Source organism: Bufo bufo, chromosome 6 (genome assembly GCF_905171765.1).
Source record: "Bufo bufo chromosome 6, aBufBuf1.1, whole genome shotgun sequence".
NCBI lineage: Eukaryota > Metazoa > Chordata > Amphibia > Anura > Bufonidae > Bufo > Bufo bufo.
In genome coordinates, this window is record NC_053394.1 from 355788936 (window position 1) to 355901408 (window position 112473).

The 112473-nt window shown below is 46.4% G+C and overlaps 1 protein-coding gene across 3 annotated transcripts; it reads right to left on the reverse strand.

The window, feature by feature from the left end:
- Nucleotides 1-7802: 7802 nt before the first annotated feature.
- On the reverse strand, nt 7803-111114 carry RNF157 (ring finger protein 157). Of its 3 annotated transcripts, none has more exons than XM_040435380.1 (20): nt 111005-111114; nt 82297-82435; nt 76056-76174; nt 49197-49285; nt 47638-47784; nt 46678-46795; nt 32265-32331; nt 30944-30987; nt 29058-29105; nt 28907-28978; nt 28612-28771; nt 27830-27942; nt 27510-27742; nt 24148-24253; nt 23785-23896; nt 19557-19750; nt 19421-19474; nt 18205-18250; nt 17839-17937; nt 7803-9176 (listed from the first exon to the last, which is right to left on the reverse strand). In XM_040435380.1, the coding sequence occupies exons 2-20, from the start codon at nt 82382-82384 to the stop codon at nt 9055-9057; spliced, it is 2031 nt and encodes a 676-aa protein (XP_040291314.1). In that variant the 5' UTR covers nt 82385-82435; nt 111005-111114; the 3' UTR covers nt 7803-9054. The 3 variants fall into 3 exon arrangements, with proteins under 3 accessions (XP_040291314.1, XP_040291313.1, XP_040291315.1); XM_040435379.1 differs by lacking the exon at nt 111005-111114 and adding an exon at nt 83643-83718; XM_040435381.1 differs by lacking the exons at nt 17839-17937; nt 111005-111114 and adding an exon at nt 83643-83718.
- Between the last annotated feature and the right edge of the window lie 1359 nt (nt 111115-112473).

The following is a 112473-nucleotide window of genomic DNA, read 5'->3' on the forward strand; positions in this document are numbered from 1 at the left end:
GCTGGCGGTGCTTTCACTCTAGTGGTAGCATGAGACGGAGTCTCCAACCCACACAAGTGGCTCAGGTAGTGCAGCTTATCCAGGATGGCACATCAATGCGAGCTGTGGCAAGAAGGTTTGCTGTGTCTGTCAGCGTAGTGTCCAGAGCATGGAGGCGCTACCAGGAGACAGGCCAGTACATTAGGAGACGCGGAGGAGGCCGTAGGAGGGCAACAACCCAGGGGCAGGATCGCTACCTCCGCCTTTGTGCAAGGAGGAACACTGGCAGAGCCCTGCAAAATGACCTCCAGCAGGCCACAAATGTGCATGTGTCTGCTCAAACGGTCAGAAACAGACTCCATGAGGGCCCGACGTCCGCAGGTGGGGGTTGTGCTTACAGCCCAACACCGTGCAGGACGTTTGGCATTTGCCAGAGAACACCAAGATTGGCAAATTAGCCACTGGCGCCCTGTGCTCTTCACAGATGAAAGCAGGTTCACACTGAGCACATGTGACAGACGTGACAGAGTCTGGAGACGCCGTGGAGAACGTTCTGCTGCCTGCAACATCCTCCAGCATGACTGGTTTGGCATTGGGTCAGTAATGGTGTGGGGTGGCATTTCTTTGGAGGGCCGCACAGCCCTCCATGTGCTCGCCAGAGGTAGCCTGACTGCCATTAGGTACCGAGATGAGATCCTCAGACCCCTTGTGAGACCATATGCTGGTGCGGTTGGCCCTGGGTTCCTGCTAATGCAAGACCTCATGTGGCTGGAGTGTGTCAGCAGTTCCTGCAAGACGAAGGCATTGATGCTATGGACTGGCCCGCCCGTTCCCCAGACCTGAATCCAATTGAGCACATCTGGGACATCATGTCTCGCTCTATCCACCAACGTCACGTTGCACCACAGACTGTCCAGGAGTTGGCAGATGCTTTAGTCCAGGTCTGGGAGGAGATCCCTCTGGAGACCGTCCGCCACCTCATCAGGAGCATGCACAGGCGTTGTAGGGAGGTCATACAGGCACGTGGAGGCCACACACACTACTGAGCCTCATTTTGACTTGTTTTAAGGACATTACATCAAAGTTGAATCAGCCTGTAGTGTGTTTTTCCACTTTAATTTTGAGTGTGACTCCAAATCCAGACCTCCATGGGTTAAAAAATTTGATTTCTATTTTTTAATTTTTGTGTGATTTTGTTGTCAGCACATTCATCTATGTAAAGAACAAAGTATTTCAGAAGAATATTTAATTAACTCAGATCTAGGATGTGTTATTTTTGTGTTCCCTTTATTTTTTTGAGCAGTGTATATATATTCTTGGTTTGTTGTAATTTTGCCTCTTAAAGTTATCTCACATACCCCCTAATATACACATGCACACTGCACTTGGCCAATTGTGCATGTTTTCTCAATGGGGAGTAAAGAACCTTACATGTGCTGAGAATCGTACAGATTATCTCTAAAGAGTGTACTTGTGCAATGATCTGGCGGTGTATATGTGCTGTCGATTACCCGATGAACGAGTGAAATGCTAGTGATCAGCAGATTGTCGGGAAGGAACACTTCCTTCCCGGCTATATGCTGTAATATCGTCCCATGTAAAGGGACCTTAAAGGGGTTTTCTCATCTCATATCGCTAGGATATGCCCCCATTATCTTATAGGTGCGGGTCCCACACCTATATCGAGTACAGAGCCCCGCTCTTCTATGGGAGAGGCGGGGATTAGCGCTTGGTGGTGGACGGACCCCGGGAAATCTGGGGTCCTCCAGCCACAGCGCTCCCCGCTCCATTCTCGATATAGGTACGGGTCCCAGCGGTCCTAGGGATATGCCCCCATTGTCTAAGATGGGAATACCCCTTTAAGATGCTGCCAGACACCTGTGGTAGTGGCTTATCTCTTGTGAGGACAACGGATTTGGCATGTGGAAATTCAGACCTTTGACATCATCTGTCGGGGGACAGTCTGACCTACCAAAATCAGCGGGTTTGGCCGACTGCTCTTATGTATATGCCCACCTTTCTAACATCAGGCATACTGATTGGCTGTGGCATAAATGTGTGATGAGTGGAGTTCCAACGACGGAAAGGTAGCTTGGGCTGTGCAGACATGGTCTACTATAATCTATAGAAAATGTGGAGTACAGATTTGAAAAATGGTCTAGTACTGGAGCTAAGCATCATATTTGGGGAGCATTTCAGCCGTGTTTTTTAGTCCCATACACCCCCTTTAAACTCTTACAATGTCAGCAGGACACTGAATACTGAAGAACAGGGTTACAGCGGAGGCTCTGTGTATCCTACCACCGGAGTACAGCCTCATGCACACGACCGCAAACCATGGATCCGCAAAATACGGACACCTTCCGTGTGCAATTTACATTTTTCCCACAATACGGACAAGACTAGGACATGTTCTATAATTTGTGACATCCATGTGCTCGGTTCTTTTTGCGGACCCATAAAAATAAATGGGTCAGTGTGCAGTCTGCAAAAAATGCAGATTGGACACGCATACAGAAATATGGTCGTGTGCAGGAGGCCTACGTATACGGCGATGTCATGGTGGTTTATCGAGAAACAACAAGCAATGTTGAGATCTGAGGAAGAGGGCGCACACAGCTCAGACATGAAGAGACGTCCAGTTTATTCAGCTGTGTCGTCATGCAGGGCCGCACATACACTTACATATTGCATTGATAGAAAAGTGAGGAGAGGAAGGCCTTGTGAGAAAGACACCGCAGGAGCCGGGGTGTCAGCAGGGTGACCTCTGGAGCATACTCATCCTATTATCACGTGTGCATAGAAAGATGGGACCTACAGCCTGCTCTAATCCCTACACAGATGTTCAGGATGGTACATACATGTATCGTATATTGCTTTATTTTACATACCTATGTACAGACCGAACCAGTATACACATCTGATCACCGGCCAGGCTTGTGTGTAGATACAAAACTGATGGCTTATAGTATACAGTGATACGCAGGACGTATAGACACCTCCCCAGCATCACATGGCAGCGTACATACTGTATATACAGTCAGGTCCATAAATATTGGGACACAGACACAATTCTAAGATTTTTGGCTCTATACACCACCACAATGGATTTGAAATGAAACGAAGATGATGTGCTGTAACTGCAGACTGTCAGCTTTAATTTGAGGGTATTTACATCCAAATCACCTGACCTGAATCCGATTGAGCATGCGTTTCACTTGCTGAAGACAAAACTGAAGGGAAAATGCCCCAAGAACAAGCAGGAACTGAAGACATTACTTTTGGTCTCTTAACAAGTGGGAGGCACATATGCAAACTGTTGTAATTCCTGCACCGTTCACCTGATTTGGATGTAGATCCCCTCAAATTAAAGCTGACAGTCTGCAGCTAAAGCACATCTTGTTTGTTTCATTTCAAATCCATTGTGGTGGTGTATAGAGCCAAAAATATTAGAATTGTGTCCATGTCCCGATATTTATGGATCTGACTGTAGGCTAATGCAGCTCCTACTGGAGATATGTGTGTGTCCATAAGCTGAGACTACGTTGCTTTTGCTATGATTTTTACTAGTATACAGCAGTTAGAAAATTACATTATATCTCATGAAATATGTATAATTGTCTGTGGGGTTGCACAGCAGGGTTTAGCAATTAAAGGGGGCCACCGATGTCCTCATTTAAGCATTTAGACTACTTCAGTTTGCTCGGATTTCCCACCAAATATGGAAATGTCAACCCTGCGCCTCTATGAAAGACACAAGCTGATCGGCTGGAGTTAAGCCTCATTCACACGTCCGTGTCCGTGCTCAGATCCGTGAGCAGGTGGTCATTGATGCATCCGTGAAGCTGTCCGTGAAGGATCCGTGTGTCCGTTTTTTGCTGTCCACTGAACAGCTGAAAAATATTTTTTAAAGAATCTCTTCTTAATGATCCGTGAAACACAGATGGCATTTGTGGTTTTCACGGACCCATTGACTATAATGGGCGTGATGGATCTGTGACAAAATAGAGCAGGCATTCATGCTAAAAAAAAAACGGACCCACGGACCGTGCTAAAACACTGATGTGTGAATACACACATTAAAATGAATGGGGACGTGGGCTGTCCGTGGAGAACATGTACAGCACACGTCCGTGAAACACTGACGTGTGAATGAGGCTTTAAAGAGAGATTTACACCTGGATGACAGGTGTCAAACCTGTGGGAACTGCTCCGATCTGAAAAAAATAAAATAATGGGGCCCTGCCCGACAACATACCATGCATGCGTGGCCAGCGTAAAGTCCCATAGGGGTGAATGGGGAGGGCCATGCTCTTAATTCACTGCAGTATGTGATGGAGTCTCATCCTGAGGATGTTCCATTAATGTCCAGATCGGACTATCCCTTTAAGCTCTGGAGCCTTTTCAAAACTGCTAGAACTAACTGCGGTCATGGTCCCAAGAAAGGAATGATCCCAAATAGTCCCACAGGGCAGTAATAGTCAAGAATGTTTCAGTATCGTGTCTACTTTTTGTGGAGTTGGGGGACAAGGGAGAGGCACATGTGGCGCCCGAGGACGTTGCTGCCATTATTCTTGCATGCACATTTCTCAGATGCCTCAGTGCCCCATGATAGTGGTAGCAGCCATAGTTACTTGTCTTTATACATGACCGACAGTGCTTCTTCTCCCCTCTGCCCTGCACTATGTATGGCACAAGTCTCACACGCTCCCCGATAGCTAATAACACTGGTAGACTCTCACAGGTCCCTACATAACACGCCAGTGAGTAAACCTACTGCAGAAAGGCCCGGTGGCCTAACGTGAAGATCTACAGGTCCCTACTCTGCTGGAAGTCAGTCAGTGGTCACCACTGCCATTTAGTCAAATATCCATTTCATCATAAAAATTGCCTGCCTCCTTATAATATGTAACAATTATTATAATGATTCTCCGAAGTGACATAGTCCTATGAGTGAACATATAGAAGTCGGAGGTGTTCTCCGAATGTAGTGTTTATATAAATGTTAGTGCGCACAGGCTCATTGTTACAGGGAGGTAGAACAAGGAGAAAATGATACTGGGAATTTTGGTAGGGGATGGGGGTGACTGGGGATATAGTATACAGCAAATGTCACTTTATAATTTAAGATCCTAGTCTTAATGTCCACCTATGAACATCATTTTCATCTGCTTTCTGTCCTAAATAAATCCGAAATTCTGTGCTGATTGACTTCTCCAAATCCAGTCCACAGGCATAGCACTGATAAATGATCAAGACCTGGCTGCCGGCAGCCACCACTAGGGGGAGCCTACTACACATTATTGTGGTCATTGAACCCAATAACAAACCAGTGTGCAGTCAGCTCCCTCTAGTGGTGACTGCAGACAGCCAAGAGTCTATCATTTAAACTGATTCTCCAGAATATATATCTTTTTATTTATTTTTATTTAGCCCTCTTATTCTTGAAGAATAAGATGGCTGCACAAAGGAAGGTATAATAAACTGCCGGTGAGGAATAGATGATGATCAGGTAATTGCTGCACCTATACTGAAGGGAAAGAGCCTTGGTACTGGGGAGCCTGGAGGTTCGCTTCAAGGGAAGAGCTGAAGTAGAATAAATAAGAGAGAAAAAAAGAAAAACACAAAATGGAAGATCCATGCAATGTAAACCTGGTGGACGTAAAGCAAAAAGTAGCAAACGAACACGGGAGTAACGCACATATATACACAATACTGCAGTATATACATCCTGGCCATGTAAACATTGCATATATAGGAGCATGGAGATAAAGCAGCTAAACCGAGGACTCAATGTTCATGGCCGCTCCTAGAAAGTCATGAAATTCACCTTGTTCCTGCAGTTTTTTTTTTTTTTTTTACTAAAGCTAAATTATTTCTGGTGCAGTCTTACGCTTCATGCACACGAAGGTTTTTTTGTTTCCGTTCCTTTTTATTGATGGGTCTGCAAAAAATGCGGACAGCAAAAAATGGATGCAACACGGATGCCAAACGGACGTCATCCGTATTTTTTGCGGACCACAAAATACATACGGTCGTGTGCATGTAGCCTTATACTGTGTAGTACAGAGAGGCAGACACTTCTCTAATAGCTGCAATACCTTCTGTACATGCTTTGCAGCCCAATCTGCTGGAATGGTAGTCACCCAGACAAGTAGTCGCTTGGTAACTCAGATAAATTATACTATATGTTTGCAATTAATACTTTGTGCAGATTCTGTCATCTGCACTGACCGCAGACTGACTGTAAAATACTGTATCTCTAAATGCTGTCTCTAACATCATGTCCTCTCTGTATCTAAAACTGAACCTGTCAAAAACTGAACCTGTCAAAAACTGAACCTGTCAAAAACTGAACCTGTCAAAAACTGAACCTCTTGTCTTTCCCCCATCTACTAAGGCTACTTTCACACTACCATTCAGAGCGGGTCCGTCTGATGTCTGCTCAGACGGATCCGCTCCTATAATGCAGACGTTTGTATCCGTTCAGAACGGATCCGTCTGCATTATAGTTTGAAAAAAAAACTAAGTCTGAAAGTAGCCTGAACGGATCCGTCCAAACTTTACATTGAAAGTCAATGGGGGACGGATCCGTTTGAAGATTGAGCCATATGGTGTCATCTTCAAGCGGATCCGTCCCCATTGACTTCCATTGTAAGTCTGGACGGATCCGTTTGCCTCCGCACGGCCAGGCGGACACCCGAACGCTGCAAGCAGCGTTCAGGTGTCCGCTTGCTGAGCGGAGCGGAGGCTGAACGCTGGCAGACTGATGCATTGTCAGCGGATCCGCGTCCACTCAGAATGCATTAGGGCTGGACGGATGCGTTCGGGGACGCTTGTGAGCCCCTTCAAACGGAGCTCACGAGCGGACACCCGAACGCAGGTGTGAAAGTAGCCTAACTCACCTAAACTTGATATTTCAATTTCGGTCTGCAGCACTGTCATAACTCCTGTGCAACAGGCCCGCTGTCTTGGGGCCACATTTGACTCTGATCTTTCCTTTGTTCCCCATATTCAATCTCTTTCTGCACTTCAAGAATAAAATCGCCAGAATCCGCCCTTTTCTTACGGTGGAAACGGCAAAAACTCTTGTTGTTGCCCTGATTCATTCTCGTCTTGACTACTGAAACGCATTACTAATCGGTCTTCCTCTCACTGAACTCTCCCCCCTTCAGTCTGTCCTAAATGCTGCAGCCAGGCTCATCTATCCATCCAACCGCTACACTGATGCTACCAGTCTGTGCCAGTCACTTCACTGGTTGCCCATCCACCACAGAATACAGTTCAAACTTCTCACCCTCACCCACAAAGCTCTCCACAGTGCTGCACCTCCATACATCTCCATCTACCACCCTACTCGTGCTCTCCGTTCTGTTAGCGACCTAAGATTAATAACCTCCATAATTCATACCTCTCACTCCCGTCTTCAAGACTTTTCTCGAGCTGCACCTACTCTCTGGAATACTAGGTCAATTCACAACTTCTCCACCTTCAAAACATCTCTTCAGGCAGGCTTATCAAGCTACCTAAAATGACTCCCAGACTAAACCTCTCCCCCACCAACTCCTCTGGCCTGAAGTCGATCCTCTAGTAGTCCCAAACCCGAAGCAGATCGGCCGGCACCACTCCTGTCAGTTCAATAATGGCTCAAATCCTACTTATCACAATCAACTACCTTATGTGTCACCCCCAATTTGTCATAGATTGTAAGCTCTTGCGAGCAGGGCCCTGACTCCTAGTGTTTTAATTGCATATCAGCCAGTTACTTTTGTTTTGTACATGAACCCTATGAATTTGTAAAGCGCTGCGGAATATGGTGGCGATATATAAATACATTTTATTAGTATTACTACTGTATAGTGAGGCCACCTACTATATGTTGATCACAGACGACCGGCACCATGAAGTGGCCGCATCCCTTTTATACAGGTACAGTGGCTTGTCCATACGGGCGGTTGTGCCGTGGTGTAAATGGGTGACACTGTTGGTAAGTGGCATCTGTCAGTGCGCTGTGAGGGGGTATAAGGACTTATTGCCTTTCCCATCATGGTTCCATAGTGAGGCACATGCAGGAGCGCAGTCCTATACTCACAAACCTCGATCTGCACATGGAAACTATATTTACCAGTAAAAAGTGCTTTGGTAAGAACAATACTTGGTGAAAGCAGATGTACAGCCAAACTAAAAGCTTCTGGGGAAGGTGTCACCATCAGCAGCAGCTTGGTACATAGATGGCTGGAAGAGCCTCTGCAGACAGTTATGGGAAAGGGATCCTGACCAGAAACAGAACAGAGGTACAGTATGCACACTGGTGGTAGTAGGTACAGAGGCATCATCCCAGTACCTCACAGTAACTGCGGCCACCTACCTTTCTAATCAGACAGAGCTAGATTCTTCCAAAACTGTATATTTCTCAACCATCCTCACTCAAGAATGGGATCTACTCCACTCACCCTCATTCAGTGGCACTGCCTGTCTACAGCGGACTAAAGACATCCATATACATTACATTAACCCTTGACCTTAATAAGAGAGCTGAACAGTTACCACCACCAGTCTCTCCTCCTCTGCACTGGCACCGAAAATGCTTAAAAGCTTTAGCAGTAAGTGGGCAGCTCTGGGTATTTCTTGTTCTCAGCTAAGACACCAGAGGGCGCTAGATTTCACTCCACAAAGAAAAGGAACAAAAAAAAAACCTGCTGCAGAAGGCAGTGCCAATCCTCGCAACTTGACACAGAACATACATTGCTAGCTCCCTAACTATGGACCACATACTTGCGTTACGACCTAAGACAGCTTAGTGCGTGTTTGCCCATTTTGCTAATTTATACACAGGCTATATACATGACTAGATATACAGCGACCAGTACCACCGCACCTTGAAGAGGCAGCAAGTGTACACATCAACCTACTGAAAGGTGAAGTGTTAAAACAAGTTGAACTGAGGGCGGAAAGCTGGCACCAGGTATAAACAGTGAGGTGTCCTGAGTGACGTTACGGAGGTGAGAGTCTCTCTTGGTGACTGGTGGAAGGAAGTGTCCACAGGATAGCAGCCAATCCTTGACAGAAGCGTCGTCACACGTCCTGAGCGCCCAGCCGCCCTTGTCTATCTCCCACCTCCTGTAAAGAGATGCAAGTGTCCGACGTGTGGTATGGATGTCTTCTTCTCTGGCTTGGAGTACCAGGGTAACAATCATCTGAGAATGAAAGGAAGGAAGAAGAGTTATTGGATTCTCACCCGAAAAGATGCAAATGGAGCCTCATTCAGACTTCATATTGCAGCCCAACCGTAGGTCTAATGATCCAAAAGTCCAGGATCAGAGATCTGTAGTTTGGGTCATCAGATCCATGGTTGGACTATGATTTGAGGCTGTGTTATAGGAACTAAAATCCACCAATGTTACGGCCGTCTGAATGAGAGGCGCTGAGCAATGAGACACAATGCAATCAAATAAAAAAAAAAGGAATAAAAATAGAGAACACTGAAGCAGGGATGTAGGAAATAAGGAGGATGACCTGACGAGACACAAATTCTACACACAAAGGGAAGCAGAGCAGTATGTATTCCCTACAGGAGATCATGGAGGCTACTGCCTCCACACACTCAAAAAGCCATGAGGCCTGGCCCAAAGAATTGATAAAAAATGGTGGGAAGATTAAGGGATTAATGTCTTCTAACTCTGGCCGTCTATGAAAACAGAGCTTTGGAAAGCAGCAGATTTATTGTTAATGGCAATGATGAAGCATTTTTACTGCAGTGCCAGACTTTCATACCTAATCTTCAATCGGTATGGGTTGGGGGTCCGGAACGGCCACTGCGGACGGGCAGTAGAGAAGGAAACAACAAGATGGGTAGAGAAGAGGAGATTGAGGCAGAAATAGGGGAAAAAAGACAAATGGGCAACAAGCGTGGAAAAGAAACATCACATAGGAGCTGGACTATAACGTAGCAGGACACGACCACAAGACCTGACCTCCAGAAAGCAATGGCCAAATGTAAATTGTCCTCACCGTTTGGCACTGAACTCATAACTGTGTCCACCCAATGCATCCCCCATTACAGAGGACACAGAAACCCAGAAAATCCACTTGGGACATTGTGGGTTAACCGAAGGGAATCCCTAATTCAGGACCCCCAAAATGGAAAACAGACAACTCACAGATTTTTTATGAAAATTGTGTAATCATTCAGTTCTCCTGTGGCGGTGCAGCAGGGGATTTGACCTGACCATCTCTTCATTCAAGCCTTGGTCAAGCAATGATGAGTAATGTGAGGGCTTGGGACCCCCATTCTCACAGCAATTAGACATTTATGTCCTTAGTGCTAAAAATTCTTTAAAAGGGGTTGCCACCCTTTTCTGAATGGTGGCTGCTTCCACTGACTTCAATGGAAAAAACTCTGCAGTAACGAGCACTGTCCACTACAACACTGACAGTGAGGGCTGTCGGATCCTGGTCGATCAGCTAGTGATGGCCTGTCCTGAGGATAGGCCACCACTCTGAAGAAACTGGACAATCCCTTTAAAGAACAGCGCTATATATCTGATGTAAGGTTGAGTGATAGACTTTGTGCTCTTCACAGCTGTATTCACAATTCTGCTAGCCGTCACCAGCTAAGAGTCTTAACTGCACCAAATTCTGTTGCAGTGCATCTTGGGAAAAATGATTTTTTTTTTTAATAACAACCTACTCTATATTGCTACATGTAAATACAAAATTTCCCACAAAGCAAAGCAGAAGATAGCAGTAGACAAATATGCCGGGTAGCTGTCGGAGAAAAATCGCTGCATGCAACAGTTTTTGCTGGCCAAATCCTGCTAAACTTCCTGAGTAGCGGCTGGCCGGCATTGTGGTAACATCAGGGGTGCACTGCCAATGAGGCCAGGTGAGGCGATCGCCTCAGGCAGCACCAGGAGGGGGGCAGCCGAAAGGTCTTTCTCCTCAGGCAGCAAAAAGGCTAGGTGCACCCCTGGGTAACATCCAGCAATGTCGGATCCAGAGAGCTCATAAGTGTGAAAGAAGCCTAAGGGTGGTGCCACACTTTTCTTCTGTCGACAGTGTAATGTGTGTAGGGAGCTCCTGTCTGAGTTATCAGGCAAAATTAAAGGGATTCTGTCATGAGATTTTACCCCTATAACCTAAAGATATGCTTATGTCCGGAGTAATAAGAATAATCCTAAACTGGCCTTACTAAACTTCACTGTGGCTCTAGTTGCCCAAAAAACTGGTTTTTATAACCTGTCAGTCACTCACTTAAGGTGCCCAAGGGGAGGTCCGTTAATACAGGGTGCCCGGCTGCACCCCTCGCCGTCCAAAGTGCGCATGCGCCGGCCTGATGCGCACTTCGCTCAACGAAGCCGCTGCCAGGAGTCCGCGCGCATCAGGCTGAGCCTAATGCGCAGGCGCGGGATCTGGCAAGAGGGACGGGTAGAATTACGGAGGCGGCGCTGAGCTGTAGACGGCGGCGCAGAAGACAGGGAAGGCGGCGCTGGGCACCGGACGGCGAGGGGTGCGGCTGGGCACCCTGTATTAACGGACCTGCCCTTGGGCACCTTAAGCGAGTGATTGACAGGTTATAAAAACCTGTTTTTGGGGCAAATAGAGCCACAGTGAAGTTTAATAAGGCCAGTTTAGGATTATTCTTATTACTCCGGACATGAGCATATGTTTAGGTTAGAGGGGTAAAATCTCACGACAGAATCCCTTTAATATTTTCACCCGATATTTTTATTCTCCAGGGAGAGAAGGCTACTTTCACATCTGCGTTGTGCCGTCTGGTTTTGAGATCTGGCACAGGGTCCCAAATTGTCAGCACAACGGTTCAGTTTTGTCATAATTCATTATCAATGGGGACAAAACTGAACAAACCGGAACGGAGTGTACCAGAATGTATTCCGTTCCGGTTTGTTGCATTCCCATGCGGCATAGAAAACTGAAGAGGCCAGATCCGGCACTAAAAACCATATAAGTCAATGGTGCCGGATCCATCATTTTCGATATAATACAACAGAATCTGATCTCAAAATCGCACAGCAAAAGTGCAGATGTGAAAGTAGCTTAAGTCACAGCCTGAAGTGTCAGGCAGCGGCTTTCTCCATTCTATATCATTAAACAGTGTATGGCGGAGTTGTGAGGGAACCAGGAGATATACCTGTTGGCCAATCAATAATTCAGCCAACAGCTATTGAATGTGTGTGGCCACCATTACTGGGAGGGCGGTTTCTTAGGGCCCCTTGCAGACGAGCGTTTGTCCGCAGCGCAGCTCCCAGCCTGACTGGGTCACATAGCATTATATTGATCTGGCAGCATTATGTCAGTGTTATCCAATACATTTCAGAACTGTAAGGGTTACATAGCTTCATAAATCAATGCTATGTGACCCCCAGCAGCGCTGGGAGTTCAGGCCGGGAGCTGCGCTGCGGACAAGCAGCGTGACAAACGCTCGTCTGCTAAGAGCCTAAGAGTAACTTACAAGCCAAGAAGTACAGCAAAAATGTATGAAAAGTAAAAAATAAATAAAAAAATGCACAATTAAATTTGTACATCTACAGACGGCGATGGCTGCATCTTTTAGTTCAGGTTAGTGTGGAATAGTAGTGACTTACTGGACTGTCTCTATGTGTTATACCATTTCTCCCCTCCCATATCCAATGCTTGCTCTGGGAGAAGCTTGCAAGCCTCAGAGCATTACTCTTTGTGCAGCTCCTGTAGTAGACACTAGGAAGATTTTTCTGATTTAAAAAAAAAATCTGAGCAGTGCCATGAGTAATAGATATCCTGACGCCTTGGAGGATATATGACATCCTTTGTTTAGGACAACATTATGGATGCCACATGGTGACCATATTGGACACCAACATCTGGTGACTGTAAGGCCATTAACAGAGTGCACAGAGTGGTCTTGCCGAGTTTTGTATCATGCAGCTGAAGCCGCTCAGGTCAGGAGCCTCTAAGCCAATTAGTGCACAAAGCCTTGGAGAAGACCTGCAACCTTATGGGCATGCTCGTGGCCTCTGGGTTGCAGCGGGAGACCAGTAGGTAGCACAATCAAGCAGAGCAGAAAGCAGTGAGCACAGCTGACACGTAGTGAACATGAACTTTTACAGCAATTAAAGGGAACCTGTCACCCAAAAAATGCCTCCCAAACCACCAGCATTACCTTAAAGTAGCCAGCAGTATGTTCCTAAAGATCCTTTTCTTCCTCCGGCCAGATGCACCAAAATCTTGAAAAACAAACTTTAATCCCCTGCATGCGCTATGTAACAGCAGAGTTGGAAGTCAAGGGGTCAGCGGGCTCCTCGCTTCAAGTCAGGATAACCACGCCCCCTTTCCCTGCCCCTTCACCTCTGATTGACAGCCGCGCACGCGAACGTCTGACGCACACTCAATCAAAAGTGAAGGGGCAGGGAAAGGGGGCGTGGTTATCTTGACTTGAAGCGAGGAGCCCGCTGACCCCTTGACTTCAAACTCTGCTGTTACATAGCGCGTGCAGGGGATTAAAGTTCGTTTTTCAAGATTTTGGTGCATCTGGCCGGAGGAAGAAAAGGATCTTTAGGAACTTACTGCTGGCTACTTTAAGGTAATGCTGGTGGTTTCGGAGGCGTTTTTTTAGGTGACAGGTTCCCTTTAAGTGACAAAGAGAGAAAGTAAGACAGGAAACACACAGCAGGGAGCGGACAAAAAAAAGAAACGGGGGAAAATGATTGGATGGGGTGGATGTGCCGTAAACATGTACACGTGATGGAAGTGAGAAACAAATGTGTCAGTGAAGAGAAAGATACTGGACCAATGATGTGAGGTCACATATAGTGGGTACTGGGGTGAAAAACCGTAACTGCATGCAGTTTCACTATGAATCATGCCGAATTTGCAGGTTTTGAGTGTTTTTTCCCCCAAAGGTAAAATATGTGAAACTCCTGTAAAATATTTGCACCAAAAAAAGTGTTCTTCAGTTGCACTTATCACAGCGCCCATCAGACAACATGACAGCCTCTGTAAGCAGTCCATACAAAGTACAGGCTGCCATGGGCCATCATGGGCGGACTGGCCATAGAACCTACAGGGAAATTTCCCGCTGGGCCACTGCCCTCGTGGCTGCCGGCTGAGTAGAAAACAATCTGATGCTCTCAGCATTAATAAATGCTAGAAGCATCGGGCACTTATGTATCTGGCCAGCTGCCCTCCTGGAGTCAACTGTATTGCTAGCCTCAGGACAAGGATACAGTTTTATACTGTGGCGAGGGTGGCGGGATTTTGTGCTGCACTGTGGTATTCGGTTCTGCTGATGCAGTATTTAGTGCGGCACTATGGAATTGCTGGCTCCATGGCTCCGCCTACTTGCCCCGACTTCTTACAATTTGGGCCACTTTAAGTTCCCAGTCTGCCTCTGGCCATCCAAAAGGGGAACAGGGAAGCCAAGTGGAAGCCGCAGTGACAGACCTCTAGAACACTACCTTCAGAAGGGCTTGACTCAATTACAGCCGCCCAGTCATCTCTAACCCCTGTCTGCACTGCTTTCTGTCAGACACGAGAGACGATGGAGCCTGGAATGGTGAGTAACCCACTGGACACCATTTGGGAAGGCACCCCTCCAATGCTCCACATTACCAGGCATGGCAACATTCACCAACCTTCACTGTGCTAGCTCTAAAGCTATAGAATAATTAACCTCTTAGAGTGCTAGAGTTATTAACATTCAGCCCTCTACAGATTGGGAATTTAAAGTAGCCCTGGAAAAAATACTAAAAGTGGCCTCGTTTTGTAGTCTGGTCCAAATTGATGGAAGGCAGGGTCAACACAAGTAGGTTGGGGCCAGTAATACCATATTGCGGTACATTATACCAGCCCAATAGAGCCAAATACCACAGTCCCTCACAAAATACTGCCCCAATCAGCACAAAATACATCCCTAAAAATTTCCAGTGGCAGGCCACGAGGAGGCCTCAGTTGGCCCCTTGGGCATTGGCCCACCGGGAAATTTCCCTGTAAGGTCTATAGCCAATCTGCCCCTGTCTACAGCATGTCAATCTATTTGGCTGATTTTTACCCTGGATATGGTTTCTTTCAATTATGACGGGTACAATTCCAAGCAAAATGCGCATGTAATACATGTGTATCTTGCTGTGGACCTGTAGCAAAATCATACTGTCACCCCAGAGGGATAAGAAATACTTCTATTTTGTTAAAAGCACCAGCAGAGTAGCTGCACAAACCTGAATTCCCTGCAGCCTTATTATCAGAATGGCTCTGGCTTGTAAGTGGAGAGCCTAATGACATATTTATATATAGGAGTGGCTAATGTGTTCCTGCCAATCAACTGTTTGACGGGGGCCGCAGTGCTCGGACCTTCTTAGTGGACCAAGCACAGCGCCGTACATTGTATAGTGGCTGTGCACGGTATTGCAGATCAATCCAATTCACCTAACTGCACAAATGCCATGACCTGGGCCCCCACTGATCAGATATTGATGACCTATCTTGAGGATGAGTAATCGATTTTAAGTCCCAGGGAACCCCTTTAATATTTACAACACCTCATATCTTAATCCCTTTTAAGGGGTTGTCCCACGAAAAATATTCAACAGTTTTCAAACCAGCACCTTTATCTGAATACTTTTGTAAAATCACTGCAAATGGTGCACTACAATGGTAAATGCAATTGAGAATATATGGCTAAACCCTCACACTGATATTAAAATGAGACTTTCGCCAATATATTCTTATATCAAGAACATACCGGAGCCCGCGCACCCCGTCAAGGTATCTCAAAGTGGCACGGGACCCAACGCTAACCTACCTATCCCATATTGGTAGTTACTGATAGAACCATAAGGTCCGACACACAGCCAGCAGCTCCCAGTTACCTCTAGCGTGAAATCACAAATATAATGGGAGGAGGGAAGAGGCTGTGAGTCCCTGGCTCATGTGACGCAGGCTACCCAGGTGCACCTGAATGTTACCCATAGGCCAAAATCGAGGCACATTCAAACCTGAGGTTGCCCCACCTCTAGGCATAAACATACAAGCAAAATCACAGAATAAAAGTGGTCTTACATGGCAGAAAATGCTTAAGACCCCAAATGCTGTTGCGCATTTATAACCGGGGAACAAATTCTGCACATGTGATACATTGCTAGCAGCAATCCCCAGCAAAATTGCATACAATGGAGGATGTCGGCAGCAGACCACATGTACCACAAAAACACACAGGATAGCCAAATGTGCGGATGAAGCTATAAGGGCTCTTTCACACGAGCGGATCCAGTGTGTGGAATCCGCTGCGTGAAAGAGAGCCAAGCCCCGTTCCGGACAGCAGAGACACGGAGCATTAACATGATTGATAATACTCCATGCCTCTCTGATCTTTTTACTACAAAATCACACTGACAACTTTATCTCACTGTGATTTTGTAGTAAAAAGATCACAGAGAGGCATGGAGTATTATCAATCATGTTAATGCTCCGTCTCTCTGCTGTCCGGGACGGGGCTTGGCTCTCTTTCACGCAGCGGATTCCACGCATCGGATCTGATCGTGTGAAAGAGCCCTAAGAAATACATTGTGTGTGTGATTTCACGCTGGAGGTAACTGGGAGCTGCTGGCTGTGTGTCGAACCTTATGCTCCTATCAGTAACTACCCATATGGGATAGGTAGGTTAGCGTCAGGTCCCGTGCCACATTGAGAGACCTTGACAGGGTGCGCGGGCTCCGGTATGTTCTTGATATAAGAATATATTGGCAAAAGTCTCATTTTAATATCAGTGTGAGGGTTTACCCATATATAGTCAATTGCATTTACCATTGTAGTGCACCATTTGCAGTGATTTTCTATTTGTAATAGCTTCATCCGCACATTTGGCTATCGTGCGTAGGATGTTTTTGTGGTACATGTGGTCCGCTGCCGGCATCCTCCATTGTATGCAATTTTGCTCGGGATTGCTGCTAGCAACGTATCACATGTGCAGGATTTGCTCCCCCGGTTATAAATGCACAACATCATTTGGGGTCTGGAGGATTTTCTGACATCTAAGGCCACTTTATTCTGTGATTTTGTTTGAATACTTTTGTAGTTGAACGTTGTTAAAAATTTTGCATAGCCACTGGGTTATTCAATAAAATCTATCTGTATAGCGCCACCTGCTGTTTGTTTTTTTCTTATTTCTTTGTCCTGCTCACTGAGATGGCCGCACATGCTCAGTTTCAATCTTCAGCTGCCTCCTGAGCTGTGATAGGTAGAGCTGAGACATGCCCCCTTATCTGCAGCAGAGAAGACACGCCCCTTGAGCTGTCACCTTGGTATAAATCTAGCAGAGCAATGAATGGGGAGATCTCTGGATTCATGTGAGGTACAGGGCTGGTTCTAGCTTTGTTAGAAAGAGGTCATGTTGATGATGATGTCTGATTTTCATTTTTTACATTAGTCATGGGAGAACCCCTTTAAATTCACCATTGCCCAAGATCTCATGAAACATATTCATAAAACACTTGAGCGATCTCTACCAGATAATATGGGCTGAAAATATTGACTAATCTCACCGATGGCATGTACCCTCTGGGTGTAAAGAGATTGATGGAGAGTGAGAGGAACATAAACAATGCAGGGGAAAGTAAAATGCAAAAATGGTTCTGTAACATGAGAAGAGACCTCCAGCCATGGAAATGGAGTGGACAATGAGACATATAGAGGGAAAGCTTAGGAGGAACAAGAGCGAGAAACATAGGGAGTCACAACAGAATTTGGAGACAGACAAGGAGAGGGCACGTTTCCTAATCACATTCATTACAGGGTGTGTTCAGCGATACCCATCACTACAGACAGATGGGCAGCAGGAGAGTTCATGTTCAGGAGGCAGCCACTCACCGGCCAGGCAGCCCTCAGAGCCCCGCACATTGTCCAGAGCGTCCCGCAGTGTGACGTGAGCAGCATTGTTATTGTCACACTCTCTGCCAGTCCTCTGCCCTGCAACAGAGTTAAGGAAGTTAGAGGTGGGCAGGGTAGGGCACAAGACAGACTGCCCAAGGTATCTAGTGTGCACAGTAAGAAGAGGAAGAGAGCTGTGGACATCAGCATAGATGCCATGCAGGAGGGACTAAGGACATGCTGAACGACGAGTTGATGATTTTCAGTGCACTGTATAATGACGGTGGACCAGAAAACTGCACAACATGTAGGCAGTGTGTATCATGCACATGAGACATTCGATAGGGTAAATGTTGGGAGTGTTACCATCGTCCTCCTCTGGGGATGCAAATTCTTCCTCTGTGACATTTCCCTAAGAGAGAAACAAAAAAATTGTCAGTCAGGCAATATACAGCCAGTCAGTGGGGATTAATTAAAGGGGCTGTGTCACATAACATTCTACATTTTTCAAACCGGCACCTGGATCAAATTGTAATAAAAAAATTAGTAAAGCCAATAAAATCTATCTTTATAGCGCCACCTGCTGTTTGTTCTTTTCTTTCATTTTTGTCCACCTCACTGAGCTAGTCGCATGTGCTCAGTTTAAATCTTCCACTGCCACCAGCCATATGTTCTGTGGCGGTTACAGGGAGAGAGCTGCGGCACAAAGGACACGTCCCTTGAGCTGCCAGGCTGAATATAATCTAGCAAAGCAATTAGAGCAATGAATAGTGAAATCTCTGGACCCATGTGAGGTACAGGGCTGGTTCTAGCTTTGTTAGAAAAGTATTGTCATGTACTATATGATGTCTGGTTTTCATTTTTACATCAATCATGGCATAACCAGTTTAGAGAAAACTGGTAAACTCCACTATGCTGCCCTCACAGAGCAGAAGTGAACAGGGCCTCAAATCTCATTGGGCCCACCTCCCTTGCAGCATTGGCATACTGCCAGGTTCACCCTGTCAGTACCTCAAAAGTATATTCAAAGAGACCATGGCAACTCTATAGTTCCGTTTGCATAAACTTCTTACTTTAATCCATCCGGAGAAAGTTACATTTAGCCTCTGGCCAACGTTTCGGTCTAACCTAAACCCTTTTCACGGCCTTAGTCATGGTAGCATAGTGTGTGCAGGATGACGCCATCCTGCACACACTATGACTGAGGCCGTGAACAAGGTTTAGGTTAGACCGAAACGTTGGCCAGAGGCTAAATGTAACTTTTTCCGAATGGATTAAAATAAAAGAAGAAGTTTATGCAAACAGAACTATAGAGTGCAGTGGTCTCTTTGAATATATGGAAATCCACTTTACCACTGAGCACCGCCTTCATCCTAGAGGTGTGCCGTTCAACTTTCTCTCTCAATCAGTACCTCAAAAGTACTGAATTCTAGCCCAGAGGTGACAGCCTGCTGAAGTCAGCAGGTCTGTCAGTATAATATGCAGCCCTCACTGAGGACGGCATAGTAGAGGTGACAGGTTCCCTTTAAGACTCCCCTAGCTGACACCAATATGCATCAATGCACAATCCATAGTTTGGTACCTCTGCATCCATTTCATCCGCAGACACAGTCACAAAGTGTCCCTCCGGTGACAGCTGTTAAAAATGAGAGAAGTCAATTACTAAATGTGATGAGCAGGTAGGAGTCCATACAAAAAAAACCCACTGCAAATCTCACCTCTCCCTCTTCAGAAGGGGATCCGCTGGGAGCCACAGGAGGTGACGGTGTAATCCCCCCTTCCTCTTCCTCCATTACACCTGCTGTGTAGGAACCAGACATGGAGGACACAGTGTCTGTGCTGAGCTGGGACTGCTGGCTGTGGGACGAGGCCATGGACATTACGGACTGCGCCAGGCTACTGCTCAAGGGGTCTGCGCAAAAGATGAGGGTGCAGTAGGGCAAAGGAGGAAGTAATGAAAAATAAGAGGACAGCAGAAAACAGAAAGGAGGAAAGACAGCAGTAATAAAGAAGGAAAGTATTAAAGGTAAGACCAAAGAATGAAAGAGGGTAGTACGAGGACAGAGTGTGGGGTGAGGAAGGTAAAGAGCACAGAAGAAGGGGCATGAAGTGGGTGAGGAGTACAATTAAATGGTTAAAGAACAGAAAATCAACAGTGACATCTTGTGGTCAGCTCTGGTATAAGACATTAAATCTGCTAATTTGGTATAAAAGGAACCAAGAAAAAGGTATAAGCACATTGAAGCTGCCACCTTGTGGGCTAAACCAGCGCTAGCAGCAGCATAGTGAAAAAAAACACTGCAATGAAATAACTGTGTGTGTATAACGGGCACTCAAAGCATAGGGACTTGCATCAAATTGTTACATTTATTAAACATAAAACCTTCATACTAAAACATATGACATAGATAGAACATTAAAAGCAAATATGCTGGTCCCGGACAGTTAATGTACCAGAAAATCGAGTATAAACCTGGATGGTAGATATACCAGAATGGATGGTTGATATACTAGAAAATCAGATAGTGTGTAATAGATCGAATGGATGGATCGAATGAATAATCTAAAGTCGATTGATATACATGATCAAAAACCACATAGATGTTAAAAGTCCTCCAGATTCTATTCCCAGCTGTAACATATAGAGTCACTTATATACTCAACAGTAGGGTATGTGACCGCTGTTGGCTTGATATGATCAACATACGAAACTCCTATGTTCGAACCTCTGGTATAGCCGGCAGTCCAATAGACAGGAAGTAAAGGGCCCCAAGCCCTATTCTACATCGAGACTCCCTATGTGATAAAGCATTTCTTCCTATGAATAATTTTTCTGCTCCTACACGTCTTCCTGTTATTGTAAAGGAAGATCTGCTGGAAGCTTCGTAAACCTATCCGAGAAGGATTATTGTCGAGAGGACATTTCTAGAGATCCCTCAAAGAGATTTTCCTCGAGAAATTTGAGAAGTCTCCAAAGATTATTATTTTTTTTTTTAAATGCCCTAGGACTTGGATCATGCCAACTCCCTAGAATCACTTCGAAACACAGCTAAGGGCTCTTTCACACTTGCGTTATTGTCTTCCGGCATAGAGTTCCGTCGTCGGGACTCTATGCCGGAAGAATACTGATCAGGATTATCCTAATGCATTCTGAATGGAGAGTAATCCGTTCAGGATGCATCAGGATGTCTTCAGTTCCGGTACGGAACGTTTTTTGGCCGGAGAAAATACCGCAGCATGCTGCGCTTTTTGCTCCGGCCAAAAATCCTGAAGACTTGCCGCAAGGCCGGATCCGGGATCAATGCCCATTGAAAGGCATTAATCCGGATCCGGCCTTAAGCTAAACGTCGTTTCGGCGCATTGCCGCATCCGACATTTAGCTTTTTCTGAATAGTTACCATGGCTGCCGGGACGCTAAAGTCCTGACAGCCATGGTAAGTGTAGCGGGGAGCAGGGGAGCAGCATACTTACCGTCCGTGCGGCTCCCCGGGCGCTCCAGAGTGACGTCAGGGCGCCCCAAGCGCATGGATCACGTGATCACATGGATCACGTCATCCATGCGCATGGGGCGCTCTGACGTCATTCTGGAGCGCCCGGGGAGCCGCACGGACTGTAAGTATACCGCTCCCCCGCTCCCCACTACTACTATGGCAACCAGGACTTTAATAGCGTCCTGGGTGCCATAGTAACACTGAAAGCATTTGGAAGACGGTTCCGTCTTCAAATGCTTTCAGTACACTTGCGTTGTTACGGATCCGGCAGGCACCTCCGGCAACGGAAGTGCATGCCGGATCCCAACAACGCAAGTGTGAAAGAGGCTTAAGGCAGTCTGGAATGATGTTATGGGGATTTTACATCAATTTTCTAAAAAAAATGCATATGCGTTTTCCATGCGTTTTCATGCGAATATATGTTATTTCTGATTCCAATTGATATTGAAACTCTCCTTGGATACCTTATCCCTTTTTATGATAATATATTGGTGATTGGGAAGATTTAGTAAAACTTTTTGAGCTAAAGTGTCCTGAGGAAATAGCTGGAAGAAATCCCTTTATATATAATAATTCTTTCTCCTAACTATCAGTGCTTATTGGAGCAACTAATCCCCACTATGTCATACATTGGGGAACAATATGAACATCCCCTTCAAAGTGCTATAGGTATAATGATGGGATATAAGGGACATAATAATCGCATAGATACCGTATGTACATCCACTGATGCGAATTCTTTTGCTAACATTGCACTATACCCCCTTGTTGTAACCTTTTGAATACCATTTTGATTCAACACCTGTGTTCTAAATGTCGATCGATGAGAAAAGAAGATTTGCACCATAGAGCAGCTGAAACCACGACCAATGGGTGACTTTACCCCCACCTCCTTAACAGCATATAAAATACAGACTGCTACATATAGAGATCCACAATAGCCACTGAGGAAGAGGTTTGACACCTTGAAACGCGTATAGAAACTTATGGTATCCAGACAATAGAAAACTACAGATGAAAAACAGCGCGCTGCATTTCTGAAAAAGGTGACGTACTAAGTCACGTGGGACGCCACCAAACACGTGATCAACACTCGGAAGTTTCGATTCAAGCGCAATACGCCAACAGAGTACGAATCTTTTCTGGACTATTGTTGCTGGCACAGGAAAAGAAATCTTCGCCGAGCAGGCGTGCGGTCTGCCCAACCGAATAACCACAGAGAGGTGGTGAAGACTCGGTAAAGAGACTGCTTTTACTTTGTATATCCTTTACTTCCTGTCTATTGGACTGCCGGCTATACCAGAGGTTCGTACATAGGAGTTTCGTATGTTGATCATATCAAGCCAACAGTGGTCGCATACCCTACTGTTGAGTATATAAGTGACTCTATATGTTACCACTGGGAATAGAATCTGGGGGACTTTTAACATCTATGTGGTTTTTGATCATGTATATCAATCGACTTTAGATTATTCATTCGATCCATCCATTCGATCTATTACACACTATCCGATTTTTGTCCGATCATCCACCTGATTTTCTGGTATTTCAACCATCCAGGTTTATACTCGATTTTCTGGTACATTAACTATACGGGACCAGCATATTATTTGCTTTTGATGTTATATCTATGTCATATGTTTTAGTATGAAGGTTTTAGGGTTTTATGTTTAATAAATGTAACAATTTGATGCAACTCCCTATGCTTTGAGTGCCCGTTATACACACACATGAGCAGCTCACTCCATTTGGATTGCAGGTGAGCCGCCTTGTCCACTCTTTGCCAATGAAATAACATTGCCAGGGCAATTTTTTCCATTTGTAGGTAAACTGAAATTCTGAAATTGCAAGTCCATTCTGTTAATTAAAGGGTATCTATCATTTAAAAAAACAAAGAACAAAAAAAACAAAAAACTTTTAACATCATAGGGACGCTAAGGCCCCTACCACTGGCTAGAACAAGGAGACAGGAGCTCTTACCTGAGCACTGTGCACCTCTCCTGGAATAGCAGAGCCACAGACAGTCTGTAGACATTTTATGGCACCATACGTGCTCACTCCACCCTCTAAGGAGAGCCAAGCTTGGCACAGCACACAGATGTGCACCTCAGTCCCTCCGTTCTAGCAGTCGGTAGGGGTCTCAGCACCCAAACCTCACTAATCAAAACCTATGACACGTCAAATATTAAAGGGGTTGTACAGGCGTATTGAGACCTAACCTTGCTGCGGGCAAATGCCCAACGTCCAGTATGTATTGTGCATGACTACCACTCATTATTCTGACAAGTGCAGAAGACTTAATGGGCGTTATGCAGTTTTACCAGCATATCGATTGCCCAGTGGGCAGTTACATATCTTCATGCTAAATGTTAGATCGGGCAGCACAGTATGCCTGGCCAATCCCTTTCAGGAGCTTCATTTTTTATTAATATTAAAACTGAGCAGATTGTCTGACCTTCCGGAGAGGTGATGGTGGAAGACAGCGGCGTTCCTGTGCAGGAAGACTGGTCAATAGCTCCTGATGAGGACAGAGTCAAATTCTCACTTTCTGGAGTTGCTCCGCATTCCTGAGAAAGAATAAGCACAGTCAGTATCATCTCTTACCCTTCTGTAAAAGGACCTATACCTCCTAATGTCCTCTTTCCAGGTCACCCCAACCCACACTTTGTGTGCTTCATTCATGCGTTTGCTCTGAGTTATGAGGCTTGGAAAGCAGATTCCCATTTCTCCACCACCACCACCACACAATGACTCTTATTAATGACCAGTTAGCAGTGCTTACTGATTAATATACTCATTTTTCAGACCACTTACTCACCTCAGCTAGTTGGGGTGTCTTTTTTCGTGGCGTTTGGATCTCGGCTTCACTGAATGATTTTTCCATCTCGTCTTCTTGCAGCACTGAAGAGTTCTGGGAAATTGACCTACAAGTGCAAAATCTCTGTATCATACTCTAATCATCACATTCATTTTATCCCACCCAAGCGATGCAGTATATGCAGGAGCATGGGGAAAGTTCATGTTCTGTCATGTATCATGTTGCTGAAACAAAGTTGTAGTTATGTTATTCTGATTTCAATATGCTTGGCCAGCTTAAAGGGGTTGTGCTGAAATATCGATGGCCTATCCTCAGGATAGGTCCTCATTATCTGATCATTCGGGGTCCAACACCCACCTATCAGCTGTTTGAAGAGGAGGCGACGCTCCATGCGAGTGCCGCTTCCTGTTTATTACATGGCGCATCGTCTCCTCTGGATCAGAGGTGTAGTGTAAATTACAAGTACTCGATCCATTTAAATGAATGGAGCAAATACTTGCCATTACACTGCGCCACCAAAGCTTCCGAGACGATGGGCTCGCATGGAGCGCCACCTCCTCTACAAAAAGCTGATCGGCAGGGGTGCCGTGTGTCTGACCCCCATAACTTTTTATAGTTATATCTACTGAGCTGTGTGGGGGCTCATTTTTTTTTTGCGGGACAATCTGCGTATCACTCCAAAGTGATTTTGCGTATCACTGCCAAGTGATTTTTGATCACATTTAAATACATTTTTTTGGGTAAGAAAAGCAATGACAAAAATGGCAAATTGGCAACTTTGACGCTTTTTTCTGTTATGCCATTCGCTGTATTGGAAAAATATTCTTATATTTTAATAGTACGGGTGTTTTCGGACGTGGTGATGCCCATGATGTTTATATTTTTTGTTATTTATATATTTTTTACATTTTTTTCAAGTATTTTTATGGTTTTAAAGCTTGTATTTTAGCCTACAAAATCCCATTTTTAAATTATTTTTTTTTTATTCTGAACCCTCATGGGTCTTTTAGACCCATGATTTGAGGAGAATTGCTCATTGCAGCTTCAATACCCTGGGTCTCTTCAGAGAGACCCAGCGTTTTGAAACCAGTTGCCGGCATTCTCAACTGGCCGCAAAAGATGCCAGTAAGAAGCTCAGAAGCGCTTGATCACGGCATCTAAAAGCCTTCAATGACCACAATCGGCATTATTGCTGGTCCCGGTCATTAGCCAGGGGTCTCTGCTGTTTGAAATAGCGGAGACCCGCCGGCCATGACGACCGCTGCATGTTACCACTTCTGCTCCTTTCTACTGTCTTTATTGGTCTAACCTTATGTCATTTCATACATTTATTCCAGGTCCTCCACAATGTGCATTCCTATTTTGTTATGCAACTGTTATGTTCACATGTAATATGCCTAGTTGGCCAGTAGGTGGCAGCAAACACAGCAGAGCTATACCTAGAATGGAACCTTCAATTCCATTCTAACCCCCCCCCCCCCCCCCCTCTGGAGAGAGTTGGGCAAATCCTACTTCCTGCAGGAAGGGTGGGGCATAAGTCCAGTTAGTCTAGTTTACCCCCAGCTAGGGGACAGGTGTGCAGGGGGCATGTCTCTGCTGTACGTGCCCACGCCAGCCAAAGCACCCTAAGCTCTGCTGGCCATGGAGACAAAAGTTTGAAGCATCAGGAGCCAGGAGGAAAGTTCCCTGGCATAACCATAAGTCATACTAAAGAAAGAAGTGCAGCATACAGAAGAAGCAGAGTATTGAGCAAGCCTGTCAGTACAGCAGAGAGAAAGAAAGCAAGCAGAGTTATTAAAGAAGACTGCCAGTTTAATGCTAAAGCCTGCTGAGACCAAGACAAAGCATTTCTGATTAACGTTTATTCGAGTAAAACTGCTGTTCAACTACATACAAGGTCTGGACTGAAGTTATTTCTTCAAATCCCTCAATTATTCCCCCTATTTATTGCTTCGGAGCCAAAGCCTGGGGTCCAGCCGTATCCAGGTAGGAGCACCGTGACATACATAAAGGGAAATTTTAGGCCACACTATACCACTTGGCACTCCTACACCTGGGACGCGTTTTATATATAGAGGGCCCTAGGGGGAGGCGCCCGTTGCACGAGCGGGCACAATGTTTGCACTTCACTCCAGCGCCATACATGTACAGCGCTGGTAGTGAAGGGGTTAAAGGGGTTGTCCCATGAAAAGTATTCTACATTTTTCAAACCAGCACCTGGATCTGAATACTTTTGTAATTGCACGTAATTAAAAATGTAGTACAGCCATTAGGTATTCACTGAAATCTATCTGTGTAGCGCCACCTGCTGTTTGCTTTTTTTCTAATTTCTCTGTCCTGCTTACTGAAATGGAAGAGCATGCTCAATTCCATCGTTTTTACTGCCCCCAGACGCAGTAGAAAGTACATGCCTCCTGAGAAGGTGCACACTTCCTAAGGTGCCAACTTGTAAAATCTAGCAGAGCAATTGGAGCAATGAATGGGGAGATCTCTGGATCCGTGTGAGGTACAGGGCTGGTCCGAAGTTTTTTTTTTACATTAATCATGGGATAACCCCTTTAAGATGTCACGTGGACATGTCCTTCCCAGTAAAATATGCTATATGTGAGGTGTGTTCAGGATGCTGCTGCCTTCACTTGCTCTCCTGTATCAGCACAGTTTCATTTCTGTACAGATTTCTCCTTCTACAACTCATCCCCCTGAAATTTCATCCCTATTTCCAGCCTGTGTGGTCTGTCCTCCTTGAAGACTTGGATGCATTCCTTCCTACCTCTCTCCTCTATGAGCAGCTCTGCACAATCTGCTCTTCCTCCCTGCTGCTATCTTTAGGGTAGAGAGGGGGAGAGCAGAGAGAGAAGCGGTACAGCCAGGAGCAGTGTGCTGTCAAAGCTATGTCAGAATCGCCAGCACCACCAGGTAGGTGAAGGATATACACAAATTCTTCAGCAGCAGTCTTAAGTACCAGAAATACACAGCTATGTCCATTGTGTAGTGGAAGGAGCTGGTTACTGTAGTGCAGCTCTCATTAAAGTGACTGAGAGCAATTCTGTAGTAACCTGCTCTGTCCACTACAAAATGGAAGGAGCTGTGTAGTTCCAGAGCCAGAGCTACTTCTGAACAGCTGGTAAGGATGTGGGGTGATCAGATATCGATGTCCTATCCTTTATTTTGCATTCAGGAAGGAAAGGAACAATGTATTACAAAGGTGACCAAAGCATTTAACTTGCTTATAGTCTAATGTACTGTACCCGTGTGGCATGAAGGATAAAATACGCAAATCACATATAAAAGGGGTTGTCTAACACGGACAACCACTTTAATCAGCATGGAGAAAGTGACACAGTACTACTTTTTTGACAAACCTGGAAATGCTTTTTTTCAGCTTTAGAGCCTGGCTGCCACAGAGATGCTGAAGAGGCGAATGCATGCGCAGGTGGGGCAGCTGGATGTCACTGCCGTATGAAGGAAGCACTCCCGGCCGCCGAGAATCCCCTAGAGCTCTTAATGGGGGGGCCGAAGGCGATGGGGTTAAGGGTCCATTCAAAGCCTCCAAAAGGGACACAACTTCATACCCAGGTGGAACATGTTCAGAAGACTAGAATTGGATTGATTAGAGATATAAAGCTTATATTATCAGAAATATGAGAATTAGCAGGAGTCCATTATAACATCTCACACTCACCGTGTGCTCTTCGGAGTCTGAGCTTGGGGCTGCAATGATTGGACTAAACCCGGAAGGTGAGTGAGGACCTGGAAGCTTTCTCATCGCTCGGATCTGAAGCAGCGCTCGGAAAGCTGGAAAAGGTTTTGGAAGTTCATTTAGATCAGATTCAATTGATGGATTTTGTCTTTCGATAAAGAAAAGGTGATCAGGTAGAGTGAATAAAAAAGGAGCAAGGGTTAGTTAAAGGGGTTGTCACACCCCAGACATTGGTGGCATATCGCTCGGATATGCCATCAATGTCAAATAGGAACCACACCTATCTCCAGAACAGGACCACTGAAGTGAACCAAAAGCAGCGGCGCATGAGTGACAGTCCCCTATTCATTTCTATGGGACTTCCCAAAATAGCTGAGCGCTCACTCAGCTATTTCCAGCAGAGGTTAATGGAGCGATGGCAGCACTTGCACAGTGTGCTCTCCGTTCATTTTTATGAGACTTCCGAAAATAGCTTAGCGTGCTCGCTCTGCTATTTTTGGGAACTCCCATAGAAATGAATGGAAAGCCCAGCGCGCATGCGCGGTGTGTGGTTCTTCACTTTGGGGGCCCTGGTCTCTAGGAAGGAGCAGGTCCTGACATTGGTGGCATTTCCGAGCGATATGCCACCAATGTCTGAAGTGAAATAACCCCTCTAAGGAAGGAATGAGAAGCGATCCTTGATATATTTACCATTTAGGGTCTAGAATGAAATGAAGAAGAACATGGCAGGCTTTAATAGAGGACAGCTAGTCTCCAATACTCACGCAGACGGCAGATGGGGCAGTTGCTTGCTTGGTAACGCAAGGTATCTGCACAGGTATTACACAGGCAAAGATGTCGGCATGGCAAAATAAGTGTGTCCCGAACATCAGACAGACAAACAACACACTCTGCACTATTGTCACTGACTTCATCTTCCATTACCTGGAACATAATAAAACATGTGTGATGGCTACGGGGCGAATATTCACTTGTCTGCATGTCTGGGCATACACTGCGTACCGCCATATAATACAGACAGTGCACCACTAGGATATGTACACAAGATCATACATTTACCTTAGAGTCATGGGAATTGTACTTGTTTTCAATCCCATAGATTTCTTGCAAGAGGTAACTGACCCCATCCACCTGATGAGAAATGAGAGAAGAGACTAAGTGCATCCAGCCCCCCGTGATGTACTATCTCCTTAAATTAGTGCTTTCTTACCACTTGTTTCTGCTTCAGGGGCTTCACACAAAAACTGCCATCTGCATGCTGCAAAAGAACAAAAAAATAAAACACTAAAACAAGGAGAAGGCAAACAGTCCGTCTAATAGAACAGACCCCTAGCAGCTGAAACAAATAACCATAGAACACATAGACTTTTTTAAAATCTGAGAGTCACACTGTTAGGGTCCATTCACACGTCCGCAAAACACGAAGATAGGCCATGTGCCTTCCGCATTTTGCGGACCGCACATGGCCGGCACTTTAATAAGAAATGCCTTTTCTTGTCCGTGTCTGCAGACAAGAATAGGACATGTTCTATTTATTGCGGAACGGAAATGCGGATGCGGACAGCACACTGTGTGCTGTCCGCATCTTTCCCGGCCCTATTGAAAATTAATGGGTCCGGATCCATTCCGGATCCATTTTGCGGACGTGTGAATGGACCCTAAGGGTATGTTCACACGACAAAATCTGCAGCAGAAAACTCTGTGGCAGACCAGTAGCTGAAAACAGGTTGCTTTTTGCTTGTGGTTTTGTAATTTGGTGGTATTTTTAGAGGCATTTTCGGACACTGTTTGAGTGAGGATTTTCTGCGTTCCCATTGTCTTCTATGGAAAACCAGCATCAAATCTGCTTCAAAGAAGTAACAGGTCACTTCTTGGGGTATGTTCACACTGCCAAAATGTGCAGTGTAAAATCACTGGCAGATTATCAGGCTAATCTACCACTGTGAACAGAGCATCTTTGATGGTGGAAACACCCCCAAAAATGAGCAAACACCCACTAGAATTTTAGCCCTTCCCCACTGACTTCGATGGGGAAGGCAGCTAAAATCCATTTCAAAGAAGGAACATGCCCCTTCTGAAGCGGATTTTAGATCAGTGGTGAAAGAAAAACGTCAAAGCGAAGCTGTTGGTGGCGAATTCCACAGCGGATTTGTCCATGTGAACATGTGTTCTTCAAGTCAGCTGCTGAAACAAGTTTCTTTAAGGAGACCTACGATGTCACATAACCTCCACTCTGATACGTCTGAACTTGCTGCCCTTGTCACATCACTCGGCACTTTACATACGTGTTGGCTGCCTGGTTCATGCAGCTGTATCTGATATATTATTTGTAAGCTCTTACTAGCAGGGGCCTAATGGTTTCACTAATGGATTGTTCATTTAGTTTGATTACTTGTTACTTCCTTACTGGCGAAGGTGCTTTATAATACCTGTAATCCGTCTGTCTGCATGCTACACTATCCAAACAGCAACAGAAACATGGAGGAAAAGAAATGAAGGTGGGGAGAGACCTTAGCTGTCGACCAATCATGTACAGAACCTTTCTCATAGACATGACTTGTACAAAACGGCAAATCTCCAGCTCCCGCCACTTATAATATAAGGCTACTTTCACATCAGCGTTTTTCTAAACCGGTATTGAGATCAGTCATAGGATTTCAAAAGAAAACGCTTCAGATTTGTCCCCATTCATTGTCAATGGGGAGAAAACTGAACGGAGTGCGTTCCCACGCCGGACACATAACTGCTGCAAGCGGTGTTTTTCTGTGCGTCATGGGATACTGATCAAGACGGATCCGGCATGACACAAAGTAAGTTAATGGTGCCCTATCCATTTTTTCAGACACTGGGAAAAAAAACGGATCTGGTGCCCATTGCCTTACAATGGTTTTAGTGCTGTCTTGTTCATTTAAGAGATAATACAACTGGATCAGTTCAGAACAGATGCAGACGGTTGTATTATCATAACGGAGGGGTTTTTGCTGATCCCCTGTCGGATCCAGCAAAAACGCAGATGTGAAAGTAGCCTAAACTGGCAGCACTACGAGACATGCTCTACTTATTAAGACTAAGATCTAGACTGTTAATAATACTCACCCTTTCAAACGTTGCCATTAATACGTGGCAGTGCCCAAGATGTTCTGCAAAGGACAAGAAATGTGTTAACTTCACTTCAGCAAAATTCCAAATCAGACAGCTCACGACCTTAGTATCAATGTCTGCACGGGAAAGGAGCAATCCCCATACAATTCATAGAAGATAATCCCAGCAGACCTGCTTGCTCTTAATGGTATGCTTTATCAGCGGTTCACAGAACGCGTTTCGGCTTGTCCAGCCTTCCTCAACTGCACTTGAGGAAGGCTGGACAAGCTGAACCGTTAATAAAGCATACCATTAAGAGCAAGCACGTCTGCTGGGATTATCTTCTATGAACTTCACTTCAGCGGCACAGCCAGTGAATGGCAACAAGGGGAAGTGTGACATCTGCCCATGTACGACCCCCTCCCCTAAAACGTATGACAGGTCTAGGGGATTTATCTTTGGTTGCTTATTGTTTTTTTAATCAAGTGATGCTAAGCCCTGGAAATAGCAGTTAGACAAGTGGCTAAACCACTGCCTCAAGTCATATTCCCAGATATATAGTGTCTTGAAAAAGTATCCATACCCCTTGAACTTTTCATTTTTTCATGTTACACCCACAAACCTAAAGTAAAGTAGCAAGTATGTGAAGTGAAAAGAAAATGATGATACATGGTTTTCGAAATTTTTAAATAAAAATCAGAAAAGCGTGGCATGCATTTGTATTCAGCCCCCTGTACTCCGATACCCCTAAACAAAATGGAGTCTTGGCTTGATGCTCTAGATGACACCACCGCTTATTACAAATATATCTCTGTATAATATATTAGGTGGAGGTGTACGCCACAGCCACACAATCACTGGCCGATCTCTTGGACTGCGTCTGAACAATAACTAATATTGCAGCAGATTTTTTTTACAGACATCTGCAACAGTCTTGAGTGTCACCAACAGGTGCCAACCAAGGGCAACAGATTGTCTAAATCTTGCATATGTGAAACTGCTCTGCCATTCAGCGGATCTGATGGGCTCAGTTCCCTCCAGTCCTTAATTTTAGAGGTTATTTAAAATGTGGCATTGCAGCCACTTGTTCAGACAGCACAGATGTCCTAATGTAAAGGTAACCAACCATAAGTGTCCAATCATGGTCTATACCATGCATGCAGTACATGAGGGCATTAATCAATGTATTATTAGCAAACGTTCCGAAAAATACATTGAATGAAATGAGACAATGCTTGTCATAAGAGATGGGAAGGCGTTTCCTCCGATCTGTGGCATAAGTCTTGTGCCAATATTTCAGTCATCAAATTATGAGATTGACACATCTGTTTCTTACCTTCACCTTCGTCCACCACTGCATGGACAACCATGGGATATACTTCTCGATCAAGATCAAAGGTCAACTGAAAAAAAGAGCGTTAATGGAGCATCCATATGTAAATCAGTGAACTTCACTTCTTAAGTGTAAACTCAATTAAAAGGGATATTTTATATCACGGCACATCTTTAGGAAATGTCATTACTTTATGATATGAGCGGGGCCAACATCTGGGAACTCCACTGATCCTGAGGGTGACAGGCCCAAAGGGTTGAACTAGCGCTGCCGCTGCTCACTGTTATCATTGGAAGGGGTACAGGTTGTTTGACGCCCATGTGATTCTATGATGACACAATGCATTACTGCTGCAGCGGCACATGCGACCCCATGGACAGCATTGTGTCAGTGGCAGCGGCGGGACCAAAGGAATCTGAACGCAGCAGTGGGGCGCAGGTAAGTAGGCTTGCCGCTGCAGGATTGGCGACATGGAGGAGTCAGGCCGAAAGGCCCCTGAGCGTAGACGACCCTTTAATTGTCTGTTAACACAGCGGCAGACAGCAGAATTCTGAAAACAGCTGTGAATTAAAGGAGCACAAAATATGTAAAACAAAGTCTTTGAAAAAAGTTACAAAACATCACTTATCAAATATTATAAAAAATAATTGAGCTCTAATAATGTAAAGCTTTTAAAAAGGGGAAATCCCTTGAAATGTATTCCTATGCAATAAATAGGGCATTTCAGATGAAGCATTATTGCAATATACATGTACTAAAAATTTTGTTCGGTTTTTCTATGCACAATACATTTTCCACTATGGCAGACATTGAATTACAGACCATAGTGCTAATAGTGGAATCGACGGGGCTGTGTGAGGGACTATTTTATATGACTGAGAGGAAAGAGTTAACAAGAACTGACTGTAGTGCACTCCTGGGAGATGCAGGTGCTAGATGGTCACATGTGCTGCTACCCACCCACCCACAGAAAGGAAAGAGACAGGTTCTCCAGATAATGGGAGCACAAAAAGGAGAAAAATTGTGAAAAGTACACTGGAAAAACGAGATTTTTGTATAACTTACCAGTAAAATCTCTTTCTCGCTCTTCCTTGGGGGACACAGGAAACCTTGGTATAGCTCATCTCCATAGGAGGCGTGACACTAAGTGAAAGACTGTTAAGCCCCTCCTCCAGCAGCTATACCCTCAGCCTGGAGCGAGCGACTACCAGTTATGTGCCCAAGTAGTTAAAACAAAGGCAAGGATCAACCAAATTAACCCCAACAAGTCAAAACTCCCGGCAGGGCAACCAAAACAATGGGTGGGTGCTGTGTCCCCCAAGAAAGAGATTTTACTGGTAAGTTATACAAAAATCTCGTTTTCTCGCCCAATTCCTTGGGGGACACAGGAAACCTTGGGACGTTCAAAAGCAGTCCACAAATAGGGAGGGACCACAACCCAAGAAGAATTAAAGCACCATAGGCATTAAGGCACCACCGCCTGCAAGATCAGGCGGCCCAAAGCAGCATCCGCCGATGCATAAGTGTTCACCTTGTAGAACTTGGTGAAGGTGTGCAAAGAAGACCAGGTGGCCGCCTTACACAATTGTTCAGCCGAAGCTCGATTTCGCTGAGCCCAGGAAGCCCCGACCGCTCTGGTAGAATGAGCGGTAACACCAAAGGGCGGTTCCCTGCCCTTAGCACGGTAAGCCTCAGCAATAGCCATCTTGATGAAGCGGGCAATAACCACTTTAGATGCCGCCAGCCCCCTGCGCGGACCCTCCGGAACCACAAATAGAGAATCCGAGCGCCGAAAGGGTCTAGTTACATCCAAGTAGATCCTCAGAGCCCTAACAACATCCAGACGGTGAAGATCCCGTTCCAGAGGATGAGACGGGGACGGGCACAGAGAAGGAAGGACAATATCTTCATTCAGGTGAAAAGCGGACACCACCTTCGGAAGGAAATCCGGAACCGGGCGGAGAACCACCTTGTCCTGGTGAAAAACCAAGAGGGGTTCTACGCAAGAAAGTGCCGCCAATTCAGACACACGCCGAAGAGACGTGATGGCAACGAGGAAAAAAACTTTGCAAGACAACAAGCGAAGGGAAACCCTGCGCAGAGGCTCGAAAGGAGAAGATTGGAGAGCCGTCAGCACAACATTAAGATCCCAAGATGGAACGGGAGCGCGATACGGGGGAGCATAGTGAGCAACCCCCTGAAGAAAAGTCTTAACTGGACCGAGCGGAGCCAGAGGTCGCTGAAAAAGGATCGAAAGCGCTGAGATCTGACCCTTTAGGGTACTGAGACCCAAACCCAAGTCCAGACCAGACTGCAAGAAGGATAAAATCGTGGGGAGAGAAAACCGAAGGGGATAAACATCTAAGGTCTCGCAGAAATTCAAATAGGCCCGCCAGGTTCGGTAATAAATCCTGGACGATGCCGGTTTACGCGCACGAATCATGGTACGGACCACGTCAGCAGAAAACCCCCGCCGCGTTAGGACCGCGGTTTCAATAGCCACGCCGCTAAACGTAGCGACCCTAAATGCTGGGGGAAGATCAGCCCTTGAGAGAGGAGGTCTTCTCTTAGAGGCAGAGGCAAGGGGGCGTCTGCCAGGAGCAACATAAGGTCGGCGTACCAAGGACGACGAGGCCAATCCGGGGCTATTAGGATCGCAGGCGTGCCCTCCGCCGCGATCTTCCGAAGGACTCGTGGAAGAAGAGGCAGGGGCGGAAAAACGTAGAGGAGAGAGAACTCCGTCCAGGGAAGGACGAGCGCGTCCGCGCCGTAAGCGTCCGGATCCTTGGTTCTGGCCATGAAGGTGGGGAGCTTGTGGTTGAATCTGGAGGCCATGAGATCCACGTCCGGACGACCCCAACGGAGGCAAAGAGACTCGAAGACGTCGGGGTGCAGAGACCACTCGCCCGGGTCGATCGTCGTCCGGCTGAGGAAATCCGCCGCCCAATTGTCCACTCCCGGGATGTAAATGGCCGAAATGGCTGGAACATGAACTTCCGCCCAGCGAAGGATTAGAGACACCTCCCTCATTGCCGCCGCGCTGCGAGTGCCCCCTTGATGATTTATGTATGCCACAGCCGTGGCATTGTCCGATTGGACACGAACAGGGTGACCCTGAAGCAGCGAAGTCCAATGCCGGAGTGAGAGGAGAACCGCCCTCAGCTCCAGAACAATGATTGGCAGTTTGGACTCCGATGGAGACCAAGTGCCTTGTACGGACCGAGGAGGAAACACCCCCCCCCCCCAACCCCGCAGACTGGCATCGGTGGTAATCACCAACCAAGTTATCGGTAGGAAGGACTTCCCTTGGAGAGGGGTCCGTAACCACCAGAGTAGAGAGGAGCGAACCTGGGGGGGAAGGGGAAAGTGCTGATCCAGACTTTCCTGGGACTTGTCCCATGCGGACAGAATGGCAGTCTGAAAGGTGCGGGAGTGATACTGCGCGTAGGGGATTGCTTCGAAACAGGACACCATCTGTCCCAAGACCCGCATGCTGAACCGGAAGGAAGGACGGCGGTGGTTCAGAAGGCTCCGAACCGACCGATGAAGGAGCTGGCGCTTCTCTGACGGAAGCCGAACCTCCGCTGCATCTGTATCCAGCAGCATCCCCAGAAAGATCAGTTGCCTGGATGGAACAAGAGCGGATTTGGGAAGATTGATAATCCAACCGAACCAGCGTAAGGTTTGTAGCGAGAGGTCCACACTGGCAGAAGTCAGTGACAGAGAGGGTGCCTTGATAAGGAGATCGTCCAAATATGGAAGAAGAAAAACTCCCCTGGAACGAAGTAAGGCGAGGACAGGGGCTAGGACCTTTGTGAAAACGCGAGGGGCCGTCGCCAGCCCGAAGGGGAGGGCAACGAACTGGTAGTGGTCGGACCCCACTGCAAAGCGCAGAAAGCACTGATGACACCGAGCGATTGGAATATGAAGGTAGGCGTCCTGGATGTCGATAGAGGCCAGGAACTCCCCTTTTTCCAGAGAGGCCACCACCGACCTGAGAGACTCCATCCGGAATCGCTGAAGACGAAGGAAACGGTTTAACCGTTTTAGATCCAGAATGGGACGAACCGAGCCTTCTTTTTTGGGGACCACAAAAAGGTTCGAATAGAACCCCTTGAATCTTTCTTCCATGGGAACCGGAGCGATGACCCCTTTGTCCAGAAGGGTGCGAGTGGCAGTAAAGAAATCGGCCGCCCCTTGGGGATCCCGGGGAACCCGGGAGCGAAAGAACCGAACTGGGGGGAGGGACGTAAACTCGAGTTTGTACCCGGAAGACACAACTTCGAGAGCCCAGGCGTCGGAGACGTGCGCCTGCCAGAAGTCCCTGAACAGGAAGAGACGTCCCCCCACCCGGGCGGGTGGGGGCGCACCTTCAGGTAGTGTTCTGCTTGGTCGCGGGAGGGCGAGTAGGCTGTGACTTGCGCCAGGAGGGCTGGGTCCGAAAAAAAGGTTTCTTACGTCTGTCTTGGTGTTCTGTCCCCACATGAAGGCGATTGAAGGTGTAACTGATAATGACTTTGTGACTGGCCTACCTTCGTATCCAAGCAGTGGAGCAGACCGGACCGGCAGATGCTCAGGTTAGATGGATCCAGACGTAGACATGAGGATGCAATCAAACGGGGGTTTATTTGATCCAGAGCAGTGACATACAGTGGTCTTTTCTGAGGCTAACTGCTGAGGCAACTGCTGGTCAAAAACTGATGCCTTCACAAGCCAAGGTGTGTGTCTCCAGTCACAAAGGAATGCAGCACTGAAAAAGGCTACAGGAAGTGACCAGGCCAAGGCTGCAAAAACCACGCCCAGAGATAACTTTATAGACAACGAACGAGGCGTGCAGCATACAAATTCCGGCCAGCAGATGGCAGCAGAGAACAATAGACTTAAACAACATAGGTAAAACAAGAAATAATACAGTGCAGAAATTCAATATGAAAGGAACAGCACACTCCCCGTCTGAAATTCACTTTGGGGATTTCACTATGACGAATGTCCATAAAATATAAACAACCTGTAAAAGAAAAACATGTTAGAATGCAAAAAGATTAGTCCTGTTTTCCAACTTGGAATGGAGAAGATCTGCGAAGCTTGATACAGTCCTGTTCACCCTGCAGGGACGTTCTCGATGGGCAATATTAAAATGAGTTCGTTGATTGGTCTTGAGAACGTTTTAAGCTCGCCTTTCCTGAAGATCTTCAACTCCACCTTCCGGACCTTGCCATCCTTGCTAGGGAAAACCTTTGAAATTAGTCCGATAGGCCAGTCAATCCTTTCGGTTTGTTGCTCTTTCTCGGAGGGAAGTGGGGTATCCCAATCCTTGACTGTTTCAGAAAACTGTCTCAGTAGAGATTTACCTTGTATGGTAATGGGCGCTACAAATCCCAGCGGATCAAATAGGCTGTTTACCACTGATAGGATGCCTCGTTTTGTGAATGGCTTGTCTGCACAACTTATCTGAAAACTGAAGGAGTCAGCCGAGAGATCCCATCTGAGGCCCAAGCTCCTCTGCACAGGTGGACTGTCCAGTCCCAAGTTAATGTCCTTGAATCCTGGTGCATGATCGCCTGCTTCGAAGGCCCTCATAACGGCCAGGCTGTTTGAAGCAATTTTGTGTAGTCTAAGTTTAGCTTGGTACAACATACTTTGAGTCCTTTTGAGCAGATCGATAGCCGCTTCTTCAGTCGGTAGTGATTTGAGTCCATCGTCTACGTAGAAGTCCTTTTCTACAAAGTCTCTGGCGTCTTTACCGTACTCGGATTCTCCCTCTAATGCAGTGCGCCGAAGGCCGTAAGTTGCCACGGCAGGTGAAGGGCTGTTTCCAAATACGTGTACCCTCATACGATATTCTGCCATCTCTGCGTTGGTGTCGTTATTCTTGTACCACAGAAACCTGAGGAAATTCCGGTGGTCCTCTCTGACTACGAAACAGTGGAACATCTGTTCAATGTCGGCGGTGATGGCAACGAGCTCTTTTCTGAACCTCATCAGCACTCCAACTAGGTTATTCGTCAGATTAGGACCTGTGAGAAGGACATCATTAAGAGATACACCTTGATGTTTGGCACTTGAGTCGAAAACAACCCTAATTTGATTAGGTTTCCGTGGGTGATACACTCCAAATGAAGGCAAGTACCAGCACTCGTCGTTCTTCCCTAAGGATGGAGCTGGTTCTGCATGGTTGTTGCGAAATATTTTGTCGATAAAGGCAACGATGTGTTCTCTCATCTCAGGCTTGCTGTTCATGGTACGCTGAAGAGAGTTAAATCTAGACAGAGCTTGTTCCCTATTGTTCGGGAGTCTCACCCTGGTAGCTCGGAAGGGTAATGGAGAAACCCAGTGATTGGTTTCGTCTTTAAGGAACTCATTGTCCATTATCTTGATAAATTCTCTGTCCTCTACTGACAAAGCTACTTTATCATCGTCCTTGCTGGTATGAAAGACTAATCTTCCCAAGTTGTCAGCAAAGGGAGGAATGTCGTCAGGTGGTTGTATGAGGTCTGGAGGCTTCTCTTTCACCTCATAGTGATGAGGGCAAGGCTTAATGCAAGTCGTGCGTCCATCTCCACACACATACGTTTTGAATGAGTGGATTTTTGGTTGATCCAAGCATACATTTCCTATGACTACCCATCCCAAGTCCAGTCTCTGGGCATATGGTGCATAGTCGGGACCATTACACTGTTGACGCACCTTGTGTACCCTTAGATTGTCTCTGCCAAGCAGGAGTAGAATCTCGGCGTTGTTGTCCATAGGTGGGATAACGTTGGCTAGGTGCCTTAGGTGTGGATGGTGAAATGCAGCTTCCGGGGTAGGAATTTCATCCCTATGGTTGGGTATTTGATCGCATTCGATCAGCGTCGGTAGAGGTATTTCCGTATTTCCACTGACGGAACAAGCGATGAATCCTTGTGCCCTCCTGCCGCTAGTCTCTATGCGACCCGAGCAGGTGTTTAAGATGTAGGGTTCTGACGGTCCCTTTATTCCAAAGGCTTCAAAGAATTTAGGTCCTGCTAGGGAGCGGTTGCTTTGGTCGTCAATGATGGCATACATTTTTACTGCCTTTTCTGGTAGCCCCTCCGGGTAGACCTTGATTAGGCATATGCGGGCACAACATTTCTCACTCTGGCCCTCCCCACATACGTCCGAGCATGAGCAGGAAACAGCAGTGGCTGTGTTAGCGTGGTTCTGGGGCTCCCCGCCATGACTTTGAGCAGGACTGGTGGTGACAGCAGCAGGTGAATCCCTTGTGAGTGGAGTTGGGTGCATAGCTGAGGCATGTCTTTCACTAGGACACTCCTCACACTTGATAATGGATTTACAGTCCTTAGCCATGTGCTCCAATGAAGCGCAGCACCTGAAGCATACCCCAAGCTCGGTGAGGACTTTCTTGCGCTCCTGTATGGTTTTGGATCTAAATCCTCTGCATTTGTTCAGTGAGTGTGGTTTTTTATGAATGGGACATTCACGATTGAAGGCCTTGTCTCCTGATGAGGTAGTGTACTGTCTACCAGTGGGTACTGCAGATGATGGTAGGTTAGTCTTTCTAACATTCACGCTGCTCTTAAAGTCTCTGTGTTTATGCACAATACTTTCATACCTTGATGATGGTGTCACTGAAGCTGTAGTATTGAACTCCAGGAAGTCGAGGCTGGGGTCATTCCTCATCTGGGACTGTTCATCGATGAACCTACAGAAATGAATAAATGGGGGAAAAGTGACGTCATGCACTCTTTTGTACCTTGAGACTGATGCCGCCCACTTCTCTTGCAGGCTGTATGGTAACTTCACGACAATTGGGTTCACCCCATGGGCTGTATCCAGGTAGCACAGCCCAGACAGACGAGGGTCTCTTTTGGCAAGCTCCAGTTCCATGAGCAAATCACTTAAATCCTGAAGCTTATGGACATCCTTGAGACTGATCTTGGGGACGTTCTGCAGTCTCCTGAATAGTGCCTTCTCTATTGCTTCTGCGCTGCCAAAGGTGCGTTCGAGTCTCTGCCAGGCTGCAGCGAGACCTGCTTCTGCTTGTCCCACATAGACAGTTCTAAGGCTCTTGATCCGATTTGTGGAGCCTGGGCCCAGCCAGTTGATCAAGAGGTCGAGCTCCTGCTCTGCGGTTAGGTTGAGGTTGGCGATGGCGGCTTTGAAGGTTGCCTTCCAGGCTCTGTAGCTCTCCGCACGGTCATCAAATTTTGAGAGACTGGTGTTAATTAGCTCTCTGCTCACCATAAACCTGGCAAACTCAGACATATCTGATTTCTCACTGCTTGTTGCCATGACAACTTGTGATGCCCCTGGGGCGTATAGGCTGCGTGGCGTGAAAGGGTGAGATGCTTCCGGGTAGAATGATGTTGCTGCAGGGTTGAGCTGTGGTCTAGCCTCTGTAGATTCTGATGACTGCTGCTTGAGCTGTGGAGGTAGGCCAGGAAACACCTGGCAGCCATCTTGCTGTAATAACTGCCCTTGAGAGGGCGCGTCTGGGCGACTGTTATTGGATTGCTCGGGTGCTGTGGGTATCGCTGGCACTGAAGGTAGAGCTGACTTGGAGGTTTCAGTGTTGTTGGCTTGGACAGTACTGCACGCTGGGGGTGGTGCAGGTAACTGTTTCAGTACGTAGTCGCTGGTGCGATCAGCTGGATCGTCTATCTCCTCTGGTGGTAAGCAGACTGAATCAGGGCCTTGGCTCAATGCTTGCTCAAGTAGTCTTACTCTTGCTAATGCGATTTCCTCTTCCCTCTCTGATTCAAGGATCTTTATTCGAGCCTCTGCTTCTGCTTCTGCCCTCTTGGCTTTTGCCTCCGCTTCTGCTTCTGCCCTCTTGGCTTTTGCCTCCGCTTCTGCCCTCTTGGCTTCTGCCTCCGCTTCTGCCCTCTTGGCTTCTGCCTCCGCTTCTGCCCTCTTGGCTTCTGCTTCAGCCCTCGCAAGGACTTCTTTTTCGGTGAAGGAACGCCTCACTTTGGATTGCTCTGCATTTATGCGGGCCTCTAGTAATCTGTCGCTCAGGGTGGAGCTTCTAGAGCATGATGATCTGTAGGACCGCGAGGAATGTTTGGATGAATGCGATCTGTGTGATCTAGTTTCTTGTAAATGAGAGATACGGAGTTCCACTTTATCTTTAGCGTCCAGCACCATGGCGTCTCTTTGTCTGTCTATTGATTCTGCCTTGCACAACTCTGACGGGGCTTCTTCAATATTAGAGTCTTTTAGAAAGGTTATATACCTTGTGGACAGTCTCTTGTATCTTTCATGGGCTGCGTTCAGCCGCCCGACGGCAACTTGTAAACTGGTGGCATCGCCTGAGGAGGACTTAAGTCCTGATATGAGGGAGGAAACTCGTTCCCATAGCTCTTCCAGGTTGTCACATAGCTCATCTTTCCTGGTGTGATAATTTTCTGTGATCTTTATAGTTGGTTTGAGAGAGCGCGTTGGTCGCGTGACTTGGTCTGCTGGAAGTGTGGTTTCTACCTCGAGCTCTTCATAATGATCAGTATCAGGTAGCATTTGTTTTGTTTCATCACTGGGGAACTGTACGAGGTCCTTTTCGGCCATTTTTATTTAAGGTGCGCTGTCTCTTTAAGAAAATTAACTTTTGAATTGGGGGCTGAAAATTGCTGTGCGGCTCAGATGAGGCACCCCGATGAGTTTCCCAAAGTCCTTTTAGTGAATTGCGGGGTTTTGGTTTAAGGGAGGCCCCGCGTGCGTGAACAGTTCTTATATCATGCAAGCAAGGGTTAATATAGGATGTAATAAGGGGCTTGGCGAGTAGTGGAGGACTTCCAGGTGAGAGTATATCTACTGCGGACACGCCGTGCTTCCCCTTAGACTTATGGGACGTGCACTGTTGCCGGGCAGATTTGCTGGGAGTGGGCCTGTTGCAGGGGAGGTTCCTGAGTGTGGCGCTGGGCTCTGAGGGAACCTGTAGCCGGCATTGGACATTCAGACGGGTATTTACTGGGGTATAAGGCTTTAAGGCAGTTTTTGACTGTTCTGTCCCCACATGAAGGCGATTGAAGGTGTAACTGATAATGACTTTGTGACTGGCCTACCTTCGTATCCAAGCAGTGGAGCAGACCGGACCGGCAGATGCTCAGGTTAGATGGATCCAGACGTAGACATGAGGATGCAATCAAACGTGGGTTTATTTGATCCAGAGCAGTGTCATACAGTGATACAATACAGGAATGCAGTAGATGCTGTGATGTGGATGTCTTTTCTGAGGCTAACTGCTGAGGCAACTGCTGGTCAAAAACTGATGCCTTCACAAGCCAAGGTGTGTGTCTCCAGTCACAAAGGAATGCAGCACTGAAAAAGGCTACAGGAAGTGACCAGGCCAAGGCTGCAAAAACCACGCCCAGAGATAACTTTATAGACAACGAACGAGGCGTGCAGCATACAAATTCCGGCCAGCAGATGGCAGCAGAGAACAATAGACTTAAACAACATAGGTAAAACAAGAAATAATACAGTGCAGAAATTCAATATGAAAGGAACAGCACACTTGGACAGAGCTAGGGGATGGACCTGAAGAGGTGCGAGGTGCGGGAGCCCTGCGGGAAGACCTGAAGCGAGAAAAAATGGGACGGCCTCGAGTGGTGGTCCTAGTCCTAGATTGAGGAAGATGCGTACTCTTCCCCCCCGTGGCTTCGGATATGATTTCATCCAAGCGGGTCCCGAACAATCGAGAACCAGTAAAGGGAAGGCCAGTAAGAGACCGCTTTGACGTGGAGTCCGCCGTCCAAACCTTTAACCAAAGCTCCCTCCTGGCCGAAACGGCCAGGGCAGACGAACGGGCTATGAGAGCCCCCGCATCAAGGGATGCTTCACAGACGAATTTGCCGGCTTGAACGATAAGTTGGGCTAGAGCACGGAGGTCCTGAATAGGGACGTCGGATTCAAGCTCCTGATCCAGCTGAGAAGCCCACTCTGAAACCGCTTTTCCAGCCCAAGCGGAAGCAAAGACCGGCCGGAGGGCGGAACCGGAGGCTGCAAAGATACCTTTGGTAATGGCCTCTATACGGCGATCCTCAGTGGATTGTAAGGAAGAGCCATCAGCAACGGGAATAGCCGTGCTTTTTGCCAAACGGGCCACCGGGGGGTCGACTTTGGGTGGTGACGCCCAGTTTGTAATGCAATCCGCCGGGAATGGATAACAGATATCCAACTTCTTAGGCGGGGTAAAACGGGCGTCAGGGCGGGCCCAGGCCTTGGAAACCACCGACGAGAAGTCAGTGTGGAGGGGAAAAACTGCAGACGTCTGTTTTTGGCGAAAAAAGGAAACACTGTTTTTTTCAGAATTAGGAGGATCATCGTGAATCTTAAAGGTATCACAAATATTGTTAATAAGATGGCCCACAGCAGAAGCCAGTTTTGAAGGCAAGGCCGAGTCCATATCACAATCTGAATCAACTAGTTCCCCTTCAGAGGGCATATCCTGAGAGCGCACCCTTGGGGGTGATACTGAAGCATCCGAGGATGATAGGCGCTCCGCCCTAGACCGCTTCTGGGGTTGATGGGCTCTGGAGGTGTCGCCTGGAGAGAGGGACTCAGACGGGTCAGCTAAGATAGCGGACCCGGAGGGCCCAGCAGGGGAAATATCCGGCTGCGATAAGGGCAATACCTCTGCAAGGCGGCCCACAACGTTAGAGAGGCTGACCACAGCCTGGGAAAGGGATCTAGCCCAGTCAGGGGGATCCAATAGGCCAGGGGGTGACACAACAGATGGCGGACCCTGTAATGGGGCTTTGCAAGCCGGGCAATGCGGGTCAGGCTGCCCTTGAGGGAGGGGCGCCTTACATGCGGTGCAGGTGTGATACCAAGGAGCGGCCGGCGCTGAGGGGTCAGACATGTTGGCTGAAGTAATATAAAAGCGTCCAGGCCAGAGGGCTGCAGAGCTAGAAAGGGTCAACAGTCCTACCAGGTCACAGTGGGAGCGGACGACAACAGCAGCGACAACAGCAGCGGCAACAGCAGAGGTAAAACCTGAGGTAAAACCTGAGGTAAAAACGATCCGTCCTGAGAGCAGGCACGAAGAGGAGGCGGGGCCAGCGAGGAGCGGGAAGAAAGACGTCCGCCCCCCCGACTGAATGTCTAACATGTACAGGAGAAGCGGAACGAAGCTCCGCCCCCCGCCGGATTCAAACAAATATGCCGCCGAGAAAATATTGCCCCCCCCGACCACCTCCTTATACACCGGCGGCGAATGACACACCGGTAGCCGGCAAGAGAAGTCAGCCGGCAGCTGAACACAGCGGCAGCACTGGCCGAGATAACAAAAGGCGGCCCCACAAGGCCGCAGCACCTGAGGTAAACTTGTGCAGTAAACCCTCCCCCACGAGCACCGCTCCGTCCTGCTCCACACACAAGGGGGGGGAAGCCGACAGTAAGCCTTGTAATGTGACAAGGCTAGGCAGAGGGAACACAGAAGTTAAAACCCTAACAGGGGGGGGGGGGTTGGAACGGCTGCATAGCCACCTCACCAGTCGACGTTTTCACCCTCAGTCCATCCAGCAGGGACGCCCCTTCAGCCACTGGCACCGAAGTGGCAGGAAGCTGGAGAGGGGCTTGCAGGCGGGCGACCCTTGTGCTGGCGGGATGCAGGGGAGCTGGGCTGCCCTGGTCCTCCTTTTCTTCTGTGGGGGAGGCAGCAGTGCGGATAGCCGGCACTGGCGCAGCTCAACCCCGGGAAAACAGAGAGGTCTTTGCGACTCTGTTGTCCCTGTTGAAAAAAGGAAAAAAGTTGAAAATAATAAAAAAAGAGAAAAAATAAAATCTTTAGCAAAGACAGCTCTGCAGTGCAGAGAGTGTCTTGCCTCCTTGACACTAAGCAAAAAACTGGTAGTCGCTCGCTCCAGGCTGAGGGTATAGCTGCTGGAGGAGGGGCTTAACAGTCTTTCACTTAGTGTCACGCCTCCTATGGAGATGAGCTATACCCAAGGTTTCCTGTGTCCCCCAAGGAATTGGGCGAGAAACAGCATTTTTGCACCGATATAGTTAAAAAGATTGTTTATCTTCGGGGGCCTTTCAGCAGACCTCCCCCCGTCTGGCAAGACCTGTGGAGGGAAGCATACTTACCTGCTCCCAGCTCCTTCACTCCCCCGCTCTGCTGTCAGCATATGAACATCAGATTTGATGACTGGCTGTAGCAGTAACTTGTCCCCTTTGTGTCACGTGACCCATTGACGTGACGCAAGGTGAGCAGGTCACTTATGCGGCAAAGCATTGGCTGGAGCAGTGTCAAACCAGTTGTTGACAAGATGGGAGAGGAGCGAGGCAGAAAGGGAGCAAAGAAGCCAGGAACCAGTGGCAGGGAGCAGGTAAGTAGGCTTCCCTCCACAGGTCCAGCTGCGTGAAGGGAGGGGTCTGCTTGAAAGGCCCCATCCAAGATGAACAACCCCTTTAAAATAAAGGTTTGCATGACTCCAGATGCTTTAAAAAAAAAAATAGTTTGTGGGATAAGCCCTTTAAATAACAAGTAAGCCAAGGTAGTTTTTGAGCTACCAGCGCCTTAGGCTACTTTCACACTGGCGTTTCTGGGTCCGCTTGTGAGATCCGTTTTAAGGCTCTCACAAGAGGCCCAAAACGCATCAGTTTAGCCCCAATGCATTCTGAATGGATAAGGATCAGTTTGGCTCCGTTCAGCCTCCATTCCGCTCTGGAGGCGGACAACTAAACGCTGCTTGCAGCGTTTTGATGTCCGCCTGACGATGTGGAGCCAAACGGATCCGTCCTGAGTTACAATGTAAATCAATGGGGACGGATCCGTTTTCACTGACACAATATTGGTGCAATTGAAAATGGATCCGCCTCCCATTGACTTTCAGTGCAAGTCAAAACGGATCAGTTTGCATTATAATGAACAAAAAAATAAATAAAAAATTGTTCATGGTAATGCAAACGGATACGTTCTGAACGGATACCAGCGTTTGCATTATAGGTGCGGATCAGTCTGTGCAGATACCAGACGGATCCGCACCTAACGCAAGTGTGAAAGTAGCCTTAGCTTCCGAATCACAGGGCACTGTGAATACTGTTGTACACAAATAACACTACTAAAACTTGCCACCTGGGGCTGAAACGTTACTGGAATTTTTACGTCAGGTTGTTACTAGTGCCGCGCTGCGCCCTGTCAGTTCTCCCTGCAAAGAGGGGCTTCCAACCACACAGATGTGCAGGGAGCTATGTCTGGCTTCACTCACTTGAAAGCAGTTGTGCTGCAGTTTCCTTGTCCAGTGGGTGGGTGAGGGGACGCGTCTCTATGGCCCTTTCAGGCTCATCATCAGTTGAGATCCCAGAGGTCACACCCCCACTAATGATAAAGTGATGGCATATCCCAGAGACATGCCATCATATTGTAAGATGGGAATACCCCTTTAAATAGAAATACTTGTGCATAGATTTTGCAGTCATCCATTTCCCTCACCTCTTCTTCTCTCCACTCTGAGGGATCCACACTATGTGATGGAAGACAGAACTGCTGGCTGACTCCTTTCTTGAAGTGCACAGTCTCAGACTGCAGGCTGCTGGACTTAGGAATGTAACTAATGAAGACAAAACAGTAAAGTCGTCAATCCTCATCTACCATAGGCACGCCATCAGTATAGACCCAGAAGATATTACAGGGGTGAGCCCCAGTGTTTTATCCATCTGCTGTTAAAGGGAGTCTGTCACCACAATTTGACATTATAGACCGCTTACATAGCGCTGTAGCATAACTATACACGGGTCAAATGGTACCTTTGTTGTATTGTTCTGAAGTTCAACAGAGGCAAAAATCTCTTGTAAATGAGGGTGCGCAAGTGCCCAGGCCAGTCTGTCTTCTTCTTACATAACCCCTCCCCAGCTTGTTGCTTGGCCCGCCCTGTAAGCCTCTTGCATCATCCAGTGTACTGGACGAGATCCCGCCGGCGCACGGTGCCAGCGGTGAACTGCGCACTCGTCGGATCTCGGCCAGTACACTGGATGACGCAAGGGGCTTACAGGGTGGGCCAAGCCAGAGGCTGGGAGTAGTTATCTAAGAAAAAGGCAGAGCGGCCTGGGCACCTACAGCCGAACACCACCCCTGTGCACTTACAGCCCGAACGCCGTCCCTGGGCACTTGCGCGCCCTCATTTACATATGAATAAAACAGCGATTTTGCCTCTGATGAACTTCAGAACAACACAACAAAGGTACCATTTGACTCGTGTACAGTTATGCTACAGCGCTATGTAAGCGGTCTATAATGTCAAATTGTGGTGACAGACTCCCTTTAAACACGTAAATATATGTGACACTGCATGGAGACAGCAAAACCTGGATATATAATACTACAAAAGACAACAGGACTGAATGGAACCAGTACCTCCCACTGCTGCAAGATTTCCATACAGCCCATCCTCACCTGGCAACACCCCCCTGAAAGTCCTCCGTGGCTTGGTAATAGATGGTAATGGCCACTCTTGCATCTGAGTCAAATGTAAACTCCACATTATAATGTACTTTGGGCCGGCTGCCTTCAGCTCCACTGGCCTTCACTTCCTCTGTACACCTATAAAAAGAAGACCATTACAATATGAGGAAATAGATCTAATGAAAGTAATGACAATCAAAGGCAAAATAGAATGTATTATCTTCTAATATCAGGACTGTGCCCACGTCATACGCAGGTAATCTGTCACTTGTTTTTTCTGGAAACAAACTTCGCTATACGCTGGGTCACTTTCTTTTACTGACCCAGATGTTTTGCTAGAATCTTGTATTAAAGAGGTTGTCCCATGAAGAAGACATATAAGTGTCTAGTTGGTGGGGGGGGGATGACCACTGGGACCCTGCCAATCACGTAAATGGGGGCCTTTGGGGGTCCGACCACTAGGCATCTGCCAATCAAGTGAATGGGGGCCACCGGGGGTCCAACAATCACAAGAACACTGAATAGGGGATAACTGTCACATCAATGGGGCCATGACTACTAGGGTTTGCCAACCACGAGCACTATAGGGCTCGTGGTTTGTGCTCGGCTATTTCTGGCAATCCCACAAAGTTGAGAGTAACATGCATGCATCTCAGCTGCTCCCATCAAATAGACAGTACAGGCCCTCTTTCTTGTGATCGGAGGGACCCCAGCGGTCAGTCCCCTACAGATCTTGACTATCAGGAGTCCTTGTCTTGCACTGTGCATTGAACAGTCCCAGTACTGCAGCTGTTCAATGCAAGCGTCAAGCAAAACGGCTGGTTCAGTGAAAGAAAGTGACCCAGTGTTTTACTAAGGGGGTCTGTCACTAGTATATGCTGCTGCCCTTAGTTAGGGTAAAGGATTCTAAGTCTTCAGTACAGCATACCAATGATCTCTCAGCCTATAGGTAGTTCTACCAACAGGATCAAAATGAGAGACCAGTGCCTGCTAAAGGGAAGACTGTGGGTAATTCTCCAGGGAGTCAGAATTGCCTAGTAGGATCATAGCTGGCATAGATTTGATATTCGGGTGGACGGCCTGCCAGAAATGCACCACTAATTTCTAAAAGGAGTTGTCAGAAGTTGCCAACCCCAATAAAGCCACAGATAGTGAATTCTTTCTGTGGATTTTCACGCCTTTCAGTGGAAATATGTGCACCTAAAGGGCTTCAGAGAATTATGTGCACCCACATGACAAAGGCAGGACTGTATTGGGAAAAGGAGGGGTTATAATATAAAAGTAAAGCCTTGCAAGGCGTAAGGAACGCAGTGCAGACCAGACTGCGCAGTGTGGAAGGCTTAGCGGGCAGCTTATCCGGGACTCTGGATCTTTCTTACACAGTGTGTGGATGAGATTAGTGAATCAGGAAGCATTTCCAAAATCAGCTTTATTAGAGAATCTGTAGGGTTCAAACCGCGATCCTCGAGAAACAACTGCAAGCCCTGAGCGTAATGATACACTTTAATACATTTCATAATCCCATTATACTGCGGGTAGGAGATATTCACCTGACGAGACGTAATGTGTCTTTTCGTATATTGATCAGGCTGCGCAGTGTTTTCACGGGCTCTTGCGGGGAAGGTGCAGCGTATGGGAACTGGAAGACAGCAGAGAAAATGAATTGCTGGGAATCTGCATGTATTAACACACAAAAAAGAATACACAGACAAGGGGTAAAACCCAGGGCCTTTCTGAGAGCTTTAACAAAATGTGCCTTCACCTATTTTTTTCTGAGATTTTATTCCTCAGCATGGGCCATCAATATCTGATCAGTGGTGGCCCAACACCCCATGGATCAGCTGCTTCGGAGTAGCTTGTGGGCCGACTACAGCGCTCTGTCTAATTATCGGATTTCAGGAGGACACTGGACGACATGTAGTAAAGAATAGAGGATTACCTGACCAATCAGGCATTGCTGCTGCAGCGGTTCTCACAGGAGCGCTATGTCACGTGGACAGCACAAGACTGCTGCAGTCAATCGCTGGCCTCAGGGGTGCACTGAGAGGACAATGATTGGCTGTAGCTGTCACTGATGCAGAGTGGCGGCACAGGATCCGTCAGGTACGTAATAATCTCTTCTTTATTACTAGTTGATCCCCTAAGTTGTCCACTTTCCTCTTGAAATCGGAATAACCCGTTTAAAGCTTTATGTACACTTCAATCTTTCCATATGTCTATGGGCATATACTGCATCTCCAAATCAATCAGAGGCACGTAACTCATTTCTGCTGGATTCTGCTTTATTATATGCTATTTCACAGAGGTATCTGTATATATATATATATATATATATATATATATATATATATATATATATATACACAGTACAGACCAAAAGTTTTCTTTATTTCCATGACAATGAAGGCATCAAAACTATGAATTAACACATGTGGAATTATATACATAACAAACAAGTGTGAAACAACTGAAAATAGGTCATATTCTAGGTTCTTCAAAGTAGCCACCTTTTGCTTTGATTACTGCTTTGCACACTCTTGGCATTCTCTTGATGAGCTTCAAGAGGTAGTCCCCTGAAATGGTTTTCACTTCACAGGTGTGCCCTGTCAGGTTTAATAAGTGGGATTTCTTGCCTTATAAATGGGGTTGGGACCATCAGTGGCGTTGACGAGAAGTCAGGTGGATACACAGCTGATAGTCCTACTGAATAGGCTGTTAGAATTTGTATTATGGCAAGAAAAAAGCAGCTAAGTAAAGAAAAACGAGTGGCCATCATTACTTTAAGAAATGAAGGTCAGTCAGTCAGCCAAAAAATTGGGAAAACGTTGAAAGTAAGGGCTATTTGACCATGAAGGAGAGTGATGGGGTGCTGCGCCAGATGACCTGGCCTCCACAGTCACCGGACCTGAACCCAATCGAGATGGTTTGGGGTGAGCTGGACCGCAGAGTGAAGGCAAAAGGGCCAACAAGTGCTAAGCATCTCTGGGAACTCCTTCAAGACTGTTGGAAGACCATTTCAGGGGACTACCTCTTGAAGCTCATCAAGAGAATGCCAAGAGTGTGCAAAGCAGTAATCAAAGCAAAAGGTGGCTACTTTGAAGAACCTAGAATATGACATATTTTCAGTTGTTTCACAGTTGTTTGTTATGTATATAATTCCACATGTGTTAATTCATAGTTTTTGATGCCTTCAGTGTGAATCTACAATTTTCATAGTCATGAAAATAAAGAGAACTCTTTGAATGAGAAGGTGTGTCCAAACTTTTGGTCTGTACTGTATATATACACCGTATACACACACACACACACACACACACACACACACCAATCTTAGGTCACTTTCACACAGTTTTTTCATCTGCATTTGGCCTCATGCACACAACTGTTGTTCGGGTCCGCGTCCGAGCTGCAGTTTTTGCAGCTCGGGTGCGGACCCATTCACTTCAATGGGGCCGCATCCGTTGCTCCGTTCCGTGGCCCCGCAAAAAAAATATAACATGTCCTATTCTTGTCTGTTTTGCAGACAAGAATAGGCATTTCTACAATGAGCCGCCTGTTCTGTTCCTCAAATTGCGGAAGGCACACGGGCGGCTTCCGTGCTTTGCGGATCCGCAATTTGCGGACCGCAAAAAATGGAACGGTTGTGTGCATGAGGCCTTAGTCAGGGTGCGTTCACACAAGATTTTTCTGTGCTGAAAAAAAAAAAAAAGGCAACGTGGGAACTGTCCCCAAATTCAGTGCCGCTTAATTTGAAGCATTTTTGAACCTATTAGTTTCAATAGGAACTTTGGACGTGAATTCCGAATCCACACCAAGAACGAACATGTTCCAAGAGACGGCACCGATTCTTCCAGCCAATTAGTGCAACAGTATACCGTACTGGGTGTATATAGCACATTTAACAACATTTCAGGCCATAGAACAGAATCACGCTTACTGCTGGGTCCTGTGGTTTTTAAAAAACCGCAAGCAGAAAAAAAAACATGCTGTGGACAAATCAGACGCCACGCTGTCACTCACAGATGTCAGATCTTTCCTGGCACAAATAGTGGTAACCTGATAATAACCGCGTCCTGGCCTTTAAACCTGTACGCCCTGAATGTAAAGTGAATAATGTCACTACTGGGGGTGTTTCCAGCTGTAACTGGAAGATGGACATTAACCCTTTCACTACCTGAGGTTTTTTTTTGTGTTTTTATTTTTCTTCCCTATCTTCCTTGAGCCATAACTTTTTTATATTTCCATTCACATAGCTGTATGAGGGCTTATTTTTTGCGAGAAAAGTTGTACTTTCTAATGCCACCAATAATTATGGCATACAATGTAATGGGAAGCTGTAAGAAAATTCCAAATGGGGTAGAATTGGAAAAAAAACACAATTCCTCCAACATCAAAGCAACTACCGACATCCCCATTGGCCGCAGGGGATACTGGTAGGATACGCTTCCGGGTTTTTGACACTTTAGATGCCATGATGTAACTTGATCACGGCATCTAAAGCCTTTAATTACCGCGATTGGTATTATTGCGGTAATTAGTTTGAAACAGCAGAGACCTGCCGGCCAGGACGCCCGCTGCACGTGCGAGCGGGCGCCATGTTTACACATCGCTCCAGCGCTGTACATGTAGCAAACGGGTTAATTGTCCACCCAAAGGCGTTTTACGACCTAATGGAGGGCATATTAAGGTAAAAGATACATACACGAAAAATGTTAAAACGTAAAAAATAATTACTGTTGCCATGGCCACCCCATAATCGAAGACTATACATAATATATCAAAATGATTGGAAAAAAAAAAGAAGTAGGGAAGCCATTCTAATACCTAATTTTATGGTAAAGTTCCAAATTGAGAAAAAAAAATATATATATATATATATAAAAATGCAAAAAAAATTAAGTTGTCCAAATTACCCCTCATAAAACTGAGAAGGATAAAAAACAAAACAAAAAAAACATACCGGCATATATATTAATAAATCTTAATAAAGCCCTGCACAGGTAGTGGATCCGATGAAGTTATGAAGAGGCGCCGGCCTGTACATTACTTCGGCGTTTACATTGCCAGTCTAAGGGCTCATGCACACAGCCGTTGCCCGGCTGTGCCCGTATTGCAGCCCCGCCCACTTTCTTAGACTTGGCATGAGCGGGGAGAAGTCTGTGCCTGAAATACGTCTAATATAGGCTTATTTCAGCATCATAAATGACCCCCAGAGTTTGTAAGATGAAACTTTTCAATGCCAGAAAACTGGCATAGAAGCTTTGATAAATGCTCCCTGGAAGAGGCCTAACACTAATGTCCACCACGCTGTAAGCGCCCCCTAGTGACGGCTTCAGACATACACTAAAACAGGAGGCTGTAAGCTACGATAGGGCCCGCTATGGGCCCTATCGTAGTGGCGTGGTCCATCTTGTAACTATTCACTTCTAATCACTATTAACCTTGCCGAGGATATGCATGTGTTATAATTGTGAATTCATGCAATAGGAGCATTTGGATCACAGTAGGCATGAATAAAACGTAACTTTTAATGTTAAATATTAAATAATCCACACACTTCAAACAAACAGATACAGTCCTGATCAAAAGTTTAAGACCACTTGAAAAATGGCCTGGGAGTCCCAGGCTATGAGCTGTGCGCTACGATTGGCCAGCGCTGCAGCAAGGGACAACCCTAATACAAAAACTCCGCCCAGTACAACAGAGGGAGCTGCACACACCGGAGCCTATACCGGGCGAACGGAGCGGCGCCCAGACATACTAGTAAGTGCAGGGGGACCCCTGGGCGCCGCTCTGCCCACTGATATAGTTAGTTTTTAAACTAGTGAAAGGTCCTCTTTAAACTTTTGATCAGGACTGTACATACAAACATATATAAGACCTGATAGTCTAGATGGTACCTGAGGGGGAGGGCAAAAATAGAGGAGGAGGACAACGTGAAGGACCACACTATCCCTATGGGGACCCTCACTATGGCCTCAACCCACAGGAACACCCTGATGGTGGGTGGCCTGTGGTCCCGTACCTGCCCTAGCTCTCCCTCAAAAAGACACTAAAACCTCCCAACGCGTTTCTCCTAGCACAAGTTCATCAGGGGAGAGATAATGGGTAAAGAAACAGATCAACACATAAAATAACATAAGTCTTAGATGACAGCTCGATATATCACCCAGTAAAGGGTATAGATAGTGCGATTAATCTAAAGCCCCCAAAATCTATAATCTTCCTTACGACACCAGCTCATGTGGTAATGATATATATACGGTTTATATGATATGTCCAGGAGTCACAAGCAATTTTGCTCCCAGGACGTCCGCCTCCATAGAAGCTCCCTCCACCAGCGACACGGCCAAGTAATGTATATAGCAGGTCTCCTATCAAAGGATAAGTAAGAGGTCCTCTGACCGCAATTTGTTATCCTATTTTGAAACTTTATATAAGATTGATGTGTACTCTATAGGGTGTGAATAGGAGTGATATCCACTCATGTCATATTATGTGGGTGCTTTGACAATAAGGTCCGCAGTCTTAATCTCATACATGTGGTCTTGATGAATAAGTGCTTGGTTGATTATCTCAAAACATCTGAATAATGACTGACTAGTAAGGTGACCAACAAGTGTCTTGTTACATGGATGGGACTCCTGGACATATCATATAAACCGTATATACACTCACCTAAAGAATTATTAGGAACACCATACTAATACGGTGTTGGTCCCCTTTTGCCTTAAAGGGCTTCTGTCAGCCCACTAAACCGTTTTTTTTTTTTTTGTTTACTAATAATCCCTATACTGCGAGCTCTGCATACATAAGTTAAATAATCATTTTTGTTCAGTAGAATTTGATAAAAAGCTATTTTTAAAATATGAAAATTACCTTGCTACCAGCAAGTAGGGCGGCTACTTGCTGGTAGCAGCCGCATCCTCCGCTCCTAATGACGCCCCCTCCGCATTGTGATTGACAGGGCCAGGGAACGGAATCATTCTCTGCTGGCCCTGCCTGTTAGCATTCAAAATCTGGCGCCTGCGCTGCGGCCGTACGTATCTTCAATCTGCGCAGGCGCACTGAGAGGCGGCCGCTCTCTCCTCAATGTGCCTGCGCCGGGTGTAGATGTGACGTCATCGGCGCAGGCGCATTGAGGATGGAGCGGCCGAGCGAGTGGCCGCCTCTCAGTGCGCCTGCGCAGATTGAAGATAGGTACGGCCGCGGCGCAGGCGCCAGATTTTGAATGCGAACAGGCAGGGCCAGCAATGAACGATTCCGTTCCCTGGCCCTGTCAATCACAATGCGGAGGGGGCGTCATTAGGGTCGAAGGATGCGGCTGCTACCAGCAAGTAGCCGCCCTACTTGCTGGTAGCAAGGTAATTTGCATATTTTAAAAAATCGCTTTTTATAAAATTCTACTGAACAAAAATGATTATTTAACTTATGTATGCAGAGCTCGCAGTATAGGGATGATTAGTAAACAAAAAAAAACGGTTTAGTGGGCTGACAAAAGCCCTTTAAGAACTGCCTTAATTCTACGTGGCATTGATTCCACAAGGTGCTGATAGCATTCTTTGGAAATGTTGGCCCATATTGATAGGATAGCATCTTGCAGTTGATGGAGATTTGAGGGATGCACATCCAGGGCACGAAGCTCCCGTTCCACCACATCCCAAAGATGCTCTATTGGGTTGAGATCTGGTGACTGTGGGGGCCATTTTAGTACAGTGAACTCATTGTCATGTTCAAGAAACCAATTTGAAATGATTTGAGCTTTGTGACATGGTGCATTATCCTGCTGGAAGTAGCCATCAGAGGATGGATACATGTTCTCATTCTGTTTACACCAAATTCGGACTCTACCATTTGAATGTCTCAACAGAAATCGAGACTCATCAGACCAGGCAACATTTTTCCAGTCTTCAACAGTCCAATTTTGGTGAGCTCGTGCAAATTGTAGCCTCTTTTTCCTATTTGTAGTGGAGATGAGTGGTACCCGGTGGGGTCTTCTGCTGTTGTAGCCCATCCGCCTCAAGGTTGTGCGTGTTGTGGCTTCACAAATGCTTTGCTGCATACCTCGGTTGTAACGAGTGGTTATTTCAGTCAACGTTGCTCTTCTATCAGCTTGAATCAGTCGGCCCATTCTCCTCTGACCTCTAGCATCCACAAGGCATTTTTGTCCACAGGACTGCCACATACTGGATGCTTTTCCCTTTTCACACCATTCTTTGTAAACCCTAGAAATGGTTGTGCGTGAAAATCCCAGTAACTGAGCAGATTGTGAAATACTCAGACCGGCCCGTCTGGCACCAACAACCATGCCACGCTCAAAATTGCTTAAATCACCTTTCTTTCCCATTCTGACATTCAGTTTGGAGTTCAGGAGATTGTCTTGACCAGGAGCACCCCCCTAAATGCATTGAAGCAACTGCCATGTGATTGGTTGACTAGATAATTGTATTAATGAGAAATAGAACAGGTGTTCCTAATAATTCTTTAGGCGAGTGTATATCATTACCACATGAGCTGGTGTCGTAAGGAAGATTATAGATTTTGGGGGCTTTAGATTAATCGCACTATCTATACCCTTTACTGGGTGATATATCGAGCTGTCATCTAAGACTTATGTTATTTTATGTGTTGATCTGTTTCTTTACCCATTACATCTCCCCTGATGAACCTGTGCTAGGGGAAACGCGTTGGAAGGTTTTAGTGTCTTTTTGAGGGAGAGCTAGGGCAGGTACGGGACCACAGGCCACCCACCATCAGGGTGTTCCTGTGGGTTGAGGCAATAGTGAGGGTCCCCATAGGAATACTGTGGTCCCTTGCGTTGTCCTCCCCCTCTATTTTTGCTCTCCCCCTCAGGTACCATCTAGACCAGGGGTCCTCAAACTACGGCCCGCGGGCCACATGCGGCCCTCCGAGGACACTGATCCGGCCCCTCGGGTGTTTTGGCCGTTTCAGCAATTCTGGAAGGGCACAGCAGGAGATGAGCGCTGCGCTTCCATTGCGCTCATCTCCATAGTGATCTGCATCGCCGTCCTCAGGACAGCGATACAAATAGCTGTGCTGTGGCAGGGGAGGGAGATGCGTCTCCCTTCCCTGTTCCTCTGATAGGCTGCGGGCCTTGTGCAGGCAGCCTATCAGAGGCCAGTGCAGTACAAGAGCGGGACACAGGCCAGAAGAGGCCTGCATCGCACCGCATCGCATCGCAGATGGTAAGTATGAGTGTTTTTTTTATTTTATTAAATCGGCCAATTTTTCTGCCACACTTATTACTGGCACATGGGGGGGGGGGGAGAATTGGCACTTATTACTGGCACATGGGGGGTGGCAGCATAGAGGAGACTGGCACATGAGTGGGGGGGGAGAGGAGAGTGGCACTTATTACTGGTACATGAGTGGCGGGGAGAGGCACTTTTCACTAGCACATGATTGGGGGGCATCTATGGGGGCACCTCTTACTGGCACATTATTGGTGCACTATGGGGACATTTACTGGAGGCCACAAAGAAGGGGTATTTTATATGGGGGGTTCTATGTAGCACTAATATTATCAGTGGTATTATCTGTTTCTGCAGTATAGTATTGAGGAGCTCTGGATCCGCCACTGGTTCTATCAGTCTTGCCGCGCAGGCGCACCTCCTTCCAGACCTGTGAACCTCATGTGCAGCTGCGTCACAGGAAGTCCGGAGAAGAAGAAAGGAGAAGTAGACGTTCAGGGGTAGGGAAATGTGTTTTTTCACTTCAAAATAAGATATGTGCAGTGTGCATAGGAATTTGTTCATAGTTAAAGGGGTTTTCCCATCTTGGACAATGGGGGCATATCGCTAGGATATGCCCCCATTGTCCTATAGGTGCAGGTCCCACCGCTGGGACCCGCACCTATATAGAGAACGGAGCCCCGAAAGTGAAGGAGGGCCCACTACGCATGCGCAGCTGCCCTCCATTCATTTCTGAGGGGCTGCCAAAAATAGCCGAGCGCTGGCTCGGCTATTTCCATCGGCCTCATAGAAATGAATGGGAGCATGGGCAGTGCATGCGCGGTACGCTCCCATTCACTTTCAGGGCTCCGTTCTCTATATAGGTGCGGGTCCCAGCGGTGGGACCCGCACCTAACTATATGCCCCCATTGTCCAAGATGGGAATACCCCTTTAAACTATAGTCCGGCCCTCCAACGGTCTGAGGGACAGTGAACTGGCCCCCTGTTTAAAAAGTTTGAGGACCCCTGATCTAGACTATCAGGTCTTATATATGTATCTATGTTTGTTTGAAGTGGGTGGATTATTTAATATTTAACATTAAAAGTTACGTTTTATTCATGCTTACTGTGATCCAAATAACTATTCAGTTCACTTGATTCTTCCTAGGATTTTTTTTTTATACAGAATCAGATTATTATAACAATGTGATGTAGAAACAATAGAAAACATGAAGCAATAAAGAACTAAAATATAAGAAAGTTCTGATTCCGCCTCAGCAGGGGAGGAAGTTTCAGCGGAAGTGGACAAAGGGTCTGAAATAGGACGAGCTCAGCAGATCTGATAAATACAGTCTATTAATACACTTATATATACATTTTTTTCACGTCCTAAAACAGACAGACTCTTCTGCAGATGGACAATACTTTTAAAGAGGTTTAGGCTCTTAAACCCTTTAAAACCTCCTAACCTTTTAAAATTAAAATTTACTGATGCAAAAAATTATAAGATATGATATAGTACATAGAAATCTTTTTCAGATTTGTTTCAGAAATTCTTCCATTCATTTCTTCAGGTTAGCAACTCAGCGGGGTGTCCTTTCTGCTGCAGCTCTCTCCCTATTAGAGCTTAGGGGGTGTCCTTTCTGCTGCAGCTCTCTCCCTATCAGTGCTTAGTGGGGGTGTCCTTTCTGCTGCACCTCTCTCCCTATCAGCGCTTAAGGGGGGGGGGGTCCTTTCTGCAGCTCTCTCCCTATCAGAGCGTAGGGGGGTGTCCTTTCTGCTGCAGCTCTCTCCCTATCAGAGCTTAGGGGGGAAAGGGGGTCTTTTCTGCTGCAGCTCTCTGCCTATCAGAGCTTAGGGAGAGAGCTGCAGTAGAAAGGACCCCCCCCCCTCCCCTAAGCTCTGATAGGGAGAGAGCTGCAGCAGAAAGGACCCCCCCTATCAGCACTTAGGGGGCGTCCTTTCTGCTGCAGCTCTCTCCCTATCAGCACTTAAGGGGGGGGTCCTTTCTGCAGCTCTCTCCCTATCAGAGCGTGGGGGGGGTGTCCTTTATGCTGCAGCTCTCTCACTATCAGCGCTTGGGGGGGTGTCCTTTCTGCTGCAGCTCTCTCCCCATCAGCGCTTAGGGAAGGGGGGTCCTTTCTGCAGCTCTCTTCCTATCAGAGCGTGGGGGGGGGGTCCCTTCTGCTGCAGCTCTCTCCCTATCAGCGCTTGTGGGGGGTCCTTTCTGCTGCAGCTCTCTCCCTATCAGAGCTTTGGGGGAAGGGGGGGTCTTTTCTGCTGCAGCTTTCTCCCTATCAGAGCTTAGGGGGGTCCTTTCTGCTGCCGCTCTCTCCCTATCAGCGCTTGGGGGGGGGGGGGGGTGTCCTTTCTGCTGCAGCTCTCTCCCTATCAGTGCTTAGTGGGGTGGTCATTTCTGCTGCGGCTCTCTCCCTATCAGCGCTTAAGGGGGGGGGGGGGGTCCTTTCTGCAGCTCTCTCCCTATCAGAGCGTGGGGGTGGGGGGGGGGGGGGGTTCTTTCTGCTGCAGCTCTCTCCCCATCAGCGCTTGGGGGGGGTCCTTTCTGCTGCAGCTCTCTCCCTATCAGCGCTTGGGGGGGGGGGTCCTTTCTGCTGCAGCTTTCTCCCTATCAGAGCTTAGGATGGGGTGTCCTTTCTGGTGCCGCTCTCTCCCTATCAGCGCTTGGGGGGGTCCTTTCTGCTGCAGCTCTCTCCCTATCCAAGCACAGGAGTCGTGTTCTTTCATCTGCAGCTATCACCCTGTAACTGTCACAGCTTCTAGCAGTAGATATGGCTATCTCAGTAGGAGGACATGCATATTATTATACATATTAAATACCGGGGGTCACCAGAATATTTCACAACTGGAGCATTTTTGTAACAGGAAGTAAATTACAAAAAGTAACTAGTTTTTTCATGCTGAATTATAATAAAACAACATTTAAAGGGGTTCTGCACTTTGCTTTAACTGATGATCTATCCTCTGGATAGATCATCAGCTTCTGATCGGCGGGAGTCTGACACCCGGGACCCCCGCCGATCAGCTGTTTGAGAAGGCAGCAGCACTCCAGGAGCGCCGCTGTCTTCTCACTGTTTACCGCTGGCCCAGTGACGTCACGACTAGTATCAACTAGCATGGGGGCGGGGCTAAGCTCTGTTCACTTGAATGGAGCTTAGCCCCGCCCACGCTAGTTGATACTAGCCGTGACGTCACTGGGCCGGCGGTAAACAGTGAGAAGGCCGCGGCGCTACTGGAGCGCCGCTGCCTTCTCAAACAGCTGATCGGCGGGGGTCTCGGGTGACGGACCCCCGCCGATCAGAAGCTGATGATCTATCCAGCGGATAGATCAGTTAAAACAAAAGTGCAGAACCCCTTGAAGGGTCATTGCTGCAGACCGGCAGGGAGCACTGCAGCAGTAATTGCTCTTTTGACATTTCATTTCATTTACTCCCCACAACCAATTGTTTCCTCAACTCCTTTAAAGGGGTTTTCCAAGTGTTTTTGACTGATGACCTATCTGGATAGGTAATCAGTATCTGATCATTGGGGGTCCGACACCCAGGACGCTAACGCTTGCAGTAGCACAGCGGCTTTCTCTCAGCTTTTCCTAGGCCATGTGATGTCGCGTTCATCGCTCATGTGGCCTAAGAGCAGCTCAGCCCCATTGAAGTGAATGGAACTAAGCTGCGTGCGATACCACGCACAGCCACTATACAATGTACGGCGCTGCGCTTGGTGAGCTGTGAGAAGGGCGCGGCACTCACAGGTACCTTCTCTAACAGCTGATTGACTGGGGTCCCAGGTGTTAGCCCCCCACCGATCAGATACTGATGACCTATCCTGAGGGTAGGTCATTAGTTTAAAAAAAAAAATTGGAAAACCCCTTCAAGTTAAAAGAGAAGTGTAAATAGCTCATAGCTACAAAGTCTATGGGGGACATTTATCAATAATGGCGTAATTTGCGCCAAAATAAATACTAACATTACAAATCAAAAGTGGCGATTTAATTTCACCTCACATCAAAAGGCGCACACCATTTTTAAAATGTGACTTTTTTTTTTTAAACTCGTTTTATTGGATTATAAAGGTACAATAGTAAATTACATGACATATGTCACATGACAGTAAATTCAGCAAATGAAAATGCAAAATCAAAACACATATTGACATAAATCAAAAAGAAAAACAACCCGTGGTACATGGTTCTTGATGGTTTTCCCCTGAACGCAGCAGGGTCTCTGTCAAATATTAGAACATTTCCTGCTCATCATTACACGTGGCATCCCAGGGGCCCTTTCTCAAGCGGCATTTGGTTAAAATGGTATTCCATATCTCCATTCGAAACACACATATATGTGGCCTCATCAAGTATTTAACGTATTAGTGGACGAACACCACTCCCCTCACACTTTCTGAAATTTCTGAGGACATCCCCTATGTATGTATACTACTTTTTCCAGAGGCATGATCTGGTTAACTGTTTCCAATGATTTAAATTAGGCATCCTATCGGCCATCCATCTAAGTGCTATCGCCTTCCTAGCAAGGAATAAAGTTTCCTCCAGGAATATCCTGTGGTGATGAGACCACTGCTCCTCGTCTGCAATTCCCAGCAAACCCATCTTGGGACAAAGAGGGACATTTCCTGGCACAAAATCTGACAGGAATGATGTCACATCTCGCCAAAATCTTTGTATATGTCTACATTCCCAAATCATGTGCCAGAAGTTATTAACTGAGGGAGAGACTCTTGTAGGAGCTGCGAGGGCCTCAGCCCATTCTGTATCGGAGAGGGATGGGATGCATTCCCTCCATTTGTCTTCTACGGTCAGAGGGGACATTCTCATGAGGTATGTGTAGATAGCTGATATGAGGCCTCTAGGGCCCTGTGTGGACATCACTCCAATTAATGGATAATTGGAGATCTTTCTGGAGACCCTACCAAACTGTGCAGAGAGGGCATGTCTAATCTGGAGGTATCTGAAGAACATATGCCTCGGGACCTCAAATTTGTCTTGGAGTTGAGAAAAAGACCTCATAGATCCTCCCTCATATAAATCGCCTAGGGTCTGCACCCCATGTTCCTTCCACAATGCAGCACCATCATGTCGATTCAAATGCCGAAACATGGGGTGCTCCCATAGGGGTATTGCGTCCGACAGGTCATTATAGGACTTGAGCTTAGCTGCTTCCCATATCTGGTGGGCCAATCTATGTAATAGAAGGGCCCTTCCATGGAACAGACTAATATCTTCCAGTACTGGCCATAAGGAATGAATCTGCAAAAAATATTGCAGATAAAATTCTGCATTGGGGAGAGATTGCGAGGAGACCCAGGACGTGAGGTAACGCAACTGACCCGCTAGGAAATACAGGAACAAGTCCGGGAGTGCCGCTCCCCCCTGCAGCTTGGGCCTCTGCAAAGTACGGAGCACCAATTTCCTTCTAGCCTGTCCCCAAATGAAGGTCGACATCATGGAGTGAAGGCGATCAAAGAACCGTCGCGGGACAGTCGTGCTAGCATGCTCCAGTACATACAGAGCCTTAGGAAGGAGGACCATCTTTATGAGGTTCAGACGACCCATCATCGAGATGGGAAGGGATTGCCATGCCGCAAATTTCTTAGCAAATGTAGAGGTTAAAGGCTCCGTATTCAAAGTATATGCTAAGGGAGGGTCTCTGGTTATTATGATTCCTAGGTATTTAAACCGGTCTACCACTGGGAGATTGCAGTATGTTGTAGGCCAACCTGCAGGTTTAAGGGGCATCAGAGCCGACTTGGACCAGTTAATATGCAATCCAGAAAAGCATCCGAAGGGTTCAATTAGCTCAATCGCTCTGAGCAGTGAATGATCCGCCCTATCCATAAAAAGGATCAGGTCGTCGGCATATAATCCGACACAGTCCTCTCCCCGCCACCTAGGGAAACTCCACTATAAACTCCATCCTGCCTCAGTCTAAGTGCTAAATGCTCTATTGCTACTGCAAACAGGAGGGGTGACAGAGGACACCCTTGCCTAGTTCCTCTGCCAAGGTTAAACTGATCTGAATGTGAACCGTTCACCAGTATGTTCGCTTTAGGGTGCTTATAGAGCATATGTACCCACTGGGCAAACACTGGACCAAAGCCAAAACATTTTAGTACTTCCAGCAGATATGGCCACTTTACCGAGTCAAAGGCTTTGGCCGTGTCTAAGGATGCCATAACCCACGGCTTGTCCATAGCTTTACCTATTTGCGTAATCACTTGCGCCCTCCTGATGTTAGTAGATGTAGACCTCCCCGGTATAAATTCGGACTGATCCGGGTGTACAATAGATGCTATGACCCTATTCAATCTATTGGCAATTATTTTCGTAAGTACATTGTAATCTAGGTTTAACAAGGAGATGGGCCTGTACGACCCACATTCTAAAGGGTCCTTGTCTGGCTTCAGGATGACCACTATGGTGGCATCATAAAATGAGTCTGGCAGTCTCTGTTGTGCCTTTGCTGATTGCAACATTTTTTCCATTCTAGGGGCCAGAATGTCACCATATCTATTGTACACCTCGATCGGGATGCCATCAGGGCCAGGTGCCTTTCCAGTTGTGAGTCCCCGCATAGCCTCTTGTATCTCCTCTAATGTAAAATCCCCCTCTAACATTTCCCTATCCTCGTCACTCAATCGGGGATGTGTCACCTCCTGCAAATATATTTCCAGCTCTTGGGAAGAATAATGTATCACTGACCTATACAATTCCTGGTAGAATTCCTGGAACCTAGCAAGGATGCCCGGTGACGTTACTATTATCCCTCCATCCATCCCTCTAATACGTATAACTGGAGGCGCCGAGGAGTTGTTCCGGGCAATGTGAGCCAATATCTTACCTGCCTGACCTCCCTGCTCAAAGGACTGCTGTTTGAGGAAGAATAGCTTGCAATCGCTCTTCTCCTGCAAGTGCTGCATGTACTGCCTTCCCCTGAGGAGCCATTCCAACCTATTAGATTCAGTGGGGTTCCCAGTAAAAGCAATCTCAGCCACCCTGCAGGATTCCTGAAGCTCTACTTCCCTTCGGTGGGTCTCTCTTTTAATAAATGCTATGGATGATTTAATGCATCCCCTCAAGTAAGCTTTTAACGTTTCCCAAATTAGTAACTCATCTGTTATATCGCCCTGTACCTCAAAAAACATACGGCGTTGATCCGGGATTCGATCATTGGATCCCATGAGGGTGAGCCAGAAGGGGTGTATACGCATTTTGTTCCCTCTCGCCAGTCCATCCACAAATAAAAACTTCACTAACAGCGGTGCGTGGTCAGAGGGCCCCTGCGGGCAGTACTTAATACTCTCTAACTCAGTAAGGGTCAGTGCATTCCCCATGATGTCATCTATCCTGGACAAAGCACCTCTTGAAGGGGTGAAGCAAGAGTACTGCACCGTTAGGGGATGTTTTTCCCGCCATAAGTCCAGCCATCCCATCTCAGTGGCCACCTTTAAGAGCACTGAGGTTGAAGAAACTGACATTTCGTCTCTAGCCGTGCTCCGAAAGCGGTCTAAGTCCGGGTTCATCACCATATTAAAGTCCCCCATACATAGTAATCTGACATTCGGGTACTGCGCTACAAAGCCCACCACAGCCTGCAGTACTGATACACTGGCCGGCGGAGGGTTATATACATTAATGATGACATATGGAGTACAGTTGACGTATGCAACCACAAATATATAACGTCTGCCCGGATCCACTACAAGCCTCTCCGTCTCCCACCTCAGGCAGCTATGCACTAAAACTTCTACCCCTCTAGAATACGAGTTCCCATATGCATTGGCGCTCCACTGTACCCAGGGCTTCTTAATTCTGTTGCCCGTCTGACGTTAAGTGGGTCTCCTGTAGGCTGAGGATATGTGGAGCAAGCCGACGCACATGCGAAAACACAGCGATCCTTTTCCTAGGTCCTCCCAATCCTCTCACATTCCACGACATGACCGTTAGCCCCGCCATATTATCTTAAACACCATAAATTGCATAAGTATTGTTCCTTTAAGTAGATTCTCAGATCCCCTATCTTTGCCACCCATACTATATATCTGCGCCATCCCTTTCCAGCAAATGTTAAAGTACCACCATAACAAACATACTGAACAGACTTAAGGCCTGCTTCAATCATGGCCATATACTCGGGGACCTGCACGGTGTATGTAGATGTTATCCCAGTGCAGGTACTCGCCGGGTGAGTCCCGGAGCCATGTGCTATCAAACAGCCATATATCAACTAGTACGAATGCAGCATATAAACATTACAGATAACTGATTACTCCGCGTGTCCCTGATAAAAGACCATGGTATTCATACGATACCCAGGATACGCATCTGTAAGCGCAGTCCATCTTTGAACAGGTAAGCGTCCTTCTCAAGTCAGCTTGGAGCAGGTAGATGGAATAGAGTCCAGATGACTCCTCGGATCAGTGTCCCGGTCTGCTGGCTACCCACTCATCAGTTTTCCTCGGATCATTGAAAAATAAGGGATTTCCCTCCATCAACTATCCGAAGCGGGGCAGGATACGACATGGAGTACTGGATATTCAACTCTCAGAGATTCCTCTTGACGGCTACAAAGGTGGATCTCTTTTTCTGTAACTCCGCCGAAAAGTCAGGGAACAGTGAAACCCTGGACTTATTATAAGATATGTCCTGCGCGGATCTGGCCAGGTTGAGTAGCAGATCCCTATGATTCCAGTTCAGGGGTCTGGCGGGAACACCTGGGGGAGGAGGTCTAGCCGGGACTCTGTGAGCCCTCTCCACGGCGTATGAAAACGGCCCAGGGAACGTGGTCTTAAACCATTTTTCTATGAAGGTCGCCGGATCCGTTCCTTCTGCCCTTTCCGGGAAGCCTAGGATTCGGACATTGTTACGTCTGGATCTATTCTCCAGATCGTCGCATTTCTGCTGCCACAAATGTACTTTCTTCTCCAGATCCGACAGTTTAGCTTGCATTGGTCGGGTGATATCTTCCAGCTCAGATACCTGTGCTCGCCCTCTCTCTCAGCTGCTGCACATCGTGTCTGAGGAGCCCAACATCCACCTTCACCTCCTCAATTTTACTCGTGAGAGAGGTCTGACACATAGAAATAGCATTCATCAGCTGCTCATGAGCTACCTTAGGCAAGAGTTCCGGTTCTTCCTCGCTGGGAGGGTCTTGCTGTAGGGCTGGGTCGCGCGAGTTAGATGGAGTCGTGGCGCCATGTTGGCTTTCGGCTCTAGCATATTCTGTGAGCCGCTCTGCCGCCGCTTGGGCTCATCTTACTCCTGCGGGTGGTTCCCCTCCTCTTCTGCACCTGCCACTCTATTTTTGCGGCTGTTTTTAAATCAGGATGGAGCAGGATTATTAACGGGACTCGGAGCTACACTCAGAAGCGTGCTCTCATGCCGGAAGTTGGCCACGCCCCCAAAATGTTTATTTGAAGCGGTTGGCCACTTTCTGGATACCTTTGGTCAATGTGTATGTAAGTTGACTATATGACAATTACATATATAGCCTTTGTTGATTTTCTGTGCAGTTTGCTTTATGTCCCCTTATTGGGCAAATATTCTGTGCTGTCCAAACAGGAGACCTGTCCATAAGATGGCTGCTGATGGAGGGTCATGTGACCAGGCCAAAATAACTCCAGACCCCTCACTCAGCCTTCTCCACACAAATATACCACATCTGCCATCTGCACTTGCAATGTTAAGGGTCCATTCACACGTCCGTGAATGTGTCTGCACCCATTCATTTTCTATGGGGCAGGAATGGATGCGGACAGCACACAGTGTGCTGTCCGCATCCGCATTTCCGGAGCGCGCCCCCAATCTTCCGGTCTGCGGCTCCGGAAAAATCTTTCTGCCATGAATGTGACTTTTTACACAAAACACCACCACATAAGCTGGCTTAATTGTCCGCAACAATATGAGCCATTTCTGCTGATAAGAGGACGATAACTGAGGTGTAATATACTCCAATTTGATAGCCCCATCCACTCATTTCTGGTGCGATGCGTTCTTGATTGTGAAAATTCCAGTTAAGGCTGTAAGACGGGTATTTTTCTTGGCATTAGACCTCACTCAGAAGTCCATGTCTGTTTTTATTTTTTTACAACCTTTTTATTGCTGTTCTATGCAAAGGGTTAGTGAGGAATGGCAAATATTTAGATGAATCGGGACTAATGGTTTTAAAAAAAAATAAAGTGGCGGTGCCTGCGGTTTTAGATCCTAACCCTGTGATGGCTAACCTCCGGCACTGCAGCTGTGGTAAAACTACGACTCCCAAGATGTCCCCTTGCTTGGCTGTTCTCAAAACTCCATAAAAATAAAATGGAGCATGCTGGGAGTTGTAGTTTCACCACAGCTGGAGGTTAGCCATCACTGCTAGCCTGTGCGCCCCTTGTAGACAACATGAAGAAAAGAATACCGCAGCGTACTGATAAAGACTATAGGAAGGAATAAACCTGAACAATGACACCAGGAAGACACTGAGTGCTGCGGTATTCTTTTCTTAAGTGAAGAATAGACCACCTATGTTCAGTCTGCGGCTTTCATGGACCCATTTAATAAAATGGCGCATGCGTTACTCCCGCGGACAGAGGTCTGAATACACAAATACAATAAAGTGGATCCGTGGAGAATACCGACAGCACACTGACGTGTTAAGAAATGACTCAGATTCATTTATGGTCCAGTATTCTACATTCTGACATGACTGTAAATTCACTGCTGGAGAATTTTCAGGGGTGGGCACAGTGAGATAGGGGTCCGCGGACAAGGCTATATTTCTTCTCCCTGGTGTCCCCAGCATCGTGCTCTTCCATTGGGAAGTGTATGCGTTTAACCTTGCCACTGCGAAAGGACTGAGACCTCCGGCCCATTTATCTCTGGAGAGCTTGCCGTCACCTTTCCCATGACTGGTTATTGCCCAGACAAGCAGAAAAAGCTCCTTCATGCAGAGTGAAGACATCAATGTGAATGAAAAGGAAATGAGGAAGAATGACAATCATTGGATATTGTGTACCCACAAACGCTGCAATTACCCCCACACAGAAAAGAGATGCGATTACCCTGCCAGGACTGCTCTTCTAGGGACGAGACAGATGTCCATTACACAAGCCACAGTGCGCACACGGCTCTACAGTGCTCCTGCAGTGCCGATACAGGGATTTCACTAGAACTCCAAGATGACAGGTTACCGGACGCTGCGGCTGCCTAATGAAAGCTGAACACTCGTTCTGAAGACAGATCTCTCTCCTGATCCTCCCATACCTATGCATGCTCAGCTTGGCCAAGCATGCATGTATAGTAAACTGGGGAGAAAGACACTACCATGCTCCTCTGGCAGTAGCTTGCTCCCCACTACCAAAAGGATCTGTAAATTAATCCACCATTCCTGATCCTCATCTCCCCAGCACCAAGCTTTGAGGGGGGAGTCGGAAAACGACCATACACATCAGATAGTCGTCCAAACCTCCCAAAATAGTTTTTCCCCAACATGGAAACTTACCCGTGACGCAGATCTGAAAATCCGCAGCATGTCAACTGTCTGTGCAGATTTCACCCTTTGCGATGCAAAAGATGAGACCTGCAGCAAAATCCGTTTCAAGCTCCACAGGTAACACGTGCAGATTTCGGTGTGGAAGAACAGAAATCAGCACAATCTCTTAGGCCCACTTCACATACGGTATATCAGTTGTGTCTGGCTGAGGACTATGTGAATTGCACAGATCCGGCATTATCCACTGATAGCGCTATTTGACATTTGGCATCACAACTGATGCGACGACTGTATGAGAACGAACGCACAGAAAACGATGGGCTCAGCTCTGGCGTAAAGTTTTCTACTTTACGCCAGAGGAGAACCAAGCTGGATCGCTGTAAATCTGTGATGGAGGCCATAGGAGTCTTTCACACCAGCCTTATGGATTCTCCCAGGTTCTGTTCAGGAAAAAAACTGATTGTTTTGCAGTCTAGTTCAGTCACTTTTGTCTGCGATTGCGTTCAGTCTTTCCCGCGCGGGGTGCAATCAGTTTTTGACACGTTTTTTCACACGCATGAAAAAAACCTGAAGAATAACAGTCTACATCTCCAGCAACCATCAGTGAAAAACGCACTGCATCCGGATGCAATCCGTTTTTTCACAGAAGTCCCATTCACTTCTATGGGGCCAGAGCTGCGTTAAAAACGCAGAATATAAAACATGCTGCGATTTTTCCTGAACGCAGAAATAATGCATGTAAAACGACGCTCATGTGCACAGACCTATTAAAATGAATGTGTCAGGATTCTGTCCGGATGCTATGCAGTTGCTTCATGCATCGCACCTGGACGGAAAACTCGCTTGTGTGAAAGAGGTCTCACCCTGATAATCTGCAGGGGCAATGTGACTGCATATAATACGGATTGGTGGGGGAGAACTGTACCTTGCCTCATGGACTGTAATGACATTGTTACTTGCACCAGTATTTTGTACATAACAAATAATTGTAATATGCTCAGGACATACTGTTCTCTCCTGGGCATAGTAAGGCTACTTCCACATCTGCGCTTTCCCGTTCTGCTATTGAGATCCATCATAGGATCTCAATAGCGAGGGAAAAACACTTCTGCTTTGTCCCCATTCATTGTTAATAGGGACAAAACTGAACTGAACTAAACGGAGTGCACCAGAATGCATTCCATTCTGTTTGGTTGTGTCCACATCACGGATAGAATAACGCTGCAAGCTGCGGTTTTGTGTCCGCGATGTGGTGCGGAGCAAGACGGATCCGTCCTGACACACAATGTAAGTCAATGGGGACGGATTTGTTTTGCTTTGACACAATAGAAAACAGATCCGGGGGGGGGGGGTCTGTGTATGTGGTCAATGTATGCATGTGTAATATATATATATATATACACACACACACTCACCTAAAGAATTATTAGGAACACCTGTTCTATTTCTCATTAATGCAATTATCTAGTCAACCAATCACATGGCAGTTGCTTCAATGCATTTAGGGGGGTGGTCCTGGTCAAGACAATCTCCTGAACTCCAAACTGAATGTCAGAATGGGAAAGAAAGGTGATTTAAGCAATTTTGAGCGTGGCATGGTTGTTGGTGCCAGACGGGCCGGTCTGAGTATTTCACAATCTGCTCAGTTACTGGGATTTTCACGCACAACCATTTCTAGGGTTTACAAAGAATGGTGTGAAAAGGGAAAAACATCCAGTATGCAGCAGTCCTGTGGGCAAAAATGCCTTGTGGATGCTAGAGGTCAGAGGAGAATGGGCCGACTGATTCAAGCTGATAGAAGAGCAACGTTGACTGAAATAACCACTCGTTACAACCGAGGTATGCACCAAAGCATTTGTGAAGCCACAACACGCACAACCTTGAGGCGGATGGGCTACAACAGCAGAAGACCCCACCGGGTACCACTCATCTCCACTACAAATGGGAAAAAGAGGCTACAATTTGCACGAGCTCACCAAAATTGGACTGTTGAAGACTGGAAAAATGTTGCCTGGTCTGATGAGTCTCGATTTCTGTTGAGACATTCAAATGGTAGAGTCCGAATTTGGCGTAAACAGAATGAGAACATGTATCCATCCTCTGATGGCTACTTCCAGCAGGATAATGCACCATGTCACAAAGCTCGAATCATTTCAAATTGGTTTCTTGAACATGACAATGAGTTCACTGTACTAAAATGGCCCCCACAGTCACCAGATCTCAACCCAATAGAGCATCTTTGGGATGTGGTGGAACGGGAGCTTCGTGCCCTGGATGTGCATCCCTATAATTCTTTAAGTGAGTGTAATATATATATATATATATATATATATATATACACACATACACATACACATACATACATACACATATACTAATATATATATATATATATATATATATATATATATAAATATAAACACACACACTATATATATATATATATATATATATATATATACACACATACACATACACATACATACATACACATATACTAATATATATATATATATAAATATAAACACACACACTATATATATATATATATATATATATATATATAATATGGCATCATACAGGTTAAATTTGTATCTGGGTAAAGAACGATGGCAGTATAAATCAGCGGTATACGGCGTTCAGCTTTCACAGAAATTTTCCAGAACAGTTTTTGCCACAATAAACATGAGGCTGCCATTTTTAGGCACACTTAACATTAGCTCTGTGTGTGGGGAGAGAAAAGAAGTGCAGCTAATCACCATGCATATTTTATTACATCTGGCAGTCTTACATGCCATGAAGGGGCTACCGCAATGTATCAGACTCAGTCAGTACATTAGTGTATTGTCGGCTGAACCCAGTGTACTGTGTGTGGGGAGCTCCGGACCCCGCACCCCGAAAGATGATGTTGGGAGAGAGAAGGATCGAGCAAAGTGAATATTTTCTATAATATTGTTCTATTGGGATATTGTTAGGGGGTGAATAGGTCATTATTTTCTCTGTATGTACATCTGTATGTCTTTCTTTATGCTTTCATTTTCATACTGGCCAGCAACCCTACCTCTCTGTCCACTATTACTTCTGCAGACAGACTAAGGCATTGTTCACACCAACACCCAGCATTATCACCTTGCCTGTATTAAGCCTCATTCACACGTCCGTGTTCATGCTCAAATCCGTGAGCAGGTGGTCAGTGATGCATCCGTGAAGGATCTGGGTGTCCGTTTTTTGCTGTCCTTGTTGCAGCCGTGTTTCACTGACACTGAAAAGCTGAAATTTTTTTTTTCAAAAGCATCTCTTCCTAATGATCCGTGAAACACGTATGCAATACGGATGGCATCTGTGGTTTTCACGGACCCATAGACTATAATGGACGTGATGGATCCGTGAACACGGACTAAATAGAGCATGCATCCGTGCTAAAAACACTGACCCATGGACCGTGCTAAAACACTGATGTGTGAATACACACATTAAAATGAACGGGGACGTGTGTTGTCCGTGGAGAACGCGTACAGCACACATCCGTGAAACACTGACTTGTGAATGAGCTGATTAACCTAAGTGAGGCAGAGCTGCAGTTAAACAGACAAAGTGTTTTTGTTTCTTTAGTATAACTGGGCTATTTTATTATATGCATATTAAGTAGATTGTAAGCTCCTCTGTAATAAATTATTATGCTTCATTTGTAACTTTTATGTTTTGGAAATGTATAGTGTGAGTGTATCCTTTTAAGGCTAAGTTCACACGAACGTGTGTGATCCGTGGCCGTATTGCGGGCCGCAATACACGGCCACAGTTCCGTGTGAATTCCGCATCACGGATGCGGACCCATTCACTTCAATGGGTCCGCTAATCCGGAATCACGGAACGGCCACACGGGACGGGACCCCTCCGAAGCACTACGGAGTGCCTCCTGGGGTTACGTCCCGTTCTTCCGTTCCGCAAAAAGATAGAACAAGTCCTATCTTTTAGCGGAACGGCCGGATCGCGGACCCATTAAAGTGAATGGGTCCGCGATCCGATGCGGCTGACCTACGGCTGGCAAACGAGCATTGCGGCCTGCTATTTGCGGGCCGCTTCACAGGCACGGGTCACACACGTTCGTGTGAACCCGGCCTAAGGCTGTGATCCTGAGTCGTGTGTAATGTGCTAGGGATTCCTCTTCAGTTCAGAGTTTAAGGGCCGTTTCACACGAGCGAGTCCATTGCGGGAATCATGCTCCGTGTGTGAGTGTGATCCTCTGCTCTGGACTTGCAGGAGCGCACGGCATTATCATGATTTATAATGCTATGTGCCTCTGCTTGACCTTATTTCTACAGAATCATACAGACAGGAAAAAAGGCCATGCAGAGACACATAGCATTATAAATCATGATAATGCTGTGCGCTCCTGCAAGTCCAGAGCGGAGGATCACACTCACACACGGAGCATGATTCCCGCAATGGACTTGCTCGTGTGAAACAGCCCTAAGCTGGACACTGGGGGAGCTACTTGCTACCAAAGTAGTTGCAAATACCCATGAAGATAGTTTATTTGGCTGTTTTGTTCTTTTCTTTATTTTTGCTCAAAATAAATATGAGCGTTGCTTTTGCCAAAACTGAGTTTAGACTGTTTTTAACGGCAAATACGCCCACATCTCACCGGATATAAGCTATCAGCAGCTACAAATACATGTTCGGTCAAACTGAATGTGGATGTGTATGGGGAGTCCGGAGAGATAGCCGTCAACCAGACATTTGTTTGGCCTACAGATATTAGATGAGCAGGTTCTAAAGTGTAAAGGCCCTATTATACTGCCCAACATTCAGGCAGGACGAGTGTCGATTGACAATAAACACGTTGTTCGGTGCTCCTTCACATCGTCCGATACTAAGTGAATGGGGGAGGAACGATTGTTACCGCATTCATTCTACTTATTACTGGAAGCACATCTCTGATTACATAAAAAGATGTGCTGCCAATAATCAGGCATCTGGATACGGATGAGAAATGCAAACCAGGTGACAGACGGAGTTAAAGGGAATCTGTCAGCAGATTTGTACCTATGACACTGGCTGACATGTTACATGTGCCCTTGGCAGCTGAAGACATCTGTGTTGGTCCCATATTCATATGTGCCCGCATTGCTGAGAAAAATGATGTTTTATTATATGCAAATGAGCCTCTAGGAGCAACGGGGCGTTACCATTACACCTAGAGGCTCTGCTCTCTCTGCAGCTGCTGCACCTTCTCCACTGTGATTGACAGGGCCAGGTAGTGATGATGTCTTCACTGCCTGGGCAGAGGGCGTGGCAGTGGCAGAGAGAGCGGAGCCTCTAGGGTAACGGCGACGCCCCCATTGCTCCTAGAAGTTCATTCGCATATAATAAAACATCATTTTTCTCAACACATATGGACACGGGACCAACACAGATGTTTTCAGCTGCCAAGTGCACATGTAACAGGTCAGCCAGTGTCATAGGTACAAATCTGCTGACAGGTGCCCTTTAACTCATTTATTGGCTGATGATTGTAAAGGTCAATTATCGGGAATGTTCTTATAAATACTTGTTCAAAATAATTGGCCCAAAACTCGTCCACTGTATTAGGCTCCTAACACTGGGCAGAAACAGTAAGTTCAGCTTTTGTCCAGAGTTTGGCCTCTTTCACACGAGCGAACTTTCCATGCGGACTGAATCCTGAGCCATTCACTTCATTGGGTCTGTGCACAAGAGTGTCATTTATCACTGATCATCTTTACGTTCAGAAAAAGAAAATTGCAGCATTTTCTATATTGTGGGTTTTTCACACAGCGATGGCTCCATAGAAGACATCCGGAAGCAACGCGTTTGTCACTGATGGTTGCTGGGACATGTTGAGTGTTATTATTCTTCACGCGCGTGAAAAAAACGCATACAATCAGGATACAATCCAGATAGAAAAAAATATACACCCTGAACACAATCGCAGAAAACTTGTGTGCAAAACCATCAGTTCTTCCCTGAACAGATCCCGACACAATCCGTAATGCTCGTGTGAAAGCGGCCTAAGGCTTTTCTACAACTTACCTTAGGGTGGAGTGACCCTCACACACCATGAAAGCTCCTGGTACATACGTCAAACACAGCCATATGGAGGCAAAAAAAAAAAAAAAAAGAGTCTTCCCTAGGCTTCCGGCAGGCTGATATGCGTCAGTAAACCATTTCTTTCTGTATAAAATAGTGACGTCTGCTGTGCTATTTCATACAAATGCATGTAGAAGAAAACCTATCCTGCACTGCCAGAGGTTTAGTTTGGGGGAACTCTTCCCGATGTATACGGACGGATACTGCAAAACGCAGTGAAAAAGCAACCAGCGACTATGGTCAGACACGGCAGACATTGCCGTCGATTTCACCCTCTGATTTGCAGAGGGTGCAATCGCAGTAGAAATCTGTACCCCCCAGGTCAATTTCCACTGCAGATTTCTTAGGCGACGTGTGGAGGAAAGTATGCTGCTACTGTAAAATGCTGAGGCTGCGTATGTGGCCATACCCTAATCATACCTTTTACATTCCATCCACAGCTAATCCATTGCTTCTACATGGCCTTGACATAATCTGGATGAGATTTTCCATGGCAATTACTCCAGCCAAGGGCTCATGCACACGACCGTGTGCTGGCCGTGGTCGTATTGCGGCCCACATACGGCGGGTCCGCAATATACGGGCACCGGCCGTGTGCATCTTGCATCACAGACCCATTTATTTGAATGGGTCTGCAATCTGGGAGATGCGGAACGGAGGCCCATAGAAGCACTACGAGGTGCCTCCGTGGGTTTACTGTATGTGCCTCTGCATCGCAAAAAAGTAGTGCATGCACAACTTTTTTGCGGTGCGGACCGTGGAACCAATTCAAGTGAATGGGGCTGTGATCTGCATGCGGCTGCCCCATGGTCATTGCCCGTGCATTGCGGACAGCAATTTGCTGTCCACAGCATGGGCCCGGCCAGCACACTGTCGTGTGCATGATTTTAAGTCTGCATGCCATCCATAGCTCCCGAGTGGCATTGCCACACACCACCCAGAATTTTGCATGGGAAATCTATCCCCAGCGAAATAGCGATGGTCTACGTATAAGCTTACCTATGGCATACCAGAAGAAAGCGGCTGCAAGTGCTTTCAGAGGCGTAAAATATCCAAGGTTTACAGACTGGGACCATTTACCTGCCTGTAAGGCCTCCAGTCTGCATGCATTTAATTCAATGTATGCATATTATATAACACACACATATATTATATATATATATATATTATATATAAAAAGACACGTTACATGATGCAGTGATGTACAGATATAGCGAGGAATCTGGGAGGTAGAAGTTTAGCCCCTACTGCCACAGCTCTGGCCAAGTAGCAGTGAGGGTTAACGCTACATGTGCGCAGGATTAGCTCTACACGTGTAAGCACTGTCAGCCGGCCCTGCATACGGGAGGCGGGGGTATCCTGGTGTGCCCCCAACACATCGGCTGGCGCAGGAAGGAGGGGCTGTAAACAGATAGATGCTTTGTTGGCTTCTGACAGGGAGCAATTAGAGAAGCATTTTATACACACACACACACACTCTCAAATATAGAGCAAAACACTGCGGACGAGCCTTTCATCCATAGGGCGCGGAATAATACAGCTTTTTACTAGGATTAAGGGCAGAGACCAGTGAGATGATAGAACCAGAAGTGATGAGTACACATACCGTCACCGGGCGACTTCCGAGAAAGTTCAGGTCGCTGTTCTCGCCGAAAAGGTAACCTTCAGGGTGGCTGGAATCAAACTTCTCGCCGCCCATGATAAAATGGCTGGCAAAGTAACTCCCTGAATATAGAAAGACAGACAAACAGATACAATTCAGCTGGAAAGTTAAAGCATTACCGTAAGAGCTTACAATCTAAAAGACCGGGCAGCTGAGAGAAGAGAGTGGCGTTCTATAAGCTGCATTAGAAAGCGTACCCATCAAAATAGAAAAAAATATCACAAACACAATAATGGGTCGTCATTCAGCTTCCAATCATGTACGTCGCTATAAAATGACATATTATTACATTGTATAACATACTTAGCTATAAAATTAGAATAAAATTGCAATAGTACATCATCACCATGCCGAGATGTCGGATTATTGGAAATGATAGACTACTGAACATTTTACACATATATAATGTTAAATCCGGCACTGGCAGGTGGCCTATATCGGCGGGGCCCTAATCCGGGGTCTACAATACAAAGGATCAGCTCAGACATATAGGATTTGTCTATGACACATCCAATGTGTATTTTACTAGAGGATCGGAGCAGAAATCCAAGCCTGATACCTAGATTTATGGAGCGGATGCAACGTGGATCAGCATAACCATTAGGGCTCATGCACAAGACCGTTGGCGTTTTGCGGTCTGCAAATTGCATATCCGCAAAAAACAGATACCAACAACGTTCATGCCGCATTTAGTAGAACAGAACGGCTGGACACTTACAGAACTGTCATCTATCCTATCCTTCTCCATAATGCGGACAATAATAACATGTTCTATTTTTTTTTTTTTTTGCGGAACGGCCATGGAGTCATTTCAGTTTTTTTGTGGCCCTGCTGAAGTGAACGGTTCCGCATAAAAAAAACGGACATGGACAAAAATAGGTTTGTGTGCATAAGCCCTTAGCCCCATTAGGGCCAATCTGTGGCTTTTCCATGAGGAACCAGTGAGAATGAGGGCTCATTCAGACGACCGTAGTGTCGCAAAACACGGATACCATAATAGCAAATGCCTATATTTACTTTATAATTTTACTGTATATCAGCTGCATCACTAGACAGGTTTACCATGCAGGAGGTAAGAGGTTAAATCCGATGACCACCCCTGTGGGAGCTGTAATGAAAGCCATATCTGTTGTCCGGACTACCCCGAAGCAGATATAATAGGAAAGAACCAGAGAAAGTTTTCACCAGCAGAAAAGGACAAATCAAGGACGTAGGTCTACTAGTGTTTTATATCAGGGGGATTAACTCTTTAAGAAGGGATTACCAACACGGACCTTAGAGGTGGTAGGCGATTCCAGGAGAACATACGCGCTTGGGCATGATGGACATAACATATGGCTAGAAGAGGCGCCGAAAACTACTTAACAGGGGAATAAAAAAGTCAAGAGAAATGACTCTTCACAGAATTAGAAGCCCATAAAATACCCACGTGAAAGATCGGGCCACACTTACGGCGAACGGTCGTTCTGGAAGCTGAAGGTCTGGCAGGAACCTTATGAATAATCCATACTGGAAGGCCCGTCTGACCTCTAGAATATATTAAAAGGCACTTCACTGCGTGACCCATTTCTCTCAAACCTGCAGGCAAGGTCAAGACAGAGCACCCCGACCACCGCCTCCGCCAGACCACCCACCCTGCCAGCGACCTCGATCCCCGGAGCGGAACAGGCGGCGAGGGGTTAATCCGTGGCTCGAAAGAACAATTCGAACACTCCGCAAAATGCTAGAACTTCCTGGGCGCGATATATTATTCATGCAGACGGCTTTCTGAATCACCTGCATTATTTAGCAGGAGAGGTAGAGGTGCGCTGAAGGTGGAGGCCCGGAGGGGGTGGGAGAGGGCGACGTTCAAGTAAAATCCGAGATTGTTAGGCTGGGTTCACACCTTGCGGTGGTGTGTAGCACGTCCGCAGTTTCGCGATCGGCGAAATGTGCAAAAAAAAATAAAAAAGGGACGATTCATGGTAAACCACAAGTAGATTTAACACGAAGGCCTGTCTGAGGCTCAATGAATGCACAGTGACGACTGACGCCGAGCCTCGCTTCTCCTGAGGTCAGACACGTTATCCTATGGATGATTTGCACCCTGTACGAGGAGGCGCTGTGACAATAGACAATGACATTGCTTGCTCTCGAGACACTGATGAAATGACAACAGCGCTGCAGACTCCTGCCCCTGTGCGAGGCTCTGCAGGGCCGATGCAGTAAGTTAATGCAGTCACGCTGGATGCAGACACTGCCAGCAGACTATTGTGTCATCCTATAAAGCCATACTGCTACATATAGCTCACGGACCTCAGCAGCCACCCACGTGTGCTGTCATGACACAATAAGATACGACATGAGGGACAGATTTGTAAAATGACCTAGAAGAGTAGAAAGAAAGGTCGTATACACTCTTCGAAAAAATAAAAAATTCCCTCAGATAGAAATTTCGGATCGCTGCAAAACTCGGCATGCAGTTATGTCTCAGGCCGGTAGGTAAATTATTACAGGTGTGGTCTGGTCAGACACTGGGTCTTGCCAAAAGTGCTTCGCCCACTACCTTAGGCCTCTTGCACACGATCGTATGTATTTTGCGGTCCGCAAAAAATACGGATGGCGTCCGTGTGCATTCCGTATTTTGCGGAACGGAACAGCTGGCCCCTAATAGAACAGTCCTATCCTTGTCCGTAATGCGGACAATAATAGGACATGTTCTATTTTTTTGCTGAACGGACATACGGAAACTGAATGCACAAGGAGTACCTTCCGTTTTTTTTTGCGGACCCATTGAAATAAATGGTTCCGTATACGGTCCGCCAAAAAACGGAACTGACACGGAAAGAAAATACGGTCGTGTGCATAAGCCCTTATAAAAAGGCTCTCAGGGGCTACTTTTGGGCATTGTACCTCTTGGTGACAGATTGCTGACTGCTAGACATACCTCTATGATGAATTTGAAGACATTTTGCTTCATCGGACTGAGAGAAGCAGGATGGTCGTTTTGACAAATTGTGCGGCATCTAGGCCGCTCTGAGCTAGCTGTTAGGAGGTCGCGGGAGAAGTGGTAACGTGAGGGCATGCACACAGGGAGAACGGGCTCCAGACAAACCAGCAGTAGAGAGGATCCGCCAAAAGCACGAGCAGCTCCATCACTGGACGCGCACAGAAATCTGCATGGATTTTCTGTTAGTAAACCTGTGGTAGGGTACCCTTATAGTCACACACACAGTAGTAGTTTTCTTCAGTGTTTTTAAAAAGGATAGCACACAGTCTGATACACAGAAATTGGGCTATTCACACATCCAAGTATTTTTTTTTTTTTTTCGTGGATCCAAAAATTTCACAGCAGGTTCTATTCTTGTCTGTTTTTGTGGAGGAGAATAGCCATTGCTATTGATGAAAAAAACAGATGCTATCCATTTTTAAGGGCTTAAAAAATAAATGGATGAAGCCATGTGCATGACATGAGGCCTCATGGTCAAACACTAATGGAGCTGTGGCCAAGGATGTGCAGGAAGCGCTCCATGCAAGTCTATGGGAGGACTGGAAGAAGGTGTTGAAGCTAATAGTGTAGCTATAGAAGTGTAGAGGTAGCAGTTATCGCTGACTAGCATTAAAGGCTGCTCTGCCACATAAGACACCAGTATATATGGCACATGGTTGGTAGGATACCCTGGAAATTCAGTTACACCTGAGGCAGAGTCCAGTCAGCACTGCCGCTGCAAAAACCAGACCATTCCAGGAGTTTTTTCATTTTCAGCCACACTCACTGTGGAAAATGCACAGGCACGGTCCGCAATGCACAGGCACCGACCATGGCCCAGCCGTATGGGGATCGCAGACCCATTCACTTGAATGGGTCCGCGATTCGTCCGTTCCGCAAAAAGATAGAGCAATTTCTATCTTTTTGCAATGCGGAGGAACGGAACCCCAGGAAGCACTTCGAAGTGAATGGGTCCGCATCCGTGATGCGGAATGCACACGGAGCGGTGCCCGTGTATTGCGGATCCGCAAATGCGGTAACGGGCAGCCCTAAGGGGAATGAGCCCTAAGGGAAATTCCTATTTATGCAATCCCCTAATGTATAAGCTTTGATCTGCAATGCTGATGCTACACTTTACCTTAGCAAATAGAATATATAAATTCCAGTGAACCCAAATCCTACAGATTACTAATCCGACATCCAAGATGTAGCGCGCCTTCTGTCACATGCACACAAGGAATATACAATGATGTAGACCTGCTGCCCATTACTGCATGTGATCGCCTGCTGCCCACAGCTACATCACTGAGGACTGGAGCAGCAGCGCTGGAAAACTAAGTGGTAAGTATATGCTCTTGTTTGGGGCAGCTTATAACTCAGACAACCCCTTTAAGACTAAATATAATGTCACAGTATAGTAAACAAACAATGCTATACATATTACCTTATAAAGGACAAGCGCAAACACCATTCATAAATACCTACATAGAAAATATAATGGCCTTACTGTCTGTCCACGACAATACACTGTCGGAGGAACCTGGCAACTAGTGTCCAATTTTCCTGCAGCGCCACCACAGGAGAAGCAAGACATTACATAGTACCCATTAAAATTAAGACCTTCTAGGCACGCCAGAGCAAAGATGAGGGCTCTTAACTAGGACCCTCTCAATGACTCCGATTTCTGTAATAGGTGAATATAACTAGTTTTCTAAACGTTTATAAATAGGCCCTAGTGTAGACCCTCGGGATATATCAACAAAAAACTAAAGCCGGTCAATGGCCGGAAATTCCCTGTAGGGGTCCTACCTAGGCGTTAAAAAATTATACGCTAACACTGGAAGAACCAGACACACATGCGGCTTCGTCAGGGGTAGCGCGGTATTAGCCCAATACCCCGGTACCCCTGACGAAGCCGCATTGCGGTGAAACATGTCGGGAGGGGGGGTGTTAGGTGCGCATTTTTAGGCAGGCTTCGGGTTCAGTGAAAATAAATCACAGTGTGATAAATACAATTGAAGTTAGTTTGCCGAGGTGTATGAGTGTGGATGTAGGTCCTATAGCCCAGTGTGTGTCTGGTTCTTCCAGTGTTAGCCTGTCACCTGGAGTGTGATAGGGCATTGGACAGTGCGGTCTGCGTGCTATTGACTTCCACTCAGTATTGGGGTGGCCATTTAGTGAGTAGCAGGAGCTCCACCTAATAGTATCTAATAAAGTAGGGGCACGCAGGAGCTCCAATCAACATCACATATACCATCCTTGGTGGCAACACTATAGGAGCGATTTCCAAATAACACTCCGTAGTTCACACTAGTGCGCTGTAAATGAGTTTCTCCCGTCATAAGCCTGATAGTTTTAAATGTATTAGTATAGGATTGTAGTTTTAATAATAACAAATAAAGTATAATTTTTTAACGCATAGGTAGGGCCCCTACAGGGAATTTCCGGCCATTGACCGGCTTTTGTTTTTGGTAGTTTTGTACACCATACAACCTTCAGGATTAGAACAACATGGCTGCTTTCTTCTAAAAACAGCGCCACACCAGTTCATGGGTTGTATCTGGTATTGCAGCTCGGCTCCCTTGAAGTGAATAGGACTGAGCCGCAATGTCAAGCATAACCTGTCAACAGGTGTGGTGCTGTCTACGTAAGGCCTCCTGCACACAGCCGTATCCGCTTTGCAGTCCATAAACGGCGGATCCGCAAAATACGGATACCTTCCGAGTGCAATCCGTATTTTTCTCAGTCCCATTTCTAGAAATGGCTATTCTCGCCCCCGCAAAACATAATTCATGTCATTTGCAGAACTGCAAAAAACGCAGATGTGTGCATGGCCCCATCGGGTCAGTCTGCTATCCACAAAACACACAGATGGCACAGTGAAGACCACAGTCCTGTGCATGAGCCCCGAGAAATATTTCTCTAATCTCGTACAACCCCAACCATAAAAAACTGCGCCTAAAATCCTAGGCGTGGCTGAATGTATAAGATACACTGAGTTTTGCATTAGCGCCCACCAAAAGCCCCCCGGATCATATAAACCTTGGCTCGCTATGTGCGGGGTTATTCCAGCTGCACAGACCTGGTCACGTTCCATGGCGTCTCGGGGGCCGGCAGTATTCCTCATGGAGCCTATGACAGCCTGAAGGGCCAGTAATTCACGTACTGTACGTCCTCCTCATGTAAAGATCAGGAGATGTCTCCTCCGATACTCACCAGACTTGGGCGGGTATCTGTAGACGGAGTTGGACGGCATATCCACCTCTTCAACTCCTGCGTGCTGCCGGCTTGTAAGTGCACCCATCCTCACCCGGGATGAACAGGAACGTACCAGCTGCTATCACTGACCTGCCATCTAAGATATAAAAAAAGACAGTGTGAGGCCTCATGCACACGACCGTATGTATTTTGCGGTCAGCAGAAAACGGATACGCAAAAACTACGGGTGACGTCCGTGTGCATTCCGTATTTTGCGGAACGGAACAGCTGGCACCTAATAGAACAGTACTATCCTTGTCCGTGAGGGCTCGTTCACACGAACGCGTGATGCCCGTTGCCGTATTGCGGACCACATTTGCGGATCCGCAATACACGGGCACCGTTCCGTGGCCATTCCGCATCACGGCTGCGGACCCATCCATTTCAATGGGTCCGCAAATCTGGAGATGCTTTCTGGGGTTCCGTTCCGTGCTTCCGCACCGCAAATAGATAGAACTTGCTCTATCTTTTTGCGGAACGGAAGGATCGCTGACCCATTCAAGTGAATGGGTCCGGTATCTCCATACGGCTGGGCCACAGACGGTGCCCGTGCGTTGCAGATGCAATTTGCGGTCCACACCACAGGCACGGCCTTCACACATTCGTGTAAACGAGCCCTAATGCGGACAATAATTGTACATGTTTTTTTTTTTGCGGAACGGAAATACGGAAACGGAATAAAAAACGGAACGGACAAGGAAAGAAAATACATTGGTGTGCATGAGCCAGATCAGGGAAATCCACACAATCCAAGAGCAGCCCGATACTACTGCCCAGAGGACTACTGCTCCAGGATTGGACTCTACTGCCCGGAGGACTACTGCTCCAGGATTGGACTCTACTGCCCGGAGGACTACTGCTCCAGGATTGGACTCTACTGCCCGGAGGACTACTGCTCCAGGATTGGACTCTACTGCCCGGAGGACTACTGCTCCAGGATTGGACTCTACTGCCCGGAGGACTACTGCTCCAGGATTGGACTCTACTGCCCGGAGGACTACTGCTCCAGGATTGGACTCTACTGCCCGGCTCACCCTGACATCTATAGGGGTGAGTGGTAAGTGGTCTCCGGGGTGCGGGGCTCTGGCTGATGGGACATTGGTAATCTGCAGTGACAGGTGACATGCCATGCTACTGGTGTGCCAGGCCATGTCAGCAGTATCACCACCTATATGGAGTCTCCTCCAGATGCTTTACCAGAGGTATGGTGCCCCCCACACTGGCACAAGGCAGCCATTACACCCCTGCCACTCACAGTGGGACGTGGCTGCCCTCTCACACCGCCCGCCACCGGCTCCCGTTACCTGTCCCGATCCGGCTCCCGACACCGGTCCCTGCAGCAGCTGCAGCACACACCAGTGACGTCACTCTAGCGCTGGGAACCCCTCCCCCTCGGCGAACCCTGCCATTGATGATGAAGAAGGCGGGGTTACAGTCCCCATGACAACCCTATTCTCTCACTCGGGAACCACGTGCTCGGTCGGGGATGGTGGGAGGAGACGAGGCGGCTGATTGACAGCCGGACTGTGCAGTCACCCTGAGGAATAGAGAGAGATCGGGCAGCGCCATATGTAAAGCACAGAGCAGAGCTGGAAAGGTCATTGAGGACTGCTAACGAGCGACACCTTGTGGCTGCCCGCGTCATGACAGTCTTCGTAGATCCGTTCACTGTTGATAAATTACTTTTTTTCCCATTCTTTATTACTATTTTTTGGGGACGGGACAGCAATTTCACCTTTGTTTTTTTAGGGTTAGTTTTCTAGCATTTGCAGTGAGTTATATCTAATATTTTCTTGTTCTGTAGCTTTTATATAGTTTAACTTTTGCATATTAATATTATTTTTTTAACTAAACCATTTGTGTTTCGTCTTGGCGCGTGCAAAACCCATAGCTTATTTTTTTTCATTGATGTAGCTTTATGAGTAATTTTATTTTCACTGGTATCATTCTGGGACGACTACATACAACGCCCCTCACAGATTTATCCCCTTCCCCTTAGGCCCCTTTCACACGGGCGAGTATTCCGCACGGATGCGATGCGTGAGGTGAACGCATTGCACCCGCACTGAATCCGGACCCATTCATTTCTATGGGGCTGTGCACACGAGCGGTGATTTTCACGCATCACTTGTGCGTTGCGTGAAAATCGCAGCATGCTCCTCTTTGTGCGTTTTTCACGTAACGCAGGCCCCATAGAAATGAATGTGGTTGCGTGAAAATCGCAAGCATCCGCAAGCAAGTGCGGATGCGGTGCGATTTTCACGCACGGTTGCTAGGAGACGATCGGGATGGGGACCCGATCATTATTATTTTCCCTTATAACATGGTTATAAGGGGGAAAAAAAGCATTCTTAATACAGAATGCATAGTAAAACAGCGCTGGAGGGGTTAAAAAAAAAATAAAAAAATTTAACTCACCTTAATCCACTTGCTCGCGCAGCCCGGCTTCTCTTCTGTCTTCTTTTTTGCTGTGTGCAGGAAAAGGACCTGTGGTGACGTCACTCCGGTCATCACATGATCCATCACATGATCTTTTACCATGGTGATGGATCATGTGATGGACCATGTGATGACAGAACACCGATCCCAAGCCCGAACTTCACGCAGAAAAATCGTGCATGTTCCCGCAACGCACCTGCACCTTTTCCCGCAACGCACCTGCACCTTTTCCCGCAACGCCCGTGTGAAAGAGGCCTTAGGGCTTGTTCACACGACCGGTGTGGGGCACGGAACGGACCCCAGAAAGCACTCCGTAGTGTTCCGTTCCGCATCTCCGGATTTGCGGACCCATTGAAATGAATTGGTCCGCATCCGTGATACGGAATGACAACGGAACGGTCCGCAATACGGGAATGGGACACCAACGGTTGTGTGAACGAGCCCTTAGCAGCATGCCACACACACAGCATGGCATTCCCAAACACTATTTCCTTTTAGGCCTCTTGCACACGACCGTATGGCTTTTTCAGTATTTTGCAGTCTGCAATAGAATGTATTTTTGTGCATTACCCCTTTATTTACAGGAGGTTATTGAAAAGTCATGATAATGCATTGCAATGTCTAAATTCACATGTGCATATTTGGAGGTGTGTATTTGGTGTATTTCAGGACACGGCTTAGAGATCCACAGCTTCAGACAATACCAACGTCGAGGGTGACTTACAGTTTACCATGGGGGTATGCAGCGTCCCACTACATGTGTGTGGGCACTGCTTAAAAAGCACTTTTTTATATTATTGAGAATATTAGGTTGTCATGTATAATTTTGCATTTGTGTGACTGCAAAATCCCTGTTAACAGGCCTATTAGGTGCAATTTACACATCCCACCACTAGATGGGGATAGAGCTTAGGTCTTATATATATTCAGGTCAGGCCTAGTTAGTCAGTTGAGACCAGGAGGGAGTTGAGAGTGGTTGAGATGAGAGGATGTAGTTCAGAAGTGAGCAGATCTGAGGTAGTCAGAAGGACTTTTCTGTGCTCAATTGTTTTACAGCAAAATTTTTGCACTTTAAAAAACTGTCACTCACTAATCTGTGTTGCGAAGTCTTCACTCTATCTTTCCTCCCACTAACTGGATCTGACTACCTCAGATCTGCTCACTTCTGAACTACATCCACTCATCTCAACCATTCTCAACGTAGTGGGACGCTGCACTAATACTTCTAGTGTCATCATAAGAGCCCCCACACCATGGTGGCCATAGAGCCGATAGACAGCCACCGCACAGACACAGGGGCAGATTTAGTAATCCTGTCTAAAATGTAGATACTGTAAACTTCTTAACCAAACAGTCTAAAGATGCCCTGGATTTAGCACAATGGCTCAGGCTGGATGATAAACTGGGTGCCTTCCCCTCATGCAGCTGATCGGCAAGGGTGCCGGCTGTCAGACCCCCGCCGATCTGATATTGATGACCTATCCTGAGGATAGGTCATCAATATTAGAAGCCCGGAGAACCTCTTTAAAGGCTGCCGGAGTTGTGCTCGCTTCAGCAGCACATATACTAAACTGGCTGGGTTTTTAGCACAGGCTTCGCTTCACAGCTGGACTCACAGAAAGCTCCAATCCCAGGTGTTAATAATTTGATTATTCTGTGATCCATACCGCAGCATGATCACAGAGACTTCTCCCGTGATCTGGTCAGTGGGGACTGGAGGAGTAATCCGCAGTCAGCCCTGAAGACCCATGAAGGACCCCAGGGCTGTTTGCTCAGTAGGGCCTCCTGCACACGAACGTGTGCGCCCCGTGGTCGTGCTGCAGCCCGCAAAATGCGAGCCGCAATGCACGAACACCATCCGTGGGGCAGCCGCAGCGGATCGCGGACCCATTCACTTTAATTGGTCCGCGATCCAGACATTCCGCAAAAAGATAGGACATGTTCCGTACTCTGTAGTGCTCCCGTAGGGTTCCGTTCTTCCGTTCCGCATTCCGGAATTTGCGGACCCATTGAAGTGAATGGCTCCGCATCCGTGCTGCAGAATGGCCACGGAACAGCGCCCGTGTATTGTGGATCCGCAAATGCGGTCCGCAATACGGCAACGGGAAGCACACGTTCGCGTGCAGGCGGCCTAAGGCTGCTGGTAGGGCTCACTAATGTTATCTTAACAGCAGCCTGTGTCATAGTGACACAGAACCAACAGACCAAGCCTGCCTCTTCATTTGTTCTCAAAACTTCCCCTTGCGCCTTCCAGTCCGCCCCCTCCTCTGCGACCTCATTATCTTCTTTCAACTCTGCTTGCGACGTCAGTGTCTTTCTGAGCAAACTCTTGCGTTACCAACGGCTCAGCACATGCGCTGTACTTACGGGCTGGCCATAGACCAGGCATCCTTTAAACTGCGGCTCTCCAGCTATTTCAAAACTACAACTCCCAGCATGCCCGAACAGCCTACAGGTATCAGCCTACAGCAGGGCATTGTGGGAGTTGTAGTTTTACAACAGCAGTTTGAGGATGCCTACAGGAAATTTTCCGGTGGGCCGATGCCCCTGGGGGCCACCCAAGCCCTCCCTACTGCCACTGATCGAGTACATAATGAGCTCTCAACAGTAATTAACGCTGTGAGAATCAGGCGCTCATGTACCCGGCCAGTGACTGCACATGGCCTCCTGAATTCAACTGCTGTGGCCCGCACCTCACCTCCTAAGCCCCCTGCTCCATAGACAACTGGAGGAAGAGGACAGAAGATGGTAGGTATAGATGGCCACCACAGAGGGCTAGCGTTTGGGACAGTATATTGTGCTACACTGTGTTATTTGGTTCTGCTGGGATGGTATTTTGCACTATGGTACTGTTGACCCCACCTACTTGTGTTGCCCCGCCTTCTGTTAATTTGGACCTGCCTACAAAATGGGCCCACTTTTAGTTTTTTTCAAAAAAAACACTTGAAAGGGAACCTGTCACCGGGATTCTGTGTATAGAGCTGAGGACATGGGTTTCTAGATGGCCGCTAGCACATCCGCAATACCCAGTCCCCATAGCTCTGTGTGCTTTTATTGTGTAAAAAAAACCTATTTGATACATATGCAAATTACCCTGAGATGAGTCCTGTAAGTGAGATGAGTCAGGGACAGGACTCGTCTCAAGTTAATTTGCATATGTATCAAATCAATTTTTACACAATAAAAGCACACAGAGCTATGGGGACTGGGTATTGCGGATGTACTAGCGGCCATCTAGCAACCCATGTCCTCAGCTCTATACACAGAATCCCGGTGACAGGTTCTCTTTAAGTTCCCAGTATGGGCCAATCGGATGTTTTCAGAACTCCGTCCCCTACCACCACCACCACCTATGAGGGTTATTCAGATCTCAGTAATGAAAGGCTAAGATCCGAATAACCATTTAAGACAGTATTCTGGTCATACATACCATCCAGGCCCTACGTGGCTGATCGGCAGACCCTGTCCTGCTGATAGGCCACCAAAATCCTGAATCTGGAAAACCTGGAAATGATTCTTTTCTTTAAATGCCACTGTTAGCACTGCCGGCATGAGGGCACCCAGGCTTACACTTTGTTGTCAGTACATCAGCTCGTTAGCAATGTGTTACAGATCTGTGGGCTCCTAAACTGAGGACGCAGAACGGTGAAACGTACCTCGAGGAGATAACATTCACCTATCCTGACTCTTTCTGGTATGATTTTTACTTTGTCTCTGGTGACTCTTTTTAGGATATTTTGTACAGTACCTAGTTATCCTTGATGCAGATCAGAGAAGGGGAGGCATTGACCTAGTACTGAGCGATATATAGAGGGTGATTGCCCCTATCAGGCTCAATACATATCAGGTCTATAGCACCTCCTTTCCCCTGTACCCGCAATTCCCCACTGACGTCTCACCCTTTAAGAGCGGTATATATATATATATTGAGTATAGGTGTTGTTAATAATTGGATATATTCACTACATGCTTATCAATTATATGTAATATTATTTGGATTATGTTTATATTGTGATTATTTTGAATAAATGTATGGGATGTGGATTTACTCTCTTCAGTGTGGTTTATATCTAAATTGAGAGTATCCCACTGACAGCAATTGTTACATCATTTTGACCTATTGGTGATGAATTGTTACAGATCTGTGGGCTCTTAAACTGTGATGTGTACATTGCTGCAATGCAGATTCTGTAGTGAACGTCACACGTGATGAAGTTCTGGCAGAGGTCCATCTTAGCATTAGAGCAGATGCTATAACCACTCATACAGGCCTGCAAGCACATTGCTCTCTGATAAAGCTGACCGTAGCCATGAGACTATTGTTGGGGATGCTGCCAAAAACAGATGAATCAGCAGCCTTGTCCATGGTACAGGAAGACTATCCCCAATGTCTGCCATTGGGGGGGAATCAACTAATCTGATCCTACAATTTCCCCCCCAAGGAAGCCAGCTCCGGAGGTGTCTGCCGACATCTTAGCCTACCCTCATCATCCTAGTAACATGCCTATACGACCCACCCACAGAGTTAGGGGTGGCCGCAGTTATTTCATGTCTATAGCTAGTATAAAGGGCTTGTCCCCTCAGAATCCCCAATATTATCCAAAACAGAGGGATGCTAGGAAAAGCTGCTCTGAGTCTGCAGGCCTTGGAGTGAACCTGTGTCACATAGTCGACAATTCTCTTGAACAATCACCAAAACGTTTCTGAATAAATCCCCAAAAATTGGTTGGAAAACATGTAATCCAAAATGTTACTTTTGTAGTAACCACTCTGTGAATTACCTGTATGTCATGGATTGTGTTACATAAAGGCACCATCACGTACAGGCACATCATGAAGGTCGCACAGGCACATTAGCTGTGCCCACGCGATCGGCAGCTATAAATATACCTGCTATAATGGCCGTGATCAGACACCTTAGATGCTGCAGTTAATAGGAGCTTTGCATCTAAAGAGCTTGCTGCCCATCGAGCCCCACAACTGCCTAATAAAGGCCTCCAGGTCTGCCATAGGTATAAGCCTATTAGGTCATGCCAGAGGCATGACATAGTAATAGATCGCTGTTCTGTGTGTCACTAAGGCCCAATTCACACAACCGTATGGCCGCTGTGCCTGTGTTGAGAACCTCATCGTGGGTGCAGGCCCATTGACTTCAATTGGTCTGCAATCGGCAACGTATGGCAAAAGATAGGACATGTCCTATCTTTTTCGGAGCAGAGGCATGGAATCCCGCAGAAACACACGGAAGCCCTTCCCTGGTCTTCCATGCCCCCCGCACCGGAAAGGATAGAAGATGTCCTTCTTTTGCCGTATGTCGGATCACGGACCCATTCAAGTCCGATGCAGAGTTCAGATGTTGCGGGCTTCTTGCAGATTTGCAGTGCAGAGTCAGCCATAGAGACGTGAATGGAGCAGTGGACCCAAACATGCGCTGCTGCTACATTCAGGAGTCCTAACCAGTGTTTTTACAAAATTAACATTTTAACAATAAAAAAAAGGTTATAATATATAAATATTTTAATAGTATGGGCGTTTTCGGTTGCGATGATACCCATGATATTTATATTTATTGTTATTTAGGTATTTATTTTTTAGTTGAGCCTGCCGCGGTCTCCTTCTCCTATGCTGTAGCGCTGGCCAATCGCAGCGCTCAGCTCATAGCCAGGCTATGAGCTGAGCGCTGCGATTGGCCAGCGCTACAGCATACGAGAAGGAAACCGCGGCAGGCTCAACTGGGTGGAGCCTAACTATGAACATACCGGAGGCTATACCCGGAGAACGGAGCGGCGCCCGGGGATAACAGTAAGTGCAGGGGGATCCCTGGGCGCCGCTCTACACGTCTGTATGGTCAGTTTACATACTTTCTTCTGGTGAAAGGTCCTCTTTAAAGCCTCGTCAGCGAGGCTTACAGTGTTCAGCGCAACTACCGATACCCACATTGGCTGCACAGAGCATCGGTAGGATTTTTGCGCATTTAGATGCCGTGATCTCGCTTGATCAGGCATCTAAAGTCTTTAATTACTGCGATCGGCATTATTGCCGATCACGGCAATTAGCCGCAGGTCTCTGCTGTATAAAAAAGGCAACATCACCAGAGGAGAGCACACTGTCAACAATTCATACTGCTCCACATAATAATAACAAAATAAAGTGCAAGTGCGAAACGCGCGTCAGGGTTGGCGCCATCCCGGAGGAGGCACAGCGTGGGTAATATATTCCGCCTTGACGATCTATCATATTGACACAATTGCACTTGCACTTTATTTTGTTATTATTATGTGGGGCAGTATGAATTGTTGCCAGTGTGCTCTCCTCTGGTGATGTTGCCTTGTCCCTGCACTTTATTTGTTTGTTTTATTATGTATTGTCCTTTGAATCATGCTTAATAAATTGTCATTATATTTTCATGCGGTCTGGTAGCTTCTTTTATAGGTTCCATAGTTGATTTATGCCATAAGCATGTGTCTAGTTAGACATAATTGCTGATTTTGTTGCGGTATCAGGCCAAGTTTTATTGGCATAATGTATACTGACAAAAAGAGCAGAGTGGAGGACGAGGCAGCTCTTTAGCTCAGTGTTGTGAAGTAACTTGTCCTGCTGTGTGATTAGGACAGGTTTTGTGTGCACTAATAGGACAGCAGCCATTTTATTTCTCCTAATGATTGCTCCCTCGACAAAACGAGCCATTATAAGTAATAAAAGGTATTTGGGAATATATTTATCATAAATGAATATTTAAGTATTTTCATTTTCTTAATTCCTGGAGAACCCCTTTAACTAAGAATTCATCAGTGCCTGGGTGAGCAGAGAGAGGGGCTGCGTCCTCAGCTCCACTGATTTCACCAAGATAGGGACAGAGCAGTCTTCAATATTTGTGAAAACATGCAGGCTGCAAAGTAAAAACTGACTGAAAATGTTTAGTAAAAACCTATTAAAAAATAAAAAATAAATTGCCCAAAATATGTGCTTTGCATTAAAAAAAATTGCCACGAAGGTGTCCATAGCTTTTGAGCCTTTTAGTTTGTAATGGTTACAATGTGGCTAGAACAGCTCAAGTATGCAAAGATAAATGCCAAGCTATCATTTCTCTAACAAATACAGGGCAAGCAAGGGAAAAAAAAAATATTTTGGAATTTTTTTTTTTTATAGTTATGTGTACAGAGATGTGTGAGGCCTCATTTTTTGCGGGACGATATGTAGTTTTTGATAATACCATTTTGGTGTGTATGACTTTTTGATCACTTTTTCAAAAAAAAATTTGGGGGAGGTAAAATGATGAAATAACAGCGAATTGGCCATTTTTCCCATTATGCCATTTACCGTATGGGATAAGTTTTTTTTTATATTTTAATAGCACAAGCGTTTTCGTAAGTGGAGATGCCCATAAAGTGTTTATTTAGATTTTGGCTCTGGTGAAATCTCGCGCCGTTCAGTAGTTGGCGCAGGCTGCCAGCTTCCTCACCGCGCCTGTGCCAAATAGTGAACGCGCGAGATTTCACCAGAGCACAGGGCTGGCAGACAGATGCGAGCGCTGCCTGGCCCTGTCATTAAAGGCTTGGAGGGAGGCGACAAAGGTGGGAGAACGGAGCCTCTAGGACAGTGATGGCGAACCTTTTAGAGACCGAGTGCTCAAACTGCAACCCTACAACCCACTTATTTATCGCAAAGTGCCAACACAACAATTTACCCTGAATACCAATATAGTATATCTTCCATGTACTTTACCATTTAGCTATAATAGCCTGCCTACATTCAATGCGCTGCCTGTGCCGTTCATAGCGCGCCCTGCGCTGGTGAATGTCAGGAAAAGGGTAAGGACTTTTTCAAGGGTGTGGGTGCCCGCAGAGAGGGTTCTGAGTGCCGCCTCTGGCACACGTGCCATAGGTTTGCCACCACTGTACAAGGAGCAGAAACAATGCCCCCACCCCGCTCCTAGAGGCTAATTAGCATATTATAAAAGTTCAATTTCTGGCATCACGGGGGCATAGATAAAAGTAGGAATAGGCTAGTTGTAAGCTAGCTTTATAGGGTTAAATCTGGTGACAGAAACCCATTAAATGGATGGTCAGTCATGGGAATGGCCACCATGTAATACTACATTTCCCCAGCAGTCGGTGCTGCAGAAAAGACGCCTGCGGGGCGGATTGACCATAGTCCTTACAGGGAAATTTCCCAGTGGGCCGATGCCCGGGGGGCCGCCAGGGCCCTCCTCACAGCTGGCCAGTGGAAGTTTTTGGGGATGTATTTTGTGCTGCTGGCAGTATTTTGTGATTGACTGTGGTATTTGGCTCTGTTGAGGTGGTATAATGTGCCACAATATGGTATTGGTGTCCCTGCCTTCCATCAATTTGGAACTGACTACAAAAAGGGGCTACTTTTAGTATTTTTTCCAGGGCCATTTTAATTTCCCAGTCCGCCACTGGATGCCTGGCTAGCTGCTGCTTTCCCTGGCAACACCTGATGAGACAACCTCTTTAAGAAAACAGATAACACAGCCTGTGAATAAATGATCAGGATGAAAGATGGCCGATAATCGGCTGCTGATCATCTACGGAAGATAATGAGGGAGGAACGACTCATTATTCTGTTTGCATCGGCTTGTGTAATCAGGCCGAAGCAAACGAGCCGTGATCGGTGTTCTCATCCGTTGGCACCAATGTTATAGCACCCTAAGGCCAAACATGTCAAACATGACAAATCCGTGTCAAAATATGCATATACTGCAAAGGGTGAAAACCACAGTGAAAATCTGTGACAAATCCAGGACAGAGCTGACGTGCGGTGGATTTCACAATCTGCATAATTTGTTCTGCTACATACTGTATGGATGGGGTTAACCCCATCCACGTGCATTGTACTGCACACTGTGCACATTTTCAGAACAATCCCTAACCAATCCCCAAATGTGAATTCACCCTTTGACCTCATGCACGCGACCGTATTTTTTTCCGCATCTGATCCGGCAAATAATGCAAACAGCAAACAGTGTGCTGGCAGGATCCGTGTGTCCACGTGTTCGTCCTGAAAAAGTACAAAGAACGTGTCCTATTGTCTGCTTTGTAGACAAGAATAGGCATTATGACAATGAGGACCCCGGGGAAATTGCGGTATGAACACGTCCGGTATCCGTATTTTGCGGATCTGCAGTTTGTGGACCACAAAATACATACAGTCGTGTGCATGAGGCCTCAAACAGAGTTCACCTCTGAAACAACTCGATTGTTGCCACCGATTATCAATACAACAATGGAATCATGGTCATAGGAACAGCTGTGGGCTAAGGATGTCTTCATTTTGTGGCACCACTCCTTTAAATGAGCATCTGATTGGTGGGGGTTCTGCCACTGGATTCCCACCCCTCATGAGAATGGCGGTCCCATTCGCAAGTATGAATGGATTAGCAGGTTGTGTTCAGCACTCCCATAGAGAATGAATAAAGGGGGGTTCAGCGGTCAGACCCCACTGATCATATGCTCATCCCCTTTGCTGTGGATAGGGAATATGTTAATTTTGTGTCAGACCCCCTTTAAAGGACATCTGTCAGCAGATTTGTACCTATGACACTGGCTGACCTGTTAGGGCTCTTTCACACCTGCGTTCTTGTCTTCCGGCATAGAGTTCCGTCGTCGGGGCTCTATGCCGGAAGAATCCTGATCAGGATTATCCTAATGCATTCTGAATGGAGAGAAATCCGTTCAGGATGCATCAGGATGTCTTCAGTTCCGGAACGGAACGTTTTTTGGCCGGAGAAAATACCGCAGCATGCTGCGCTTTTTGCTCCGGCCAAAAATCCGGAACACTTGCCGCAAGGCCGGATCCGGAATTAATGCCCATTGAAAGGCATTGATCCGGATTCGGCCTTAAGCTAAACGTCGTTTCGGCGCATTGCCGGAGCCGACATTTAGCTTTTTCAGAGTGGTTACCATGGCTGCCGGGACGCTAAAGTCCTGGCAGCCATGGTAAAGTGTAGCGGGGAGTGGGGGAGCAGTGTACTTACCGTCCGTGCGGCTCCCCGGGCGCTTCAGAGTGACGTCAGGGCGCCCCAAGCGCATGGATCATGTGATCGCATGGATCACGTCATCCATGCGCATGGGGCGCTCTGACGTCATTCTGGAGCGCCCCGGGAGCCGCACGGACTGTAAGTATACCGCTCCCCCGCTCCCCGCTCCTACTATGGCAACCAGGACTTTAATAGCGTCCTGGGTGCCATAGTAACACTGAAAGCATTTGGAAGACGGTTCCGTCTTCAAATGCTTTCAGTACACTTGCGTTTTTCCGGATCCGGAGTGTAATTACGGCAAGTGGAGTACACGCCGGATCCGGACAACGCAAGTGTGAAAGAGGCCTAACATGTGCACTTGGCAGCTGAAGGCATCTGTGTTGGTCCCATGTTTATATGTTCCCGCATTGCTGAGAAAAATGATGTTTTAACTAGGGATCGACCGATATTGATTTTTTAGGGCCGATACCGATACCGATAATTTGTGAACTTTCAGGCCGATAGCCGATAATTTATACCGATATTCTGGGAATTTTCATTTTTGAGAAAAAAAAAAAATTCCTACACAAATCTGCTGAAAATTTATATGTTTATTGTTAATGTGTATTTTTTTTGTTTATTGTTAATGTGTATTTTTTTTTTATAAATCTTTTTCATTTATACTTAATATTTTTGTGTTTTTTTTTTTTACTAACTTTTAACCCCCTTAGGGACTAGAACCTTTGTCCTATTCACCCTGATAGATCTCTCAGGGTGAATAGGACAGAGATCTATCAGGGTGAATAGGATCTCACACAGTCCCTGCTGCTCTGTGCATAGTGCACACAGCAGCATGGAGCTGAACATGGCAGCCAGGGCTTCAATAGCGTCCTGGCTGCCATGGTAACCGATCGGAGCCCCAGGCTTACACAGCTGGGGCTCCGATCGGAGGAGCAGGGGAGAGGGGATCCTGTGGCCACTGCCGCCAATGATTAATACTGGGTGGGGGGGGGGGCGCACTGCGCCACCAATGTTTTTAGTATTGGCCGGGATTGGGGTGGGGGGCGCACTGTGCCACCAATGATTAATACTGGGGGGCTTGGGGGGCGCACTGCGCCACCAATGAAGATAAGTCTATCGATCATTCATATACAGGAGGCGGGAGCTGGCTGCAGAATCACATAGCCGGCTCCCGACCTCTATCAGCGGTAGCTGCGATCCGCGGCACCTGAGGAGTTAACTACCGCGGACCGCAGCTATTGCTCATAGAGGTCGGGAGCCGGCTATGTGATTCTGCAGCCAGCTCCCGCCTCCTGTATATATGAATGAATGAAAGGCTTATCTTCATTGGTGGTGCAGCGGCCACAGCCCCTCCCCTCCTCTTATGTTCTATCCCCTCATTGGCGGCAGCGGCAGCAGCAGCACAGGGGGAGGAGACACTGCTTCCTTCTCCCCTGTGCTGCGGAGCGAACACAGAGAGCGCTGTCAGCAGCGCGTTCTGTGTTCCCAAAACGTTATCGGTATATCGGTAAAATAGATGCCGATACCGATAACGTTCAAAATCCTCAATATCGGCCGATAATATCGGCCAAACCGATAATCGGTCGATCCCTAGTTTTAACCACCTCAGCCCCCTTAGCTTAAACACCCTGAAAGACCAGGCCACTTTTTACACTTCTGACCTACACTACTTTCACCGTTTATTGCTCGGTCATGCAACTTACCACCCAAATGAATTTTACCTCCTTTTCTTCTCACTAATAGAGCTTTCATTTGGTGGTATTTCATTGCTGCTGACATTTTTACTTTTTTTGTTATTAATCGAAATTTAACGATTTTTTTGCAAAAAAATGACATTTTTCACTTTCAGTTGTAAAATTTTGCAAAAAAAAACGAGATCCATATATAAATTTTGCTCTAAATTTATTGTTCTACATGTCTTTGATAAAAAAAAAATGTTTGGGTAAAAAAAAAAAATGGTTTGGGTAAAAGTTATAGCGTTTACAAACTATGGTACAAAAATGTGAATTTCCGCTTTTTGAAGCAGCTCTGACTTTCTGAGCACCTGTCATGTTTCCTGAGGTTTTACAATGCCCAGACAGTACAAACACCCCACAAATGACCCCATTTCGGAAAGTAGACACCCTAAGGTATTCACTGATGGGCATAGTGAGTTCATAGAACTTTTTATTTTTTGTCACAAGTTAGCGGAAAATGATGATTTTTTTTTTCCTTACAAAGTCTCATATTCCACTAACTTGTGACAAAAAATAAAAAGTTCTATGAACTCACTATGCCCATCAGCGAATACCTTGGGGTGTCTTCTTTCCAAAATGGGGTCACTTGTGGGGTAGCTATACTGCCCTGGCATTCTAGGGGCCCAAATGTGTGGTAAGGAGTTTGAAATCAAATTCTGTAATAAATGGCCGGTGAAATCCGAAAGGTGCTCTTTGGAATGTGGGCCCCTTTGCCCACCTAGGCTGCAAAAAAGTGTCACACATGTGGTATCTCCGTATTCAGGAGAAGTTGGGGAATGTGTTTTGGGGTGTCATTTTACATATACCCATGCTGGGTGAGATAAATATCTTGGTCAAATGCCAACTTTGTATAAACAAAATGGGAAAAGTTGTCTTTTGCCAAGATATTTACCTCACCCAGCATGGGTATATGTAAAATGACACCCCAAAACACATTCCCCACCTTCTCCTGAATACGGAGATACCACATGTGTGACACTTTTTTGCAGCCTAGGTGGGCAAAGGGGCCCACATTCCAAAGAGCACCTTTCGGATTTCACCGGCCATTTATTACAGAATTTGATTTCAAACTCCACACATTTGGGCCCCTAGAATGCCAGGGCAGTATAGCTACCCCACAAGTGACCCCATTTTGGAAAGAAGACACCCCAAGGTATTCGCTGATGGGCATAGTGAGTTCATAGAACTTTTTATTTTTTGTCACAAGTTAGTGGAATATGAGACTTTGTAAGAAAAAAAAAAAAAAAAAAGCATCATTTTCTGCTAATTAACTTTTTTTAACTTTTTTACTTACCGGTAATTTTTTTTTTGTTTAGTTTTTTTTACCTTTATAGAACAAACCTCTCCTTCCCCATGGGACAATGTGCAAAGCGCAAATCGCCCAAGGATGTGACGAAGTACGTTATGCACTTTATCCCAGGTGAAAGGAGAGGTTTGCAGCAGCTGTGAGTAAAAGGGCCCTGTCCTGTGAGATGCAATCCCTATGCTAGGTGTACCTGTGTGTGGTACTTCCGGAAACACTCTCCTAAGCATAGGGCAGGGTGGTCAGGACAGAAATAGCGGGTGTCACGTCTTATTCCACTCCTGCTACAGACACAACATTTTTTTCAGGGTGGCGGTTGGGTTGAGGTACCAGCAACGACACTGGGGAAATGTCGCTCGTGTAGACGGCTAACTACACTGGTGGATGGGGCCACGGAACCTTCTGGATACAGGAGGTTCTCGATGATCTCTTCCTGGAATTTGAGGAAGGATCGTGTTCTCCCAGCCTTACTGTAGAGAACAAAACTATTATACAGAGCCAATTGAATTAAATATACAGACACCTTCTTATACCAGCGTCTGGTTCTGCGGGAAACTAAATAGGGAGCCAACATCTGGTCATTGAAGTCCACCCCTCCCATGAGCGCATTATAGTCGTGGACTGAGAGGGGCTTTTCAATGACACGGGTTGCCCTTTCAATTTGGATTGTCGTGTCTGCGTGAATGGAGGAGAGCATATAAACGTCACGCTTGTCTCTCCATTTCACCGTGAGCAGTTCTTCATTACACAAGGCAGCCCTCTCCCCCCTTGCAAGACGGGTGGTAACGAGCCGTTGGGGGAAGCCCACGCGACTAGTTCGCGCGGTGCCACAGGCGCAAATCCGTTCTAGAAACAAATGCCTAAAGAGGGCCACACTTGTGTAAAAATTGTCCACATAAAGATGGTATCCCTTGCCGAATAAGGGTGACACCAAGTCCCAGACTGTCTTCCCACTGCTCCCCAGGTAGTCAGGGCAACCGACCGGCTCCAGGGTCTGATCTTTTCCCTCATAGATCCGAAATTTGTGGGTATAGCCTGTGGCCCTTTCACAGAGCTTATACAATTTGACCCCATACCGGGCACGCTTGCTTGGGATGTATTGTTTGAAGCCAAGGCGCCCGGTAAAATGTATTAGGGACTCGTCTACGCAGATGTTTTGCTCAGGGGTATACAAATCTGCAAATTTATGGTTGAAATGGTCTATGAGGGGCCGAATTTTGTGGAGCCGGTCAAAAGCTGGGTGGCCTCTGGGACGGGAGGTGGTGTTGTCGCTAAAATGCAGAAAACGCAGGATGGTCTCAAATCGTGTCCTGGACATAGCAGCAGAGAACATGGGCATGTGATGAATTGGGTTCGTGGACCAATATGACCGCAATTCATGCTTTTTAGTTAGACCCATGTTGAGGAGAAGGCCCAGAAAAATTTTAAGTTCGGAAACTTGGACTGTTTCCACCGGAAAGGCTGGGCATAATAGCTTCCCGGGTTTGTGGTTATAAATTGTGTGGCATACCGGTTTGTCTCTGCCACGACTAAGTCCAAGAGCTCCGCAGTCAAGAACAGCTCAAAAAATCCCAGGGCCGAACCGATCTGAGCTGTCTCAACCCGAACTCCAGACTGGGCGGTAAGAGGGGGAACTACTGGTGCGGCTGAAGTTGGGGACTGCCAATCAGGGTTTGCCAGCACCTCAGGGATTCTAGGGGCTCTACGGGCCTGTCTGTGCGGTGGCTGCGATGGGGTAACTACTGCACGTGCCACCGTACCAGCTTCAACTGCCCTTCTGGTGCTCGCTACTTCACCAGGTTGTACGGCAGTGCTGGTACTAGGTCCAGGAAGGGCTGCGCTGCTGGTGCATGCCTCACCACGTGATCCGGCAGCGACAGCCCCACTCTGCTGCTCTTGAAGCGGATCCTGCGCAACCTGTGGTCTAGCGACACGGGGCCGGGTACGCCTGGTTCTATCAGGGACCTCCACCTCCTCGTCCGAACTTTGGGTCAGAGAGCCACTGCTTTCTACAGGTTCATATTCTGACCCGCTAGATTCGTCAGATGAGGGTTCCCATTCCTCATCCGACTGGGTCAGAATCCTGTAGGCCTCTTCAGAAGAATACCCCCTGTTTGACATTTTGGACTACTAAATTTAGAGGTATTCCCTGAGACTACCCAAGAAAAAAAGCAAACCTGTCTTACAAAGGGGAGGCTAGCGAAGTACCGGAGGCCGCTGCGGTTGATAAAAAATATCAAAACTGATTTTTTTTATCGCCGCAGTGCGTGTAAAGTGAATGTGCAGTGATCAAAAAAAAAAAATTTTTTGTCACTGCGGTGGGGCGGGCGTGGGTGAACGCACGTGTGGGCGACCGATCAGGCCTGATCGGGCAAACACTGCGTTTTGGGTGGAGGGCGAGCTAAGGTGACACTAATACAATTATAGATCTGACCGTGATCAGTTTTGATCACTTACAGATACTATAAAAGTACAAATGCTGATTAGCGATACGCTAATCAGCGAATAAAAGTGACTGCGGTGCGGTGGGCTGGGCGCTAACTGACGCTAAACTACCTAACCAAGGGGCCTAAACTATCCCTAAAACCTAACAGCCAATACTAGTGAAAAAAAAAAGTGACAGTTTACACTGATCACTTTTTGTCTTTCACTAGTGATTGACAGGGGCGATCAAAGGGGTGATCAAAGGGTTAATTGGGGTGCAGGGGGGGTGATCTGGGGCTAAGGTGTAGTGTTGGTGCTACTCACTGTGAAGTCTGCTCCTCTGCTGGATCCAACCGATGAAAAGGACCAGCAGAGGAGCAGAGAAGCCATATAACAGATCATATTTACTAATATGATCTGTTATATGGCTTGTGATTCGATTTTTTAAAAATCAGCAACCTGCCAGCGACGATCATTGGCTGGCAGGTTGCTGATGCAATTCTCCTCGAACTTTTGCCGGCCCGCGATGCGCATGCGCGGGCCGGCTGTGACCGAAATCTCGCGTCTCGCGAGAGGATGTGCCGGCGCGTCCAAGCGGAATGAAACAACCACCTCCAGGACGCGTCGCTGCGTTCGGCGGTCCGGAGGTGGTTAATATATGCAAATGAGCTTCTAGGAGCAACGGGGGCGTTGTCATTACACCTAGAGGCTCTGCTCTCTCTGCAACTGTTGCACCCTCTGCACTTTGATTGACAGGACCAGGTGTGATGGCACAGGGCTCCAGACTAAAAAAAATAATACCCCGTAGCCATTGGCTCCTAAACTGAAAAATTTAGGAGCCAAATGAAACTACATAAAGGAGAATATAGCACCACATACCTCTTACATCCAGTGACATCTCCAGTCAGACGTTCTCTTTCCTCTTCTCCTCCGTTTGACCCAGACCACCATGACTAATTATTTCAGCCGCATCTCGTCTCTACAGAGTTTGTTACACAGACCTGTAAGATTTCTCCATTTTTCCCCATCCTGGTGTCCTAACAATGTCATCCTGCTGCCACTCCCCATACTGTGCCCCCTAATACCGCAAGTACTATACTGCTGAAATAATAGTGACCCCAGTAGACATAATTGGGGTCATTTATCAAACTGGTGTAAATTAGCCCATAGCAACCAATCCAGTTCTACTTTACACCACTTTGATAAATGACCCCAAATGTCCCTATAGTGTCTACAGCAATTACAATGCCCCATTAAGTGTCCCCAATAATAACAACACCCTATAGTGTGCTCCAGGTAATAATGCCTGTATAGTGTCCCCAAAAATAATGCCCCCTAATATATCTCTGTTATAAAAATGCCCCTACAGTGCCTCCCCAATAGCAACGACCCTCACACTGCCCCCATGTAGTAATTTGTCCCCACACTACCCCATGTGGTAATTTGCCCCATGTAGTAATTTGTCCCCACACTACCCCATGTGGTAATTTGCCCCATGTAGTAATTTGCCCCCACATTGCCCCCATGTAGTAATTTGCCCTCACACTACTCTATGTAGTAATTTGCCCTCACACTACTCTATGTAGTAATTTGCCCTCACACTACTCTATGTAGTAATTTGCCCTCACACTACTCTATGTAGTAATTTGCCCTCACACTACTCCATGTAGTAATTTGCCCTCACACTACTCCATGTAGTAATTTGCCCTCACACTACTCCATGTAGTAATTTGCCCTCACACTACTCTATGTAGTAATTTGCCCTCACACTACTCCATGTAGTAATTTGCCCCCATATAGTAGATTCCCCCCACACTGCCCAACGTAGCAATTTGCCCCCACACAGTAATCTGCCCCCACATAGTAATTTTCCCCCACACTGCCCCATATGGTAATTTGCCCCCACACTCCTATGGGCCGCGATGGTGATGCGGGTTGCACACGTGCCTGCGCTGCGTCCCCGGCCCAGGGGCGCAATGACGCCTGCGCCGGGATTTTACTTCTGCATACTAGGCCTGAAGCCTATGGCGGTGATTGTGGCAGTCAAGTCGCAGATGGCGACAAGTCAAAAAATTTGCCAACTGCAAATTCTAAGTTGCATTGGCGACCATTTTAGTTGCTATCTGGAGCGCTGCGACATTTACAATGCCTCGTCCTGTCAATCAAAGTGGAGAGGGGGTGGCAGTTGCAGAGAGGTGTAATGGTAACGCCCCCGTTGCTCCTAGAGGCTCATTTGCATATAATAAAACCTCATTTTTCTCAGTAATGCGGGCACATATGAACATGGGACCAACACAGATGCCTTCAGCTGCCAAGTGCACATGGAACAGGTCGGCCAGTGTCATAGGTACAAATCTGCTGACAGATGCCCTTTAAAGCCAATAATTGATCAAAGGATCATAAAACTTCTCATCTATTGGCGGGACTTCTACCCAACGATTTTGGAGGGATTAGCTGACCACCTAATGTGCGTGGGGCCTCCAGGCTCATCCCTGATGGCTGATGTCATGAGAGATAAGGATCAGATGCTGGATTTCAACTGCCCTATCTTTGTGTTCTCAGGAGATGTCAGAGGTGTCAGGTAGTGGCTTTCTCCCTTCCTCATTCACTACAGCCATGCGTATGTATGGGAGGGTGAGAGGAGATAGTTCAGCCCGTTATCTCGTGTATGCCCAGCTTTAGTTGAACCATTGTAAACCACACTTGTTTTTGATCCCTCTCCTGTTCCTCTGGCCTTTCCATGGTTACTATCTCTGACCTCCGTCTGTTATTCCAGGACGTCTGTCTGCTTGGCCTGCAATTTGTTTTGACCTTGGCTTCTACATTAATTTTTTGCTCATTCCCTGTGCTTTAACACGCTCTAGACAGTACACAGCTTCCATGTACTTGTTTTCTAGAAGCACTAATATCCTGTTTAGGACCTTACAGAAGAGGTCCACCATAGAATAATCTGATGTCTCTGGACGGGGTCCATTAGCTTGCACTGTCCTTGCTTCCCTGATGTAAGGGGTCTCAGAGCGGCAGAACCCCTTCAAGCAAAGGCTGAGACTTTAGTGACTGTAAATCTCAACAAAAGTTAAAGGGGTATTCCCATGTTAGAAACTGATGGCATATTGGTAGGCACGACCCCGAGGAGCATTATATACTGGCCCTATGGGGGTCATATATATACTGGCACTACAGGGGGGCTTTATCTACTGGCATTACAGGGGGAGCCTCATATATATACCTTGCACTACGGGGGGCATATATATACTGGCACTATGGGCGGGGGAAGAGGGAGGAGCATTTTATACTGGAACTATGGACGAGCATTATAGATATATATATATTGTCACTACAGGGGAGTTTTAACTGCAGGGGGCAGTAGAACTACAGGGGGCACTGCAGGAGGGGCTTTATAAATACTGGGGTAACATGGTCATATTATTACTATTTGAGTAACTGTAGGGGCATTATTATTATTATTGGGCACAACATGTAGGCATTGCTACTAATGGGGGCACTCTCTGAGAGTATTATCACTATTAGGCCTCCTGCACATGAACGTGTGCGCCCCGTGGCCGTGCTGCACGAACACTGACAGTGGGCAGCCACAGCGGATCACGGACCCATTCACTTTAATGGGTCCGCGAGCCGGCCGTTCCGCAAAAAGATAGGACATGTTCTATCTTTTTGCGGAATGGAAGTACTGGACGAAACCTCACGGACGCACTCCGTAGGGTTCCGTTCCATGCTTCTGTTCTGCACCATTCCGCATCTCTGGATTTGCGGACTCAATGAAGTGAATGGGTCCGCATCCGTGATGCAGAATGCACACGGAAAGGTGCCCGTGTATTGCGGGTCCGCAATACGGCAACGGGACACCTACGGTCGTATGCAGGAGGCCTTAGGAGCACTATCACTATTGATGGAAGTCTGGAAGCACTATTACTATGGGGGACTATCTGTATGGCACTGTTATTTCTGACAGTATAGTGTTTGTTGGCATGTGGGAGCGCAGCAGGCACCGTATTGGGAGGAGCAGACTTGGGCACCGAAATACCTCATCCCAGCCCTGTTTGTAGGATATGTCATTATTTTATCATTGGTGAGGGTCCGAACCCGAGAGTGAAGGGAACTTATTTAGAGATCCACCCCCTTGGAACCGACGAACAGCTGAGGCCACGTATTTACCCAGCAACATGTAAGTGTAACTGTGGAATACATCGCTGTGTCCAGTCCGGAGATTCACTTTTTTTAGCAACTCTCTGCTCTGGCTAATGGGGGAGGGGGCTTATGAGTGGTTCATGAGACAACCCTTTTCATGTAGACCATATGCAAACTAGCTCCTTAGGCAAGAGAAAGAATGCTGTCTCAGTAATGCCACCTAGTGGAGGTAGCTAGAGCTAATTTGTATGTTATTTTTCCCATCGAGCATTGCATTGCCTATAAGACTCCTTACACAAGTTCTGCCACTCTCCACAAGGAGAAACAACAGCAAAACACCATGCACAATGTAGAAGTAACAGAACCACTTTGTTTTTACCCCCCATGTTCTTGACTTGACATTTTAATTATATGATGACCTACATAGCTTTTTAGCAAAAGTTGCCATTTTTAGAGGGGTGATTTGCAGAAGAATTAAAGGGGTTGTCTGCGTGTTTAATACTTATGACCTATCCTCAGGATAGGTCATCAGTATGTGATCAGTGGAGGACCAACACCCTTCACCCCCCACTGATGAGCTGTTTAAGGAGGCTGTCGCCCTCTAGTCAGACACAGCGACCTCCTCACAGCTCAGTCCACTGGATCACAGCTGTGCTTGGGATTGCAGCTCAGCCCCATTCACTTAAAAGAGACTGATTAGCGCCCTGGCCATGTGACCGATGAACGATGATGTCACTGGCCTAGGAAAAGGCCGCATTGCTGACGGAGTGTTGCAGTCTCTTCATACGGCTGTGCGACTGGGGTGCCATGAGACGGATGTCCTGAGGATAAGTCATCAGCCTTAACCCCTTAAGGACCCTTTCCGTACATGTACGTCACAGCTGGACGTCACTTAAGGACAGTGGTGACTCTAGGAACAATATATAGGGGGGGCACATAAGATACCACAGTCAAAAATGGGGGGGGGCACTAATAATTTTCACCACTTAAAAAACGAAATAAGTATACATAAATAAGATTACAAAATACGAGATTATTACGGTATGCAGGGATACCTTTTTATTGTACTAACCTAATACATTATTTTTTTTGGTATGAGATGATGGTTTGATTGGCACTATTTTGGGGTGCGTGTGACTTTTTGATCGATTGGTATTACACTTTTTGTGATGTAAGGAGACAAAAAAATTGCTTTTTTGGCACAGTTTTTTTTATTTTTTTATGGTGTTCACCTGAGGGGTTAGGTCATATTTTTCACCTGAGGGGTTAGGTCATATTTTTATAAAGCAGGTTCATACGGACGCGACGATACCTAATTAATATGTCTACTTTTTTATTTATTTATTATTTCACTTTAGCACAATAATAGCAGTTTTGAAGCAAAGAAATAAATCATATTTTAGTGTCTCCATTGTCTGAGAGTGATTTTTATTTTTTGACCAATTGTATTAGGTAGGGGCTCATTTTTTGCGGGATGAGATGGCGGTTTGATTGGTACTATTTTGGGGGGCATATGCCTTTTTGATCGCTTGGTATTACACTTTTTGTGATGTAAGGTGACAAAAAAATTGCTATTTTTACACCGTTTTTTTTTTCACCATATTTTCTTTTTTACGGTGTTCATCTGAGAGGTTAAGTCATGTGATATTTTTATAGAGCAGGTACTTACGGACGCGGCAATACCTAATATGTATACTTTTTATTTTTTTATTTTACTTTAACACAATAAAAGCATTTTAGAAAGAAAAAAAAACATGTTTTAGTGTCTCCATAGTCTGAGAGCCATATTTTTTTTTATTTTTTGGATGATTGTTTCATGTAGAGGCTCATTTTTTGTGGGATGAGATGACGGTTTGATTGCTTCCATTTTGGTGTACATACAACTTTTTTGATCACTTTTATTACCTTTTTTGGGAAGTGAGGTGGGCAAAATTTCAATTTCATCATAGTTTTTTTTATTTATTTTTTATTTATGGCGTTCATCGTGCAGGGAAAGTAACATGACCCTTTCAGAGATCAGGTCATCACGGACGCGGTGATATGAAACATGTGTAGTGTATTTTATTTTTTAATCCGTGTGCAGCTATAAGAAGAATTAATTTTTTTTTGTTTTACTTTTTTCATTTTTTTTTTTACATTTTTTTAAGCCAGACCCACTAGGTTCTTGAAGATTCAGTGGGTCTGATGCCTATATAATACACTACAGTGCACTATATAGTGTACTGTAGTGTATTGTGACTTTACACTTAGACTGATCAGGCTGCTGCCTTTAGCAGAAGCCTGATCCAGCTTAGCTATACCATGGCAAGACAGAAGCCTGTGAAGGCATCCGGTCCGTTTGCCATGGTAACCATTGGACGCTACTGTAACATCCCAGAGTTATGTTACTAAACTCTTTTTCCCCGCTACTATTTGTTGGTAACATGTGCTTTGTCATCTAATTTTATTTATATTCCTCACAAATGTGCATATTCTAAGCCTGTTAAATGTATTTGCTGTAATTTTCATGTTCACCAGCAGGTGGCAGCAATGTGTTACCAGGGCCTTAGTTCAGTTTAGCATATCTAGACTGGAATAGTACATTCCAGTTTAGCTCCCCCCTCTTTGAGCAGAGTGGGCTCAAAGAGGGGGGAGGGAAGGAAGAGTGGGCTCAAAATGGGGAGGGAAGGAAGTTCAGTTGGTGTGCCAGCCACCACGGCTAGGGGAAGGCTGTGCTGGTAGGAGCTTCCAGTCTTAGGGATCCCAACCCAGAATATTGTCTCGGCTGAGACCAAAGATCACCCTTCCCAGTCTGAGCCTTACAGCCTCAACTGGTGACAAGCAAGCAGCCATCTCCAGAACTCCAGGACGAACCATTCCCTGTGAGCACAACTGTGAGTACCATCCAGAGACCAGGAGAAGCCAAATTCCTCCTCAGCTAGTCAGTCCCATACACAGCAGAAGATAGACAGAGCAGAAGATATATATTCCTGCCATATTCTCCAGGCATATGATAGAAGCAGAAGAGATAGTAATCCCTGCCACATATTGCCAAAACCTGCTGGGACCCAAGACTATTGCTGTATCTCATATGGATTAAAGCTGCAACCAGTAAAGACAAGTTGAATTATATTACAAGTATGGATCTCATTCATTACTACCAAGTTCCTCAATTACTCCTACTAGCAACACACTCATTTATTGCAAGTGAGCCAGGATCTAGGAGTCCAGCTGTACCAAGGTAGGAGACACCGTTGACACTATACCTACTACTACACAGAGACATTACCCCACTCTGGCATTCCTAACCTGGTACGTGAGTTGCAATACCTTAAAGGGCCCTGTGTTAGTACCCTGCACACGCTGAAATTGGCGTCACAAACAAAAACGATAGACTTATATACCTATATCCGGACCCACTGCATAATTTGGCGTCCGTGTAACCGTACCACGGTCCTGCTCATTGCACTACCACAACAATGCATCGGCTGATGAGGGAGGGAGCCTCCCCTCCCTCTGTGATCCCGTCAAGTATCGGGTGGCTGCAACGGCACAGCAGCACCCGATGGGAGAGGGAGGGAGCTCCCACACTGTTAACCTCTTCATACAGCGGTCCCTATGGACCGCGGCATGGAAGGGGTTAAATTGCTGACATTGGTGCCAGCACGGATGTCAGCCGTTTCAAGCAGAGTGTCAGCTGTATGCTGACACTCTGCAAACCGCTCGGCCATCCTGGAAGTGGGGGGGAAGATCGCGCTCGGTGGTTCGCGCGCCCACCCGCTCGGCCATCCATAAAATGAGGAGGGTGCACATTGAGGGCTGCAGGGAATGGGTGGGGGATATTATATATACATTTTAGAAGGTTCTGATCCCTCAGAACCTTTCAGCCGGCATTAGAATCATCTGATTGGCTAGTCTGTACAGACTAGCCAATCAGAGTGATCGCTGGCCCGGGACCGCCCTCATTGGTCCTGGGCCGCTTAGCTGAGATCCCTGGCTGTGTGTAACAGCCGGGGTCTCAGCGCAGACATGGTGACAGTTTAATGCCATGAATCAGCGGGGGGCAGGGAATAACCTATGGGGGGCAATTGCCCCCCTGTAGCAACGCCTATGCTTAAGGACCAGTGACGTACATGTACTGGCTGATAGGGCGGGCGCAGCTCCTGTCACTGACTGCCGGATCCCTGCTGCATACGTCGGCATCGGTGAAAACACTGATGCCGGTGTGTTAACCCCTTGTATACAGAGGGTTTGCGGAGGGTACGGGTGCCCTCTGCTTTCCCATCGGGTCCCCACGCTGCAGTTGTATTGATGGCAGGTTGTATTGTAATGCATTGCAGAGGGGATCAGACCCCAGAAGTTGAAGTCCCAAAGTGGGACAAAAAAAAAAAAAGTTTTTTTCATAATAAAAAAAATTTGTTTCAAGTAAAAAAATTTAAATAAAGTTTCCCAAAATAAAGCACATAAAATTGTAAAAAAAATGACATATTGGGTATTGCCGCATCCATACCAACTGGCTCTACAAAAATATCACATGATCCACCCCCTCACCTGAACGCCGTAGAAAAAATTAAATAAAAACTGTGCTAAAACAATCATTTTTTTGTCACCTTACATCACACCAAGCGATCAAAAAGGGTATGCCCCCCAAAATAGTACCAATAAAACAGTCACCTCATCCTGCAAAAAATGAGCCCCTACATAAAACAATCGGGCAAAAAAAAACAAAAAAACTATGGCTCTCAGAATATGGAGACACTAAGACATGATTTTTTTGTTTCAAAAATGCTGTTATTGTTTAAAACTTAAATAAATAACAAAAAGTATACATATTAGGTATTGCCGTGTCCGTAAGAACCTGCTGTATAAAAATATCACATGACCTAACCCCTCAGGTGAACACTGTAAAAAAATAAAAACGGTGTAAAAAAAGCCATTTTTTGTCACCTTACATAACAAAAAGTGTAATACCAAGCGATCAAAAAGTCATACCCCGAAATCATACCAATCAAACCGTCATCTCACCTCGCAAAAAATTAGACCCTAGCTAGGACAATCGCCCAAAAAAAAAACTATGGCTTTCAGAATATGGATACACTAAAACATTATTTTTTTTTTGTTTCAAAAATGCTATTATTGTGTAAAACAAACAAATAAATAAATAAATAAAAGTTGTCATATTAGGTATCGCCTCACAAAAAGTGTAATATGGAGCAACCAAAAATCATATGTACCCTAAAATAGTAACTAAACTGCCACCTTATCCTGTAGTTTCCAAAATGGGGTCCTTTTTTTGGAGTTTCCACTCTAGGGGTGCATCAGGGGGGCTTCAAATGGGGGGGGCTTCAAATGTGACATGGCAACTTAAAATTATCCCAGTGAAATCTGCCTTCCAAAAACCATATGACGTTCCTTTCCTTCTATGCCCTGCCGTGTGCCCGTACAGCAGTTAACGACCACATAGGGAGTGTTTCTGTAAACTACAGAATTAGGGCAATAAATATTGAGTTTTGTTTGGCTGTTAACCCTTGCTTTGTTAATGGACAAAATGGATTAAAATGGAAAATCTGCCAAAAAAGTGAAATTCGGAAATTTCATCTCCATTTTCCTTCAATTCTTGTGGAAACCTAAAGGGTTAACAAAGTTTGTAAAATCAGTTTTGTATACCTTGAGAGGTGTAGTTTCTAAAATGTGGCCATTTATGGATGGTTTCTATTATGTAAGCCTCACAAAGTGACTTCAGACCTGAACTGGTCCTCAAAAAGTGGGTTTTGGAAATTTTCTTAAAAACTTCAAGATTTGCTTCTAAACTTCTAAGCCTTCTAACGTCCCAAAAAAATTAAAATGGCATTTACAAAATGATCCAAACATGAAGTAGACATATGGGGAATGTAAAGTAATAACTATTTTAGGAGGTATCACTATCTGTTTTAAAAGCAGAGAAATAGAAATTTAGAAAATTGAGAATTTTGCTACATTTTTGGTGAATTTGGTATTTTTTTTAATAAATCAAAATGAAATATTTTGACTCAAATTTACCACTGTCATGAAGTACAATATGTGACGAGTAAACAATCTCAGAATGGCTTGGATAAGTAAAAGCGTTTTAAAGTTATCACCACATAAAGTGACACAAGGTGAAAAATGGCAGGGTCCTGAAGGGGTTAAAAATTCAGACAACCCTTTTAACATATTATTTATATTGTGGGGAAATTGTAAGAATTTGTAATATAGACTGTATGTGTATATATATATATATATATATATATATATATATATTTATTTCTTTTTTATAAAAAAAAAATTGCAATACCACAATATCCATAATATTCTTTCGCTAATTTTTTTTTCAAGCAAATTGGTAACTTTATACTGCAGGTTGTACCAGATAACATGACTAACACAAACATATACAGTATATTGTAAGTTGCCATGGTTAAAAAAAAACTAATTGCGTTTCAGTTTCTTTTTCTAGATCAGAATTCCCCTTTAAAGGAAACTGTAAACTGTCAGCTCTTGAGGCAAGGAATATGGTAGCTGCCCTGTGACAAGCTGTTTCCTGCACACATTATACACACATGCTGGCAGCTCTGCAAACATTCCACGATCTACACAATGAGAGAGGAAGTGACTCACCCTCCCACACAAAGGACGCCTTCTCATGCTTTTTCTGTGGGGTTACCGAAGTTTTCATGAACGGCGCGGGCCTCGGCCCTGTGTGCGAGGCGGTTCAGCACAGCGTTCCACATCATCTGGGTAGAGAGGAGCATAGAACTGGTCACTGGGAACATGCAATGATATATTTTACTAAAGATACACATTATAGTTATGGCCCATTATTGACACACAGATGTCACTTGTCTGTTCCAGTAAATACTCGTATTCCCCAACAATTCAGGAGTCGTTTTTTTTTTTTTAGGGCTTTCCACTGTGCTGTTCCTTCTAGAAATTTCAGAATACTGTAAATTGACAACTGGGTGTTAACAGTTGAGGGCGTCTTCCGACAGAGTCTGACAGTGTCCAGTCAAGCTCACTAACACACCCCTTTGAACAAGACAATGGTCCCACCCACATGTCAACTTCTTCATTTGTTTCTAGGAGGAATAACAGAGGAACGACACAACGCAGAGTTCTATGAAAAGATGCTCCACACTTGTAATTAAATGGGGAATATAAGTATTTACAGACATACCAGAAGTGAAGGATCCTTTTTTTTTTTTTTAAACACATTTCAATATATCTTACTTTTAATACTTTTTTTTTTGTTGCAAAATTTGCAATGAGGGTGTGTGTGTGTGTGTGTGGGGGGGGGGGGATTGTTGTAAACTCAAGCAAACACTGACTTTAAAAATTAAAAATAAATGAGCCCTTTGGAGACGAATTTGGATGTGGCACAAAAACTACTTTCTTAATTTATTTATTACACAGGAGCCTATGGGTGACAGGGCGACGTATGTCAATATTTACCTATACAGTAGCATGTGGGAGGCTCCTGTCCTGACATATACCTGGAAACACAGTGGCAGGGGTGGATTAAGTGCATGATAGGCTCGGGGCTGTCTACCCAACTCGGCCCCCCCTCCTTCCATTTTAGTTTAAAAAAAAATCTGTAGGAAGAGGCTGCAGTGCTTCATGAGCGCCATAGTCTCTTCCTAGGCCATATGACATCACATTCGTCGTTGACATGGTCTAAGTGCAGCTCAATTCCATCCGAGTGATTGCGGCTGAGCTGCAATACCAAGCACAGTGCTATCAAATGGACGGAGTTGTGCTTGGTAAGGAGCAAAGAGGCTGCGGCGCTCACTGGGTCTCCTCAAGCAGCTGATCGGCGGGGGTGCCAGGAGGAATTTTGGTCCGGTCTTCTTTACAACATTGCTTCAGTTCATTGAGATTTGTGGGCATTCATTTATGTAAAGGGGTTGTCCGAGTTATATAAAAAAATAAATAAATAAAGCACTGTAAATCTGATGGTCAGTAATATATACATAAGCTAAGCAAGTTTAACCCCTTCCCAACCAGCACCATACATGTACAGCACTGGCCAGGACTAAACATGGCGCTCGTGCAGACCCGTGGCACATGTATGCGATCAGCCATACATTTGC

What these genes read in the sequence shown, in the direction of transcription:
- RNF157 (XM_040435380.1), bottom strand. Translation starts at nt 82,384, where the DNA reads ATGGGTGCACTTACAAGCCGGCAGCACGCAGGAGTTGAAGAGGTGGAT. An exon ending in CTGCCCCATCTGCCGTCTGC is followed by an intron (nt 27,943 to 28,611) that starts GTGAGTATTGGA and finishes AACCTTTTCCAG; the next exon opens with CTTTCCGAGCGCTGCTTCAG. An exon ending in CGGATGAAATGGATGCAGAG is followed by an intron (nt 18,251 to 19,420) that starts GTACCAAACTAT and finishes TTTCTCTCTTAG; the next exon opens with GGAAATGTCACAGAGGAAGA.